Source organism: Ovis canadensis, chromosome 10, assembly GCF_042477335.2.
Source record: "Ovis canadensis isolate MfBH-ARS-UI-01 breed Bighorn chromosome 10, ARS-UI_OviCan_v2, whole genome shotgun sequence".
Lineage (NCBI taxonomy): Eukaryota > Metazoa > Chordata > Mammalia > Artiodactyla > Bovidae > Ovis > Ovis canadensis.
Genome location: NC_091254.1, coordinates 47169347 through 47313525, shown reverse-complemented (window position 1 = coordinate 47313525; position 144179 = coordinate 47169347). Strand labels below are relative to the sequence as shown.

The 144179-nt window shown below is 46.3% G+C and overlaps 1 protein-coding gene across 6 annotated transcripts; it reads left to right on the top strand.

Moving 5' to 3' along the window:
• Positions 1 to 47992: 47992 nt before the first annotated feature.
• On the top strand, positions 47993 to 122730 carry WASF3 (WASP family member 3). 6 transcript variants are annotated; one of them, XM_069602260.1, is made up of 11 exons: positions 47993 to 48129; positions 82602 to 82694; positions 88140 to 88259; positions 91084 to 91226; positions 102219 to 102353; positions 104424 to 104577; positions 108234 to 108351; positions 115729 to 115895; positions 116705 to 116968; positions 118505 to 118872; positions 119681 to 122730. In XM_069602260.1, exons 4-11 carry the CDS (start codon positions 91094 to 91096, stop codon positions 119836 to 119838), a joined length of 1497 nt encoding a protein of 498 aa, XP_069458361.1. In that variant the 5' UTR covers positions 47993 to 48129; positions 82602 to 82694; positions 88140 to 88259; positions 91084 to 91093; the 3' UTR covers positions 119839 to 122730. The 6 variants fall into 6 exon arrangements, with proteins under 6 accessions (XP_069458361.1, XP_069458357.1, XP_069458360.1 ...); XM_069602256.1 differs by lacking the exon at positions 115729 to 115895 and adding an exon at positions 112485 to 112660; XM_069602257.1 differs by lacking the exons at positions 47993 to 48129; positions 115729 to 115895 and adding exons at positions 76777 to 76934; positions 112485 to 112660.
• Positions 122731 to 144179: the final 21449 nt, after the last annotated feature.

The following is a 144179-nucleotide window of genomic DNA, read 5'->3' as shown; positions in this document are numbered from 1 at the left end:
ACGCTCTGCAGGAGACAATTAGGCCCCACCCCGCCCCGCCCCGCCCCTCGCCACGCCTCCTACCTGGCTCCGCCTCCTTTCGCTTCCCGCCCGCCGTTCTTTTCTCCTGAATCAAAGACAGAAAAGCAGAAGGTTTGAAGGCTTCCAGCGTCTCAGGCGCCCTGGATGCAGAGTCGCTGTAAGTCACCAGGCAGACTGACGTTTCTGGCGCCTGCAGGTCCCACATCCAGCCCATCCCGCTCGCCTCTTTCAGACTGGGTGACCCATGCCATTTCCTCTTGCCAAAGTAAATAACCTGCCAAAGGAAGAGTGTCAAGGGCCCTAAGGGGGTCTTTTTGGAGGAGGGGGTGTCAGACACCCCTAGATGAAGGGCCAGACGGGGCAGGAAGAACAGAGCCTATGAATTTCCATTGTTAGAGGCACAGACGGTGTGACAGCTGGTCCCCAGCCTCCCTGACCCTGTTTTGTTTCCACAGCCGGTTAGGGAAGGAGCTCCCAGGTAATTAAAACCATCCCTGGTGTTGAGACTGGAGGAATCAGCTTTCCTGCAGTCCAGCTTTCTCCCCAGTGCTGGGGGAGGGGGAGAGGCTGAGCTCTGGGAGGAAGGTGTTATTCAGGGGAAGGGTGGTGAGGACCCCAGGCCTGCCTGGATCTGGAGGCAAACCCTGGCCTTCACTGGTGATGCTGACACTCATGAAAACGGACTTTTGATAATGAAGTGGGGGGAGGGTGAAACAGACCCCGCTTTCTCTGCAACTTGATGCAAAATACAGACGATGGGTTTCTGGGCTAAGAGAGAGGGGGCCACATTCACCGTGTCCCATTTACTAGTCAGACAGGAGGGCAGACAGGCTTCCTCTGTGGCTCAGTGGTAAAGAATCCGCCTCCAAGTCAGGAGACACAGGTTTGATCCCTGGAAGGAGGAGATCCTTGGAGGGGGGCATGGCAACCCACTCCAGTATTCTTGCCTGGGAAAACTCCATGGACAGAGGAGCCTCGTGGGCTGCAGCCCATGGGGTTTCAAAGAGTCAGACACAGCTTAGCAACTAAACAACAACAACAAGAGGGTGGGCAGGAATCTGCTCTGACTCGGAGCCAAGAAGCATGGCTCCCGGGTTCATTGAATTCTGCTTCATCATTAGCCTCCCTAAGAATATTTGCTTTAAAGCTTTTAAAAAATAGTAATAGTTATGTTAGGGCTTTCTTGGAAATGGGTAACTTGATTTTCTGGCAAAACAGCTTAGCCTGTTTGGTCCCTGATGAAAAGGCCAACATCTTCCCCATACCAGTGTGCAAGCCAGTCTGCCTCTGGGAATTTGCCAAAGTCAGTAATCCCAAATCCTGAAAATTCTACATTCAGGACTGTGCTTATGACACCACTGCTTATTAGTGTGAAAGAACAGTTCAGTTCAGTCGCTCAGGTGTGTCCGACTCTTTGCCACCCCATGGACTACAGCACGCCAGGCCTCCCTGTCCATCACCAACTCCCAGAGTTTACCCAAACTCATGTCCATTGAGTCGGTGATGCCATCCAGCCATCTCATCCTGTGTCATCCCCTTCTTCTCCTGCCTTCAGTCTTTCCCAGCAGCAGGGTCTTTTCCAATGAGTCAGCTCTTTGCATCAGGTGGACAAAGTATTGGAGTTTCAGCTTCAACATCAGTCCTTCCAATGAATATTCAGGGTTGATTTCCTTTAGGATGGACTGGTTGGATCTCCTTGCAGGCCAAGGGACTCTCAAGAGTCTTCTCCAACACCACAGTTCAAAAGCATCAATTCTTTGGCTCTCAGCTTTCTTCACAGTCCAACTCTCACATCCATACATGACTACTGGAAAAACCATAGCCTTGACTAGACAGACCTTTGTTGGCAAAGTAATGTCTCTGCTTTTTAATATGTTGTCTAGGTTGGTCATAAACAGTAGACACTTTAAATAAGAACAGGGGAATAGTTATGCCAACCCTGTAACCCCCCTGTTGGGAATATTATTCAACCATTACAAATTACAAGAAGATGCTGACTTCACGGAGGAAAACTCAGGATGTAAAACTGACAGTATTTGTGTACTAGCTGGAGATAGGGAACACACCCGCCATCAAATTTGCTACATGAACAGTGATGGGGCCTTCCCTGGTGGCCCAGTGGTAGAATCCACCTGCCAATGCTGGGGATATGGGTTCGATCTCTGGTCTGGGAAGATCCCATATGCCACAAAACAGCTAAGCCCATGTGCCATAACTACTGAGCCCACTCACCCTGGAGCCTGTTCTCCTCAACCAGAAGCCACGGAACAAGAAGCTCTTCTGTGCACCGCAAAGAAGAGTCACCCTCGCTCACAGCTAGAGAAACCCTGCAGGCAGCAACAAAGACCCAGCACAGCCAAAGATAGATAAATAAATACATTAAATTTAACTAAAAAAAAAGAAAAGACCTCAGAAAATATCAGTATGTACTTAAAAAACAACAAACAGTGATGGCAGTAGACTGGCAGAATCATGAATAATGTCTGCATTTGCATTTCCACAATTAAACTTTTATAGCAGAAAATACGAATGCAACTTGCAAAGAAAAAATATTCCACTGACTCCCTGCGAGTTTGTTCCTCCAGACCTGGAAGGCGGCTACCTGACTTCAAAGAGAGCCACAAGTGGAAGGCGCAGTACTGCAGAGACTCAGCGAGTCTCCCGGAGTCCACCCAGCGTGAAGTAGTCGCCGCCACAGCTGCTGCTTGTTAGGTGGTGTTAATAAAAGTGTGGTTTCTGGAACTCCTGCTGTCCTCTGAGCTGGTTGGTAGCATCAGAGTCCTCAACCAGACCGCATGTTAAACAACCAGGAGGAACCCAGGAGTCAGGAGTCAGGGCGGTGAAGGATGGGACAATCACGGGATGGGGCAGCTGAAACTGGAGCTGGGGAAAGAGAAGCCACGGCCGGCTGGTTGTCCTCCAGCGTTTGGGAAACGAACCCTGTTTTATTCTTAACATCGAGTCTCTCCTCCCTGGGGAACTGATATCTTTATCCAGGAGTGACTGAGGAAAGGTCACTGCTCTTTTTTTTTTTTGGCTGCGCTGGGCCTTTGTGGCAGTGTGCGGGGTCAGGAATTGTGGCGCATGGCTTAGGACTGCTCTTTTATTCTTTTGGCTGCGCTGGGCCTTTGTGGCAGAGTGTGGGGTCAGGAGTTGTGGCGCATGGCTTAGGTACCCCTCAGCATGTGGGATCTTAGTTCCCCAACCAGGTATCGAACCCACGTCCCCCACACTAGAAGGCCGATTCTTAACCACTAGAGTACCAGAGAAGTCCCAAAGTCACTGTTCTTATCTGCTGCCCTGGTTCTGATGCTCTGCCTTCCCTGTGCTGTTTCATACCCAGTGCCATTCTGGGGAGGATGAGGCAGGGGGTGGGCGGCTAACTCCCTTCTATCAGTGGGGACTTGCCAATCATAGAAAGGATTCTTCCTTTGTGATTGTTTAAATTCAGATACTAACTATGAAGCCCTTGTCATTGTTTCAAGAGATACAGTTGCTACCCTTTCTACTGTGCTACTGCACAGATCCATGCTATGCTAGAATTTGTTATTCCTTCGTGCCACAAATATTTCCATGAGCGCTCACTACATGTCAGTCCTGGTAGGCCCTGGGGCCCTGCAGTCCCCCAAACAGACCACATCTTTGCCCTCAGGAAGCTTAAGTTCTAGTGAGACAGGAAGAGTTAACGATTACCAGGTAAGTGCATGTATTAACTTGTTCAACCCTCATTCCACCCCTATTGGGTAAGTGCTGTGAGTATCCCCAGTTGAGAGATGAGGAAATGGAGGCACAAAAGCGTTGAGCAACCCATCCCAATAGACAGAATGAGGGTCCTTGCTTTTCCCCACGAGCTAGATTTGCCTCTGAAGGGTGAGCTTCCGGGGGCCTGTGCTTCTCCTTCTCCTGCCTGGGAATGATTTTTCTCAGCCTACAGTGAGGGGAGAGTGTCAGAAGGATTGGGATGTAGAAAGAAGGACTTCAAAGTTCAGTACTATTAACCCTCGGAAACTGATTTCATCTAAATGACCTTCTGTGTCAAGTTGTCACAGGGACTCAGCACCACAGCCCCAGGCTCCCTTCGGCCAACTCATGACAATATCAGTTATCTTTTTTCTTTTTAAAATTTTTTAAAGTTTTTTTTTTTAATGTGGCCCATTTTTAAAGTCTTTATTGAATCTGTTATAATATTCATTGCCTCTGTTTCATGCTTTGCTTATTTTGGCTGCGAGGCATTGTAGGATCTTAGCTTTCCAACCAGGGACCGTGCCCACACGCCCTGCATTGGAAGGAGAAGTCTTAACCACTGGACCACAAGGGATGTCCTATTACCTTTTCTCGAGTTCACGAAAATAAAGGATTTCTTTCTGAGGAAAATATTTTCTTACACGGATCACAGTTAGGGGAATATTGTCTTAGCTAATGGGTCTACATGCTCAGGGCAAGGGGTCCAGTATGTGCTCAAAGTGCCCCTGCTATAGACAAACGAAGACGACACGGGCAGCTGCCTGCAGAGGTTTGAGGGGATTCGAACACACCAACCAGGAACGCTGAATCTTCAGTGCCGGTGTAGCTTTCATCATAGCCATTGGTACACTTACGAATTCAACTACAAAATTTTTAAGGTCATGAAGCTGGTAGGAAATGCTAGATACCCTGTTAATATTATGTTGCCTACCAGCATTCTGATGGTTTTCTGATACACACCCAGCCTAAGATTGCAGGAAGAATCCGTAATGAGGAAGAATGATTTTTCCCTGGCTTCTGGTATCAAGCCAAGTGGGAAGGCATGCTTCCCACTTGGGGCACTCCTATAGAGCTATTTTTCTCTTAAGGATCCTATGCATTCCTTTGTTTTAAAACTTGATTATTTTTCATTAACCTCATATTTCTTGCAAGCCTACTATGTGTCGGGCAATTTTATGGGCACTGGGGATCAGAGATCAATAGTTGTTTTTCAGTCTCTCAGTCGTGTCTGACTCTTTGTGATCCCATGAACTGCAGCACTCCAGGCTTCCCTGTCCTTCACTATCTCCCAGACTTTGCTCAAACCCAAGTCCATTGAGTTGGTGATGCCATCCAACCATCTCACGCTCTCTCACCCCCTTCTCCTCCTGCCTTCAATCTTTCCCAGCATCAGGGTATTTTCCAATGAATGGGCTCTTTGCATCAGGTGGCCAAAGTATTGGAGCTTCAGCATCAATAAGATCAATAAGGCAGACAAAACCCTCCATGGGCTCTATATACTGGGGGTAAGGGGAAGAAGATGGCTGATAAGAGGACCACGAGTGAGTGCTTAACACAGTGTTGGTGATAATAACCACTTCGGAGGAAAATAACAGGCTAGGACAGGAGAACATGAAGGTTTAAAGGTGGTTTTAGATGGGTCACCAGTGAGTGTCTCTGGGGAAGTAAGACCAGACTGGACAGGAACCAAGGCCACATCCATGCAAGCCGTGTGACCCTGGGCATCTTAGAACACCTCTCTTTTCTTGTCACTAAAATGGAGATATGAATAGTGTCCACAGAGTTTGAATTCTCCTCCTTCCCTGGTCTGCCAGTTTTTCTTACAAATGTACAATGACCATATTTTCTGAACAGATAGCAAATGGTGGACATGTGCCTTTCCAAGTGATTTTTCTGGTGTGTGACTGTGATTGTCACAAAAAGTATAGAAATTGTTTCACATTTTGAGGCACATGTAATTCATCATATGTATGAATATATATAGTCTTCCTTTGAAATGATTATATATTTATATGACATTGCAGGAAGAGGACAGAGGCCCCTGTACCCTTTAGCCAATTTCCCCTGGTGATGGTCATTAGCCTACAGGGCACTCACAAGGGCTGGGGCTGGGGAGGGTCAGGAATGTGGGGTGGGGGATTCTGTGAGCTGATCCTGGTCTATATTTGGGCTTGACCATGGTTCATTGACTGTCAGCCTTTTAAGTGGCAAACTGTACACATCAGCGTTGCCTCTTTTCCAGTTAAGTTCTTTTCGACAATTTGTTCAGGGTTAAAAGACAGCTTGAGAGTTTGGGCAGGAATGAAATCTCCTGCTGACTTTTTCTCCATTCCTTCATGAGGTCACTAAGATGACAATAAAGAAATGTTTTGAAGTATAAATGCACAAGGAGAAGAAAATGGGAGAGCAGATGACAATATTTCAAGAAATATTTGAAAGATGAAATAAGAAGAAACCAGTTTAGCAGAGTGGGGAAGCGTAAACACCTCACTCTGAACCTCCCTCCCTGGGAAGGGACTCAGGGAGGCAGGTGAGAAGTGAAAGACCCATAAAACAATTACCTGTGGGGGGCGGGGTGGGTGGGAGTGGAAGGAGCCACTGGTAAGACATCTCCAAATATACACCTTTTTACAAGTGTTTGGAGTTTTTGATAACTGATTTTTTCTTTTTATAAACTAACTTACAATATTGTATTAACTTCAGGTGTACAACACAGTGACTCGGCATTTTGATAAATTGTGCTCCGTCTAAAGTTATTACTTCCCTGTGCTGTACAGTCCCTCCATCACTGTCACTTGCCGCTTTCACACACCGTAGTTTGGACCTCTTCATCCCCCAGCCCCTGTTTGTCCCTCCCCGCTTCCCTCTCCCCGCTGGTAAACACTGGTTTGTTCTCTACCTTTGGGTCCAGTTTCTGTTTCCTTACAATTCCTCCCTTTCATCTTTTAGATCCCAAGTATTAATGGTAATAGAGTATTTGTCTTTCTCTGACTTATGTCACTAAACATAATACTCTGGAAAAGAAAGAAACAAAGTGAAGTCACTCAGTCGTGTCTGACTCTTTGCGACCCCAAGGACTGTGGCCCACCAGGTTCCTCTGTCCATGGAATGTTCCAGGCAAGAATACTGGAGTGGGTTGCCATTTCCTTCTCCAAAATATTTGACTGTCCCAGGTCTTAGTTGCAGCATGTGGGATCTAGTTCCCAGTCCAGGGATCGAAAACTGGGCCCCCTGCATTGGGAGTGCAGCGTCTTAGCCACTGGACCAGCAAAGAAGTCCCTTAATACTCTGGACGTCCATCCAAACAAGTGTGTGGCTTCTGACACAGGTCAGTGGTCATCTGCTCACGGCATGAAGGAGAGCGAGGGGGTGGGGGAGGGGGACCAGCAGATGAAGGAGCAGGTGATTCCCGCTGAGGGTCTGTCAGCCAGCTGGGTGGGGGCCGGGCTAAGAGCAGGGCCCGGGAAGGTCGGGTGGAGAGGGGAGGTCTGCCTCAGGGACGCCCCCTGGAATGGGGTGAGGTGACCCCCAGTGCTGGGGATGACGTGGGTGACCTGGTACCTTCTCCAGCCTCCTTTCCACCTGGGGACCAGTCATGCCCTGCTGCAGCCAGCCCAGCGGAGGGCTTCTCTCTGGAAGGAAAGAGTTCCTAGCTCAGGACGACGGCCGGTGTGCACAGGGACCCCAGAGACCGCCGAGCCTGCAGGGCTTTGTGGATCCACTGAGGCCGCGAGGGCGGTCATCTCGCCGCCCTGGCCACCCCGGCTTCCTTCATCTCACTACTCCACCTCGTGTGCACCTTCCAAATAGCATTTAGTTTCCCTCTTTTCTGTATGCCTTGTCTTTGGGGTTAATATTTTTAATAATGAAACTATTTTTAGAGTGGTTTTAGATTCACAGCTGGATTGAGCAAGAGGTGCAGAGAATTCTCGTAAACCACCTCCCAGCTATCAACATTCCCACCCGAGGGATGTTCTGGTCAATCCACGATCCCACATCCACATGCCCTCATCGCCTGGAGCCCATAGTCAGACAGCAGGGAGCACTCTCCGTGGTACACACATACTCACTAATATGGTGTCCTACACAACATTCTCGCTCCGCTAAAACTCGCCTGTGCCCTGCCCATTCAGCTCCCTCCTCCCCCAACCCTGGCAACCCCCAATCCTTTTACTTCTTCATAGTTTTCTCATTTCCAGAGTGTCATATGCTTGGAACCATTATTAATAGTTTAGGAATAATTCTCATTGCCTTACTAACATCTTAGCAGGGTGTGGAAGGAAAAAGATTAAAAAGTTGGTGTTTAATATGTCACCTTTAAGTGGATGGTGTGTGAACCCCGTTTTTCTACTAGTTTTCTTTTAAAATTGAAGCTGGAGTCCCTAGGAAGGAAAAAAACCTTCTGCAGGTTGAGTTCAAAACCTGCGGGAGAGGAGCCTTCCCTGGTGGTCCAGTGGCTGGGGCTCTGCCTTCCAATGCAGGAGGTGCGGGTTCGATCCCTGTTTAGGAAATCAGAACCCAAACATGCCGCAGAGGGCAGCCAAGAGTTTAAAATGAATAAACACAAGGTTGTAAATCAACTATGCTTCAGTTTTTAAAAATAAGAAAGCACAGAACCTGCGGGAGAGGGTTGGAGATGGTCAGACCCTGGGCTCTTCGATGGTGCTTCTGGAGAACCCTCAGGGTGGCCACAGCCTCCAGTGAAAGCATGTCAGGCCAGAGTATCATGCCTCCATCCACACCCTCACCCCACGCCCCACTACATGTTGAACTGTGTCTCCTGAGAAAGATGTGCTGGAGTCCTGAGCCCCCAGGACCTCAGCATGTGACCTTGCGTGGAGAGGACTTTGCAGAGGTGATCAAGTTCAAATGAGGCCATGAGGGTGGGCTCCAGTCCGTTGTGACTGTGTGCGCATGAAAATGGGTCAATTGGACACAGACACTCGGAAGGAAGGTGACCTGAAGATGCAGGGGGAGCCCGGCGTCTACAAGCCCAGGAGCCCTAAGGTCATTGGCAGCCAGGATGCAGGATCAGGGACATCAAGGCCCAGCTGGCACCTTGATCTTAGACGTCCAGCCTCCAGGCCTGGGAGATACCCATTCCTGTTGTTCTGAGCCGACCAGTGTGTGGTGCTTTGCTATGGCAGCTCTGGGAATCTAAAGAAATGCCTACAGGTGGGAATTCCAAGGGCTCAATTTTCTAAAAACGGGTTTGTGGGTTTCTGGGTTGAAGACCAGATTAAAGAAGTTTTTGTTGTGCTTTGTTTAAATGGCATTAGCGTTTAAAACATCAGCACTGAACTGGCGCCGCCATCACCACCCTACCCCACCCCCACCACGCCAGCCACTCTGGAGAGTTCTTTACCATTTTGGCTAAAGTGGGGGTTTTCCCCTCTTGGGGAAAAGGGAAAAGAGAAGTTAAATATCAAGGCCTGTCTTCTCCTGGGCTTTGAAGGTGAAGAAAAGCAGCTTAATTGGCTCTGGCCCGTCTTGGGGGTACTTGACCTTCTTTTTAAAACAGGTAGCCGGGAACATCGTCTCATATTGAAATGCAGTGCCCTCAGTCTCAATTTTGAAGGCAGCCCAGCTTCCTGAGGTCCCCCTGGCCTCCTCATCCGCTCCCCAGAGTCAGCTGGAGGCTTCCCCGCTGCTCAGTCTCAACAGCGCCCCCTCCTCTTCCTCATCAGTTTTAGAAATTTTTTCCCCTTTCAAGATCTGTCTGATGTAGCACAGGGAACTCTATCTTCTGTAACATCCTTTATGGGAAACGAGTCTGAAAAAGAAGGGATGCCTTGTAGAAATGACTCACTTTTCTGCACACCTGAAACACAACATTGTAAATCAACTATACTCCCATATCAAATGTAAAAAATTTTAAATGCTAACATTTGAAGGATGTGGGTGAAAGGTACATGAAAAGTCGGGGTATTATTCTTGCGACTTTTCGGTAAGTGTGAAATTTATTTTGAAATAAAAATTAAAAACTGGTATGGCCGAAACCAACACAATATTGTAAAGCAGTTATCCTCCAATTAAAAATAAAAATTAAAAAAAATATTAAAAACTGAACTTAAAAAAGATCTATCTGAATTCCGAGGAAGTTTGGAAGAGAAGAACGCACTGCTCTGTCTTATCCAAGCTGTCCCTCTATCCTGGCTCCACCTTGTCTGAAGGCACCCGCCTGCCTTCCCTTCCCGGCCCTGCCACCGCCCGCAGCAGCAGGCAGCCCCCAGCCTCGCCCCAAAGGCTCAGTGCTGACCTCAGAAAGGTTGAAGCCCGCGTGTAGTTCAGTTCTGCTAAAGTGTGTTTTTCCACATCATCAGCCTCTGATTGCCCTGGCTTTGCCCTAGCACTTATTCCAGACCACCCCAGCAGCTTCAGTGGCGCATAGCCCCAGAATTTGAGGAGGAGAGAACACTTTGAAACCTCCTTAGCTCTTGGCATCTTTGCCATTAGAAACTCCGTGCCATAAAATTGCCTCATTTGGGTATTTTTTAAATGCCAGGTTCTTCTGTGCCCCAATAAATTTCAGGCCACCACTCTGCATATGCAATTGAATTACACTCTGAAGAAACATAGGAACGATTATATGCCCAGATTTATTGGTAGCAAAAGACCATCCAAGACTTCCCTTTTTTTATCTTGGCTTAATTTAAAGCTGTCCCAGAAGCTTCTGGTAATAGGGTCTATCTTGCTGACCCACATGGAAACTGAGGGCGTGTGGGCAAAGTTAGAATTCTTTCATTCTTTCACAGGAGATGCTAATACTTGAAAACATGAAGTACTTTGTATAGGTTTGTGTTAAGGGGAAGCTGATATATAAGGAAAGAATCAGAGAAACAATACCATTCTCACAAATTATAGACCTCTTTGGAATTGTATTTGATGTGAAATTATAGTCTGTCTCCAACTTCCTTTTTGCAACTGTGAGTTGTTTATACTATTTAACCATGCAACCTTAAATTACAGAGAAGATGTGGGGGGTGGGGAATCCCTTGTTTGGGACATAGCTATGCTCATCTTTGAAGATGTCTTGAATTGAGCATCACATAATATTCCTATTAATTATTTTACAGGTTAATTCTAGCCACTTTGTAGTTGCTTGGGTTGTTTTGAAAGCGATATATTCCTATATAAGAAAAACCTGGAAATTCTGGAAATTTTTCAAAGCTTAAATAAAATGGCAGTGATTTAAAAACTGAAATCAAGGTTTTAACCTTAAAAAAGCTCAACATCATTGTTAATTTCCCTTTAGACTTTTCCCAGAATCTGGCAAAGGAAGATTACAGAAAGGTCAGCCAGACTGCAGTTGGGCAGAAAATCTTTAGAGTATATTATCACAACCGACCAGCACTATTTGGAAATCACCTCTTCCCTGGTGGCTCAGAGGTTAAAGCATCTGCCTGGAGTGCTGGAGACCTGAGTTCAATCCCTGGGTCGGGAAGATCCCCTGGAGAAGGAAATGGCAACCCACTCCAGTATTCAGACATAAATAATAACAAGGAGTTAGGAGGTGGGAAGGACTTGGCCATCTCGCAGTGCCCACCCTGGACCCCAGCTGCTGTGGGTGCCCAGTTGGCAGAAGAGGGGGCTTCTAGGACCACATCCATCACCCAACAGCTGGTGGCCCTGGGAAAAGCATCTTCAATTCAGAGGCTTCAGTTCCCTCATCCGTAAAAATAAATGATTGTTAAGATTCCTCCTAGTTCAAAGAAAGTTCTGATTCTACCATTTTCTGGTTCATTAGCTGACATTGGGGGCTTATAGGAAGTCTTCAGGGAAGAAATGAAATTTCACTGGTGTCATGAAAACTTTGAGTCAAGAGTTCGAGGGTATCCTACACTAGAAACTGATGCCTTAGTGGAAACATAAATCAATGAGGTGGCCTCAAAAAGGCAAGGATGGCTCCTGCTCTATTGGACATAGTCAACTTTTAGTCATGGACAAGCTGAGTAGATGGATGGATGGATGAATGGATAGATGATGAATGGATGGATGGATGGTCCTTGAAGTTAAAGAGAGGCAGGAAAGGGTTGAGGAGTATTTTAAAAGGCAGAAATATGTCTGGAACAGCTCCATCATTTTCCCTCTCTGACTTCTGGCCCAGCAGCCTCCTCATGGCTCTCCATGTCTCCAGCCCCAACCAGATGATAGGCAGCTTGAGGCTGTGTTCCATTCCCCGTAGTACACGGCATTGTCTGATTAATAGAAACCTTTATTGCCATCAGTGAGATTTCCAAGGCACTTGCGAATCTACAAAGTCATTTCAAATAAGTTTTGTTGAAATGAAGGAAGGCTGCCTTTCTGAAGGCTGGGTAAAAACAGACTTTGAACATCAGAATTCCCATGTGAGTTATAAATTCAATTACATTTTGGGATTTAAAAAAGAGAGGAGATATTGGTTTTTCATTGCTTCTGCTCACTGTTTCCAGGCAACCTTGAACTTGTCAAATAAAAAGTCTAAACAGAAGACTGTGAGATGTATGACCTTAGATCGAAAACATACCCTTGACTGGCCAGATATGAGACTCAGCATGATGACTAGACATTCCTAAAAGGTCAGCCCTCTTTTCTAATATTAGGGGTGGTTTTTTTTTGTTTGTTTGTTTTTGAGTGATTTTAGAAAGAAAACCTGGTGTTGTAAAAAACACAGGATTTGGAGTTATATATTCTAGATAACTGGAGTCCTGAGTTTATTGCTGTGAGACTAGGAAAAATCACTGAAACTTCTGAGCTTTGGTTTCTCTGTCTCTTAACTGGTTGTGATCAGCCACCCAGCCTGACTCACAATGATGCAACGTGTGTGTGATGTGACTGCAAAGTTGACCGAATAATAAAAGATGCCTTGTGTCCCCATCGTCATCATCAGTGTTCCCGGAAGCACTGCCAAAGGGCAGAGAAGGAGAGGCGGATCCTTAGGACCCCTGCCTGACCCAGACCTTCAGGAACATCCCCTTCGCTCCTGTGGGCTGGCCTGCATCCCAGGGTTACCTTCCTGCAACAGAGTTAGAATCAGCTTGGCTGTGCCTTCTTGCCTTTCACCTCCTTAACCCTTGGTCCAATGATGCTCCAACCCACCACACACTTTGGCCCTTAGCCTCTTTTCTAGCCGCTGGGACTAATTTGGGGTGTGCCTTCTTCCCTGGTGGCTCAGACCATAGAGCCTCTGCCTGCAATGCGGGAGACCCTGGTTCAATTCCAGGGTCGGGAAGATCCCCTGGAGAAGGAAATGGCAATCCACTCCAGCACTCTTGCCTGGAAAATCCCATGGACGGAGAAGCCTGGTGGGCTACAGTCCAAGGGGTGGCAAACAGTCAAACACGACTGAGCGACTTCATTTTCACTTTCACTTTGGTGACAACGGGAATGGCAGTTACAGCCCAATTCTGGGGTGAGTCAGAGAGGCCTTTGCCATTTGTCCTGTGCACAGTTTTGAGCCCTGACACTTTCCATTCAGGTGGCCTTTCCGTTCCTGTTAACACAGAGAGGGGACAATGTGAAAGCGGTGCGACTGAAGAAGCCAGAAAGCTGTGGAGAACTCTGGGGGCTGTTAACGTCCACTCACCTGCTGAGTCTTCAGACCAATTCTGAAGATCACCGGGAGAGACTTTTCTAACAGTTTTATTGAAGAAAGACAAATATTGTATATTAACACATGCATATGGAATCTAGAAAGATGGTACTGATGAACCCATTTGCAAGGCAGCAGTGGAGATGCAGACAATAGAGAGCAGGCGTGTGGACCCAGTGGGGGAAGGAGAGCGTGGGATGAATGGAGAGAGTACCATATGCAAAATGGACAGCCGGTGGGAATTTGCTGTGTGACTCAGGGAGCTCAATCCAGTGCTCTGTGACAACCTAGAGGGGTGGGATGTCGTGGGAGGGGGAGGGAGGCTCAGGAGGGAGGGGACACATGTATACCTGTGGCTGATTCATTTTGATGTGTGGCAGAAACCAACACAATAGTGGAAAGCAATTATCCTCCAATAAAAAAAATTTTTTAATTTATTGTAGTTATTTGCAACGTTAATTTTTGCTGTGCAGCAGTGATTCAGTTATACATATACATCCATTCCTTTTTTAATATTCTTTCCCATTATGGTTTATCATAGGATGTTGATGATAGTTCCAGGTGAAAATTTCTGAAGGAAGGGAGGGAATGCTGGATTTATTAGAAAGCTTCCTCCTCAAAGAGAGAAGGAGCCTTCTGTCTCCCCACAAAATACACCGTTTCAGAAGAAAGCTAATGCCTTTTTGTATCATGACAAATAACATGTTCCTTTGTTAGGAATGGGAAACCCCAGATGGCACGGTGGTAAAGAATCTGCCTGCCAATGCAGGAGACTCCGGTTCGATCCCTGGGTTGGGAAGATACCCTGGGGTTGGAAATGGCAACCCACTTCAGTATTCTTGCCTGGAAAATTCCAAGGACAGCGGAGCCTGGTGGGCTACAGTCCACGAGGTCCAAAGAGTCAAACGTGAGTGAGCACACACATACAGAAAATGTGGCCCTTCGCTGACAGATGGGAGGGTGATTTCTATTATTTTCTGTCTGCTGTAAATCAATTCAGATTCCTCACACATTTTGAGAGCATCAGTGGAGGACAAGTCTTCTGAAGAAAGATTTTTCAAAGGGCAATTTACGCCCTCCAGGCCTTCTCCCGAGGCTGGACCTCACCTCTGGGATGATGACAGGACAGCATCCTTCTAGAAGGTTGTATTATTATGAAAGATCATTCTTTTCCATCCCGACCCTGTGAAGCTTATGAGACAGGCCCGATTATTGAGCCATATGGCAAAGAGAACTTTGGGTAAACAAATTTGTATTTCATTAAGATGTAACAGCCTCATAAAACGTGATAATTAAAATGTAAATGACAGTAGGTGTGCTTGTTCAAAGCTGGCTTCATCCCTCACCAGCTGGTACATCCCAGGTGAGTCGCGCCGAGGTTTACGGGCAGGTACTATTTGCAGCATCCTCTTCCTTCTGTTTTTTTCTCTTTCTGATTCATTGATCGGCGTATTTTACAGAATCTCTTAGGGCGTGCATCTACAAGTACAATCTACTGCAGGGCTTGTTCTTGTTTTCTCAACGTTTTCTTGTTTACTTGCATGAGTCTCTCCTCCAGGATGGGAGGGAAGAAATAAGAGTGCTTTCCCGTGTAATTCCCATCTCAGCTTGGAATGAGCAAATGCTAAAAGCAGCTTTGCTGTGCAGAAGGCTTGCTGGGGAGGTTAGAGTTAAGGTGACAGGAGCTGTTTTTCAGCTGAAGGAAGGGTGGGCTGGGGGAGGGAGAAGTAGGTTTCCTCCTCTGCATCCACCCCATCCCCAATCTCCTCTTTCTTCTTTTTCTCTCCTGTCCCGTCTCCCATGGTCAGTGGTGGAGGGAGAGGGCTGGGAAAAGATAAGCACGGGAGGGAGGTGGCCTGAACGAGAGGGGGTTGAATGCGGGGGCTGCTCGAAAGTAAAGGGACTCCTGACTCTGAGCCTCCATCCAGCATGGGAGCGTTGCCTTTCCTTTCCTGACTCACATCCCCAGCAGCCTTCACAGAGCAGTCTTTTTCCAATTCTTAATTGGAATTTAGCTCTAGATTCCAATTAAGGTCCCCTCTGATGGCACCAGACAAGCCCCTGCTGCGGAGAAAACAGGCTGAGAAATCCCAGATTAAGAAGGTCACAGAGGAAAGTGCAGATCAGGATGGGGGGCTCACAAGAGCCTTCTTCCTGAGAAAATTATACGAAGTGGGAACTATAGAAGTCATTAAATAAAAATTCGGTGATACCACCCACTTCTAACCATGAATTGAGATACAGCGCAGGGCACAGGGTGGCTTCAAAGTCAGCTGGGCGTTGAGTGATTGGGGGCCATGAGGATGAGTGTGGGGTTCCCCTTAAGCCAACAGTGTTAAATGGTGCTACCATAGGCGGTGCAAAGAAACATGAGTTCAGTGTTCCTCCAGCTGAAAAGGGAGAGGTGGGGTCTGAAGGCGTCTAAAACACCCTCAGCCTTGCCCCCAGAGGCCACGCTGTCAGCCCGAGTTAGGGCATGACGCTTAGCATCCCAGTGACATTCGGGTAATATTATTCTCTCTCAGAGGAGAGAGGCAAGCCAGGCTGATGACCAGATGAGGCATCCCTTGAGTGCTGGGTTTACACTAACTGAACATGTGAATAAATGATGGCTCACATGCGTGAATGCCAGCAGCCTGGTCCCGGCCCTGTTGGGGAGCGTCCAACAGAGGAGCCAAGACAAACACATGAAACGTTAACACTCGCTCTTGCGTTCCGACCCAGGTCAGCCGGCGGGGAGGGTGTCAGCTTTCACAATGGGTCACCCAGAGGGCTGACGGGACTTAAGAGTCTTCGTTCTCATTAGCTGAAGCCCAGCAAGATTGAGTGGCTTCTCTGGGCCACTGCTGTCCATGCGTTGAAAGTGAAGTGTTAGTCTCTCAGTCGTGTCCAACTCTTTGTGACCCCGTGTACTGTAGCCCACCAAGCTCCCCTGTCCATGGAATTCTCCAGACAAGAATGTTGGAGTGGGTAGACATTCCCTTCTCCAGGGGATCTTCTTGACCCAGGGATCAAACCCAGGTCTCCTGCATTAGTAGGCAGATTCTTCACCACTAGCGTCAGCTGGTGCCTGCAGCTTTGGGTAAAAGTCCTGCCTTGAATTTATTTGGGCCATGTTGTTTAGTCACTCAGTTGTGTCCGACTCTTTTGCAACCCCACAGACTGTACCCCGCCAGGCTCCTCTGTCCATGGGATTTCCCAGGCAAGAATGCTGCAGTGGGTTGCCATGCCCTCCTCCAGGAGATCTTGCAACCCAGGGATTGAACCTGCGTCTCCTGCATTGCAGGCAGATTCTTTACCCCTAAGCCACCTGGGCATCCCTAGTATATGCATAAAGTAAACTGCAAACATACCTTTTTTCCATATCTACCGACAGCGTAAGGATGTGAGATTGAAGGTACCCTGGGAAAGACATGGACGGTGGAAGCATTTGCGGTTCCAGTGGAAATAGCAGTAGATGTGGCTGCAAGGATGACCTGTCCACTTCAGCCTTCCCTCCCTGGTCCACTGTGATGTGCTCAGGAATCTATAAAGCGGGCTTGGGCAATGAACAGGCCAGAGGTTAGCAAGTACTCAGGGTCCCCGCAGTGCTGCTCAGCTCAGAGTTAAACAAGAATGAATCGTCACTTCAATTAAACTAAAGCACAGAGGGCTGGGTATCTTCCCCTCGGGTACCAGCACGGCCCCAGCCCCCAGGGAGCCACAACCGAACTAGAGCCAATGCCCAGGGCTTCCATCTCATGGGCCAGTTTGCTCAAGTTTAATTTTAGTCCTCAAGACAAGTTTTCTTTTGACATTTAAAAAATTGCCTTGCCAGTCTATAGGTCCTGAATTTTGTGATGGCTGTGAATGGGTTCTGACAAATTAGGGTATCTTTCTGGATCTAGATGGAGATGTAGGAAGATAAATGGTATCTGTCTTCCATGAGAGTCACAAATTCGGCAGAACGTCAGGCCAGGAAGACAAAGAATTCCTGACGGCTGCTCCATGGGACAGCCAGCGTGGGCTGAGACCCCGGGGCTCACTGATAAGGCAGACAGAACACAGTGAAAGGTATAAACGAACCTCACACTCTGGAGCCCTGGGAGACAGCTAGTCACACCCATGAAGAACTCTCCATTGTCTCACAGACGTCTCACTTCTGGCAGTCAGTTAGATGGCCATCTCAAGTGTGCATGATGCTGTCAAGACCTAGGAAGGATGTTAGGCCACTTCTGAAAAGTTAAAAAAAGATGTCACAAAATCTGAGACAAAGACGTGAATTTTTAGACAGAATTCCAACAAACTTGGTTATCTGGTGTTCAGCTCACAGCCCATAAGAAATACCTTTAGGAAGAACTCAGAAGTCTTCTAGAGACAAGAATGTGAAAAAAAAAAAAAAAAGGGAGAAAATTGCAGCCTGAAAGAATAGCAGACAAAGACAAAACCCAACCAAATCCTAAAAGCAGATGAAAGTGCTCAATAAGCAGAGCATCCTGGGACCAGTCACAGAAGAGACGGAGAGCCCTGTTTTCTCAAGTCCCCGAGAGTTCAGCTGCACCCCACTCCAACCTGATACAGAAGGAAGATGGGCAGGCCTGGTGGGAGCAACAAGAGAGCATAAAATATGCTCATTACACTGTATTTATACCTAGAGCCAATATATTCCTCCAAAGTGATCAGACATTTTGAAAGTTTTTACCCTAAAGGAATAGATATCTTTAAACAAAATGTCTTGACTATTAATAAGTCTATTCATCTCATAGGGCTGTCACAACCGGCTGACTTCAACCTTACTTGTTAGCATAATTCATAAAAGATTCAACCATGTTGTGTATACCAGGAGTGTTTGCTCTTTAGTGCTGAACATCCATGTCTCATGGATGCCCCACACTTTGTTTATGAAAAATATATTCAGGAATGCGGCTTCTTTCCATCAGATTGTACAATGTGGCCAACACAGAGCCGATAGAGGGAGATGATGGCTTCCCCTTAGTTATGGAGGCTTCAATCTTCACTTCTGATTCCAGGCCTCCTACTCTGCCTTGATCATCACCCTGCAACTAAGATGAATGTTGTGGCTTCCTCCACCTGCCTCTGCTGCAGCCACCCCCGCCTACCACACACGCGTCCACACGCACAAACACACACACACACAGCATGCTGCTCTCCTGCAGGGAAGGCCTCTCCCCTCTACACCCTGGAGCTCTCATTCATCTCATAAGATTTTGCCCAGGTCGCCTCTCCTCTAGGGATTCTCCCATGACTGATTTGGACTAGATCAAATTCTCCTCTATGATGACTTTACATGCGCTGGGTACAGCTGCCATATCATTTACCACAGGACTTCACAGCTATTTCCGTGGTTGTCTCCTCAATATGCTATACATGCCTGGAAAGCCAGGGCTTGTCTCTTCCATTTTATTTTTAAAATTTATTTATTGTTTGGCCATGCCATTTTGCATGCAGGATCTTTTTTCTCCAACCAGGGATGGAATCCACATCCCCCTGCAGTGAAAGTGCAGAGTCTTAACCACTGGACCTCCAGGGAAGTCCCTGTCTCTCCCATTTAAAAAAAAAACCTTTCTCCTGTGCCTGGAACACTGCCTGGCACAATGCCTCACATATAAGTCACTCAATGCAGGATAGCTGTTATCATTTTAAATCAAAGAGTAGTAAATCATGGGCAGGAAAGTGAAGTGTTATGCAAGCCAATATGAATTATTTATAGACTGGATACTTTTTCTTTTCCATTTCACTTCTTTTCTTTTCTGTTGATGTCTTCCTAATCTAACTGGTTCCCAAACTGCTGATCTTTAACATTGGAGAGAAAAAAAGGTGGGGGAGAAAGAAAAGAGAGATAAAGCTAAAGAGAGAGGGGGGGACATAGACATACACACATGTGCGCTTGCACACACCTTGAGCATAAGTATTTTTACACACTGAGATAACCACATTCCATTACTAATTCCCTTACTGCCTTGGGGTGAAGTATAGAGTCCTGAGTCTCTAAAAATAGGGCTACAAAGCACATCTCTTTCAACAAGGGGCTTAATGTATTAATTAATGCTTACTGAGTACTTTGAGGATGAAAATTTACACACAAATCCTTATTAGTATTAGCTATGCTCTGTATAATAAGCCTTAGATGTGAAATTCATGCAGCAAATCAGGTAACATGGCTCAAAAGTAGACAAGCATGTACAAACTCCATAGTCATCATCCACATTAATCACATGTTCAAAAACTCCCAAATGCGCACTCCAGACTGGTTTGCCTTAATCCTTTGTGAGCATTCCAGTGTGATTGTTGGCCCAGCATAGGGCTTTGTGATGTATATTTTAATGTACTTCTAGAAGATTTCCCTTTTTTTTGTTGTTGTTAGCTACATTAAAAAGACCTCATTCTGATGTATTCTTCCAGTGAGGGGAAAAAGTTGACAGCACTAAAAACATATTTCATGTTATAAGATTTGAAATACTGGATTTTGCCGTTACGTTTCCATTGTAGAGGGCTTCCCAGGTGGGGCTAGTGGTAAAGAACCTGCCTGTCAATGCAGGAGATGTAATAGATGCAGGATCAATCCCTGGGTCGGGAAGAACCCCAGGAGGAGAGGATGTCAATCCACTTCAGTATTCTTGCCTAGATGGAGAAGCCTGGTGGGCTACAGTCCAAGAGGTCACAAAGAGTCAGAATAACATGGTGACTAACAATAACAACAATATGACTTGAAACAAGTCAGGTAGGACTCCAGGCTCTTTGGAATTCAGCCTCACTCATTTCAGGAAGCCAACCCCACCTTGGTTGACATCTTGCACTTATTTCTCAGTGTGGTATGTGGGTTGCATTGATTTCATCCCTGGCTATTGTTTATGGAGGCCTTGCTTTTTGTCAGGTTGAGCTCAGCATTTTACAGGCTTCACTCTGAAGCTCCCTTCTGTATACGGAAAGCATCCTGACACCCATTTTGCAGAATCAGGAAGCTGAAGCCCAAATTACACAGAGCTACTAAGAGGCAGAACGTCCATTTAGACCCGTTCACGTACATTTTCATCCCCCGCTATGTCAGGGGAGAGACTGCTCTTTGGATTTAAACGTGTGACTTGAACATGTCCTTTAACTTCTGTGAGCAACCATTTTGTCATCCGTACAGTGAAGGTGTGAAAATAGTTAAGCTTTCGGGTCTGTTTTTCTCTGAAATTCTACCAGTGGAAGAGGAGGCAGAGTAGAGACTCCCCGCTGTGGTGGAGCTGTCCATGGTCCTGACAAGACTGGCACCAATAAAGTGATAATCAGCTTATCAGAGAAAGAAGCACAAGAAGCAAGAAACGCCTCCATTAAATAAAGATCTTGCTGTTATTCTCTGGGTCTCTTAAGTAATTAAGCATGCCATCTCCTGCTGCTGGGTGTCCAGATTATGCCGGGAGTCAAGCCTCTGCAAATTAAAGATGCAGGTAGACGGGCGCGCGCGCGCACACACACACACACACACACACACACACACACACACCCCTTTCCCCCACCCCCAAACCTGAAAAGCCTGTGTGTTCCAGCCAAATGATCCACAGCACATTTTGTCTCTATTTTGTATTCTTTTGCCTTGAATTACAGATTCTTTTTCTGGGAGGAAGCAGATGTTCTTGAACCCGATTTTCCAAGCCTAGCCACCCTAAGAACCAAGTGAAATTAATTTAATGAGTTCTCAAAGGAATCAAATAAGTTCCTTTGTTTTAGCACATTTTCATTGCTTTTCTCATTTATGCACATAGATATGTTTCATAAGGAGAAATATATTTACTGTATAAGCAGTAATGGGACCCAGTGCACTATAGCCCACCAGGCTCCTCTGGCCATGGAATTTTCCAGGCAAGAATACTCAAGTGGGTTGCCATTTTCTTCTCCAGGGGATCTTCCTGACCCAGGGATGGAACCCGAGCCTTCTGCATTGCAGGTGGAGTTTTTAATCATCTGAGCCACCAGGCAAGCTCCATTAGGTCCTTTGTTTTAGCACATTTTCATTGCTTTTCTCATTTATGCACATAGATATGTTTTATAAAGGGATATATACTTACTGTATAAGTTGTGGATACAGGAATGTTGAAAACATGAGATGAACATTCAGCCATATTTTCCTCTATAAATCTTTGGCTGGTTACTGAATTTTGTACCATCATTTCTTACTATTTACCTTATATATAACCCTGATGTATAATTTAACTTGTAAAATGGCATTCATAATAAACCCTTGGTATTTTGAAATCTTTTAACTCCTTGATGACATTTGCAAGGATTTTTTTTAATGGCAATATTTAAAGGCCTGAGAAGATCTTTCCAAACATATTGAAATAATGTGTTGTTAGCTTATAATAGCTCACATAGCTCAGTTGGTAAAGAATCCACCTGCAATGCGGTAGACCTGGGTTTGATCCCTGGGTTGGGAAAATCCTCTGGAGAAGGAAATGGCTACACACTCTAGTATTCCAGCCTGGAGAATTCCATGGACTGTATAGTCCATGGGGTTGAAAAGAGTCGGACACGACTGAGTGACTTTCACTCACTCACTTCACAACTATGTTAATGAGAATGTACTGGACTCCAGGAATATAAAATTCTAAAAGCAACAAGTGGTCGGATTATGAGCTGGGCACTGCACTTAGTGGTTGCCTGAATCTCTACTTGAATTGTGCATTCACTAGTACATCTGCTTATGTATGTAAATATGGTTTTACACTTTCAAATACGCACCTACCTTTTTTCTTGCATGCATGTGTAAGTAAGCATATATGACCGAATCTAAGCTATTTGCATTGTGGGGCCAAGGATGATCCATTGTCCTCCAAACCCTCTTCCTGAGTGATTTGCAAGGGAAAGAAGGTCTTCCGAGGGAACACTTTGAAGGTTCTTGGAGCACACAATGAACCAGGTGACCTCCTAAGTCAAGTCAAGGAAAAGAAGCAGACAATGTAGTATCTGGTGCCCATCCAAGTAGCAAGGGCTAAGGTGGACCTCAGGGAGAGGAATACTGTCCTCAGTTCATGCACAGAAGAAAAGGGCCAAGGGCTGGGAGGCGGCATGAAGGCAACAGAAAGCTCTTTGAGCTCCTAGAGAGTTTGCAGTGCTGGGAATGTTGGCAGCAGCCCCCTGGGAAGGGCCAGCACCACCCCGAAGGTTGTGGCAGAAGCAACTGCCAGGAAATGGAGGTGCCCAGTGTTCTGGGGCTGTACCCAGGCCTGGCTGGGCAGCAGCAGCAGGGAATGGCTGGTACAGACTGAATAAATTCCTCAGGAGGCTGGAGGGACCTATGAAACAGCTTTATTTTAGCTGTGTTGGGAGAAGCAGTGACAGCCTCCAAGTCAGTTGCTTTTTTCACACTGTTTATGTTTACTTATAGACCCTGATGCTGGGAAAGGTTGGAGACAAAGGAGAAAGGGATGGCAGAGGATGAAATGGTTAGATAGCATCATTGACTCGATGGACATGAATTTGAGCAAACTCCGGGAGGCAATGAAGGACAGGGAAGCCTGGCATGCTACAGTCCATGGGGTCGCAAAGAGTCAGACACAACTGAGCAACTGAACAACACAAAAAGTTTTAATTTGTAAGTATGTTAGTAGAATATATTCAACAGAGAAAGACTAGAATGCCATTTTCCATCACCCTCATACCTGGTTCCCTCTTCCATTTTCCAGAAATAACCACCATTTGTTCTTGCATATTGAGGAACATTTTTTCCAGAGGAAGAATTATTGAGTGAAACTTAATGAGAATACAAGCTTTAATATTGCCTTAAAAATAAAGAAACATAAAAGAAACATCTGAAATGTCTAGAATTTAGGCAATGCAAAATGGCCAATGAAAAGGAGAACTTCCAGGGGGCTTCCCTGGTGGTCCAGTGGTTAAGACTGTTTCACCTTCTGATGTAGGGAGGCAGGTTCAATCCCTGGTCAGGGAACTATATCCCACATGTCTCTTCGCCAAAATACCATAACAGAAAACAGAAGCAATATTATAACACATTCAATAAAGAATTTAAAAATAGTCCACAGCAAAAAAAAAAAAAAAAAAGAAAGAAAGAAAGAAAGAGCTTCCCTTGAGATTTTGGAAACATTTATTCTGTAAGCCCAGCCTCATAAATTCAACATGTCTCAGTGGAAGGAAAATGTAATGAAAGCTTTGGACCTAAATGACTAATTGATGTGGCCCCATGGTGTTTCTCTAAAGACAGACAGAAACTTCTCAGCCCTGAGCTTATGTCTGCTGCTGCTGCTGCTGCTAAGTCGCTTCAGTCGTGTCCGACTCTGTGTGACCCCAGAGACGGCAGCCCACCAGGCTCCCCCGTCCCTGGGATTCTCCAGGCAAGAACACTGGAGTGGGTTGCCATTTCCTTCTCCAATGCATGAAAGTGAAAAGGGAAAGTGAAGTCGCTCAGTCGTGTCTGATTCTTAGCCACCCCATGGACTGCAGCCCACCAGGCTGCTCCGTCCATGGGATTTTCCAGGCAAGAGTACTGGAGTGGGGTGCCATTGCCTTCTCCGGAGCTTATGTCTACAAAGGAGGTATCTGCCAAGGTCTAAGCTCTCATCCCTAAAGGCTGGTTAGTCTTCCACACCAATGACTTCAGGTGGGCAAGAGCCAAACAGCTGGCACCCACTGCAGGTGACTTGTTAACAGTTTATCAAGAGAATGGTGTTGGAAGATTTTATAAAATAGGATTAAATCCCCTGGTTTGCAGCACTTCACAAAGCAGACGTGATTCCTCTGGCACAGAATAGACAGCGAGGCCTCCATGCATGCTGCTTAAATCCTTCCTCATGCATTTCCACGGAACCAGATTGTCAGGACCTAATTCCATGACTCAGGTGCTTTGAATGTTCTGTAATCTGGTAAATGGTACTTTCAGGGCCCAAAGAGTTCATACAGCTTCCCTGTGGCTCTTGTCCAGGGGAAGAATCCTTGGCATGGGCATTTTGTTCTTTTGACCAGATCAATAAAAGGCAAATGTCATGGGAAAACTCTTGGCCATTTGTCCCCCGCCCCTACTTTTTTGGAGCTGCATCTTTTTGTTTTTTTAATTGGAGGATACTTGCCATGAAATTAAAAGATGCTTGCTCCTTGGAAGAAAAGCTATGACAAACTTAGTGATTTAAAAAGCAGAGACTTTGTATAGTCAAAGCTATGGTTTTTCCAGTACTCATGTATGAATGTAAGAGTTGGACCATAAAGAAGGCTGAGCACAGAAGAATTGATGCTTTTGAACTGTGGTGTTGGAGAAGATTCTTGAGAGTCCCTGGGACTGCAAGGAGATCCAACCAGTCCATTCTAAAGGAAATCAGTCCTGAATATTCATTGGAAGGACTGATGCTGAAGCTGAAGTTGCAATACTTTGGCCATCTGATTGGAAGAGCTAACTCATTTGAAAAGACCTTGATGCTGGGAAAGATTGAAGGCGGGAGGGAAAGGGGACGACAGAGGATGAGATGGTTGGATGGCATCACTGACTCAATGGACGTGAGTTTGAGCAAACTCCGGGAGATGGTGAAGGACAAGGAAGCCTGCTGTGCTGCAGCCCATGGGGTCGCACAAAGTTGAACACAACTTAATGACTGAACAACAACAACAAATTGCTTTACAATGTTGTGTTAGTTCCTGCTGTGTGATGAAGTGAATCAGCTACATGTATACATATATCCCCTTCCTCCTGGACCTCTCTCCTACCCAACCCCACATGTCACCCCTCTAGGTCATCACAGAGCACCAAGCTGAGCTCCGGGTGCTCGACAGCAGCTTCCCATTCGCTGTCTGTTTTACACATGGTGGTGTCTCTATGTCAGTGCTACCCTCTTGTCCCCTTTCTTACAGGGGCACCTTGAGCACCCCTGGCAGGACTCTTGGACAAGCTGGTAACCACGTGTCCTGCGCGTTCCTGATGCCGAGGGCCACCGGAGGGGAGTGCTCTAGGCTTTCTCTCTGTTGCCGATGCTCAGGCAGTCAGTTCATAGCAAGTTTGAGCAAGATACTTCTTAGACATCATTTGGCGGCCAGATTGGTCTTGGACTAACACATAAATCAAAGGATTTGTTTGCAGAAATGACTAGTTGGGGATCACATTGATCTTGGTGGGAGGAGGATGGGTCTCCAACCTGCAGCCCTGAGCTTGATCCTGGACCACCCTGTTATGTGGGGGTGGCATGAAGGATTTAGAAAGAAGAAGAACCTCCCCTCCAGTAAACCTTATCAAAAGGGGAGAGGGCCCCAGGATAAATAAACCTCCTAACCATTGGCCTCCAGGCTGAGAATCAGGTCAGCCTGGATCTATTCACCTGTGAAGTAGGAGGGCCAGCAACAAAAACACAACCCAGGCCCTGCCCTTGAGGGAGCAACAGTTACAACTTATCAGACGGGCGAGTTTGTTCCCCTCACAGGCCTGGCCCGCTGTGGGCGCTGAGGACACAGGTTTTAACGAAGGAGGAGGGAAGGAGAAGTCACAGGATGTGCCTGAGAGGGTGGGGGGTGGGAGGAAAGGTCGAGAAGAGTTTTAAGAAGCATTTGTGGGAACTTCCCTGGTGGTCCAGTGGTTAAGACTCACCGCTTCTAATGCAGGGGACTCAGGCTTGATACCTTGTTGGGGAGCTAAGTTCCGACATGCTGTGCAGTCCAACCAAAAAATAAGCAAAGAAGGGTTTACAGCATTTGGGGAAGCACACTTGGCCAAGTGGACAGATCGAGTTTGAGAGTCCTGGCTTTGGAGTCAGGCAGGCCCATTTCATTTTCTGACTGCTGCGTGCAAACTGCGATCATGGGCAAACTCTGAAGTATTTCTGAGCCTGTTTCCTCATCTGTAAAATGGGATCACTAGTACCAACCTTGGAGGATTGGTCTACAAATCAGAGGAGATAACACATGTGAGGCCTCCAGTCTTCCCAACCTGGGGCTCAAACCCAGTCTCCGCACAGACATACACATGGATCTGGCCACTTGTGCGTCTACCAAGAGCAAGAAGGCTGGAGGGGGCAAGACCACCTCAGAAGAGCCTCGTAGGGCAGTGTCTGGGCTCTGACCTAAGTCCAGAGAGAACCAGCGGAAGGTCTGCCTGGGCAGGAGTGAAGGTAGGGTGGAGGGGGAGGATCCATCTCTACTGGCAAGGGTTAACGTGTAAACACAAGTGGTTGTGGTGGTTTAGTCACTAAGTTCTGTCTGACTCTTGTGACCCCATGGACTGTAGCCCGCCAGGCTCCTCTGTCCATGGGATTCTCCAGGCAAGAACACTGGAGTGGGTTGCCATGCCCTCCGCCCGGGGGATCTATCTGACCCAGGGATCCAACCCACGTGTCCTACATCGGCAGGTGTATTCTTACCACTGAGCCACCAGGGAAGCCCGTAAACTCAAGGAAGCCCAGTTATTTGCTGTGGGGTCCCCGTGAGATTGCAAGAAGGAAGGCGACCAGCTCAGAAGTCCTTGCTCCCTGGCTCTCTAGAGCTCATGCTGCTTGCTAGCTCTGCACGTGTGTGTCTTCACGTGAAGGGGCGTTTGCCTGTGCTGGGCTTGAGCTGGGTGCACAGCGTGGAGGTGAAGTTGTGAGATGCCGGCCGGGGGTGCACACAGTGGACTGTCTTTGACTGGCCTCCTCCGCTCACGCTGTGTCCTGCACTTGTTCTCAAGGAGATCTGTGAAGCCTCTTATTTTCCACTTCCAAGTTTTCTATAATCCAGGAGAATAAAGACAATATGGGAAATACAAATACTGACTAGGGCCAAGAAACAAACACAGAAACCTCTCCAAACCGGGAGCTCATCAAAGGCCAGCTCTTGGATCCTGGAGGAGTTGCAGTTTCTCAGTTTCTCCCTCTGTACAATAGGGAGAGTAGTCCCTACAAAATGAGGACTCTCGGGAGCCCGGACCTTGTGGGAGGTGCTCAGTCTGTGGGAACTGAACTTGACATCTATGGTGAAAGAGACCCTGACTTAACCCACCAATGGGAATTCAGAGGTGGGTACTCCAAACAGCACACCTCTCCCTTGTCTCTTAAAAAAAAAACAAAACCAAACCAAAAATAAACCCCAAAAATTTCCATTCAGAGCCTGCTCTGTGCAAAATTTCAAAACAGACATTTCTTTTTCTCTTTCACTACCCTTATTTAAAAGAAAACCCATAGCATAAAATTTCCCTTCCTAACCATTTTAAAGTGTGTTGTTCAATAGCGGTAAGTGCTTTCACACCGTGGTAGAACCAATCTCCAGTACTTTTCCATCTTGCAAAACAGCAACTCCATATCAATGAAACACCGAGGCTCCACCCCCTGCCCCCAGCCCCTGGCAACCCCCATCCTACTCTCTGTCTCTACGAGCTTGACCACACTCGGTACCTCATGCAAGGGGAATAGTGCAGTGTTTGTCTTTCTGTGACTGGCTTATTTCAGTGAACACAATGTCCTCCAGGTTTATCTCTGTGTGGTGCGTCAGGATTTCCTTCCTTTTAAAAGCCAAGTGGTATTCCACTGTATGGATGGACCACTTTTCCTCTATTTGCTCACGCCCTACAGGAAACTTGGGTTGCTTCCACTTTTTGGTTGCTGTGAATAATGCCTCTCTGGACATTGGTATACAAATACCTCTCTTTTTCTCTTCTCCCTCCCTCTGTCTGCCTCTCCTTTTTGATTTGTAATCCAAGTTTCTAGCATTTCACCCTTTACTCTACACTCTGTCATCGGGAAAAGAGATCTGAGAAATCATTAACACCTTGGTGCAAATGTACTTAATGTGTTACCTCTAAAAGCGAGTGAATTTTAACAAGAGGACTAAAGGGGAAGGCACACGAGGAAATGAATATCAAACTGCTGAGTTTCAGGGCTGAGGTCCCTGGGTGGGGACTGTGTGGGCCCGTGGACGGCCCCCGCACCGCACCCCCCACCCCCTCAGAATGTCTCAGAGCTGACTTCGAATTCTCCCCCAATGAATACACCGCTCTGTTCCAATCAGGCCAGAATTTCCTTGTCTTATGAGCCAGTTCCAAACTGAGTCCTTCTGAACCATCACACTCACAGAGGACATCTAAAAATTAAGCATGCACCCTCTTAATCATTTCATTTTATACCAGGAGGGAAAATCCTTACAATAGACTCCTTCCGCTCAAATCATGGCTCAGGTCAAAGCCTGAAACCCTTCTCCACGCCAAACCTCGGCCTCACTCTGCCATCTCAGGAGTGGGAGCCCCCGCCTGCTTCTAATCCCCGCACTGCGGCTTTACTAATCTCCTTCTATCATCTTTTCTCCTGATGGGCTCCAGCTCGGCTCTCCACACCTGTCAATTCACCCGCCTCCCATTGTCAACCACCACGCCTGTGTTGCTGCCGGAAACACACACCCTCCCACAGCCCAAGACGTGCGACGTAGGAGATGTTTTTCCTCCTACAGACTTTAAACTCTGTGTTCTCAGCAAATGTTAATCAGCTGCAGGAATTCATGGCTGTTCAATGAAATCTTGCTCTTCTCTCTTCAATTGTAGCCTGTCAGCTTCAATCAGCTGCAGAGCCCTGAGTGTTTCCTTTTGTAATGCCTCTCACATATACCACCCCCCTACACACACACACACACACACACACACACACACACTCCTATCTGCTGTACATGGTCTGGGCGTGCGGGCTTGCTGGGAAAATAACGGCCGATTATATCAACTGTGGAGGCAAACACAGAATCTAGAAGCATAGCCTGGCCTAGCTACTGAGCGTCAGGGTGGCCTACCCAGCATCAGGCGAGTGCGGACTGGTTAGCAGAGGTGAGGGTGGCAGGGCCTGAGGGTGGCTACCAGATTCAGGAACTAATGCAAAAGTGAGACCTGGAACCAGGACCCAGGGAGGAACGCGTTCCCGGAAATAACTTTCTGCCAGCTGCTTTTGGAAAAAAATGAGTAGGCCACTCAGCTGTGTTTTGGGGATCACGTCCTTTCTTTAAGACTCCCCATTCCCAGTTAAACCGCTCATGGTATTTAACAAATACCTCCCTGGGACCACTTACGTTAGAGTCTCTGAAGATGGGCAGCCCAGCAACTGCCCAGGTGATGCTAGAGAAGTCAGAATTAAGCACTGCTTGGTCATCTCCCCCATCATCCATCCTTCATGTGACTGACAGATGAACCTTTCAGGGCCGATGCTCTGGAACCTTCTGTGGCTCTCCTTTTACTTCTGAGGTGAACAGGTTCCTTGTCCCGCTGTTCAAGACGTGGTGGGGCATCCTTGCCTAGCCCGCCTGCACTCTGGCATTCTCCTGCAATGTCCTTGGATATGGTGGGTCAGCCTGGCTGACTCCAGCTGTGCAGAGGCCCTGGGAGGGATGGATGGGTCCAGGTAAGGTACAGGTGTGGAAAGGACAGCTCCCCGGCAGGCAGAGCACGGTGTCTGACGCCTTGTGAGCGAACACACTGAGGCCTGGAGCAGGCTTGGAGGGGTCCCATGAGAGGGTGTGTGGAAATGTTCAAGTCGTAGCAGACAGGAAGTCTGCAGACCAGAGCGGGCTCCCAACCATGAATCTGCGGGCTTCCAGCCCTGGCAGGACTACCTGTCAAGCCCAGATGGGTGCCGAGAATAAGGTGGAACGTCGGTCCTGGCCCCAGTCCTGCTCCATCTCGGTGTTTCATAATCAGCACTCAGAAGTCTGCCAGCCACACCTGCTCCCAGGGCAGCTCTGAATCAGGCTGAATTTACCATGTCCTCTGTCCTCTCTGGATGAGGTCGATAGTCCTGAGCCCCTGACCACCTCTGCTGCCTCTTCATCATGCGTTCCATCGGTTCCAGGGCCTTCTTCCCTGCTTCAGACCCCAAACAACCCCTTCCCCCACCCATGTGCTTTACACCCAACTCCCTATTAGGAGATGATAAATCAGGCTATAGATAAATATTTATTGATCCAGACAGATGTTTGTATTGGTGCTAAGTGATAAAAAGCAGATTGCAAGGGAGTTTGTATCTGTGCAATAATCCCAGGGGTGTGGTATGTATGTAGAGAGAGTGTCTTTCAGGAAACTCAGCCATATGTTATGAGCGACTGTCTTAGGGTGGGAGGTGGTGATATTCTGGAAGTCTTTTACTTTTCTTCTTTCTCTCTATCATCTGATTATTTTTCAGTATAGAAGTATTTTTAGTAAGAAAAACAACCAAAAGACAGTATTTTTATAAATTAAAAATGTAAGGTATTTCCAAGAGTCCCGATTCTCTGATACAAGGGTAAGGTCAGCTGTGAGCCCCGGCCCCAGAGCAGAGTCAAGCCAAGTCCCCAAGTGTGGGGCCCAAGCTCCCTAGGGCAGGGGAAGGGGTGCTTAAGACTGGGACTGTTAGCAGCTAGCCTGGTTTTTATCCAGCCCATCATCTGACAGCTGTGCAATCCTGGGCCAGCTGCTTATCCTCTCTGTGCCTTGTTTGTCTGATGGGAAAAATGGGATAAGATTATTTTATGGATAATCTTAGGAGTATTTTGAGGGTTAAATGAATTATTTATGTAACAGGTACTTTGCATGGTGTCTGGTATGTAGTAAGTATGCAACCAATGTTAACTCCTACGCGGAGAAGGCAGATAGGATTGGGTGGGGGTATGTGTCTCACCTGGCACTCCAACACCATTTGGGTTCCTCTTTCTTATATCTCCAAAGTCCTGCCTAGCCTTTCTTTCTTTTTTAAAAAAGAAATTTAGTTCATTTTATTTTATTTTTTTTTTTGGCCAAGCTGCCCTGCATGCAGGAATTTAGTTCCCTGACCAGTGATTGAACCCATGCCCTTGGTGGTCGAAGCACAAAATCCTAACCATACAGGACTGCCCGGAAAGTCCTCCATCTAGCCTTTCAACTCCATCTCAAACCTCACATCCTTTACTCAAGATTTCCTTTTCTGAGCCTCTGACCTGGAGTGGCTCCACTCTCCCCTACATCTGTCTGTCACTCTGAACCAGGTTCCCTGAACGTGCCTCCCTTCTGTCGGTTAATCGGGCACTTGTTTCACTCCTTTTGGGAACCATATGCCACAAAACTATGCCATGCCTTCCATGAATTATCTGAGTTGACTCACACGTTTTGAAGACAATCAGTTTGCCCTACAAAAATGCTACTTGGAATCTCCTGGCTGGGCACCTGTGAGATGCTGACCTTCACTGCTTCGTGGCAACTGTCCTTCACTTGTTGCTTCACACCTGTGAGGAAGATTAATTGCACATTCAAAACATGATCTTTTGGGGAGAAATATGACCTTTGGTTATGTGTAAAGTCTCACCGTTTCAACAAGTTCCACCATTAACTTTGTTTTCTGCAAGGTCAGTCGTAAGTAAGATTGCAGGTTGTCTGAAGAAGCCAGTATCTGGCCACAAACTCACAAATGACTGGGATGGCGTCTCATTGTTGAGCACTGATGGTTGCAGTTCCAGGCACATTTTAACACGAGGAAGTGTGCTGATCAGTGTGAGGCTATATTGTTGGCCTGGAGTCAGCCACATTATATTTGGAGAAGGAAAATGCTAAACCTGTTAGGGTTTTGTTTTAGACTTACCTCTACACATCTTGGCAAATAAACTGTAAATCATCTCCATCTAGACCATGCTTGCTTCTCAAATGTTTTTGTCTTCTGTTTGCTGGGGAGCCACAGAATCTTAATTGGAAGATGGCATTGAAACCTGCCAGCAAGCTGGTAGGAATGCAAATTGGTGCAACCACTATGGAGAACAGTACGGAGGACCCTCAAAAAGCTAAAAATAGAATTATTGTATGATTCAGCAATCCCACTTCTGGGTGTATATCCAGACAAAACTATGATTTGAAAAGATGCATGCACCCCTATGTCCATAGCAGCACTATTCACAGTAACCAAGACATGGTAGCAACCTAAATGTCCACTGACAGACGAATGAAGAAAATGTGGAACATATATATACAGTGGAATACTACTCAGCCATAAAAAAGAACGGAGTAATGCCATTTGCAGCAACATGGATGGACCCAGGGATTATCATACTAAGTGAAGTCAGAAAGAGAAAGACCATATGATATCACTTATAGGTGAAATCTAAAATGTGAAACAAATGCACATATCTACAAAACAGAAACAGATAGGTATGAAAAGAGACTTGTGGTTGCCAAGGGGGAGGGATGGGTTGGGAGTTTGGGACTAGCAGATACAAGCTATTACATGTAGGGCGAGTAAACAATGAGGTCCTACTGTATATCCTGAATATAGTGCTGCACCGTCATGGAAAAGAACATGAACAAGGAGCTATATACATGTACAACTTCTCACTTTGCTGTACAGTAGAAGCTAACACGTTACTATAAATCAACTGTACTTCAATAAAATAAAAAGCGAAAAACAAAACCTGCTAGTGAGAAGTGGTTGTCGAGGTGGCCACCTCTTTGCCCGAGGCTGTGTTAACCTCACACACTGATGTGAGGATAAGGGTTCAAGGCCTCATATCGAGGGTGTTTCATCTGGGGTAACCAGCCCTACCCACCTCCTCCTGCCCAAAGCCCATTGAAGGCTAAAACCCAACAGCAAGGGGTGTTGTTGCCCTGGGCATAGACCAGGTGCTCAGCAAATGCTTATAGATTGGTGGCCTGTGACATTTATTTAGTGTCACTTTAGGGAAGGCAGAGAGTAGAGTACAGCATGAGGACCCTACAGATTTAACGGGATGAAGAATTTCTGAATTGGGCTAAAAGATTGGAGTCTGTAAAGCAGGCAAAGAAAATGAAGACATGAAGGGGAATAGCACAGGGCTTTGGGGCATTATGGCCCATGGTCCCTGTGTTGAGGCCTGAGCCCCACTTCTCTGAGTCATGTCCAGGCAGTGGCATGCTGGGGTGATACAGAGGTGGTGGGAAGGGATCTGCCCTGACTTTGACCTGGGTCTTTGTTTTTCTGGAAGCATTCCACCTGGGCTCTTGGGACCCCCCCTGTGCATGTGGGAGGAAGTAAAGCATGGATGAGTGGACGGACGGATGGACGTTTGCTTAGTTTGAAAGCAAATCTGGAAAACTATGTGGGTCAAATGGGAAAAGTTGTTGGAAATGAGGGTGGATTATTTATTGATTCAGAAGACCTTTAGCTTCCAGTTAGAATTGAAAAAATACAATAGAGATCATTCAAAGAGACAATGACTTCATTTTGAATCTGGTCCAGAGTTGGTCCATAAAGAAAACTGAGCACCAAAAAATTGATGCTTTTGAACTGTGGTGTTGGAGAAGATTCTTGAGAGTCCCTTGGACTGCAAGGAGATCCAACCAGTCAATCCTAAAGGAAATCAGTCCTGAATATTCATTGGAAGGACTGATGCTGAAGCTGAAGTTCCAATACTTTGGCCACATGATGCAAAGAGCTGACTCATTAGAAAAGACCCTGATGCTGGGCAAGATGGAAGGCAGGAGGAGAAGGGGATGACAGAGGACGAGATGGTTGGATGGCATCACCGACTCAATGGACATGAGCGTGAGCAAGCTCCAGGAGATGGTGAAGGACTGGGAAGCCTGGCTTGCTGCAGTTCATGGGGTCGCACAGAGTTGGACACAACTGGATGACTAAACAACAACAAGAACTATCCCTAATGCATGGGGGCTGAGGAGCGGGGAGTAATAGATTCATGCAGTGGTAAATGTCAGATCTAAAAACCCAATTCTAGGACAAGGAGGAGAGGTGGTGTGTGGACTCCAGGCGGAACGATGGGGAAGCACTAAACAAAGAGAGCCCCCGGTCCCAGAGCCTTGGGGCCTCAAGTCCTCTGTCCTGGTATCAGAACCATGTTTAACGGCACCTGCCTGACAATTCTCTCTCTTTCAAAAAACCTGGAATTACAGAAAGACTGTGTGGCACTGTTGGTTTCCCCAGCCTGGCTGAGCCTGACCTCTTCTCCTGGTTTCCACTGACAATTGAGTGAGAAACAGCTTTTACAGGGCTGTTATACTGCAATAATCTATAAGTCATTAACTGTAGCTATATTTAAGCCTGCCAGAATCAATCTCTAAGATCCCAGCAATTGTTATTGACATAAAGGCTAGTTCTGCAACAAATCCTTAAAAAACGATTCTAGATCTGGGACTGGGGATTGGCACTGCCCTCACCCTCCAATTCTACTTTGTTTCCTGGGGCTGGATGTAAACCGCACCCCCTCCCCCCTTAATATCCTTCTTAAAAGACTCTGCCATTGGAGGGTATTACAAGCAAGCCTGTGGCAGATCTTAGATCTTTCGTATATACTTGGGCAGATATGAGATTAGAAACTGCTGAATACAGTATAAGCTGAAGCCAATGTTTTCCAGTTAGACTTTATGAATGATGCTGTGATGTGCTAAACTGTGTCTCCCCCAGTTTCAGGTATTGAAGTCCCAAACCCCAGTACTTCAAAATGTATCTGTATTGGAAGATGCAGTCACTAAAGAGAGGGTTAAGTTGAATGAGCCCGTTGGGGTGGGACTCTAATTCAAGATGACCCGTGTCTTTGTAAGAAGAGGATGAGACACCAGGGGGCTGGTGTATTTGTCACTGGAGCTAATATCCAGGATAAAAAGCAGGTGTGAATAGTGCTCATTTCTGATCAGGATTATAGGGTTTTTTTTTCCTGTATTTTATATAGAAAATATATTTCTATATCTTAAAATTTTACAAATGAATTGGTTTGGTAATAGTGGGAGAAGAGTTAAAACAAAAGGCAACGATAATGAAAATACAATGCTGGCCAGCCAGAACCCTTCTGCTGGGTGTATGTGGGTGTCCGGCTCCCATGCTGAGTTAATCCCAGATGGCAGGAGAGGAGCCTGGATGGCAAAGAGGGCGTGGGAGGCCTGGCTCCTGACGCAGCCGCCCCCTCAGCCTCTCCTCCCGCTTGGTGCCTTACAAGGATGGATGTCCTCAGATCTTTACTTATCTAGCTCCATGTTCCTATCAGCAAAACATCTACCCTGTGAACCTTCAGGAACCCTCTCTACATTCCAGGCGCCACTGTTTCTTCCGAGCCACTGAATTCTTTTTATTTAATCAACTTTGTGAGTCATTCTTCTTTAGGTTGGCAGCTGGGAAACTCAGAACCAAATAAATGGTCCACCTTTAGCTACTCTTCGTGATTTCACCCTCATCTCGCAATCTCCAGGCCTCATGTGTTCGCTCTTCAATTTCCTCGCTAGTTTTTTTTCAAAGATTTATTTATTTATTTATTTCTGGTTGCACTGGCTCTTTGCTGCTGCATGTGGTTTTTCTCTGGCTGTGGCTTGCAGGGCCTACTCTTCGTTGTGGTGTGCAGGCTTCTCATTGTGGTGGCTTCTCTTGGTGCTGAGAATGGGCTCCAGGCACTCGGGTTTCAGTAGCTGTGGCACGTGGACTCAGTAGTTGCAGCTCCTGGGCTCTAGAGCACAGGCTTAGTTGCTCTAAGGGCTTAGTTGCTCCAAGGCATATGGAATCCTCTCGAATCAGGGGACAAACCAGTGTCCCTTGCATTGCAAAGCAGATTCTTAACCGCTAAACCACCAGGGAAGCCCTCCTCATTAGTCTTTTTCCCTTGTTTTGTGGAATATTTGTTATGACATCCTTTAAACCTTCTTTGTCATCATATAATGTGTAAGTAAATAATTTGGCTACATGAATAGGACCTGCCTCAGTTTGACTCCTGCCTCATTTCTGTATAACCTTTCCACACCTCTCTCCTATGCCTACACTGATATGGGTGTGCACACATACACACACTTTATGTACATCAGCTTTCTGGGTCTGTCCGGAGTTAACAGTAATATTTACCTGAATTCACCATACACCCTGGTACCTTTGCTTTTGCATCAACTTTGCCTACTGGTGGCTCTTTGCTCGAGCTTACTGATTCCTGCTAATCCTGAGTCTCCTCCTCAAGAAGAGTTCTTGCATCAGTTTCCCTTTTTCAGCCTTTCTGCTTAAGATGCGTCTCACAGAACCTTCTGGAAGTGTGTGCACACTGACTGCCATAGTCCGCTTGCTTCTCCTGATATTCTCAACCGAACTGCAAATTCCTCAGCAGCTGAGACTTAATTTTTCGAACATTTTCATAAAGTGCAAGTAAAATGCTCCCGACTCTTGTCCACATTGGAAAGAGTGACAAAATAGAAACCAGCAAGGACAGCTCAGAGAACGGGCCTTTGTTTGGGTGAATTAAGATAGTCTGTGTAGGTTTGGTGAAGTCATTCAGTCTTTCGTCAGTGTCAATCAATGACGCTAGCTAAAATTGCTTGATTTCCCCTGGAGAGTAAGGTTTCACTCTATTAATAGCTGTCATAATAGATCACTTGGTTTAACACACACTGACCTCATATTCAGTTTTGCAGAGAGATGGGTCAGGTTTTCAGATTCTAAAAAGTCAACTTCTGTGCCTGTATATAATATATACATACATATGCTGCTGCTGCTAAGTCGCTTCAGTCGTGTCTGACTCTGTGTGACCCCATGGACGGCAGCCCACCAGGCTCCGCCGTCCCTGGGATTCTCCAGGCAAAACACTGGAGTGGGTTGCCATTTCCTTCTCCAATGCATGAAAGTGAAAAGTGAAAGTGAAGTTGCTCAATCACGCCCAACTCTTAGAGACCCCATGGACTGCAGCCTACCAGGGTCCTTCATCCATGGGATTTTCCAGGCAAGAGTACTGGAGTGGGGTGCCATTGCCTTCTCCAATACATACATATATATATATATATGTTTAATTGAAGTATAGTTGATTTACAATGCTGTGTTAGTTTCTGGTGTACGGCAAAGTCATTCAGTTACACATATTCCCTGTGCTGTATAGTAGGACTTCATTGTTCATCTATGCACCAATGTATTTTTCTTTAATTGCCTTTTTTCTATTTTTCCTCTTGCAGAAAGGAACTACTGAGTAAATGGTATAGATAGGTTTTATTTGTTATTTATTTTTTTGGCCTTACCGCGAGGCATGCAGTTTCCTTATTCCCCAACCAGGGACCCAACCTGCAGCCCCTGCAGGGGAAGCGCATTGTTAACCATTGGACCTCCAGGGAGTCCTTACACCAGTGTATTTTTGATTGTAGATTTCTATCTTTTCGATCTATACAGGACCCAGTGAATTTCCTTAGTGTTCACCGTGAAACTCCAGATATGTCTTCCAGCCTGCCCTTTCTCCAGCCTCCTCTGTTTATAATAACATCTTCCTGGCTTCCCCAGAAACTTGAAACCTTGACTCGATCCCTGACATCTTAACCTCTTCTCTTCCTCCTTCCAGACCAGGGCTAAACGCTGAGGGCCAGACCACTGTCCACACCCCACACCTGCCATTCCTCTCTGTTCCCTCTGCTGTGCAACCTCTGAATCCTTGTTACCTGTCACAGCTGTGAGAACTCAATAACTCACCTCCGACCCCTCCTCTCCAACCCACCTCCCCTCCACAGGACAGAAGTCCTCCCGAAGCGCAAGTCCTTTCAACCCTTCCCTGGGTTGCTGGCCAGTTTGCTCACTTGCACATCTGGCTAGACAGACCGACTGCCTCCAGTGGGTCCTCGCCATCTATGCAGTGATGTCTGAATTTCTTAGCAAGACCTTAATGACCCAATGGAGATAAGGCCTAATCTCTTCCTCTGGCTTCTCCACCACGTCTGCCCATTTCTTCCCAACTCTGCCGTTTCCAAAATGACATCTACCCTTGAAGGTTCAACTTGAACGTTATCTCTTACATGCTTCCACTTGAATGAATCTATATACCCCTCTACAATGTTCCAATGGAATTTAATTTATAACTGACTTCCCTAGGCTAACTACCTTTCTTCCTTGACTTTCAAGGTTTGAAGTTGATAACACGCCTGGGTTTCCCTCCTGAGATGCCGCTTGTGGGCAGGAAGGAACATGACTCTTGGCTTGCCATCCTTCAGAACACCTTGCAACTTACATCTCCTTTTAGAAAGGTTGTTGAATATCATTAGTGCTTTGCAGTAACTAAGAAGACTTGATGATTGTTTATGAGTAGTGAGGGCTAGTGAACGTGATGTGGGAATCACAAAGAGGGGGAAAAACACAGCCTTTCCACCTAGGATGACTCAGACTGGCAGCTAAGGCAATTAGAACATCTTCTGAGGTTTATTAAGATAAAAATCCTCTATAACCCCAGGCAAGATATTTAACTTCCTTGAGCCTCCCATGCCCCATCTGTCAAATATCTTACCTTCAAGGGCTTTTCTAAGGAAAAATATATTTTTTAAAACACCCAAATCTGTTAAGATCTTTTGGGTCTCCTGCATTGCAGGCAGATTCTTTACCATCTGAGCCACCAAGGAAGCCCTCAAATTTTATAGGAAAAGCCATTGCATCATAACACACATATAAATGGGTTTGCAATGGTGAACTGGCAAAACTCCCAGCTCTGATGGTCAAAGGGAGCGTCTGGAAATGAAGGCACGTCCCTCAGGTAGCATCCACCTGGGAGCCAGTTACTTCCTGTTAAGGACCCAATGTCTTATTTAACTCGACCTCACAGATTCGGAAATGGCCCCAGCAGCTCTAGCTGGTCACTGTGCAGTCTGCAGCGCACGAGAGAGCTGTAAACTTGTTTCAGGAGCAAATTAGGCACAGTAATAACCTGAGCAGTAAAATGAAGACTGTCGTTTAATAACTGAATTTGAAACAAGCGCTCTTCAGTTTTTGTGATGATACGAAAATATGGTGCACGTGGATCTATTAATAAAAGAAGCACCCATCCCAGCTAGGGATTAACACATTCCCTATGAGTCTAATTGGACCAGCCTGTACCCTCAGCAATATCAACTACAGGGTTGATAAAAGAAAGAAAAAAAAAACCCACCTCCTTATTGCAATACCCAGGTCCATCCTGTACCCTACTTCCTGCTTGTTTAAATACTTGCCATTAACTTGAGTCCACATCATAGGTTTGGTTCAGGCATTTCCAAGTAACTCTTTTGTGTTGTTTGTAAAATACTGACTTAAGACAGGATTCCTTCAGGTGGCGAAGGGAATAGAGCTGATATATCGAGTGTCGTCTGGATATAGAGAGGGTGGAGAAGAGGAATAATTAACATTTCCTGAACACTGGCAAGGGTACAACCACTTTTTTAAAATTTATTTTTATTTTATGCTTTAAGTTTTCTTGAGTCAGCTGTGAGTATACATAGGGGAGGCAGGTTCAAGAGGGAGGGGACATATGTATACCTAGGGTACAATCATTTTTTTAAGTTATTCATTTTTGGTTGCACTGAGTGTGTGCTTTCTCTAGTTGCAGAGATCTGGGGCTACTCTTTTGTTGAGGTGTGTGGGCTTCTCATTGCACGGGCTTCTCTTGGTGCAGAGCACAGACTCTAGCATGCATGGGCTTCACTAGCTGGGGCTCCAGAGTACAGCACAGGCTCAGTAACCATGGTGCATAGGCTCAGTTGCCCCTTGGCTTGTGGGATCTTCCTGGACCAGGGATCAAACCAGAGTCCTTTGCCTTGCAAGGCAGATTCTTAACCACTGGACCACCAGGGAAGCCGGTACAACCACTGTTATGCACATTTTATATGAGGCAACGGGCTCAGAAACATGGTTACTGCCCTAAGTGAATGGGGTTCAGGAGTGCAGGTCCCAAGTGGTTAATTCCGGACCTCACACCCTTTGCAGCCCATCCCTGCTGCCTCTGCAGGCTTCAGGGCCCAGAGTGAGCCCACAACAAATGGCTTCTAGTTATGGCCCATGCTTCTCTTTCGGGAACGCATTTGGCAGCCAGGTAACTTCAGATCCACGTGCTTTCTCTGCAGCATTGTCAGACTGTGAGGCTAGCAGACGAGGGTCAGGAGAAGGTGACCAGGGCCATGGGGCTGGGGCAGCACTGGAGCAGGCGGGAGCCCCAGGCCATGCGTGGCCAGGCTGACCACCACCCAGACACCTTCACCCTCCCTGCTTCACTGCCGTCAGCTTCGTGGCCTTCGTGGGGGATGGAAGCCTGCTTTCCACCCACTCACCATGGAAATGTCTAAGCCCATTGCCTCGGAGCCCTCTGCCCTTAAGTGCTCCGTGGATCTCTAGGATGTGAGTTACTCCTCTGCTGTCATGAAATCCATTCAACAAGCATTAGTTCAATGCCTAGCAGGTGGAGGGGCCTGGGATTCAAGACAGATAAGAATGAGCTGCTGCCCTCTAGGGATTCCCTGTCTGGTGGGGGCCAGTGAAGTAGCTGCAGGAGGAAAGGAAGGTGAAGGGGTACACAGGTGAGCACAGAGGTGGTGAATAAGTGCCAGAAGGATCCAGAGAGGGTGACATCGAGCTGCCTGTGAAAGGCGAGCTTCCCAGGGGCAGAAGGGAAGGGCACCACAGGTATCAGACAGCCCAGGCATGCGGGCGAGTGCAGGATGCTTTAGGAAAACCAGTTGGAGCCAGAAAATGATTTGACTTAATCTTGTAGACAGTTGGCGCCTCAGAAGGTTTGCGAGCAGTGAAGAGATACAATCAGATTCATAGGAATTTTAAAAACCACTCACAAAATTGTGTGAAGACAGAAAGGGACTGAAGCCAGGGGACCAGTATTAGAAATACTTCCATCACACTACAGAAGGCGGTGGCAGTGACCTCAGCTTACATAGTGGCACTTGGAAAGAAGGGCAGGGGACAGATGGCAGAAGTACTGGATGTGGTCTTGGAAGAGTGTGTGCACGTGGCAATGTTCACCATTGTCCTGGTTCACTGGAAAAACAGCTTTATTTTATTTTTTTTTCTTTCTTTTATTTTTAATTTAAAAATCTTTAATTCTTACATGTGTTCCCAAACATGAACCCCCCTCCCACCTCCCTCCCCATAACATCTCTGTGGGTCATCCCCATGCACCAGCCCCAAGCATGCTGTATCCTACGCCTGACATAGACTGGCGATTCAATTCTTACATGATGGAAAAACAGCTTTAGCACTAAAATATCACCCCAGGTAAATAACATAATTTCTCCATGTCCATCTGTAAAATGGACATAATTCCATGTACTGAACAAGATGTTATAAATGTTAAGGATAACAAGCACATCACACTGCAAATAATGAATTGTCAATACATGTTAGTTATTATCACCGTACGTAATTCCCCTCACTTGAAAATAAGGTTGATATCAATATACCGCCCTGTTCTCACAAGATAATTGAGCTAATATTCCAATGTAAGATAAAGCGCTTCATTTTTCTGAGGGTAGATTTTATTCTTGTGAGATATGGGCACGTAGATGTGTGTATTTATCTCACTATAGTGTCAAGATAAAAATAGATACTATCCTTCAACAGAAAGCTAGCGTAAGTGAAGCATGTTTATAAAAATTTATGTATGGAGCTACATTAACTCTTGAGAACTGAGGTATTTATAGTCATTATTACACTTCATTCTGAGAACAAGGACAGATGAACATGTCAAAAGTGTTGACAATTATTGTGCTCTTCTAATTTGATTTCTTACATATTCTAATCATGTTCTTTTAATTAGTAACCACTCTCATTCCTTGGCTTTGCACAAAGAGAGACTGAACTCACTTCCTAATGCAAAACAGTTTGTAATTTTTATGTAAGATGACATACTCTTAAGTAAAAAGAATGACAATTGTTTTTTCACTAAGGACTTAATAATCATAAAGAGAACTTAAGCACATCACCAAGCAAGTATCTCATTTATAAAGAGTCTCACAAAATCACGGTGTTATCACTCTCAGATTCATCTGATTCAAAGTAAAGAGGACACTAAAACTGCCTACATTTTAACTTTGGGAATTTATCCAAGAATTTGACCAGCAAGGGTAAAGAGAAACGAAGATGGCACATTTCAAAAACTTTGAAGAATATAGCTGGGAGGATCTCATTAGGAATATACTTGAGAGCTTGTTCGGCTGTCCTGATAATAACACTGGGCAGCGTGTATTCGGCTCACTGGTGGGCACAGCCCTGGCTGCACCACGTGCTCCACACACATCGTTTCATGGAACATGAACGGCTGATCGCCTCACATCACCAGGATTCTCTTCAGCACAATGCTTTATCATCACCTCCAGTGCTCCCAAACTTAATTTTACTGCTTCAGCAGCATTTCAGTCCCTCAGGATAAGGGCACTGTATATCCGGTTGGACAAATATTTACAGGGGAAAAAAAAGGAAATGATGAAGTCTTGAGTAGTTAGTGGTGCCTAGTCTCCATGAGCCCATCTTGTAGAACAATCAAGATGTTTTTGTTCCTGGAGATACATGCTGAAGTATTAAGGGTAGAGTGTCTGGGTGTCTGCAATTCACTTTCGGTGGTTGAACGGAAGAAAAATCACGTGTGCTGAGAGAGAGACAGAGATAGACAGAGATAGATAAAATGGGAGGCGGTTCAGCGAGGGAGAGAGAGACTGATAAAGACTGAAAAAGAAATGTGGCAGTGGGCAGACAATTGGTGAATCTTTTACCCAGAACTAAATCTAAAGAAACAAAAAACTATATGTGAAGCATTTTTTAAGATTTAGCAGTAGTTGAAGGGCAATAGAATTTGTCTGTGAATGCATTCAAAGTCCATAAATAAAACAAAGGTGACTCCTTCAAAGCAAATTTTTTCTTTTTATTATGATAGCTTCATTATGTTGACATCGTTATATTAACTATGGTTCCCTTTTTTTTTAATGATTAATAGACTTTATTCTTTAGCACAGTTTTAGATTCCCATGATAACTGGGCGGCAGTACATAGAGGACCGTAGATAGAGGGCCAGACATCCACCACCCGACCCCTCCCCACCCGACCCCCTCACATGATTTCTACTACTACTAATATCTTTTAGTATGGCTACAATGAATGAACCAATACTGGTAGATTTTTATTAATTAAAGTGTGTGGTTTACAGGATATTTCACTTTTGTGTTATACATTGGGTTGTACATTCTATAGACTTTTGACATATATATATATATATATATAATGATGTGTCTACCAAACTATAATATACAGAGCAGTCTCACTATCCTAAAACTCCTGTGTTCTGCCTATACATCCCATCTTCCTCCTAACCCCTGGCAACCACTCATCTTTTTTACTGTCTCTATAGTTTTGCCTTTCCCAGAATGTCATATAGTTGGAATCATACAGTATATAGCCTGGCTTCTCTCATTTAGCAATACTGTATGTATTTCAGATTTGTCTGCATCTTTTCATGGCTTGAAAGCTCATTTCTTTTTTATCATTGAAAGCATCCCATTGTCTGGATGTACCAGTTTGTTTATCCATTAACCTACAGAAGGACATCTTGGTTGTTTCCAGTGTTTGGTGAATGTAAACAAACGTGTGGATGCAGGTTCTTTGTTTCAACTCATCTAGGTAAATACCAAGGGGCTCAAATGCTGGATCATGCGGTCAGACTTTGCTTGAGTGAGTGAGTGAAGTCACTCAGTCGTGTCCGACTCTTTGCGACCCCGTGGACTGTAGCCTACCAGGCACCTCTGTCCTTAGCTTTGTGGAAAATTACCATGCTGTCTTCCAAGACAGCTTCACCATTCTGCATTCCCACCAGCAGGGAATGAGCGTTCCAGGTGCTCTGCATCCTTTCCGGGTTTGGTATTATTAGTTTTTTGGATTTTAGCCATTCTAGAGGGTATGCTGTAGTATTTCACTGTTTAGCTTACAGGTCTCTGACATGTAATGAATATTGCCCTCTCTCTTTTGATGAGGAGTCTCTTCAGACCTTTTGCTCACTGTTACACTGGGCTGTTTGTTTTCTTACTGAGATTTGAATGACTTTTTTCGAAAAGTGGGTCATCTCATGAATAAATAAGAAGAGTGAGGGAAGAGACTGGGTAACCATGGCAGAAACTACATTAGCCTTTTCCCTCACTATCAGAGCCCTAACACTGGTGCAGACAAGGCCCGGGGCTCACATTACTTAGCATTTTAGATTCTTTGGCATCCAGGGGTGGTCAGTGAGACACGTCTGGCCAATCAGAAGCAGGCAGAAGGTGGTGGTTGGGACCTCCCAGAAAGATCGTTAAGGGGAAGATTCAGTTGGCAGTCATCTCTTTGCTCTTGCGTCCTTTGCTCGTCCCCCTACCATTTTCCTGAGTAAGAGACAACGTCCAGAGGGGAGCAGGCACATGTGAGACGAAGACAGAGTCACGTGTCAAGGACAGCAGAGACAAAGGGGAGAAGGAGGCTGACACTTACTGACCCCCTGGAGCTGAGGCAGAAGCCCCAGGCTGACTCCAGACTTGCTACTACGTGGTTAAGAAACACTCCCTCTCCCCTCTCCCTCTTACACACTTGACTCAAGTTTCTGTTACAGGCAACCGATTGACTCCTGATTTGGCAACATTTTTCAAGCTCTGTTAAGTGTGAGGCATTAGCTCCTTACTGAAAGTGCTCTGAGCAATTTTATCTGAAGTACTATATTGGAAGAAAATTTTCTGCATTATGGACACAGCACTAGGGTAGGGTTATATTTACTGAATGTTCCAGCACTGCTCTAGACATTATTCAGTGAGGAAACAGGAGTAGAAAGTAAGTGCCTTTCCCTCATGGGATTTACCATCTAATTTGAGATCAGGCCAACTTCTAGGAGACAACCCTGAGCATATCAGTTCAGTTCAGTTCAGTCGCTCAGTCATGTCCGACTCTTTGCAACCCCATGAATCACAGCACACCAGGCCTCCCTGTCCATCACCAACTCCCGGAGTTCACTCAGACTCACATCCATCGAGTCAGTGATGCCATCCAGCCATCTCATCCTCTGTCGTCCCCTTTTTCTCCTGCCCCTAATCCCTCCCAGCATCAGAGTCTTTTCCAATGACTCAACTCTTCGCATGAGGTGGCCAAAGTACTGGAGTTTCAGCTTTAGCATCATTCCTTCCAAAGAAATCCCAGGGTTGATCCCTTCAGAATGGACTGGTTGGATCTCCTTACAGTCCAAGGGACTCTCAAGAGTCTTCTCCAACACCACAGTTCAAAAGCATCAATTCTTCGACAATTAAGGGCTAATAGAAGGTGTAAATTAAGTGTAGCAGCACTTTATATACGGTGGTGGGGGGTGGTCACTGAAGCCAGGAGGAGAAAGGCAAATGCGATTAGCAGCCCTGAAAACACACTCTGGGTAATCTATGCCTTCATGTTTTTGAATTCTAAATCAATGACCTAAATATAGACATGGAAGCTACTCCCCTGTGTAAGTGAAGACAGAATGAAGAAAAAACATTTTAACTTGAATGCCAATTCAGCTTTGAATTGAGTAGAAATTTATCACTTGGGTATTAATACTTCAAATACAGAGCACTGTGATAATTCACTAATATCCTGTTTACCTTATGAATGACCAGAATATTTCATGTTGCCATGATATGGAAACTAAATATACGTCACCTTAAAACGGAGCTTCAAAAACCCTTCCTTTGGAAGTAATGTAGGTTAATAGATTACACATAAAGAGGGGTGCATGCTTTTTCTTCTGCATTTCCAGTGCTGCAAACATTGCTAAAATTGTTATCAACTATTATGCATTTTTCCTAGCATGTAGTTGCTGTTACCAGCAAGATGAGATGTGGGTAGTTACCACATGTCTGTAAAGACAACCTGAGTTAGTTTTTCTAGAACTCTTTACTGGGATTTGAGCTTGGGATTTAGTGATCTTACTGGTAAATCAAAAGAATAAAGCTGTTGTTCAGTTGCCAGGTCATGTCTGGGTCTTTGCAACCCCATGGGCTGTAGGCACGCCAGGCTTCCCTGCTGCTGCTGCTGCTGCTGCTAAGTCGCTTCAGTCGTGTCCGACTCTGTGCGATCCCATAGATGGCAGTGCACCAGGCTTCTCTGTCCCTGGGATTCTCCAGGCAAGAATACTGGAGTGGGTTGCCATTTCCTTCTCGAATGCATGCATGCCTGCCAAGTCGCTTCAGTTGTGTCTGACTCTGTGAGACTTCATGGACAGCAGCCCACCAGGCTCCTCCATCCACAGGATTCTCCAGGCAAGAATACTGGAGTGAGTTGTCATTTCCTTCTCCCAGGCCACCCTGTCCCCTACCATCTCCTGGATTTTGCCCAAGTTCACGTCCATTGCATTGGTACTGCCATCCAACCATCCCATCCTCTGTCGCCCTGTTCTCCTCCTGCCTTCAATCTTCCCCAGCATCAGGGTCTTTTCCAATGAGTCAGCTCTTTGCATCAGGTGGCCCAAGTATTGGAGCTTGAGCTTCAGCTGAAGTTCCCCTTAACGATGAGTATTCAGGGTTGATTTCTTTTAAAATTGACTGGTTTGATCTCCTTGCTATCCAGGGACTCTCAAGAGTCTTCTCCAGCACCACAGTTCAAAAGCATCAATTCTTTGGCGCTCTGCCTTCTTTATGGTCCAGCTCTCACAGCTGTATGTGACTACCTGAAAGACCATAGCCTTGACTATAGGGACTTTTGTCGGCAAAGTGATGTCTTTGCTTTTTAACACACTGTCTAGGTTTGTCATAGCTTTCCTGCCAAGAAGCAATCGTCTTCTAATTTCATGGCTGCAGCCACCATCCGCAGTGGTTGTGGTTTTAGAGCCCAAGCAGAGGAAATCTGTCACTGCTTCCACCTTTCCCCCTTTTATTTGCCATGAAATGATGGGGCCAGATGCTACGATCTTAGTTTTTTTAATATTTAGTTTTAAGCCTCCTTTTTCAGTTTCCTTCACCCTCATCAAGAGGTTCTTTAGTTCCTTTCACTTTCTGCCATTAGAGTGGTATCATCCATATATCTGAAGTTGTTGCTCTCTCTCCCTGCGAGCTTGATTCCATCTTTTAACTCATCCAGCCCTGCATTTCTCATGATGTGCTCAGTGCATAAGTTAAAATACAGGGTGACAATAAACAGTCCATCATACTCCTTTCTGAGTCAGTTGTTCCATACAAGGTTTTAACTATTGCTTCTTGACCGGCATACAGGTTTCTCAGGAGGCAGGTAAGATGGTCTGATATTCCCATCTCTTTAAGAGTTTTCCACTGTTTGTTATGATCCACACATCCTTCAAGGCCTGGGAGAACATAATTGGCTCTCTCTCTCTCTCTCTTTTTGTCTTTCTTTCCTCCCTTTCCCTCCCCTCTTCTTTCCTTTCCTTTCCTTAGGTTTACCCCTAAGTCATTAAGTCCCACTGCCAGGGGGCTTGGCTGAGTACCCCGCGTTTAATAGATATTGTGGATTCTCTCACATTTGGAAAGAGGGAGACTGGAGTTGGGGGAATAAGAAGGGAAAACATCTGCAGAGGGAGATGAGAAGGCTCTGCAGGGAGGCCGGTAAAGGATTTGAGAAGGGCATAAGACCAACCGCGGGCACGGCTCTAATCCTCTCAGGGCGGCCAGCCCTCAACTCTGCAGCACGCAGGTACATGCATCTCTGTCTCCAAGATCCCTCCAAGCCCGACAAGGTTCGGGTAGGGGAGGACACCCGAAGGGACTGCAGTGCGCCCATCATAAGCGGAAAGGATGCGCGGCCCCCACACTAAACTCTGCCCGAAGCGTCCTCACCTGTCCACCCCACGGGGGGAGGGACTCAGGTCAGAGCCTCATCCCCAAGCTCGGGGCGGAGGACCAAGGCTGAGAACCACCTCCTCCGCAATGCCCCTCCCCTCGGCGCAGACACGCCGCGCTCCTGCCGCACCCCCATTGGCCGAAGCGCCCGCCAATTCAAGAGCCGCGGCCGGTGAGCGGGCTCTGGTTGGTGGAGCCGGCGCTGGGCCCCACCCCACTCCGCCGGGCCCCCCGCCGGGAGGGGGCGTGGCCGCGGCCGTGGCCGGGCCGGAGGCGGCGTCGCCGGCGCCGCTGCGCGCGGGGCGGTGCGGGGCGGTGCGGGAGGTGCGGGGCGGCGGCGGCGGGACCATGGAGCTGGGGGCGCGGACCGGTGAGTGCGCGCTGCGGCCGGCTGTCTGTCCCCGGCCTCGATCCCTGCCGGCTCCGGGCCGGGCGGAGGCGGGCCCCCGCAGCCCCGCGGCCAAGTGAACTTGCTGCATCTCCCGGGCGCCTGGGCGATCGGCGGGGCCCAGTGCGGCCCGGCGCATCCTCCCCGCCGACTTCCCGCGGTCGCTCTGCGGCCCTTGGCCCCGGTACGCGCCTCCCGGCCGCAGGGCGGGCGCCCGGGCCTCGGCCCGCGCCGCACACAGGAGCGCGGGGCTGCCCAGCGCCCGGGGACCTCGCGTCCCTCCGGGCTGCGCGCGCCCTCGCCGCACCTTGGCCCCGTCCCCGCGTGCCCGCCGCCCGCGGTCCGGCCCTCTCCGCTCGGCTCGGCCCTCCCCCGGTGCTGCGGGAACCCGAGGTCAGGGTCCCGGCCTTGGCCTTCGGGCTGGGCTCCGGGAAGGGGTCGGCAGCCCACGAGCGGCGCGCTGCGGGGCCGCGGGGCTGCGGGGTCGCTGGGCAGGGATGCGTCCTCCGGGGAGACTCTCCCGGCGGGGCCCGGGGCTTCGGCCGGGGGGGAAAGCCTTTGCCTCTCTCGGTGTGCCGGCTCACGGGCAATGGCGATTTCTTCTTGGTTCAGTCTCTGCAAGGGAGAGTTCCCTGGTGGAGAGCAGAGTTCTTAATTATTAAGAAACTCAGCCGTGGGCTTAAGGGATGAATGGAACATCTCATTTCTTAGCTGCTATTGGGCGGAATAGGAATTCTTTCTCATTTGGGGGTGAATTTTAAATACCCAGTCACTACTAGCAATAATTACTAAGTTTTTAAAAGCTGACACTTTAAAAGGTCTGTTTTAGCTTTTGAAGTGCTTCAAATCAAGTGTCTCGTGGGGCAGGAGATACTAACTTAAGAACTGGAATCCACATTTTTTTAAGGGGAGGAGCCAGCCATTAGAAGTGTTTTGCATCTTAAAAAAAAAAATGAGGTTTCCCAAAAGTTTAAAATGTCTGCTTCTTTATCGAAATTAGGTTCAAAGTGTTATAATTGACATACATTTCTTTTGCCTCTAGGGCAAATTCCGTTGAAGGTTGGTTGCTTCTTTTTGTATCTGCTTCACCCAACTTTCCTTTTCTAGCCGTGAAACAATGCGGAGATTCTTGAAAGCTAGTTCTTTTTATCTGCTGGAGAGGTTAAACAAAAGGAAGCCGGCCTGGTCTTTCCCATAGGCAGTTCTCATTGTGTGTCTGGGCTCCTTTCTAAGAGCAGCCACAGTCAGACTCATTTTTCTTCATTTTTAAAGACCTTCTTAATTTATATTCATGAGAGTTGTGTCTTTTCAGACGTTTCGAGCTCACTAGGTTGGAGAGTTTGGTTGGCTTTATGTAGTTACCATCTGACCTGTAGTCTCTGTTTTCTTACCACAGTGAAAAGCTTGTTCTAGAACTATCTACTTATAAAAATTGTTCCTGCCCTTCTGGTTGCTGACCTGAAGTTGCATTGTAGCATCGCTTTCTCTGTCTGTCTCAGATTTATTGACCAAATAGTCATTGATGTTCTACACTATTTTTACAAATTCTGAATATAAAGGTAGAAAAACACACTTTGCTGAGCAGTCCTGCCAGCATTAGCACATCCCTCCTCTTAAGTGTGCACATCCCTCCTCTTAAGTGTGCGCATCCCTCTTCTACAAGTGTGTCCTTGTAGGTGGGCTTTACCCTTCTTCCTGTGGGGACCTGCATGTGACAAGGAACTTTTTGGTTATTGGAACATTTTGATTGAAACAGTTGCCTGTTCAAGTGTTCAGAGTTATCTGAGCTCCTGGGCCACTGCTGCTGATCTTTCAGAGTGCCCAGAACTGTCTCGGAAGGATAGCTATTTGAGATTGTGTTTTCCAGGCATAGGTGACTGTCATTCCTTATATTTTCTTGGGAGCGCCTCCACATGGCTGGACAGACCGCAAATGCTCAGCTTCTCTTTTCCATCCTTGTTTCTCAGCACCTGGTTTTTCCAAATCCTCTTGGCATTTGGACCTCTGCATTCCTCTTCAGGGCTGGTTCTTTACCCCCAACTCATTTTAGGTAGGTAAAACTGGAATATCGTAGACCAGCAGGGCATAAATAATGCATATTGCATAATAAATGTAACATCACTCTAGAGATCAGTGGGGTGGAAAGTCTGCAGTCTCCTCTCCTCCTCTTACTGGCGCCCTGGTCCTGTCCTGTTCCCTTCTCCATGGTCAGGTGTGTCCTTGGAGAACGGGCAGCGGGGCAAGGCTGGAGGGAGGGGCGGTTGAGGAGTAGGACGAGGTGGTGTGTGTGTTGGGAGAGGGAGGGGACAGGGCCATGCAGGGTGTTGGTTGGTGGGTCTCTGCTGTCCCTAGACACCAGGTCAGGCAATAGCAACCATTCCCTTGGGGGAAGATGCTGACCTTGTCAATTTCAAGGTGCCTGCAGGGCGCATCGGTCAGTGGCTGCACTGGGATCCGGATATTGGGAGGTGTCTGGACTAGGAGACACACACTCGAGAATTCTCAGCACTGGCTCCCAAACTGCTTGCCACAGTGAACTCGCAGGGAGACTGTGGGGATTAAACTGTTGAAGGACCCTCAGCAGTGCAAACACCTGTCCTCCCTGAGCACCCAGGGACAGCTTCCACCAGGGTTTCTACCAAATTCCTTCTGATGGTGTCTTTGCAAAGCTGTGACTTCCCTGCTTGCTAGGGAAGGTGTTGGGGGAGTGATATCCAGTCTGACTCCAGGTGTGAGAAATTGTGAGCTGTTCCACACAGGCACGTGGGCTGTTCATGGGTTATTTAACAGTGAAGTAAAATACCCATTTTCTCTCAATAGAAGTGCACTGTTTTCAAATGGGTACTAAGTTGCTAGTAGATACTTGTTACTTACATGTAGCTAAAGGTTTCATTACTCCATGGCCATTTTCTGGTTGCAGTCAAGAGGGTGCAGTGAGCAGAGAAAGTTCTGGAACCTCTGCCTTTGTTAACAGCGGAGGCTGTGGAGTAGATCGGGTTTTTCAGGAAGCATGTGTAGAGTGAGAAGAGAAGTGAGGAGAATGGACTCTCTGGGGTTCTCGTATTTAAAAGGCAGGCTGCCACGTCGAGACTGAAAGAATGGGAGTTGGGGACATGTGTGGTGTCTGGGAAACCATGATACAGTGCAGCGTCATTCAGGGGGGATGATAGCAGCCAGGTCATCACAGAGGTGATGCTCGTGGTGGCACAGGGACGGGAACAGGAGCGAGACCGCTGGTTGTGAGTGGGCTTCCTTGTAAGCGGGGGCCAGGGTGTGGTGCTGAAGGGTGATGGAGGGAGGGTAGGCGAAGGGGGGCAGTTACTTCTTTTTCACTGGAGGGCTTTGAGCATATTGAAGGACCAAGGGGCAGAAGGTGCTAGACAGACATGCCGTTGGATGGTGGTTTCAAGGTTTCTGTTGGATTTAGCCCTAGGATGTAATTACTGACTTTGGCAGGAGGCATCTCAAGGGAGCCTCACTGCTGTGGATTGGGGGGTGATGGAGCTAAGGGGGTGCAGCCAGTCAGGGAAGGCTAGATTTTGAAGGTGAGAGAAGGGCCTTCGCTTAGAGAGGAACCCTAATGCAGGGTGAGTTTTGTGTTTTGTGACAAGTACAAAACGGGGACCAGCACTCAGGGAGAGGGTTGTTATGAAATGAACTAAAGTGGAACTGTTGCAGTAGATAGTAAAATCTTTGGATTGGGACTTCTGTGCTGGTCCAGTGGCTAAGACTCTGTGCTCCCAGTGCAGGGCCTCAGGTTTAATTCGTGGTTGAGGAACTAGAACCCACATACCGCATCTAAAGACTATGCCTGCCACAACAGAGATCAAAGACCCTACATGCTGCAACTAAGACCCGGCGCAGCCAAAATAAATAAATAAAAGTAAATATTAAAAAAAAAAACTTTGGATTGCACTGTAGCACAACTTTTAAGGTCCAATACTGTCAGAAGTTTCTCTTGTTAAAAGCAGTCTTCTTAAGATGCTGTTTTCCTCTTAAGGCACGCTTTTCCTGCAGCAGGTGGTTCTTCTAAGGGTGGGTATTTGTGTGCACAGCCTTGTCATTTTCCCGGGTCCTGGTGTCCTCGGAGGGTCACATTGTGACGTCCTCTCTCTGGCTGCCCTTTCCTGGCGGTGCTTCCCTGCCCACTGACCTCAAGGCCAGTCTTGTTTATTTCCGATCAGAGCCCCTCCCCCTTAACTTAATAGATGTCCTTGGATTAGAATATTCCCCATACTCAGATTTCACTCCGGATCTTTGGAGTCACCCTGATCTGTTTTTTTCCCTGGACCATGCCTCTTGTCTCCGAGGTTAGCTCTTCTTCACCTCTGTTGACTTTTTATTTTTAAAAAATTTTAAATATCCCAAACACCCCAGGGTATTTTCTCACTTTTTCAGGTCTGCTAGAGCCTCTGAGCCTTGATTCTGAGCTCAGCATCTGGGATCATTTCTCAAACTTTTTACAAATGAGATTTTTTTCCCCCTCTTATGCCTGTTGTTGGGGTGTCCTCTGATCTTCTGGAACAATGGTCTTGAAATTGATGTCAAGATGTTTTCAGTTGTGTTCCATATTCTTGAACCTTTTCAGTGTTTTATTTTAATTTCTTTCTTTTAGTCTTTGCTTTCTGGTTCTATTCAGGAGGTCCCCTTGTGTTTGGGTGCCTGCCATGTATCATGATAGTTACTGGTGGTGACAGGATTGATGCAGCCAAACTCCTGTCCTCTAAAGCCGGAGAGGTGAGGCAGAGGGTTAATTGTTTCATTCATCATCTATAAACTCCTGATGGGCAGGAACCGGACAGGTGGTGCCTGTCTTGGTAGATGTGTCTGGCTTGGTCAGATGCCCTCAGGTAAAGACCTCGATAGCTCATAGCCTTAGCTCAAAGGGGTAACACTCATTTGTCTTTCACCAGCCAACTTGACCTTTGGTCTCTGAGTACTTCTGACAGTATTGGACATTAAAAGTTGTGTTCCAGTACTATCCAAAGTTTTTTTTTTTTAATATTTATTTTTATTATTTTGGCCGTCCTGGGTCTTAGTTGCAGCATGTAGGGTCTTTGATATTTGTTGTGGCAGGTGGAGTCTTTAGTTGTGGCATATGGGATCTAGTTCCCTGACCAGGGCTTGAACCTAGGCCCGCTGCATTGGGAGCACGGAGTCTTTGCCACTGGACCACGACGGAAGTCCCAATCCAAAGATTTTATTATCTATGGCAACAGTTCCATTTTAGTTCATCTCCTACCATCCTCTCCCTGAGTGCCGGTCCCCGCTTTGTGCTTGTCAACAGTTCAGTGAAATTCTGTTGGCAGTGTAAAGGTATGGATGTGATTGACTGTGAACCAGAGCCCATGTGGCCATATTTTATCCACTAAATGAATGAAATAGTGTATTCCTTGCACATAGAAGAGCCTCAACAAACATTTTTTCATTGACTGAATGTCATAAGTTTTGATTCATGACCTAAGCAGAGCACTACCCCTACTGTGTAATTTAAAAACTTGATTGGAGTCATTTTGTCCTGCACGCATCACACTTATTTTCTTTCAGCGTCTCAAAATTGTATATGACACAGTGGTTTTTGGTTTTCACCTGTTCCTTTATGTAGTGCTGGGTTAGGGAATTACCTGGGCAGATTTCCGCTTTGGCCTGACATTGTAACTCTTTCCTCAGGCTAGAATGAATGCTTCTGGAGAGGCTCAGGGATTTACATTACTCCTTGTGGTGCCTGGAAGGAATAGTGCCTAAACAGAGAGCCAAGCGTCCAGTCCAAAGTGGGATGGCATTAACCAGGAAGTTGCAAGGAGGGAGACGAAGCAGCATGTGCTCCTATTGGTCTCGTCCTGTGAGCGGCTGTCCGTAGCCTGGAAAGGGAGCCATAGAGTCACCTTCCAGTCCTGCAAAGTAACGTCTTTATTTTGGTGCCATGATTGTAATTTTCTAATATAAGACATTCATCTATTTCAATAGTAATAGAAAACTAATTTGTTATATAACCAACCTGTAGATTTAGAACATATCTTCGTTCTTGGTTTTCCATAGGATTTGTCTCCCATTTTTGTACACCCTTTAGAATTAACGACCTTGATTATTGATTTAAAAAACAGCAATACACAGAATCCCCCAAACTCCCCAGTCACCTGTCTTCGGATTTCAATTACACACGGCAAACAGCTTTGTTTCCAAAGGTTTGACTGAAGTGGAAATTGTTCTTTGAGATATCCCAGGGAGGAAGATTATTAAAACATTACTTCTTTATACAAATTGGCATTGTAATTTTGAATGGTTACAGGCTTGTCAACCTTAGTGAAGTCCCTACCTGAGCCTAATTAAAAATGCATATCTTCTGCACTGTTTGTCCATTGCAATCACATAGGTTAGTTAAAAACTTCTTCCATTTCCAGGATGTCCAGGAACATCCTGGACATTCTGTTCCTCCAAAAAAAAAATTATGGACCTGACAAAACCTTAAGGCATCATTTGAAAGAATTGTATTAGGGATTAGGCATTAAAGGGTTTAGAAGAGAATTTCTTTTAAGCCACATCTGTGGCCACTATTTCCTGCTACACAGTTTGGAAGTTTGTGGCTTTATTTCTTCAGCTATTTGGTTGCTAATGATTGTCAAATTTCATTTGAAACAAATGATATTGCCCTGTATTTTAATATTTACTCAGCATTTTTTTTCTTTTTTTTTGGACACAGAAATAACTTAGATCCACTGTGTATACGTGAAAATTCCAAGTACAGTTTTGTTTAAATGGAATGTGTACTCTCTCCAAATACTTATTGGGATACTTGATTTTATTGGACAGAAACAGTGGGGGCGTATCTCTCTTGTTATCCCATTACATAAAGGCTTGAATTAACTTATACGAGATACTCATAATAATAAAGCTGTTATAAATAATGAGAATAAAAACTCTGTGAAGATCGGAAATTAAAATAACAATACCTGTACTGTCAGTGGCATTCGAGCCTCCCAGGTCGTTGTTTTAGATGCGATGGACTTATTTGAATAATGCAAGATGTCAGTGACTCAACAGGAGAAGCACCTTGGCTTGAGGTGGTGTGTGTTGGAAGCTCTGTTGGAATTCAGTTTATTCCTCTACTTACAAGTAATTTGAAGGCCGTTGTATTCTTCCTTCTCTATTAATGCTGGAAGGCATGGTCATAGGTGGATTTTTTTCACTCTTCTTATGGATGGTTTGGAGGGAGAATGGGGAGATTTGGAATTAGGTAGACAAAAATCCTCTGAGCCTGGAAGACCTGCCAGGCCAGCATAATTTTAATATCTAATATTGTCAAGGATATTACAAGGAAAAAAAATCAAAGGGCAGTCTCATTCATGAACATGCTTGCTAAATCCTAAAAAATAATAGTTAGATCTGTCACTATAAAAGGACAATATATCATGTGCTATTTGTGTTTATTTTAGAATACAGTGTTGGTTTAGCATTCAGAATCCAGTGTATATCACCATGTTAATGAAGGAAAAAAAGCTAGACAATCACCATTAGATGCAGGACACACTAAATTTAGTATCTATTTGTGATGAAAAACTTTCAAGCAAACTAGGAAGAGTATCTGTAAGAAAATGTGCAGCAGATGTCCTATTGGTGGCGAAATAATAAAAAGTGACCTTCTGAAATTGGAAATGAGATACAGATGCTTGTTCTTATCACATTTATTCAGCATTATGTTGTAGGTTCTTGCCAGTGCAGTAAAATAAGAAAAAGAAATGAAAGATACAAGAGTTGGAAGAGGAGAAAATTTAGTACATGCAGGCAAAACTATTTTGTATGTATAAACATCCAAAAGATTATGTGTAAGCTATTAGACTTAAGATGTGTGTTTAGCCCGCTTGCTAGATTCTCTGTGGCCATAAACAATTAGAAATGGAGTTAATAAAGGTACTGTTTATAATAACAGTAAGTATCTGAATATACAGGAGTAGAACTTGCAAGTAATTTGCAATACCTTTATGTAGAAAACCATAAAATATTTAGAAAATTCAAGGAACAGGTAAGTAAAGAAGGAATATACTATGTTCGTGGAATGAAAGACCAGTATTACAGAGATGTCCATTCTCCCTAAATTGATGTGGTTCCTTTCAACTCTGGTCCATAGCCTGAAAAAATCTGGGGGTGTGGAAACTGGCTATGTGTTTATGTGTTTCTAGGATTTATGCAAATGTAGAGAGCAAAGAATTTCAAGACACCCTTGAATAAGAACAGGCGGCAGGACTTATCTGATATCAAGAGTTTACAAAGTCATATATTCTAGACAGCGCAATATTGGCACAAGCGTAGGCAAACAGATTAATGAAACTGCATAGAAAGCCCTGAAACTGAACCAGAAATGTGTAGACATTTGATTGTATGACATACGGAAAGTTTGGAAAGTATGGTCTTTTTGAGAATTGATGTGTGATCCGAAAGAAAAATGGGTAAGAGATTTGAATAAGTATTTTACAGATGTACAGGTATGGCCATACAGATGGCCAGTGACCACATGAAAAGAAGCTTAAGTTCATTAGGAATCAGGAAGCACAGATAGAAATAATCCTGAGATGCCACCGTAGAGTCGTCAGCTTGGCTCACGTGGAAAAGGCCAGACAGAGGCCTGTAGTGTGCAGAGCAGTGGGGCAGCAGGCACCAGTATCCCTGACCCATGGGTGTGCAAACTGTCACAAATATGGAGAATCGTCAGGCGTTATTTACTAAAGCTGACTATCCACGTACCGTGTGAGCTAGAATCTCTGTTCTAGGTGTGCATACATCCAGCAGAAATGCTTGAGCCTACCAGGATGCAGGTATGGTGGTGTTTGCAGCAGCATTACTGTAATAGCCCATTTGGAAACAGCCTAGATGTTCATCAGCGGTAGAGTGACTGAGTAAATCGTGGTGAATTCACATATTGTTCCGTGATAGAAATGGAAAACGTTATGTTGCATGCAATAACAATGATAATCTCATACATTTAATGTTGGGCAGAAGATGCTAAACAGCAGAATTCATAACTGCGAGATTTCACTTAAATAAAATTAAAAAGAGGTGTTAGTTAGGGAAGTGATTCCCTTTGGGAAGGAGAACGGATTAACACCTGAGCAGGCATAGAGGGCACATCTGAGGGTGCTGGCAGTGCCCTGCTTCATGATCTCTGTGAATGACCCGAGTTTGTCTACTTCATGGTAATTCTGTACAAGTTGTAGGTTTAGGGGGCTGTGAACCTTTTTGTAGATGTGAAATATTTCCAAGAAAAAAAGTTTTAAACATTTAAGTAGAAAAAGAAAAGGAAGTCTGTTTTAAATGTTTTTAATGTAATTAAAAAGGACCTTTGTTTTCACCTTGTTGTTGTTCAGTCACCCAGTCGTGTCCAATTCTTTGCGACCCCATGGACTGCAGCATGCCAGGCCTCCCTGTCCCTCACCATCTCCTGGAGTTTGCCCAAGTTCATGTTCATTGCATGGATGATGCCTTCCAGCCATCTCATCCTCTGATACCCTCTTCTCCGTTTGCCCTTAATCTTTCCCAACATCTGGGACTTTTCCAGTGAGTCGTCTGTTCACATCAGATGACCAAAATACTGAAACTTCAGCTTTAGCATCAGTCCTTTCAGTGAATATTCAGGGTTGATCTCTCTTAAGATTGACTGGTTTGATCTTCTTGCAGTCCAAGGGACTTTCAGGAGTCTTCTCCAGCACCACAGTTCAAAGTCATCAATTCTTTGGTGTTCTGCCTTTTATACAGTCCGATTCTCACAACCACTGGGAAGACCATAGCTTTGACTATATGGACCTTTGTTGGCAGAATAATGTCTCTGCTTTTCAACACACTGTCTAGGTTTGTCATTGCTTTCTGGCCAGGAAGCAGTCGTCTGCTGGTTTCATGGCGCCACGGTTGCTTTGTGCTGGTTTGTGTCCTGTGACTTTGTAGAACCTGTCTTTTGGTTTTAGCAATGTCACTGTGGATTCCCTGGGACTTTCTACATATAGGATCATGACATGCTCTAGTCATGAAATTGACTGCTGCTGCTAAGTCACTTCAGTCGTGTCCGACTCTGTGCGACCCCAGAGATGGCAGCCCACCAGGCTCCCCCATCCCTGGGATTCTCCAGGCAAGGACACTGGAGTGGGTTGCCATTTCCTTCTCTAATGCATGAAAGTGAAAAGTGAAAGTGAAGTCGCTTAGTCGTGTCCGACTCTTAGCGACCCCATGGACTGCAGCCTACCAGGCTCCTCCATCCATGGGATCTTCCAGGCAAGAGTACTGGAGTGGGGTACCATTGCCTTCTCTGTATTAATATGACGTGTTGTGCTAATTGATTTTGTGGGGTTAAGCTAACTTTGCATTCCTGGGATAAGTCCAATTTGTTCATGGTATGTAACTCTTTATATGTTTCTAGATTTGATTTGTTAATATTTTGTTGAGGGTTTTTGCATCTAATTCATGAGGGGTATAGTTACCTTGTGGTACTTTGTCTGGCTTTGGTGTCAGCATAAAACTGGTTCATAGAATGAATTAGGAAGTGTTTGTTCTTGTAGCAGAATTTGTGAAAGATTGGTATTTATTTCTTTTTAGATATTCACCTGTGAAGTCATTTCGACCTGAGCTTTTCTCTGTGGGAAGATTTTTAATTACTAATTCAGTCTCTTAACTTGCTGTCCATTTATTCAGCTTTTCTAAGTAAGTTTTGTTGATTTATATGTTTCTAGGAATTTCCCTTTTCATCTAAATTGTCTAGTTTAGTGGCAGAAGCTTCTTCAGAGAAGTCCCTTGTAATCCTTAGTAGTGATCAATGTCTGTTCCTTCCTTCCTGACTTTACCAATTTGTGATTCCTCTCCTTGTTTCATGGGCGGTCTAAAGGTGTATCGGTTTTGTTAATCTTCTACCAGCTAGGTGGAACTTAACTTCAAAACTGTTGAAAAATGATCTATGAATGTGTTTTAGACTATAGAATTTTAGAATGACAGTTGTCTGGGACTGTCTTTTTACTGTGAAACTGTTGTACAGAAAGATGAGAGAACTAGATTAAAACACAAAAGTAAATAAAATATGCAAGCTAGAGAAGGAGAAAGATGGTGATGATCCATTATAAGTAAATTATTTAATTATAATTTTTTGCGTCCCTTTTATTGAGTAATTTTGGAAATAGGCAAGTAAAATTCAAGTATTTTAATGTTTCGTGGATTCCAGACAAACATTAAATCAAAATACGAAAGATAGGAAATAGGTTGAAAATAATAGTTCTTCTTTATGTGGGAACATTTGTATTTTCGTTTGTTTTCCAGATATAACAGAATCTCATATATATTATCACCTTGCCTATTTTACTGTTTTTCTTTTGTCTCTGAACTTTTGGGGGAAATGAAAAAAAGAAAAACGTGACTGTTTGCATCCTGGTCATCCTGCATCCATCCCTCACTATAATCTTTAGAGATGGTGTGTACTCTTGTGAGGAGCTTCCCCAGTGGCTCAGCGGTAAAGAATCTGCCTGCAATGCAGAAGACTTGGGTTCAGTCCCTGGGTCGGGAAAATCCCCTGGAGGAGGGCATAGCAACCCACTCCAGTATTCTTACCTGGAAAATCCCATGGACAGAGGAGCCTGGCGGGCTGCAGTCCATGGGGTCGTACAGAGTCAGACACAACTGAGCACATTCTTGTGATGACCCTTTCCAGCAGGAGACGCCCTTCTAACAGTTAGCATGCCCACTGATTATGCATGGTCATCAGAAGCAAATGAATGAGCCCAGAGGAAAATGAAACTGAATCTTGCCCGAAAAACATGATTTCTGGATTGACTGCCTTTCGGAAGCCTTAGCTGTTGAAAATTAGAGATGCATGTATTTCCAGTCACTTCTTATTGTGTATTTTTGGGTTTCCAGAATTTTCAAGGCACTTGAAAATAACCTCTTCAGTTTTTCCTTTTAGAGCAGTTATTAGGATAGATTCTTATTAATATGAATGTGTCCAAAAGTTGGCTTTCATGTTTTTTCCCCCCTCAGAAGTGCTATAGCATAATGTATTTTAAAAATATGTGCAGTTTCTGTTTCTATTAGGAACATCTCAAAAAACCTCAGTGAATGGAATCCCTTTCAAATGGGCTTTGTATAAAAGCAGCCAAGCATTAGATTCATATGAGTTTGTAGGTCTAGTTAGCTTTGAAATATTATTTCTGAAGTGTTGGATTTCATATAATACATTTCGGCACCTTGTTGACTTTTTTCTGTTCCGTAATTCTAGCGTCAGCCTCAAATTATTTCTGGTAATTTCAGATTTTTTTTTAAAAGATTATATTTGTTTTACAAGCATTGGTTTGTTGGTGAGATGAGAAACCCTTCCTTATCTGGATGGATGGAATATGATTTCTTTTCCTGAATTGAGTGAAATTTGATATATCTCAAGTACTAAAATATATAAGAAAGTACTAAAATATATAAGATTCAGCAAGTTTTATTTAAATTTAAGTTCCCAGAAGTTCTGAAGTGCTGGGGATATGAACAGTAATGAGTTAAGCCACATTTTAGGAAAGCTGAATAAATGTAAACCCAGAGAGGTTTGAGTTGACCACAACTTTTTGATCTGTTGTCCTTCCTTCTCCCCCGTTGCAGAAACAGTAAATGTTACATCCTAAGGGTATGTTTGTAGCCCAGTTGGTAAAGAATCTGCCTGCAGTGCAGGCAGAGAAACATCTATTTCTGCTTTATTGACTACGCCAAAGCCTTTGACTGTGTGGATCACAGTAAACTGTGGAAAATTCTGAAAGAGGTGGGAATACCAGACCACCTGACCTGCCTCTTGAGAAATCTGTATGCAGGTCAGGAAGCAACAGTTGGAACTGGACATGGAACAACAGACTGGTTCCAAATAGGAAAAGGAGTACGTCAAGGCTGTATATTGTCACTCTGCTTATTTAACTTATATGCAGAGTACATCATGAGAAACGCTGGACTGGAAGAAACACAAGCTGGAATCAAGATTGCCGGGAGAAATATCAATAACCTCAGATATGCAGATGACACCACCCTTATGGCAGACAGTGAAGAGGAATTAAAAAGCCTCTTGATGAAAGTGAAAGAGGAGAGTGAAAAACTTGGCTTTAAGCTCAACATTCAGAAAACGAAGATCATGGCATCCGGTCCCATCACTTCATGGGAAATAGATGGGGAAACAGTGGAAGCAGTGTCAGACTTTATTTTGGGGGGCTCCAAAATCACTGTAGATGGTGATTGCAGCCATGAAATTAAAAGATGCTTACTCCTTGGAAGAAAAGTTATGACCAACCTAGATAGCATATTCAAAAGCAGAGACATTGCTTTGCCGACTAAGGTCCATCTAGTCAAGGCTGTGGTTTTTCCTGTGGTCCTGTATGGATGTGAGAGTTGGACTCTGAAGAAGGCTGAGCGCTGAAGAATTGATGCTTTTGAACTGTGGTGTTGGAGAAGACTCTTGAGAGTCCCTTGGACTGCAAGGAGATCCAACCAGTCCATTCTGAAAGAGATCAACCCTGGGATTTCTTTGGAGGGAATGATGCTAAAGCTGAAACTCCAGTACTCTGGCCACCTCGTGGGAAGAGTTGAGTCATTGGAAAAGACTCTGATGCTGGGAGGGATTGGGGGCAGAAGGAGAAGGGGACGACAGAGGATGAGATGGCTAGATGGCATCACTGACTTGATGGACATGAGTCTGAGTGAACTCCGGGAGTTGGTGATGGACAGGGAGGCCTGGTGTGCTGCGATTCATGGGGTCGCAAAGAGTTGGACACGACTGAGCGACTGAACTGAACTGAACTGCCTACAATGCAGGAGACCTGGGTGATTGCTGGGTCGGAAAGATGCACTGGAGAAGGAAATGGCAATCCACTCCAGTATTCTTGCCTGGAAAATTCCATGGACAGAGGAACCTGGCAGGCTGCAGTCCATGGGGTTGCAAGAGTCAGACACAACTTAGAGACTAAACCACCACTACCACCAAGGCTATGTTTTAACCCTCTCTCGCTGTTTTGTTGTGTTGTTCAGTTGCTAAGTTGTGTCCGACACTGCGACCCCGTAAACAGCAGCATGCGAGGCTTCTCTGTCCATGGGATTCTCCAGGCAAGAATTCTGGAGTGGGTTGCCTTGCCCTTCCTTAGGGGATCTTCCTGACCCAAGGATACAACCCATATCTCTTGCATTGCAGGCAGATTCTTTATTGTCTGAGCCACCAGGGAGGCCCATTCTATTAAAAAATATTTGTATTTGCTCTTTAAATTGTGAATTTGTTATTTCCTGCTTTTGTTGTTTCTTTGAACAGTTTTTCAGGGAAATGGCCCCAAACACACTGTCCTGTGGCTTTGGGCCGCCTCTCCATTCCTCATCTGTATCACATTTGTAGGATGTCCCTTCTTAGAGCCTTGACCATCTGTTGGAGCTTCTCTTGCTTTCTTCAAGTTTGCCTTTGTAGTTGGGCAGCTGCGTCAGGACCATTTCAGTCTCCGCAGGTAGTAACAGGCCTCAGGAGGATGGCTGTCCCCTCAGTAGCCGGGAAAGGTTGGGTGTGCAGAAGCCATGGCTCACCAGAAAGAGATCTCAGAAAGGTCCTGAGAACTCAGTTCAGTGCAGTTCATTTTGGGCTCAGGACAGTGAATCTCTGACCTCCTGGTCCATGTGCTCAGTCATGTCTGACTCTTTGCAGTAGCCCACCAGGCTTCTCTGTACATGGGATTCTCCAGGCAAGAATACTGGAATGAGTTGCCATTCCCTTCTGCAAGGGATCTTCCCCAAACAGGGATCAAACCTTGTCTCCTGCACTGCAGGCGGGTTCTTTACTGATGAACCACCAGGGAAGCCCCTGACCTCCTGTAAGATAATGCATCTTTGCCTCCTGATTCCTTACATCTCTAACTTTTAAGTGATACCTCTGGTGCTCTCCTGTCATTCCCCTCCCTTCCAGAAAAGCAAAACAAAGACACCCTTGGTTTTCCAGGATTATGGAGGTCCAGTGAGCATGATAACAAAGGCACTTCATCATGGCTGAATGACAGGGGACCCATACATGAACAGACTGGGAGTTGAGTTCAGTTCAGTCGCTCGGTCGTGTCCGACTCTTTGCGACCCCATGAACTGCAGCACGCCAGGCCTCCCTGTCCATTACCATCTCCCGGAGTCCACCCAAACCCATGTCCATCAAGTCAGTGATGCCATCCAACCATCTCATCCTCTGTCATCCCCTTCTCCTCCTGCCTTCAATCTTTCCCAGCATCGGGGTCTTTTCAAATGAGTCAGCTCTTTGCATCAGGTGGCCAAAGTATTGGAGTTTCAGCTTCAACATCAGTCCTTCCAATGAACACCCAGGACTGATCTCCTTTAGGATGGACTGGTTGAATCTCCTTGCAGTCCAGGGGACTCTCAAGAGTCTTCTCCAACACCACAGTTCAAAAGCATCAATTCTTCGGTGCTCAGCCTTCTTCACAGTCTAACTCTCACATCCATATATGACCACAGGAAAAACCATAGCCTTGACTAGACGGACCTTAGTTGGCAAAGTAATGTCTCTGCTTTTTAATATGCTATCTAGATTGGTTATAACTTTCCTTCCAAGGAGTAGGTGTCTTTTAATTTCATGGCTGCAATCACCATCCACAGTGATTTTGGAGCCCAGAAAAATAAAGTCAGCCACTGTTTCCACTGTTTCCCCATCTATTTGCCATGGGAAGACTTCTCCTAGTCCTTTTTCTTGAGGGCTGGATGGTTTCTGCTGGAATACAAATGAAACACTCAGGATTTTAAAGATATTTACTATGAAAATCCCTGACTGTGGCAAATGAAAGTGTCTTATAATTCACAAGAAATATTTGCTTAGAGTGCTTCTCTGGAGCGCTTATTTTTGGAGTAGAAGTGTAACTTTAATTTCCAGTTCTAGGCAGTAAACATAATTTTTATGAAACTAGTCATGGGGTCTGAAATTAAGACTATAGGGCCTCTGTTAACCTAATCTACATTTAATATATTCACTGCAGTATATTGAGAGTCCTGGTTGTTAACCAAAGAATTATTTATTGCAGAAATTATTAAGGACGGCTTAATGGAATTGACTTATAATTTCGTTCATCTCTTCATAACTATCAGATTAAAGGATGCTTTGTCTTGAGTTCAGTCATTTCCTCAGATTAAAATAAGGAACCTATAAAATCTTTTTCAGCTTTATGGGGAATGTTCATGGGCAGTGAAGAAACACATGAAATAATTATTCAGGAATCTTTTTAGACTCTGTATGCTGAAGGTACACATAGGATAAGAGGTTTGGGAATCTCTTGCAAAGTCAGAATTGCCCTGCAGATGACCTTACAGAAAGTCAGAACTGTTTCAAAGACTTTGTAAATGAAAAAGATGAAAAGAGTTTCTCCTTTGATAGTTCCCATGGCTGGTGCTTTTGGCCAAGGATGCAAAGGAGAAATGTCTCCCATTCTCTGGGGAGTGATGGTGGGGTGGGGGAGGAGCGAATTCCCTCTGAATCAGAGCTTCCATCATGAAATACATTAATATCCTCCAAAGTGATAGCATGGGAAGCACAAAAGGAAGAAAACTTGGCAAAAATGGACAGAAGTGAGCAAATATGTAATTGTAGCAAATGCTGTGTTCATGTCCAAGAGAGTGAATGGATGAAAACTTGGAGGAAAACAGGATATGGATAAAGGGGAAAGAATCCACGAGAAGTAAAAATGTCATCGTTTCAGGACCTATGTGATATTGAATAACGGTTGAGTTTAAATACTAATAGCAGCTGCAGTGCAGGAGACCTGGGTTCAATCCCGTAGACAGAGGAGCCTGGTGGGTCACAGTCCATGGGGCCACAAAGTCGGACACAGCTGAGTGACACACACACACACACACGAAATAGCTGTTTACATTACCCTGCAAAGAGTCAGACACAACTGAGTCACACACACGCACACGCACACAGCAGCTGCTTGCTTTACCATGCCAGGGGAGCCCCCACCCAGCTAAGCGGCTATTCTGTGGTGCCTTCTAGTTTGGGGCCGAGGCACTTAGGTAACCCCTGAACTGGTTTAAAAAAAACACATGGTTAGAAGTGATTTGCTTATAACTAATACATTAGATAACAGTTGTTTGGCTTTATTTGGTCACATGGGGAAGTGAGAAGATTGAAACATGACACGCGTTGCTCCTGTTGATGCGTATGGTTTGTTTGGCTAATAAGTTAGACGGTAAGCTTCTCAAAGGCAGAGGGCTGGTTCTTCTCCGTCTTAGAGTTTGGTGTCACAACTTACATACAGCAGGTACCCAGTCGTGTCTGTGGACATCATAAATCAGTAAGCGTTCACTGCTGAGTCTGGGTGCGGACAGTCAGACCATACACCCCAGAGCAGGCGCAAAATGCTTGTTGCTTTGCCATGTGTATGTTTTGTTAAGTTCAACTGTGGCCCGAGATGCCTAATGAAAGATTTTCTGTGTGGCTGATGGTTTCCAGTGTGAGTGGAGGTTGTAGCTGAGGACGGTGCTCTAGAAACCTCACTTCCCAGGCCCAGGCAAGAGAGAAATGTTGTTCCCACGGATTCTGTGAGATTTAGGTTTTTTGTTTTTTGTTTTAAGGCTGTCTATCTTCTGAGTGATCTGGGGTTGTATAGCAGACAGGAGTGCTGTGCACCAGTGGCAGAGAACCTGGGTGTGTTTGCTGGTTGGAATCCTTGTGTTCTGAAGGAGGCCTCGTCTAGTGCATAATTCTGGCTTTGTTTATAGGATTTTTAAAAATGAAGTAATATTTGATTTCTCCAAGTAGTTTAACATTTGGCTTCTGTTGTTCAGTCGTGTTTCAAATGATTGTGGCTCAGTGGTGAAAAATCTGCCTGCTAGTGCAGGAGATGCAGGAGGCATGGGGTTTGACCCCGGGTCAGGAAGATCCCCTGGAGAAGGAAATGGCAGCCCTCTCCAGTAGTCTTCCCTGGAGAATCCCATGGATAGAGGAACCTGGTGGGCTACAGTCCATGGGGTCGCAAAGAGTTGGACATGACTGACAGTGCATGCATAGGATTTTCAGTAATGACGTAATATTTGATTTTTTTTTCAAGTAATTTAACATTTGGCTTCTTGTTCAATCATGTTTTGAAAGACCTTCTCCACTGCAAGATACATATTGAAAAAAAAATCTTCTGTTTCTTTCAGTCCTTTGTTGGCTCTGTTTGAAATTTCTTTTGCTATAAAGGATGGGTTCAGCCTCGGTGGATTTTTAACCCCCTAATGGGCTGTTACAGTAGCATTTAATAGTGATCTTTACTCCAGTGGTTTGAAATGCCACATCCATTTTAGACTGAGTTCCTAGATGTGTATGTGTGTGTCATTTTCTGCAGTTTCTAATCTGCTCCATCATAGATGTATTTACTCAGAAGTCAGCACCACACTGATTAATTACTGTAGCTTTAGTGTCTTTGTGTCTGATGGGGATGCTATCAGCTCTTCGGTCTTCTTTTTCAGAATTTCACATCTTTGCTTTTATTCCCATGAGAACTTTAAGATCGGCTTGTCTTGTTCCTAAGAGGATTGTTGAGCATGCGTACCGAAAACCTTCCTCTGTGATGAGTGACACTCTGGATTCTTAGGGCCCCATCTGTGTTGGCAGCCTATAGACTTGATTTTAAACCTAGTTCTGACATTAACTGGCTTTGTAATAAAAATCAGATTCATGTTTTACTATTTTACACCTGTTTGCGGGTGCTTTTAAAGAATTGCTGTGTGCTCACTTTTTTTTTTTTTAACTTTCTCAATCTCTAGACACAACTATTGTAAGAACCCTTAACATTTTTTAGCATCGAAGTGGGGTGCTCGTCCTTGCAAAAGTTGGAACCAACTGAATTAGAGTCCTGTAAGCTCTCTTTTGTTCTAAAATTCAGTTCTAGATAAACGAGAGGTGGTATATCATCAACCCCATCAAGGATTGAATTTACATCTTCGTCGTTGCTGAAAGGGCTACTCCAACAAGAGACACTGCAGAAGTGGTTCTTGGCAAGATCATTTGTCTGTTTCTTTCTTTTCCTCTGTAAGCAGTTGGTGTTTTGAAAGGAAGCATATTGTCTAGATTTTCAAAGTTCTCTAAAAACAGGATGGGGGAGTGCGTTATTTTCGAAGCATGTAATGCGACTGCATCTTCAGCAGAATTAAGTGCTTTGAAAGCTTGCATTCTTTGTGTTGTCACAGTTGACTATTATGATTGAAATAAGTATGTATATGTCTTCTTCCCTTTCTGAGTGTTCGTTGTTAGGGCCGAGGAAAGCCTTGGATGGAATGATTATGGGAGGAGACAATCAAGGCTGTGTTAATTCTCAGATGAGCCAGAGTTTACATTTTGAAGGGCACATCACATCTGTACTCTGTAGGATTCTGTAACAGATTGGAAAATAATGGAACAAATGACGGGAGAAGATTGGCCTTCATCTGTCGGTGAATAGCAGTTACCATTAACGTGAGTTTTAAAAGTGAGGAGACGACAATTTCCTTTTTTTGCCCCCTCTGGAAAATTTCTTTCAGGATTCATGGATTTTAAAATTGTTATGGGACTTAAAGAAAAAAAAAAAACTAAAAAAAGAGCCACAAAAAAATCCTATAATTCTACCAGAATGGTATTCTGAAGTGGAGGGTGAGGTTTGGGATATGTTGACTCTAGTTACAGCAGACACAGTCTTTTTAAGAAACGGGAATCATAGGGATCAATATAGTCATCAGATAAACTTGTTAAATCACCACTATGAAATTAGAAAGGTTAAAGAAGGGAGTTTAGGAAAAACAAGAGCATAAGAAAATAATCTCAGAGTATGGCTTCCCTGGGGGCTCAGTGATAAAGAATCCGCCTGCCTTTAAAGAGACAGGGTTCAGTCCCTGGGTCAGGAAAATCCCCTGGAGAAAGAAATAGCAACCCATTCCAGGATTCTTGCCTGGAGAATCCCATGGACAGAGAGGAGCCTGGCGGGCTACAGTCCACGAGGTTGCAAAGAGTCAGGCATGACAGGACAGCTGAAAAACAGCAAGAACAATCCTACATTTGGAAGATTCAAACTGGGAGTCAGTTGACTGGATCCAGATGCTGTTTGTGTGCTAAGTAGGAAGAGGACATGCCAGGAACGTGGGACTTCAGTCAGTAAAGCCCTTGCCGTGAGTTTCCTTCATTGGCGCACACATGACGGGGGTCAACCAGAATCAGAGTCTCAGATCCCAGGTCCTGGGAGGAAAGCCAACCAGCCCATTTTGGGTCATGTCCGTCCTGGTCACACTGCGGCCGGGGAGCGTGTGTGTGCATGGGTTCGGGGCGGAGGGGAGGGGTGTCAAATTAACCCTGCGTGTTTCTGTCCAAATTGATTTCTGTGTCTGTTGTCAATCACAGATTGCCTTCTGGGAAATACGTAATTTTTAAATGTTTATTTATTTATATTTGGTTGTGCTCAATTTTCATTGATACACAAAGGCTTTCACTAGTTGGAGTGAGCGGGCTACTCTTGTTGGGGTGTGCTGGCTTCTCCTTGCAGAGGCTTCTCTTGGTTTGGAGCGTGGGTTCTAGGTGTGGGAGTTTCAGTAGTTGCGGGCTTCCGTAGTTGCGGCTCTGGCTCAGGCGTTGTGGTACATGGGCTTAGTTGCCCCAAGGCACGTGGGGTCTCCCTGGGCAAGGGGTCAAACAGGTTCCCTGCATCGCAAAGCAGATTCTTAATCACCAAACCACCAGGGAAACCCGGGAAATACATATTTTTTCCTTAGATTCTAATTTGATCTTGGGCACCCTTTGCTATCTGAAAAAGCTTCCTTTATAGTTAATATGTGTGCCAGTAGAGTGTCAGAGTGTCTGTTCCTCAACCCTGGCCAGCACGTAGATTTTTGTGTCTTAACCTTTGCTAACATAATAAGTGAAAATAGCGTATGGCACGGTGGCTCTTCTCTGCATTTATGGATGTCGCTTGAGGTTAGGCACTTCTTCATGCCTAGTGCTGGTTGCTCATTCTTGTCTGACTCTTTGCAACCCCATGGACTGTAGCCTGCCAGGTTCCTCTGTCAATGGAGTTCTCCAGGCAAGAACACTGGAGTCAATTGCCATTCCCTTCTCCAGAGGGTCTTACCAACCCAGGGATCGAACCAGGTCTCCTGCATTGGAGGCAGATTCTTTACTGTCTGAGCCACGGGAAAGTCCTCTTCGCACCTGCTCTTCTGTTAATCACTGGATGGAGGGTGACTTAGTTCCCTTAGTTCCCTGTTTTTGTTCAGACGAATCCCTGGGCCGAAGGGAGTCTTCTGTTTTGTGAGAGGATTTGTTTGGAAAGAGTTTCAATTTGTTCTGTCAGGCATCAGATATAGCACTAAGAGTGGTTCATCTTGGGACCAGCTTGGGCAGCGGGAGCCGGCAGGTGCCAGCAGAGCACAGAAGGAAGTGAGCGCGCCTGGCGGGAAAACCGCCAGGACCAGCAGGTCGATCGCGATCAGTAGGACTGTAGCCGTGACCACGCAGCAGGCATCGGGGACTGTATGGTCTGGCCAGTTACCTATGTCCCAAGTGACCAAGTTCCATGAAAGTTAGAGACCTTGACCTGGCGTGGGGGTGTCCATAGATGCCTGTGTAGGAGGCGTCTTGCTGATTCAACATTGGTTGAATGCTGAGAGTAAAAACCCTTTGGGAATGATTTTGCATATATCTGGTATTTAAATCTCCCCTTTGGTTATTTCTTCAAAGCACCATGGAGCTGGGCAGACGTGTCTGTGCGCTTCTCTTGCAGTTACATTAAAAGCAGTCCCGTTGGTGAAGGTTGTGGTGGAGTGGACCGTCTTCTCAGTGTTAGACCTCGTGCTCTGTGTGATCTTGGATGCGGTTAGACTTGCGCTGCTTGGCTAGATGACGCTTTAGATTTTAGCCTTGGTGAACAAACACCCTTGTCATGCATCTCACGCTGAACTGGAGCAGGGCGGCATCCTGTCCCCATGTTGGTTCCTTGACTGACCACCACCACCTCTTCCTGGATTTCTGCCAGCGCGGGTGAAGGTGGCCTCATAAGCTCAGGTTACAGCAGTGAATGGGGAATGTAAACACGCCTTTGTTCTCGTGTGTGTAACTTTCCCTCCCCTGTGAATGAAACCCATTCCGTTTGGGCAAGCTGGTGCTGAGCCCACATCTGAATAGCGTTAACAACAGGATTTCTCATTAATATGCTTTGTCCATCCTCACCAGCAAGACACCGTCCGGATGTTCTTGGCTGGAGGCTGGAATGCTCGGGTTTCTACCCTGCTCTTTTCTTATCTGTGATCCTCTGCTGAGAAGATCTCTCTTCTCCATTTAATCAGACTCAGAAAAAAAAAAAGGGTGAATCTTCTGACTACTGTTTTTAATTGTAAGATTGCCGTCTCTCACTCTGTAAAAAGATGTAACGTGATGTTTGCTTTCACTTCAGTCATTTTTTAAAAAAAATTTGACCTTTCTTATTTGAGTGGAAAACTAAAAGGAGGCATAAGTTGATAAGTTGATGATTTTTATAAAATGTCTTTCTTCCTACAGATCTCATCTTTAAATGTAGCTCTTAAACCAGAAATATCCCCTGAAAATCTACTTGTAGAAAGTAATCTGGCTGAGACCTAAGTACAAGGCAGATCTAGATGAGATCACTGAGGAAAAGTTCAAAATAAATACATCTAAAATCTGATAGTCTCATAATTCTCTAGTTTCTTCTGTATAAAAAGTAGGGATGAAACGCCACATGGACTTAAAGCAGGCTGGCTGTTGACTCCCATGTTATGTGTTGTGGGCTGTCTGGGCACCAGGGATTCATCAGTGAACCAGACAGTGAAAAAACTGTGCCCCACCCCTGCTGAGCTGCCATTAATGGGAGAAGTGGGCGGTAGAGGAGGAAACTTAGTCAGTTACACACACGTGCACATCGGAAGGGGGCAGGTGGCCTAGGGGAAGAGGAATCCCTGCAGGACAGGGAGGTGGCCAGAGTCCGAAGGGAGAGAGGAGCGCAGAGTGGTGAAGGGAGGGGAGGCCAGGGGCCAGGTGCCTCTCCCAGGCCATTGCAAGGCTTGTGGCTTTTACCTGAGTGAGGTGACCAGCCCGTAGAGAGTTTCAGACCAGGAGAGGCGGAGATCCAGCTCCCCTGCTGACAGAATTGCTCTACCTTCTGAGTGGGGAACAGGCTGTTGGGAGCCATAGGTGGAGCCCAGGCCTCCCTGGGCAGGTTGCCTTCCTGCACTTCCTGAGTTTTATGTTTGGGGCTGAAAGAGGTGAGAGCTTGTAAGGTCGCCTCCTGGGGATACTGAAGGGTAAACCATAAAGGACCCAGACACTTTTTCAGTTGTCTTAATGCCACCTTTATTTTTCTAGACCTGAAATTAAGTCACCTGAAATTCGCTCTTGGTTTTTATTTTACATTTTGGCTTTTGCTTTACATTTTAAGTCAACTTCAGATTTTTTTTTATAATGGTTGATATTCTTTTTATATCATCTGTTAATGTCTGCCTCATTAGCATTTATTTCACGTGAGATTCTCTTGCAGATTTATTTATTTACCCTTTCTGGGATGCTTACCAGTAGAATCCATGCTCCACAAAAACAAGGAATTGTATCTTTTACTGCATTTTTTACTAGGTCCCTAGTACCTAGGCACTAGTACATAGTAGATACCCAAGAAATAATCTTTTCATAAGTTAATACTGTAGATACTATTTTGTATGCTTTCCCATGTAATCTCTTGTCATAAGACTTTTTACCATGTAATTTGGAAGTCTTCTAAAATGCAACATAGGTGGTTGCCTAATAATTTATTTTATAAACCTAACATAATTTGCTTTAAATTGTTTGTCCTATTTCTCCAGTGTTTTATTATTTTAAATAACACTAAGGGGAGCATCTTAATGTACGAATCTTTGCCCACATTTGTGTTTACTCCTTTAGAATATATTTATATATATAGTGTGGAGAAGGCGATGGCACCCCACTCCAGTATTCTTGCCTGGAAAATCGCATGGACAGAGAAGCCTGGTGGGCTGCAGTCCATGGGGTGACTAAGAGTCGGACACGACTGAGCGACTTCACTTTCACTTTTCACTTTCACGCATTGGAGAAGGAAATGGCACCCCACTCCAGTGTTCTTGCCTGGAGAATCCCAGGGATAGGGGAGCCTGGTGGGCTTCCGTCTATGGGTTCGCACAGAGTCGGACGCGACTGAAGTGACTTAGCTGCAGCAGCAGCATATATGTAGTGACACATTGTAACTCAGATGGTAAAGAATCCGCCTCCACTGCAGGAGATCTGGGTTCGTTTCCTGAGTCGGGAAGATCCCCTGGAGGAGGGCATGGCAACCCACTCCAGTATTCTTCCCTGGAGAATCTCATGGACAGAGGAGCCCGGTGGGCTCTACAGTCCGTGGGGTCACAGAGTCTGACAAGGCTGAGCGACTTTCACTGTCACTTCCATATATATAAAGAATTGCTAGTTGAAATCATTTGAATAATTTAAGGCTCTTAACATACTCTGACAACAGAAGTATAACAGTTTCTACCTCCACTGGCATTTGGGGGAGCGCCTTTCCGCTGGCGCTTGCTCCCAGAGGCTGTTTCTTCTCATCCGTGTTCATCCCCTTGGCCTCCCGCCTGCCAGGTCTCTGTTCCGCCCGCCCAGTTACGGCCGTGCTGGCGGACCCTGACATTCTTACTCTGGGCTCAGCTCTGTTCACTGGGGATCTGGGGGTCTCCCTGCACCTCGGGTCCCCTCCTCCAGGCTGGTAAGTGTTCCCTTTCCATCATGACCTGCTCCTCCTGCCCTGTTCCCTGTGGAGACAAGTGAAGGCTGGGGGTGTGGGAGCCATTCTCAGTTCCTTCCCATTTCCTCTTTAGCGATGAGCTACTTTCCAGGCGACTGAAATTTCACCTGTCTTTCTGGGCGGTTATCATTCCCCCCTATTTCTGTCTCCTCCCATGGGCTGTGTTTTTCCTCCTCAGTGTGTTTCTGACGTGGCTACTGCAGGGTGTGACCGGGGGCTCCGGAGACTTGAATGCGGACGTATCATAGACTGTGATAGCTGCGTGTATCTGTCTCGTTTGCATGAACAGGTCCCCTTTGGGAGAGGGGGCAGCGTTTATGGACCCCTTTGTTACAGCGGCTATGACTATACTCTGTCCCCAGGGAGAAAAAGAACTGACGTTACTTGTTGAATTGCTCGTGAAATCTTTATGTCAGGTTTAGTGGTAGACAGAAAGCTTTGAAATAGATTTTCATTCTGGAATACATAAAAATTGTCATGGTGATGGGAAAAACCCAGCCCTCTGCTGTGCATTTATATCCACTATTTCCATCTGATAAGGTGCAGATTTCTTAAGTATTTTTGTGCATTTATGTGATATTTTTGGTCCAAATGTAAGATTCAGCATACTGAGTGAAACTAAACAGTAGCCCTGATCTGCTTATGGTCTGTTTGGTGTCTGGCAGTATGCTGATTGCTGACTGTGTGGTACTTTGGGAGGTTGTAATATTGTTTAGTCCGAGTTTGAAGAGGAAGGATATTGTTGTGGGGAGGCCAGAGTGACTGCCCTCATATCTGAGTTACATCTGTCCTTCTCTTGAAGGAGCTTGGACCTGCAGGACTAAAGGTATAAGTGAAGAAGTAGCCACGCTTTACGGCAGTTGTAGAAACTCTGTGGGTCCCTGTAGGGGCCGACTGTGGTCCATGTGAGGGTCAGGGTTGAGAGAAAGTCAGGGTGAGAGAATCAGGTGGGACTGGAAGTTAAAGGAATGGACAGAAGCCAGGGGCATATGGGAATCAAGGCAGGTCATAGCAAGGAAATAGACACCATGGAGACACCCAGTGGGTCAGGTTCCCAGGTTCTCAAGAACCAACACACAGTCAGAAACCAGGGACCATTTATAAAGGTGAAAGCAACTTGAATCATTGCTAAGGAAACCTCCTTGATATTTACTAATGATGGCCTGGGATGGACTTTCTAACATAGCTGCAATGAGGAAGGTGAGGTCAAAGCCAAGAGCCACGCCAGGGTTGGGATGTGAAGTCGGACCTTGGTCTCCGCGATGGTTTCTTGATAGGAGATGTCGTAACACTGGTCCAGCGTCCCCCTGTGGTGTGCATGGTGTTATTCTAGACAGCATGAAATGTAAGCTTCTGTTTTTACCCTCCAGAGCTTCTCATTGAGGTGAGAAGACAGAGCCTCTGCATCCAGAGGGAAATCTCAGTAGGAAGAAGAGGAGTTGGGTGTTTATTTGGGTGCTTATCCTGAATTCTGTTGAAGCCGGAGGAGGTGGTGAGCGGGCTTGCCTGGGGGTGCTTAGGAAATGTTATAATAGGTGGGACTTCAGTGAGGAGGATGTAGGGAGGGCCCTTCCCCCTCCCACCTTTCCATGCTGTGCACCCCTGGAGCCCAATTCCTCACTGGTAAGCTAGTTAATTTCTGCCTTGCTTGTTGGCATCATGCTCGTTGTAGAGATTAAACGGGACGATTTATGTGAGAGCCCTTTGTAAATGGCACCATGGATTCAGATGTAAGGTGTTATTAATAATTTGCCATTTGCAGCAGGGGCCTGTTGGATCACAGCTCCGTTTTAATTCATTCATCATATGTAAATGAGGTTGTATTTTTGCAATCAGAGGTGTTTGATGAAGGTCATGATTAGACACTGAGGTAAGGAGTCAGAGAGACTGTTTTTTAGTAAAGTTAGTGTATGTCTGAGATCTTAAGTTACAAACTTATAAATACATAATTAGTACTGAAAATTAATGTTTAATGTGAATCTGGAGGGTTTTACATTTTTGGTTAATAAAAAGAGGAAATATATCTGAAGAGTAAGTTAGTGAGCTGTGAAAAAAACAGAGTCCATTTAGTAGCAAAATCACACGATGCTTCTCATTCCACATTCTAGAACAGACTATTTTTAGCATCTGTTTGAATCAGTGATGAATCCCAGTTACAGGATTCAGTAATTAAAGCAGAGAAAAATATAACATTGTGTAGGCAAGAAAATCTTTTTACTTGAGTTGACTCTGTCTCAGGGTTCAGACTGCTGTCGTTGGGGTCTGCCCAGAATTGTCGGTCTGTCATCCCCCGCGGGGTCACAGACAAGAAGAGTGCCAGGACCTCAGCCAAGGACACAGTGTCCCCTTTTTAAGAAGGGAAGTTTAAAAAAAAAAAAAAACGCTTGGGATGTCTCTAATGGGTAAGCTTCTGGTAACTGTGTCATCTGCAGGGTTCTGGAAGAAGTGCTCAGGGGTCCCCAGGCGGCCCCCTATTTGCCTGTCCTCGGGCCCTCCGCGACGGTCAGGCCTGCCCCTCTGTCTCCTGCCTCGGTCCTGCTGCCTGGTTGTTTTTTCCGTTCTCCGGCTGCCTGTGAGTATTGTGAAAGCACAGGGCGCACAGCTGCCAGTTGGTCCCGGTCCACATTTGTATCTAATGGTTGTGGATTGTTCCACAACGTTGCTAAACAGCTCTCTGAAAACTTGCTCCCAGTCAGCAATCTCTCCTCGAGCTGGGAGCCTTATTTTATCCTGCGCAAGTTATTATTACTTTGTCTTTTATGCCCCTTCTGCAAAAGCTCATTAACTGTTGGGCTGGGTTGAATCGGGGGTTCTGTTGACCCAGATTCTCCTGCCGCTCCCCTGGGTGGAGCCCCGCCCTTGGGGTGGTGACCATGGGACTGACACCAGGGCACGAGGCACCTGGCTGAAGTAGGTCACGAAGATGCAGTATGATTTTCTTTTTTTAAACCAAGGCATTTGGGAAAGTTCACTTATTTGACAAATGCCTTTTGATCATTGCTTGCATGCCAAGCATTGAGCCAGGTACTAGGAATTAAAAGATCTTTGGGAGTGAAGAGTGCAGTTTTAGGACTCAGGTGGCTGCCCACAGCCAGACCTCTCTGCTGTGTGTTAAAAATGTTATATGTGTATGTGCTAAGTCGCTTCAGTTGTGTCTGACTCTGTGCAATGCTATGGACTGTAGCCTGCCAGGCTCCTCTGTCCATTGGATTCTCCAGTACTCGAGTGGGTTGCCGTGCCCTCCTCCGGTGGATCTGCCCGACCCAGGGATCAGACCCGTGTCTTTTACGGCTCCTGCATTGGCAGGCAGATTCTTTACCACTAGCGCCACCTGGTAAGCCCTAAAAATATTATATATATATTTACAAACGCTTAACAGTTATAGTTGGCAGAAGCAACAAATAATTAGAAAATCCACTTTTCCTTTGAAAACTCATTGTTTACTGTGAATTTCCAAACTTTTGCAGCCTCTGAGTTCTCTGGTCTCCCAGTAGCTCGGGTGTCTTGTGCTGTGGTGATGAATAACCAGGCAGACGTAAGACCAGACCTAATCTGGGCTTCTTCGATCGTCTTGGTTTTAGACTCTTGAGTGCTCATTTACTGGTTCACCGTTTGTTTTGTTCTGGACCCAGAATGGTTGAGGAGGTCTCTGAGCTCCTTTCTGTGTGAAACCCTGGGGGTATAAGGATGAGGCGATCTTCCTGCAGCTGAGGGGGCAGTCACAGTGCCCAGGGGCCAGGCAGGGCCAGCACCGGGTCAGCGATGGAGGCTCTCGCGGCAATGTTACCAGCTGGGAGGCCAGCTTGTCCCAGGGATCATTCCTTTGATTCTTGGTCTCATTTTTGTATTCCAGGGAATTTAAGCTTAAATAACCTGCCTTAGAGGGTGTAAGTGGGAGCCCGGTCTGAGCTGGATTCTGGCTCCAGAGCCCACCGCACCATGCCATCCTGCATTGCCCCGCTGGTTTGGTGGGCACAGAGGACGGGGCGGGCTCCACCTGCAGCTAGCAGTGTAAGCGATCACTCATTGGTCAGAGGGCGGCCAAGGGTGTACAGGTGGGAGGGCAGGTGTGGGAGATGCAGGTGGGGAGGAGGGGCAGGTGGGGAAACCTGTGGAGCCTGCCCAGGAATTGGCTATGCCGCCCCGTGGGGTGGGGTGGGGTGGGGTGGTGTGGTGCTTATTGTGCGGGGACCCCAAGGAAAAGCCGGCGAGCAGGCAGGCTGGCTGTGTTAATGGGAGGATACCCTGCGGCCCCCAGTGCCTCTGATGCACCTGCCTCTGTGAAGGGCAAACTGGAGCACCTGGGAAAGGCCAGAGGGGCTGGGAGCCCTCCCCTGCCTTCAGATCCTTGGAAGCTTGCAGAGGTGAGGGGTGGCTGAGGTGGATTCTTTGGTTTCCAAGGGCAGACAGAGAGCACGGGTTTGAAAGATGCAGGCTTGAACCAAATACAGAGCTGGTGTTCACAACGAGAGGTTACAGTGTCCCCTGCCTGAGCAGTGTTCAGGAGAAGCACCCAGGGGTGGGGCAACCCAGAGGGGAGCCTGCACTGAGCAGTGGGTGGCTCTCTGGCCCTTCCCGCTGAGGCCACTGCATTTCCTGTAGCTGCCCAGACCTCAGCAGAGAGGACAGACACTTTATTTTGTGAGCAGGCTCTGGGCCTGGGAACTTTCTGACCCCCTCATGATGCCTTCGTCTTTAGTTGGTGGTGGAGCACTTGTCTATATTGACCTCGCATCGTCCCTGTGCCTCTGAGAACAGGAATCAGTCTTGTGGTGTCACTTTATTCTGCACGCACATCTAAGTCTTGTCTTATTTATGGCAGCTGGTCCTCTCCTCCCAGGACACTGTGCGGGTCGCTCTGGCCACGTAGCGCTTTCAGGCCTTGTTTCCGCCTGATTCGTGACTGTGTTTCTTACGTGTCGTAGGAAGATGCTCAGTGGTTGAATGGATTGTGAGGCTTTGATGTGGCCCAGATCTCCATCTGGGTTATTTTGAGTCTCTGGTTGGGGATTCTTAGCTCAGAAGTATGGGCCAGCCATGGCTCTCTGCACAGCCACGTTGTATCAAGAATTGATCATTTTGTCTTCCTGTTATACTGGGTAGTTATTGATCATGTACTCTTGCCTGGCAAATCCCATGGACGGAGGAGCCTGGTGGGCTGCAGTCCATGGGGTCACTAGGAGTCGGACTCGACTGAGCGACTTCACTTTCACTTTTCACTTTTATGCATTGGAGAAGGAAATGGCAACACACTCCAGTGTTCTTGCCTGGAGAATCCCAGGGGCGGGGGAGCCTGGTGGGCTGCCGTCTCTGTGGTCGCACAGAGTCGGACACGGCTGAAGTGACTTAGCAGCAGCAGCAGCATTGATCATGAAATGAAGGGGGAGAAACCATTGTTTTTATGATCCTAGCATATAAATCTGTGATACATACTTTTTAAATGGACAAATACTTAAAACTGTGAGGATTTTTCTCCGTCTGCATCCTCATAAGATTATTAATGTGGTTGTGTTCATTGTTAAATGAGTGTGCCTAGTTGGGAGTGGGCTCTGAATGTCAGCCGACGTTATTCTTGTGTTTTACACCGCAGTGCCTCTCCCGCTGCTCTGTGTAGAGTGAAGATGGTTGATGCTGTGATCTCCTGGAGGGAGAGGAACTTAGACTCTGAGTCTGAGGAGGAAGGTGGCCCCGGACTGAAGTGCAAAACCCACCGTCCTGGACCATGTGTGCATGTCATGTGTACGCAGCTCCCCATTTCCGGAAAACTGGAATTCAGAAGCTTAGGCAGGATGGCAGGGACCAAAATAGTAAACAAATCCTGATACAATCAGATTAGGTTAATTATTGGCAGATTACCAGTGAGTTATTTAGACACAACCTGTTCTCAGGTTAGATGTTTTCACATCACAAAGTTCCTTCTTTCGTGTTGACTTTGGATGTTGTAGGAACTAAGAGGAAAGGGCAAAATCCTGGGGACTGCTTTATTATCACTGACCTTTTAAAAATGCTGTTTAGAACAAAATGCGTTATTTCGTAAGTAAATTCAATCATTTCTTTCACAGAAGAATGTAGACCAAGTTCAGCTGAGCCGCTTAGAAGCTGAGTGGCCTGTAATCTATCTGAAATAACCTGAACTTAGGATCAAGCCACTCTCCTCTCCCTTCTCTGCCGCTTTTTTTTTAGAAAAAGACATATTTTTCTAGACAGATATTTATCCTGGCTCCGTTGATTTTCCTTGATCAACATTATGACTTATTGTAGTTTCAAAATAATAGTTTTTCCTTATTCTTTATTTTTTCTCCCCCCTCCCTTTTTTCTCCCTTGCATGGGATGCTCCAGGCAAGAATACGGGAGTGGGTTGCCATGCCCTCCTGCAGGGGATCTTCCTGACCCAGGGATCGAACCCTCATCTCTTATGTCTCCTGCATTGGCAGGCGGATTCTTTATCGCTAGCACCACCTGGAAGGCCCCATGTATTGCTGTTTAATGTTAATTAAGAAATAAAATGGAAAACTCAGCTCCTCAGTAACACTTGTCAAGGTCAACAATCACTCAAGTGCTGTCTGTGGCTCAGGCTGTACATGGACCAGTGTCCATCTGTGGAACACATCCATTGATGTGGGGTGGGGGTGTGTATGGAGGAGCTGAGCCAGGAAGTGCTGCCTCTGCCCCAGGCCCAGCCCTACCCCTGAGACACCCCAGTGCCCATCTGCTCCATCACCCAGCACCATGCCTCTCAAGTTCATTCCCGTTAAAAACGTCTCCCCTGTCTCATCGTAGGTCTTGGTCACCTGTCATCTGAATTAAGGCTGCAGTGTTGCCAAGGTTGTGAATTCCTCCCCCATCCCCCATGGCTGTCACTCCGCCCCTGTGCACTCGATACCACACACATACAATCGTCACATTGCATGCTGATTCCTTGTTGATAGGACTTTTCTTCTGGGGTACCAGGAGGTTCTTGTGGGTGCAGTAGGGGCTTTGACTTGACAGGGTAGGGATACACACATGAAGCCCGACACATCACCCCAGCAGGTAAGTGTTCTTTGAGTAGACAAAGGGAGGAATGGGTGGGTGAAGGAGGCCACTCTAGGTTGCACTGTGAAGGCTGGAGCCAATTTGGATGCACAGAAATCAGAAGAAAAGAGGCATTCGTGGTGGGGACCATCACAGACCCACGCCTGTTGGCAGGAAGTGAAAGGCTCTGTGCTCCCAGGAGTAGCCACGCGTTCAGCTATCATGGAGGAGCGGCGTGTTCAGGAGCGGCGTGTTCAGCACCATGGCCAGGGCTTCGCCAGGGGCGTAGACCTTTGAGTTACACGTTGATGGTGTGGCATGTAACCGTGTTTCCCTGAGCTGGTGTGACACCTCTCTGTAGAGGTGCTACATTTCACACTTCACAGCCTTCACCTGTAACTTCCAAGGAGTTAAAGATTCACATTCCCTGTAAAGTGAGGCAGCACATTCACAGAGCCGAGTTAATTCTTCAAGCCCGTCACAGCTCCTGACTTAGCTTAGACGTGTTGGCCAGTCAGTAGGAAAGAAGAGTGCACGTGTGCACATCCCGAGGAGGTCCTGTGATGCACATTGTGTGATGTGGTAACTAAGAGAACAGTGGTGGCCAGACAGCCTGTCTGGACTTTGCCCCTCCAAAGCTGTGTCATCGGGACAAGACACCTTCCGATCCCCAGTTTCCTCTTTTTTTTTACCTGTGTCAACCAAAGAAAACCACGCAGCCTGAAAGTTGGGAGTTATGTTTCATTTGGGAGGGTGGCCCTACTGAGGACTAGAGCCTGGAAGATAGCCTCGCAGTTTCTCTGAGGAACTGCTCCAAATGAGCATCAGAAGGTCACTAGCAATCATAAAAGACAGACGTCTCAAGTTAATGATTCTAGTGCTTTTCTGTGTGTGGGAGGATGCAGGGATCTGGGCTCATGGAACGTCGTCCTTCATCCTCTGTCTTAACTGCTTAGGGCCGGTATCCTGTTTTTCTCCATTCTGAATCCCCTCAGGGCTGACTTTTCAGGGCAGCTGCCGTGGCTGCTGGTTGGATGGTGGGTAGCATTCTTTGTTTATTGAAATGGCAGGGAGCATGGTTCTGTCCTGCCTTGCGAAGGTTGAGTTAGATGTGAGTGACGTATTAGCATTCTGCTTAGTCTGCAGTGAGACATTTACCACTAGATAACTAATAACGGAATATTAGTTGCATAGCCTTTCACATGAATGGGGAAATCCACACTTGTGTTTCCCGAAGGAAGAGGTAACCCAGGGCTGTAAGTACAAAGCGTCACCCAGGACACATGTTTGTGGACACTGGCCTTGCCCTTATGCACGGCTAGCAGATATATATAATAACCTTATCCAAAGTGAAACATACATGCTGGTTACTTTCAGAGTCATGTAGATGAGGTGATCTGGTTCAGGGGCAATTTGGCCCAGATCGTCTAAAACCCAGAGATACTTCTCTGTCTTTGAAAATAGGATGATCACTTATGCAAATGACTTAGGGAAAAGTCATTTTTAATTTTGCATAATCAAGCGCCCGCCGTACAGCTGCTCCTGAGAAAGGGGAAGGAAGTCATGTGCTGCCGTTAATTTTAAGTGAGCAGACTAGGACATGTGTGGATCAGAGTGTCATTGAACGATCTTTTTTTTTTTTTTTTTTCACACTTTCGAAAGGATGGTGATGATCCTAACTCTGGGTATTCATTATCTGCCGGCCCATATACAGCTCACAACACAGCCCTTTCTAGACTTTGGGCTGCTCGCCTTCCCTAAGGACATTGCATCCTGTCCTTTCCTGGGCCTCCTTTCCTAGCTTCACCCCTCCCCACCCGCCCTTGATCTCCCGGGGAGCTTTTGCTCTACTCCACCTACTTCCGGGCGCTCTGCCCTTTCCTGCATCTACTGTGTTGTGTTGTATCTGCCAGCATCCGCCACCCTCACAGGGTTGAGCAGGCGTCTTCTCAGTGATTATTGTGTCCACAATGTTGGAAAGGGGGCGCCAACTTAGGCCAGGTACTTGGAAAATTTTGTTAGATGAATGAATGCTTGTTCACTATACCTTTCTTAACTGTATTCTCCACAGTGAACCATAACTCTGAGTAGGAAGCTATACTGTTTTTTTGGTACCACATAGCTTCTTCTCACTGGTGAACAGTATTTAACTTCAGGTGACTCTGTAGACTTGCTGTTACTGTCAGTCATCCTGGAAACACTAGGGTCAGTTCGGCCCACATGGAGTCTTTGTCACTGTTCTATCCCCATATGTACTATTGAAATATTTTTGAAGTGATCACCAAAATTTTTATGGACTTGAAATAGGAGTTCTTGTGCAAAGGATTGGTATTCCATTATTTGAGGGCGGTCACAAGCCTGCAGTGTGTGTGAGCAGTTCCACTGAACAGACCTGTGATTTACTGGGCTTTTGTGTCTCTTCCCTTTGGCTGTTATTTACTCGACTCCCTGAAGTTACTTGCGGAGCTCATTCCAAGAAAAGGAGTGGGAGTCATACCGGAATGTGCATTCCTTATTAGCTCCCTGCTAATTAAAAAAAAACTAGTTCTGGGACTGGAGCTCCCCTGATGAAATAATCAAAATGTGAAATTTGAGTTTTAAACTTTCTTGGAGACTCGAATGCATTTTGCTTACCGGTATTTAATTTTACTTTTTCCTTTTTAGCTTTAATTTTGATTGCTGTTACTACTGATACCTGAGCCAGTGGTGATGCTACCTAGGGGACATTTCTGCAACCCATAAGTCAACAGCTACACGGTAAGAGTGTGTGCATTTCATCATTAAAGCCATTTATTTTCTATAGCATTGTAGTTCAAAATGTTAATTTGAAATAGAATAGGAGAAAGTATGTTAATGTTCCTAAATATTAATATAGTTTAATATATAAATATTAACAGCCAGGTATTATATCAAGCTTTTGTTCCTAGTCAACAGTAAGGATTTGAAAGAGGAAAACTGAAATTTGATATATTCATTTCCTGTTAATTTGTGGCTATGAAGTTTCCAACTCATTAAACTAGGTCTCATATTCTCCCCTGTATATTTTGCACATTTACTTCAGAATTGTCCTAGTCAGTGAAAGAAAGCAAGAAAAAGAAATATAAGGTATATGGATAGGGAAAGAGGCAAAAGCAAATTCAGGGCTCCCCTCGCCAGGGGCCTCAGAAATGTGGGTTCGCCTGCCAGCCTCTGATGTAGCAGCGAGGGTAGGGGCTGGGAGTCGCTGCTGAATACCAGCCCGTACTATCCACTACATTTTGGTTTCTGTGGTTGTGATCTGAAACTCATGAAAGCAAGGCAACACATTTATATCACTTGTGGGTTTAAATTACTGTTTTCTTTTAAGTTCAAAGGTAAAAGTCAGCATCATCTATTGGGAGGTCTTATTTTGGCATTTTCTTCTTTCTGTTAATGTAACTGGAAAGCTGTGTATAGTACTTAAAAGTTATGCATTGGTTCCAACTTCATTAAATAGCCTTTGTTTTTTTAAAGAAAAAGGCTATCTGAAACAATGTTTAGATGTCCTCTCAAATTCTAGGAGTATAACATTAGTTGTTAACTCTGTTACAACTGTCACTTAGCTTTGGTGGAGTTAACAGTTGTTTTGTATGCTTGCTGTCATGTCTTGGAATATACCGACATGCTTTGTGTAATAATATAAGATACACTGGAGGAGGGCACAGCAACCCACTCCAGTATTCTTGCCTGGAGAATCCCATGGACAGAGGAGCCTGGTGGGCTACAATCCATGGGGTTGCAAAGACTGGGACACAAATGACGCAATTTAGCACACACACACAATCTTGATAAGCTGCTGAAAACACTGAAAAACATTCCTAAGAGCACCTCGGAGGCCATGGACCCTCACTTGGTGATGCTGACGGAGGATTTAGTTGTAGAAACATACTAAGACTTTGGCACCTGCCACAGCTGGTTTGGAGTTGAAGTTCTTGCGCTTGCTAGTCACGTCACTGTGGATAACTTACAGTTTTGAGCCCTGAGTTCTTAATCTATTAAGTTTATCTTTATCTGCCAGCCTATAAAGTTGTAGTGGGTGTCAATGACATGTAAAATGCTTACATATGTATTGATAACATGTTCCCATTTATCATGTGTAACCAGTTTACCATCATCAGCTTTATGATTTTGTTTCTTTGGTTGATTTTCTGTAAAATGACCTGTCCAAACGCGGTTGGAAAAGAAGTTCCAGGCACAGATCATTTCAGAAAGGAGTGAGTTTATTGAGAACAGAGAGCAGAGATCATGTAGGCACCGTGAGTGTAGTAGGCTGACCTCCTGACTGACCAGGGAGAATCAGTGCTTTTGGGGGGTTAATTGAATGCTTTTGAACTGTGGTGTTGGAGAACTCTTAAGAGTCCCTGGACTGCAAGGAGATCCAACCAGTCCATCCTAAAGGAGATCAGTCCTGAGTGTTTATTGGAAGGACTGATGTTGAAGCTGAAACTCCAATAATTTAGCCACCTGATGCAAAGAAACGACTCGATGGAAAAGACCCTGATGCTGGGAAAGATTGAAGGTGGGAGGAAAAGGGGGATGACAGAGGATGAGATGCTTGGGTGGCATCGCCGACGCTATGGACATGAGTTTGAGTAGGCTCCGGGAGTTGGTGATGGACAGAGAAGCCTGGCGTGCTACAGTCCATGGGATTGCAAAGAGTTGGACACAGCTGAGCGACTGAACTGAGCCAATTTGTATAGCTTCAAGACAAAGAAAATTTGTGCTGAAAGGTGGCATTAAGTGATTGGTTAGGGTGCTATAGGGAGAGTACCGGGATGGGCATTTTTGCCTAATTTGGGGTCAGGAAAACTGGCTGGTAAGGATCGGGGGGCTATTTGGCAACAGTTACAAGGGGCCTGGTCAGTTCTGGAGATGACCTTAGTACTGGGCTCAGCTTCTGTGGCCTTGAGGCAGGACTCTGCATCACCTGGAAACCCGAATGATCCTTTTGGAGTTGATCATAACCCACCTTGCATACTGTGTTGGAACCAACAAGATGCCAGGTGTGCTCTTTGAGACCGAGTGTTGCAAATTTTAGATATTTCACTAGTACATCTCTTCCTGCTTTCACAGTGCAAACAATTGAGTGTAGTTAACTAAAATAACCATTCAGTTTATCTTAACTTTCTTTCATGAGCGCAGCTTCTAGTTGCCCAAAATACTGCCATCAGGATGCTTTTGGTTTCTAAAAATACAGAGACTCCACAGATTCGTAGCACGTGTGCTAGGGAACAGTTGATAGGTTCTACAGATTTATTGCTATTTTGACCTTACTTTATGTCATTCCTATGAATCAGCAAGATTTGGCTATTTTTGACCAACAAAAGTGGCAATTTTGTATGGTTCAAGTTGATATTTCAGGCTATGCCGATAGTGTTTTCTTTACACAACTGGCAAATGATCTGCGTTTGCATCTTATAGTTCACTTCCTCCAGGACCTTAAATTTATTTTTAATGCATTTTTGGACTTTCGTTACTTTCTTTGGCAAATGTCATTCTCAGATGGTTGCTGTAAAGGAGTAGGGTGGAGAAAAAGGAGAGCTGCATCTTTCTTAACAAGAAGAGGAGATGCTGACTTATCTCCAGGAAGACTCTCAATTTATGGTCAAGTGAGTGAACACAAACAAAAACTAGAGCCTTTTGAGAATTAAACCTTGAGGTCATAGGTCATATAGTAGAGTCTGAGTCCCTGAGAATTCTTTGAGGTTCATGTTTTTCAGAAAGCCCTGTCTCCCTCACAAGTCTTAAAGCACTCTAGATGGTTTCAGCTTCTTCATGTGTTCTTAGGAAAATAATGCAATGGCCACTCAACTTAATCTTGTGCTTGTCAAGTGTGTGTAGGTCACATGTTTATTATACTTCGATACAGAAGTTTACTATTTTAGTTTTATTTAAAAGGGCATTCACATAACAGACGCTTAGTGTGGATCCTAATGAATACTGCAGTAATAATACGGCAGAAGGCAGCTCGTGAGCCTGGCCTGCTCATCACAATGTGATCACAGCCCAGTCGTGGTGCTGATAAACCGTCCTCCCCTTCCTGTCCAATTGAATAGGGGAGGGAGGAATGGGGCTAGTTCTTTCATGTGTCAAGTAAGCCTCGATTCCTTCATAGGAGTAGTATCTGGGGGTTTGGGATCCACTTTTCAGCATTCCTGGCCTTGCTGGTGTGCAGTCTCATCGCAGCCCTTGGAGGTGAGCAGCAGGCATTGTTGCTTCCGTGTTGTAGGTGAGGACTGGGGTTTAATGGAAGAACTCGGATTCGGCTCAGAGGTCCGGCTTGTCCGGCTGCGGTGCAGGAGGGAGGCAGGGCCAGGCAGAGCAGCTGTCTCTGCTTGGCGCTCACCCTCTTTGCAGTACTGACTTTGGGCCCGGTGGGGGAGGGATCGCATCCCCTGAGAAGGAGGGAGCTCTGCAGGAGGAAGCTCTTCCTCGGACTGAGCTAGCTTTTCTGTCTGCCAGATTCACCAAGCCATTAACCGTGGCTGTTTGTGTTACTCTTCTGGAGCCATGCCCGATGAGTTGCTAAATTTATCTTTTTTCTGTGTGTGTGTGTATTTTATTTATTTCTTTCTGGTCTGTTGTAGTCTTTTGTCCCTTGTCTGTGGCTGACAGTAATTCTTTCTACCTGACCATCATGTCAGAATCTAAATAGGGAATACATTTCCAGGCACCTCCCAATTTGTATTCTGCTCTGCATCTCTCATCCACCCCCACGGGTCCAGTTTTAAGCAGTTATATTGGGTGTAACTGACCAACAGTAAAGGATGTGTGTTTGAGATGTACCGTCTGATGAACTCTGACCTGTGCACATGGCCACGAAACCACCAGCACAGACCAGACGTGAGCTTGGACACCGTCACCACGGATGGTTCCTCTGGCCTTGGTCAACCTCCCCGGTCGCTCCCGGACCTCCAGGCAGCCTCTGATCTTCCCTGTGTCTCTGGAGATGGGTTTGTGTTTCCAGAACGTGACTGTAAAAGGAAGCACTCGTGTGTCTGCGCTTCTTCGTCTGACACCAGACGTGTAGATTTTCCAGTGGCAGGCAGTTTGGCGACACCAGCCTCTGGGCATGCAGTTCTGACATGTGTCTGGTGGAGGGCAGTCACCCCACAGGTGAAGGGTCCATCCTCCACGACCCCCTGCCCGCGCCCCACCAGCTTCCTTTGTCACCTGCACTCTGGCTGACTAGCTGTAAATTTAAGGTTCCCACAGCCCCGTCTGAGCTTCATGGTGCCCAGAGCCCAGGAAGCCAGTTTTCCCACCAGACTCATGGCAGGCTTGTTAGAAGGACCTTCAAGGATATGATGAGCAGTTCGATGATGAGAACAAAGGGCGAAGTCTTGCGGGTCCTGAGCCCCTGGAGCTTCTGTCCCTGTGAGTTTGGGGCATACCACCCTCCTGGCATGTAAATGCATCTGGTGCATGAAGCTGGGAGCCCTTGAACCCCATCCTTTTGGGAGTATGGAGGCTTCATGATGGACACGATGCATTAGGACATCAGCCGTGGGTGACGGAATTCAGCCTCCAGCCCCTGTCCTCTCTTCAGGGATTTGGGGGTGGGACTGAAGCTTCAAGCCTCCTACTCACTGGTTGGTTCCCTTGGTAACCAGCCCCCCATCCTTAGGGAGGGTCCAGAGTCACTTCACTAACATCCACAGGTATAGTTCAACAGGGTTGGCTTGTTTGTTGCAAAGCAGAGCTTTATAGCTCTTGTCACTTAGGAATTCTGAGAGTTTTTGGAGCTCTGTGCCATCGATGGAGATGAAGACCAAATATATATATTTGTTACTGTAAATCACAGTATTGTAGTTACACAGATGGAGTCCTTCTGGCTGTGCTGTGTTTGGTCTGACTTTGGTTCAGCATGATCATCCCAGATTCGTCCACGTTGTTTCCCGGATCAGTGATTCATTCCTCGCTGTTGCTGAGAAGTGCCGTTTGTTTATCTGCTCTCTTATTGATGAATTTGGGCTTGTTTCTATTCTGGGGTTGTTTTGGCTTTTACAGATGAAGGTGTATGATCATTCGTGTACAGGTCTTTTTTAGGGACGTGTGCTTTTACTTTTGCCTGAGTTCCAAGGCATGGAGTAGATCCTAGGGTCATCCTGAGAAGTGTGTGTTTAATCTTTTAAGAACCTGCCAGACTGCCATAGTGACTGGGTCATTTTCCATTCCCTTCAGCAGAGAACTCTGCTCTACCTACATCCTTACCAAACGTTCGGTGTGGCCAGTGGTTTTGCCTTCGTCCATTCTAACGGGTGTGCCCACTACCTCCTAGTGGTTCCAGCTTGCGTCTCCTTCGTGAGTAATGACTGATGGCTCTGGGGCTTCTTCTTACAGCAGACAAGCAATGAGACAGAAGCCAGTGATGAATGCATAGGGGCAGAGGAATGTCAGCCTTGACTTCCGTTCTCTGCCTTTTCAGTTACAGCTGGGTGTTAGCATCCACCTGAAGGGTCCACATGTCAAGGAAAGGTGAACGACCGTTTCATATGTATCACTGTGTTAGTCCATAGACAGAACTCTGCTTTCCCCACCCAGAGGTACTTATTATTTAGTTATAGAGGGTTTTGAGCAAAGACTGGATGATTTTTTAAAAATAATAGGATGCTGCTTCTAAGGCTTGGAAGGCAGCTCTGCTCACCACTATACCTCTGATCTGCTTCTAAGCCATGGCTATGAACTGCACTCCACCACCCTGCTGATGTTTACTGAGTGGCCTCGATGTGCCACGCATGGGGTTGGCGATGCAGTGTGACCCTGACCCTACCCCCTCTTCCCCATCAGTGAAGTCTTTCCAGTTGTGTTTTAACTTCCCAGGAAATGAGAAATACCTTAAACTAGTGCTTGTCACCCTGGATTGTAACTTCATTGAAGACACTGAAGACAACTTTCAGTGTCTCTCTCAGTGAACCTTTAATTCCTTGAGGAAAGGGATTTTTGTCTTATTTTTTGATGTTTATTCTCTGCATTTCCACTGGGTGAAGTATCATCAAAGTGCAGATACTTGGTGTGCAGGCGAATCCAATGTGAATGTTTCTGGAGGCCAGCGAAGTATATCTAACTGCGAGGAAGGAAAGCCTATGGAGAGCTCAGGACCCGGCAAGAATAGCAGCTCTGTCGATCAGGAGAGGATCTGGAGGCCCATCTTGGTTAAGACTGTGTGGTGTTAGTGGCAGGACCCCGGTGCCTTTCTTTCTCATCCTGCAGAAGTGGACGAACCATGTTCTGGTAGCAAAGCCTGGACGTTGATCCCAGTGAACCATGACTGGTGAACTGTCCACGGTCCTTCCCCCACCTCGCCCCTCACTTCATCATGACTTTCATCTGAAGCTTAACTAGGAAGAGGCCAGGCGGTATCACTCTAGAAGGTGATGGAATGGGCTGGGCCTTGGGGAAGCCCAGGTTTCCCCTCTGACTGCGGACACGTGACTTCCTGGGGACATCAGCCGGCAGGCGGAGTGCTGTAAAACCCGGAAGCAGCTGCATGCAACCTTGCCCTTCACAGTGGACAGTACAGCGGAGTCACAGCACAGGCTCTGTGTGGCCACTTCTGCTGGGATCATGTTTATTCTGAGGACAGAATTCCTGCATACCTGTCAGTGTGATCACAGATCCAAACACGGGCAGCCAGCCCAGCGATCTCCCAGAAAAAGTGGAGCATCACTGAAGGATAATGAGGTCATTTCACTGAGAATATACAGTGGGGACTTCCCTGATGGTCCAGGGGTTAAGAATCCTCCTGCCAGTGCAGGGGATGCAGGTCTGATCCCTGGTTGAGGGACTAAGACCCCCACGTGCTGCAGAGCCATTAAGCCCAGGCGCTACAGCTGCTGAGCCTGCGAGCTGCAACTGTTGAAGCCCATGCCTCTGGAGTCCATGCTCTGCAACAGGAAAAGCCGCTGTGGTGAGAAGCCCACACACCACAACTAGAGAGTGGCTCCCATTTGCCACAGCTAGAGAAAGCCCATGAGCAGCAATGTAGGCCCGGGGCAACCAAAGGCAGTAAATTAAAAAAGAAGACACAGGAATCTTAAATGTCGTGTATATGCTCAATAGCAGACCTTCAAAATACATAAACACAAACTGATGGAGCTCAAGAGGGAAATTGACAGATCCGCAGTGATCACTGACAACTTCAACACCCCTCTCAGTAATTCATGAAACGAGTGTATTAAAAATCAGCTAAGGATACAGAACATCTCAGCAGCAGCGTCAGTCATTGCAGCTGATACACAGCCTTTTGAAGCACGTGTGAGGCATTCACCAAGACACACTGTTTCCTGGGCCGTAAAACAAAACAGATTTAAAAGAATAAAATCAGACAAAGCATGCCCTCTGATCACAACAAAATTCATCTGAAAACCACCAGCAGTGAGATATCTGGAAAAACTGACTAATTGTGTTTGTCTCACTCAGTTGGCTGCTCACCCAAAAGACCATCTTCCAGATGATTCACATGGACTGGAATGGTCACGGGAAGATGTTCTGAGAGCTTCATACTGTTTTAAACATCTGTGGAGTTGCTTCCGTAATTTCTTTCTTTCCTTTTTTTTTTTTTTTTAAGAAAAAAGGTATTCCAGTTAATCATGCTATGGGATAACTGAAGAGCTTCATTGTATGGAATTTTAAAAAGAGATTAGATGAGTTATTAGAAAATAGGAAAGTTGCCTGAAAGTAGAAAGCATATTTATACAATTCTGAAATTCTTTAGTCATTTGACTTGAATTGTAATGAAGAGTACTGCTGGAAGTTAAATGCCAATGTGCAGGCATCTTCTTGCATAATGAGTAAAATCACAGGAAAAATTCAGATTTAGATTAATTGTACAGTAAGCAAAATTAGATGGGAAGTAATTTCAAGTATTTTATTTTTGCCATGCTTAACTAGAAATTGTGCATACATCGTTTTTCTATAAAAGTAGAATGTGCTGTCCATATATCTTTGAAACCTGTAACGTTTATGTAAGTACTTCGACATCTGTTGCGTGTTTAGCCAGTTTGCTCACATAGAAGTGATAGGATGAGGCGGATTCCTGGGCAAGAGTCGATTTTCCAGGGGGCCGAAGTTCCAGGCGTGTTACGCTGGGACTGTGAGCTTCTGAAACCATCTTTTTCATTTTCAGATCGTGAGCCATGCCCTTAGTGAAGAGGAACATCGAGCCTCGGCACCTGTGCCGGGGGGCCCTGCCCGAGGGCATCACCAGCGAGCTCGAGTGTGTGACCAACAGCACCCTGGCTGCCGTCATCCGCCAGCTGAGCAGTCTGAGTGAGTCCCCTCGCCTCGGGCTCCCTCCTTTCCGATGACCAGGGGCATGTTAATTTTAATGACTTTAGCCAAGTGATTTCAGTTCAGTAGTTCTGGGATTGTCCAAAGAAGAGGCTTTGGAGGAAAGAGCCTTCCTCCGTTCTGAAAATTTCGCGGCATGAAATGAGCTATCTGCCCTCTCTGGTCTGCTGACACCGGCTTGGTGTGATCAAGTTGGAATTGACGGGTTTACAGATGACTAGATAAGACCAACGGAGAAGGCAGTGGCAACCCACTCTAGTACTCTGGCCTGGAAAATCCCATGGATAGAGGAGCCTGGTAGGCTGCAGTCCATGCGGTCACACAGAGTCAGCCACAACTGAAGCGACTTAGCAGTAGCAGCAGATAAGATCAAATGTGTAGTTTAAAGTAGTGTTCATTTTTAAAAGCTTATTATACATAAGGATAAAATAATTGGTAGTTGTTTTTTTTTTAAGTGAGTTATTTATTACACTTGGACAGGACTAATTTTTTCTTTTAATGTAGTGAGTTGAGAACTGTGCTATGACTGGCATAGAATAGAGGCTTGATACGTGTTTGTTGATTGAATAAGATTTCAAATGAATTAAAGGATCCAGCCTGAGGATCCAGTGAGAGTTGCTGATTTTAACCTTCTAAAGGTGAAAGTGCAGATATTGACTTCCAGATGGAGGTCAGCAATGAGCTGCTGGTGACACGTATGCAGTGCCATGTACGCGTCACACGCGTGGGTTACAGACATGTAAGCAAACACAGGCATAAGGAGGAGAGGGCTTCCTTTTTTTCCAGTTTTGAACATGAGATGCACACAAGGAATACGCCATTTCTTAAGACTCATGTGCATGGAAATGCTTTTCCTCCAAAGCTTTTGAAGTTACAGTCTTTCTGCCTAACTTTTACATTCACGTCGTGATCTTATTTTCTCACTTCATCCCACTCCTTTTCGGTTTAGATGGTTCACACTGCATTTTGGGTGACAGGTTTTCACAGTTAAATTTTCAGAACCTCTGTTAATAATGAGAAAATCCTCCATGAAATTTCACATCCTGGTCGCCTCAAGCACAGGAGAGTGGTTTAAAAAAACACACAACAACTCAAGTACTTTTATGTGTTTTGAAGAAGAAACACAACAGATGAGTATTTTTTTTTCTTTAAAAGAATTGTACTGTGTTGTTATGGATATATTTTTGATATATGATACCTGTAATCATTGGCTGAGGCCAGAGTAACCTGGAAATTACTTAAAATGTGTTTCAAAATAGATTTCTTCTGGAGTCTGAACTAATTATAATTGATTTTTGGTAGGGGTTGTTGATAAAATGTGTAGATTCATGTTACCAGAGGATGCCGTGTAGATTGTTGAAGGGTGGACGTGTGTCTGTGTGCCTTCATGTGCTTCTGTAAGAACGCTTTTCAGTCTCTTGTTTTTATGCCTGAAACGTCTGTGGGCATGGGGTCTAAGTGAGGGAAACCGATGTGAACCATTACGGTTTTTAATAACCGTGCCGTGTTCCGGGTACAGCATTGTGTCAGTCGAGTCTGTGGGGCCCTTTAGTAAGCGGAGCTGCCCACACGGTCTGGTCTGTTCCGTGGAGTCCCCTTTGGGCAGACTGAGGGCAGCCCCTCCGAGGGTATCTGAATCTTCACCCTTGGGACCCACTGGTGTGCTGTATCACTCGGCAGGCCCAGGGTTGAGGCTGCTTGTCAGCTCACCTCACAAGAAGCAGGTTACCCTGGGCTGTCCAGGTGGGCCCAGTGAAAACCAGGGTTCCTTAAATGGGCCGTCCGGAGTCACTGCTTCTCTAGTGCGGCGGTCCCCAAGCCCTGGGCCGCTGACCACTACCTCCCGTCAGGTCAGTGGTGACATTAGATTAGAGGTGAAGAGCAAAGAAACTGTAGTGTGTTGGATCATCTGGAAACCAGCCGCTGCCCCTGATCCGTGGAAAAAGCGTCTGCCACAAGATCGGTCCCCTGGTGTCTGAAAGGCTGAGGAGCACTGCTCTCATGGATCTAGGGGAGGAAGAACAGCGCCGGGGCCAGAAGGCGTCTCTTTGGCCTTTTCCAGAAGGAAGACTAGCAGTGGAGGGGCTGGTGCGCCTCTGGTGTCTCTCCGGTTCTCTTCACATCGGTGGGGGGACAGTTCAGCATCCTGAGGGGATAATAGATACCAAATAGTCCCTCAGAATGCAAACAGAACTACCATATGACCCAGCGATTCCACTCCAGGATGTATATCCAGAAGAAAATGTAAATACTAACTTGAAAACGTGTTTCAACAGCCCCAGGGTTCATAGCAGCACTGTTTACAACAACTGAGCCTGGAGGCAGCCTGAATGTCCATTGACGACCGACGGATGGAGACAATGGGCTATAGACACACACGTACACACGGTAGAATATTACTCTGCCATAAAAAAGAACGAAAGTCTGCAGCGATGTGGATGGACTGAGAGAATATTATACTTGGTGAAATAAGTGTCGGAGAAAGGCATACTGTGTATCCCTTACATGTGGAATCTAGAAAAAAAATGAATGTATATCGCAAAACAGAAACGGACTCACAGATACAGAAAACAAGCCAGTGGTTACCGGTGGGCAGAGGGAGGGGCAAGATAGGGGTGCGGATTAAGAGATGCAAACTACTGTGGACAAAGCAGGTAAGCAACAAGAATCTACATATATGCAGCACACGGAACTATAGCCATTATCTCGTAATAGCTTTTCGTGCAGTATATAACCTGTAAAAATACTGAATCACTGTGTAATATAACTGAAATGAAAATAATATGTAAATCAACTTTACTTCGGTGAGGTGGAAAAAAAAAATTAGTGTGTTACTTGGTTTTCCAGTAGTGGAGTATTGATATCTTTTTCCTCAAATAATGACAGTTTAGCGTAGCAATTAACATTGAATTGGGAGTGCTTCTTCATCATTTTCCTTGATTAATTATCTGAGTGCTCTTGTTCTTATCACCTAGTTGCTCAATTAAAATTAGTGCCTTGCAATCAAATTCCTTCTGACATTATAATGTAATTCTAATAGAATTTGCTTTAAAAAGGAGACAGAGCGTTTGTGTCAAATCCATTTCTGTGCCTCCCAAGCCAGTTTCTACTTCTCTCTCTACGTTCTTGGAGTAATAGCTTTCTTTTCCTTTCTCATGAAGGCCTCCAGGATGGCACAAGGAGGGGAATTAGACCTTAGGTGCCCCCCGCCCAGAGGTTTTGGTTATATTTGATGGTACTAATAAGATAATATAGAAAACTTAGCATAGGATAACATGGAAGGAAAAAATTACAATTATTTAAAATTAATCACAGGAAGTCATTGATAATGGTTCATATATATCTTTCTAAAAGTGATTTCTCATACATCTGGTTTTGTAGCCTATACTCAGTTGGTATATATTCAGCATCCAAGATACATTTTTAATATCCAGAGATTACTGTATTACATTGGTATACCAAGAATAACCATTATCTTGCTGTTGGGCATACATATGTTTCTTTGTTTGGGGAGACACTGTCATAATTCTTGTATAAAACTAATACTTACATCTCAAATCTTTTTTGGCATCTCTCTCTTTTTTTTTTTTAAGATTTCTTTCATCTTATATGTCATCAAGCTTCCTCCCACAGAGCTAAGATCATCCTTACCAATGGTATAAAATTCTGAGACTCTTATCAGTTTTAAACATGAGTCTCTTAAAAAAAAACTATTACAAAACCTATTTTCCATTTAATTTCTACATTGAGTACTTGTATAAATGAGAAGGAAAGTCTGTTTTCTTCTCAGTTTTTAAATTAGTGATTAATATTTTTATTAATACTCTTTATGTATTATGTCTCATATCAGACCAAATGCTAAATTAAATGAAAATACTTCCTTGATGGCTTGCAGCGTAATACATTTGCTTTATGTAATTGGATCTGAAATTCAGGGTGGTGTTAACTGATTATACCAAGTGCAGTCTAGTCAGAAGAGAGATTTTAAGTGTTTTGAAGGCATGCACTGAATAGATTTCTTGGATGTTTTTAGCCAAATGGAATATTTGAGGGGAAAAAGGGGAGATTAAACATAACATATTCAAGAGAGAGATCACAAGTTCATCACCATGCAGGTTCAGGCTAGGTTAAGGGTGCTTTAAGAGAAGAAGTGTTTATGTACTAGACAGAGTTGACTGGAAGAAACAGCATGGATTTTTAAAAATTTACTGCCTCAGACCGGTTTTTGCATTTCTTGTGGATAAAAATAGAAAGCCAGTGAAGGAGGTAAGTAGCCCTGTGTACTTGTACGTGTAAAGTAAGGCTCTGTCGGCTACAGAATTGGAGGCAAGTAGAAGAATCCCTGGAGAAGGAAATGGCAACCCACTCCAGTGTTCTTGCCTGGAGAATCCCAGGGACGGCGGAGCCTGGTGAGCTACCATCTCTGGGGTTGCACAGAGTCGGACACGACTGAAGCGACTTAGCAGCAGCAGCGGAAGAATCCCCTCCTCACAAAGATGGGGCTGTTGGAAACTGAAGCGTTTTCCCTAACCCATCACTCACCTGGAGCATCAGAAGTGTTTCCTCAATAAAAGTAATGACATCAGGGTTGTTTCTCAGCTCTCCCTGCCCTGGGCCAACTGCAGTGTGGCAGGGTTTAAACACAGACTAATTCTTCCTAGCTCACGTGGAGAGCCAGCCATCAAACCTCTCTGCCTTTATCAGCTGTGTTCTTCCCATCTCGTGAGTTCATAGGCCTACAGTAACATATCATAAGTGTCTTACAGGTGTCTCTCTGATCATTGCGATCTGCACTGTTATTATCACCTAAAAACATTGAGGGAAGATTTTAATGTTTTTTTCTAAGATTGTCCAAACCATGACACCACTCTCCTATCAGTCCATGACTGTGATGCTCAGCAGTCTCAGCTATGTTCCTCCTTGACACAGGGCCTTTCGTAAGGGTAGGTCTACTGTGTCTGCTTCATTCTCTACCAGCCTTCTACACACGTGGTCCAGCCAAAAATAGGAGACTCACGGGAAGGGAGAAGAGCGTGACACTCAATCAAGAAAGAGAAAAGTTACAGAAAGAAGCAGGAACCACAGATGACCCCAGCCTGGCATTCCAGACGTGGAACTCACACCCACCTGCACAAGAAAAGATCTCAGCAGCTTCTTTTAGCTCATCAGAAAACTGAGGTCACAGGACAAACCACTGCCCCAGAACTGGGAAAGGCAGATTCCAAGGATCACAACTTACCAGGATATGGGAGGTTTGAACAACATTGCCAGCCAGGCTGACTTCATCCATGTTTGTAGAACACGAAACTCCCACCTGCAGAATATACGTTCTTTTAATGCTCCCTGTCTAAGATGGGGCATGCGCTTGGCCATAAAATAATACATTTGAAGAGACTCATACCACCAAGAGCACGATGTTAATGAGAAAATAATTCTAATAATCTTTCTAGATAGTTCTCACATATTGGAAAATCAAACCCACAGGCAGCTTCTAAAGTAACCCTTGGGTCAAAGAAGAACTCAAAAAGGAAATTGCAAACTCTCACTGCACCGGTAATGAACACACAGAATCACCAATGTATTTGTGGGATTTATGTAAAGAGGTGCTCGGAGGGAAGTTTGTGTCTTTAAGAGCTTGTGTCAGAAAAGGAGAGGGACATGAAATCAGCAGCCTTCCTCAGGTGGGCATTCAGGGCCACTCGGCAGCCACACTGTAATTCCTGCACTAATTAGCTTCCTGCCTGTTTCACATCTTTTCTCCCCACAGCCCCCAATCCCAGATTGTGAGCAAATGATTTGCTTATTTCACTGGGAAAATAAAAGCTTTTAGGGGAGAGCCAGACATCCCCCTTCTGCCATCTCAGCCCTCTGCTTTGCCTCTGCACCGGCACGTCCTGCCCCGGCCGCTTACGGTGGTGATTCCAGGACTGGGTTTACCCCCTTCTTGCCTGCCTCATGCACCCCTGACTCCCGTCTGTGTCCTTCCTACCAAATACTCATTTATTGAGAGATCACCCTCCGCCCATTGCCCCGTTCCTTGCTCCCTTCCTTCCCAACAAGATTTTGAGCTTGGACTCAAACTCATGTGGTACAGATAAATCCCTAATTGGTTCTTTGTCAGTTAAGAATGAATCAGTGGCTCTTACCTCTTCTGGTCTTTAATTCAGAATTAGTTCAGTTCAGCTATTATCAGACTTGCCATTGGAAGAGTGAGTCAAATTAAGCTCTTCGAACAAGTTACTGTTCATAGAACTGAGTGCTGTGGTTGCAATACTTTATTCTCTTTCATCAGAAAATATAGTTCCTCCTATTTTCTTCTCTTTAGTCACTTGTCAGCTTCCAGCAGCTAGTAGAAGATTAAGTTTGCAAGTCTTTAATTTCTGTTTGTTTTTATAAATCGAGAACTTCCAAGGGGAGTAGAGTGTCCGTTGTGTTTTTTCAAATAGGATTAAGCAGTGAAGGTAGAGGGTCCATTGTATTGATCCTTTTTGGCCTGTTCAGCATCTGCAGAGTGTGTTTTGAGAACATTCAAGTCACTTCAGGAAGAGGCTGTGCAGTCCATGCCCGAGTTGTCAGTGGTACACACTGTTGCTATTAATTAGATTTCTGCAGCACTGAAGAGAAAGGGGTTTTCTTGGAGTTGCACTGGAATTTTTTTTTTAAAACCATGAATGGTCAAGTAGAAAAAAATTAGTTGGTTCCATTTTGATTACATCTGGCATTCCAAAAAAACAGCTGCTAGACTTGAATCCAAACCATTTGGAACACAATGCTTTGTCTACAGGTCATCCAGCTGAATGGGCAGGCATTTTCCCAAACGGGCTTCAGAAAACAGTCTGAAAGGCGATACTGGTATTTCAAAAACCAGTCAGTTTGAAAATGTGGTGTGCACAGTGCTTGTCCTGTGGAACGAGCATGTTAAAGATTTTGAGATGCCTGAGGCATATACATGTTTAATCTTTCTGGTCCAGCGTTTCCCAAGTGCACCTGAGCAGGGAGCCTTTGTTGGTTGTGTCCTTGTGAATGAGAAAACAATGGTACAGGTTATGTGTCTTTATTCAAGAGATGCTGAGCACTGGCTAGCACAATCAGTGCAGAGACCACGGGCGTGGCCCACGCCCTTACAGGACTTGTGTAAAAAAGCCAAGAGGAGGGCTGTAGGATGCGTCCTGTGACTGAGATGTCCTCTGGGTATCTGAGGACACAGGGAGGGGCCTGTGATCTCACAGACCCCAGTCTGCTTCCCGAAGGATGGGTTTTAAATGTGTGCATTTTTGTTTGTTTCTTCAAATCTCTTTTTGAGTACCTACAGTAAGCCAGACACGCCCTAGACCTTGGCGATTGATGCCATAGCGATGCATAGAGTCCTCCTTTCCTGAATCGTGTGTTCTTGTGGAAGGAGGCAGGCCGGAAACAGGATCACTGAATACAAGTGTATAACTTACTATGTGGCGGTGACTGCTCAGAGAACAACATAGCAGGGAGGGAAGGGGGAGAGTGTGGGGGTTTGTTTACATCTGTGAGTGTGTATACAGAGAGGCGATTGCTGTTTAGCTAGAGAACATCTCCCTTGGAAGATGACATTTGGGTCTAGACCTGGGTGACAGAAGTGGTCCAGGCGGGAGGTACAGGAGATGTGAAAGCCTGGGCGGGAGCAGGCCTGTCTGAGTATCCGCGGGGCCCGTATGGTTGGCGAGGAACGTGAGAGGGAGATGGCAGCAGGGGATAGGCCTGGAGGTCCCTGAGCTGGACCCGGCAGAACCTTCTGAGTCACTGCCGGCCTTCATTTCTTTTTCTGAGTGAGGTGACAGCATGGAAGGGGTTTGAACACGCAGAGGACTAATGGCATCTGTGAGCAAGTGGGGAGGGTTTAGGCAGTGTGTCCTGCCAGAGCCCAGAAAAAAGACAGAGCAAAAGTGCACAGGGCCCCGTGCCTGCTCAGAGCCTTGGGTTTGGTCTTGAGATGATGGGAGCAGTGAAGGGTCGGAATAGCAGCATCCTGACGTGCAGATCTAAGGATGGAAGGCGAATCTGGACCCAGGAAAACAAAGCTGTTGATATAATTCAGGAGAGAAACAGGAAGGGCTGGAGCCCAGGGGGTGGGGGACAGGAGAGGTTTGGTGTCTGCCCGTGGAGGGAGGGAGCAGTCACGAGCGACTCTGTTCTTTCCAGGGCTTCATTGCAGGTGGACCATGCCTTTCCACGTAGGGGTGTGGGTTTGAGTTAATGGGAACATGAGTTCCTATGAGAACTTGTCCAGGGATTGCGATTCTTATAGGACACCAGCATGGAGATGTCTGTTAGGTAATTAGACACACAAGGTTTGCTCAGGAAGTTCATAATAAAGGCAGCAAACAAACATTACCGTTGGATGCCGCATCTAGTTATAGCGTTTAAAAGCATCCATAATTCGTCTGAAGACTCTTTTTTTTTAAAATTGGTTCGCCTTTTGGAACCATTTTGTATATTGCGTGAGTGGGGACTGTCGGCAGGATTTCAAGTGATGAGAGAGCCACACCGCGGATTTTCAGCTTCAGGAGAAACGATTTACTGCTCAGCTGAGATATGTAGTTCAGAGTCCCCACTCCCATTTTTAGTGATGTTCATTGATTCCTTTCTTAATCTTATTTCCTCAGACAGTGTTCCTGTTATTAAAATAGTTACACTGTTAGAATTCATGAAATTATACAAATTTTCAATTTTTAAGAGATGCTTATCCAGTATCTAGGAGTAACCACTGAAGCAGCAGAATATTTCAGTCCATTTTATTAAGTAAACAGGAAATTTCCAAGTGTTTCATGACCTGAGATAATTCATAGGAAGTTGCTGATTTCTAGCCAAGAAAGCTGAGGGAAGTGTGCGCTAAGGCAGGGAATCGGAAGATAGGAGACCCAAGCTGTCATTTCATCTGTTTGTCCCACTTTCTCGGCACGGTGTCTGGACGGACCACCTGGTGCTCAGCTTAGTCACCTGGAAGGTGGGAGCAGTGGCTCCATGTCCTCGTGAGTTCTCAGTCATCATACAGGTGGTGCCAGAAGGCTTTGTCCCAGGTGGGGACAGCTGGGGACACCCACTGGACACAGGTGGTTCTTCACTCTCGTGGAGGTGATAGTCTCGGGGTTCAGAGCAAAGACTAAGGTGAGTGTGAGAGCACCGTGTAAAGTGTAACACACGGTGAAAGCATTACAGTTATTCTTGCTCCAGGTGACTTTTCTTCCGGGAAGGTTCAGGCTCTCTTCCCTTTTGAGTGATAAATTGATAGAACATGCAGATTAAAAACAATGCATCTTATACCCCTCACAGAAATTAAGTCAAAATGGATCCTAGACCTAGATGCAAAACAATGAAATTCCTCGAAGATAGCAAAGGAGAAAATCTAAATGACTTCGGATACGACTGTGACTGTTTAGATACAGTGAAAGACTTTTTACATGACAGTGTAAAGAAATCATTGACAAGCTGGACTTTATCCAGATTAAAAACTTATGTTTCATAAAAGATATTGTGGAGAAGACGAAGACAGGCCAACAACTGGGAGAAGATGTTTCCAAAAGACATAATCTGATAAAGGGCCATTATCCAAAATATATCCAAAGAACTCTTAAAATTCAGCAATAAAAAAAAGAACAACTGGTTTGAAAAATGGGCAAAAGACCAGAACAGACCTCTCACCGGAGAAGATGTGCAGATGGCAAACAAGCACATGAAAAGATGCTCCACGTCAGTCTTCAGGGAAATGCAGCTTAAAACAAGATGCTGCTGCTAAGTTGCTTCAGTCGTGTCCAACTCTGTGTGACCCCATAGACGGCAGCCCACCAGGCTCCCCCATCCCTGGGATTCTCCAGGCAAGAACACTTGAGTGGGTTGCCATTTCCTTCTCCAGTGCATGAAAGTGAAAGTGAAGTCGCTCAGTCGTGTCCGACTTTTAGCAACCCCATGGACTGCAGCCCACCAGGCTCTTCCGTCCATGGGCTTTTCCAGGCAAGAGTACTGGAGTGGGGTGCCATTGCCTTCTCCTAAAACGAGATAAAACACACCTATTAGAATGGCCAAAACATAAAACACTGACCGAACCAGGTGCTAACGAGAGGGTAGAGCAACAGAAGCTCTCGTTCATTGCTGGTAGGAATGTAGAATGGTCCAGCCATCCTGGAAGACAGTTTAGCTGTTTTTTAAAGAACTAACCGTACTCATACCGTAGCATCTAGCAGTCATGCTCCTTGCATGCTTAGTAGGCAGTTATTAAATGTTTGTTGAGTGAGTAAAGGAATGGTGTTAGGATTTGGAAATTGAGTGAAAGCAGATACTGATTCTGATCCTGTGAAATTTTCAGAAGTGTTGTTAATTACACTTTAAGGAAGATGGGAGGTATGTCTCTCACTCACGGGAAAGAAGAGATGATCTGTACAGAAAAATTTAACTCAGAATTCAACATATTGATTTTTAGGGAGGGCCAGAGTTAGCATTGTATACCTAGATTTTGAAATATGAATTAGAAGAATTTAATGCCATTGGAAGTGTGAGGCACCGTGTAAGATACCTGACATTGCTGATTGTGAATGAGGTTAAAATCCTGAATTTAGAAGCCAACATGATTTCTTGAATCAAATTTGTTTACTTGGGAAGTAAAAGGAAAGTTCAGGTCCTGAACCGTGTATGCACAAAGCATGCAAAATGAGAGCTAATTTTTTCCCAAAGAAGCTTAATTTAATGGGAAGCAACTTGGTGGGTGCAGAAAGCTCATAGTAAAAAATCTGTATTATCTGGGTCACTTAAAAATCCTACAACTTTGGGTCACTTTCAGATACGTGTGAGTATTCCTAAAAAATTTGGAGAAATCCTACAGGCCTTTCTTTGATAGTGATACATTTTGTGATGGTTTACACAAAATGACACGTGCGGAGGTTGGCGCTGGGCTTGGGTGAGAGTGTGGCCTCTAACTAAGCGGCCTTCTGTTGGTGCCTTCTGCAGGCAAACATGCTGAGGACATATTTGGAGAGCTGTTTAATGAGGCCAACAACTTCTACATCCGTGCGAACTCTCTGCAGGACAGGATTGATCGCCTTGCTGTCAAGGTCACCCAGCTGGATTCCACGGTGGAAGAGGGTAGGTCATCCCTGGAGAGTCCGGAGCCAGAAGTGATGCTGAAGGAGGGGAGGGAATCACCCTGCTGCCTCCTCGGGGTCATGTGCTCATCCTTCATCTCGTCTTTTCCTAGAAGAAAAGCAAGGGGCAAACCCGCAGCTCGGGGTTACTTAGTAATTAAGAGTCACATCTGGTCTACCTCGTGATCCACACTCAATTTTTCCATAAACGACACATGCAGTATTTGTTTTAAAGGACTCGCTGAATGCATTCAGTGTTAGAAGTCCTAATGGAGGTTACTGGTAGTTATTGGAAAGATACTTTCTTACCGGAAAAATCACAGACTCACTCCAAAGATACTGTCCAGCTAAGAGAGCCCTGTACCCTCTGCTCCCCTTAGGTAGGACTGATTGTAAGTAATTGAGCGGATCCTGCTGACTTAATTGCCCGGAAATGAAGGGCTTCAGGCCTCTAAAACAAAGTTAGTATCCACAGGTGCTGTGTAGTTAACTGATGGTCATTTTGATGATGTTCCCTGAAATTGGGATAGTTTCAAAAAAAAATTAAGATTCAACAATCCCTTAGAAAAATTTTCACTTTTTGTCTCTTTCAAATAAGAGACTGAAATTAGACTGAAAAAAACTATCCCCCCAAATCAAAATGTGCCATTTTATATTTACTTTGAAGAAAACAGTCAGATTAAAAATTATTTTTTATACAGGTAGTTACAGTTTCCCTCCTGGCATTAAAATGATCCTAGCATCTTATTTTTCTATTAGGCCTTCAATAGCAGTATTAATAAAATGTGAAAGTTTTCTTTAATGTAGTTATTTATGAAATTCATCCCTCATCATTCGAAAAAACATGTTTTCTTGTCTTCAGATCTGTTTCAAAGGTCAAAATTAAATTAGTGAATTAAAAACTTAACAAGTGTAGAACATTGAGATTTTAATATTTGTTATGAACATTCTTACTTTTCCAACAGTAATTAGGAAGCTAGAGATGTGCTCTTTTTAATTTGATTTTTAAATGTATCTTTTATTTAAAAGGAAAAGTTTGAATAGCTACTGGGTCTATTCAGACAGGAGTTTTAACATTTTAAATCAATCATATACTTTTCAAATGGTGTCAAAATGATTTTAAAAATACTTACTTGTCTTTATTCAGCTTTTTGTTGACTCTTGCAGTTGTGGTGCTTGTGATAAACCTTACCCTGGAAAAGGTTCGAATCGTGAGATTCTACAGCACATTTTATAGCCTTACATTCCCTTCCCAATCAGTATTCTCCCTTATGACTTTCCTTGGTGGATATTCCTATAGAAGAATCCTTGACCAAATCAGGAAATCTATGCTCTATGTGATCCTGCCACTCTTCCGTTGGGCAGTCTTGGAAAGGTCATTTAACACCCCTGACCGTCAGCCTCATTGGTCCAGTGGGTGAATGCGCCTGTACACCCACCTCAGAAAGTCATGTCAAGGTCAGATGAGTTGATACCTGAGATGCAGCATGCCATTCAGACTCAAGAAATGAGGGTAATTAGCCTGCTTCTCTCAGACTCCTTAGTGTAGATTTGTATCATGCTGCTTAATTTCCAGAACTCGAGGTGTGCTGAAAAGCTTTACCATTTCTCCTTACTATTACTGTCAGAAAAACTTAATGCACTTTCTACATTCATGTATTTTTTGCAGACGTATTAACTGTTTGAATGGTTCCCCTCCCACTGGATACCCCGAATCTTTGTGCTTACATACCTATTACACTCATAACTTTATTCCTGTGTGGTTTCTGAGAAATGCTATTTAAGTAAAGAATGGTGCACTCATAATTAGGCTCAATGAAATCATTATATTGCCACAAAAGAAGGAAAGACATGATTTATAGAGATAACTATTGTTTATCAGAGGGAGGGGTTGTGCATCCTCGTAAGCATGATTTTAAATGAACAATAATAGATATTATTCTGCTAGCGTAGATGTTGTATATTCGGCTATTCTAGGAGATGTTTATGACTGTGAATCAAATTATGTTTGTTTCTAAACGGTTCAAAATCTTCCCACATAACCCGACTTGGGGGACTTTTCTCTAAACAGTGTCACTACAGGATATCAACATGAAAAAAGCTTTCAAAAGTTCCACAGTCCAAGACCAGCAGGTGGTTTCAAAGAACAGCATTCCTAATCCTGTTGCTGACATTTACAACCAGAGCGATAAACCACCTCCTCTGAACATCCTTACACCGTACAGGTAGGTCTTCCACGTCCAGGTGCGTCCCCAGAGCTTCTCAGGTAAGTAAGTTGAGAGAGGTGGGCAGTGTGGTGAAAACATCTTTTCAGACTTTGAGAATAATCACTGCAGCGTTATCCAGGATGAAATTGGGCTTCCCGGGTAGCATAGATGGTAAAGAACCCGCCTGCCAATGCAGGAGATGCAGGAGACACAGGTTCGATCCCTGGGTCAGGAAGATGCTCTGGAGAAGGAAAAGACAACCCACTGCAGTGGGTTCTCGCCTGGAGAATTACATGGACAGAGGAGCCTGGCGGGCTACAGTCCTTGGGGTCACAAAAAAGTCAACTCTTAGCGACTCAACAACAGAAACAACCACGATGACATTAGTGATTTACAGAATTGCTAAAGTTTGAGTATTTCAAAATGCAGATAAGCTTACCAAGGGAAGTGTGAGCTCTGATGTTAGCTTTCAGATGCAGATACCTTGAGTAGAAGATGGCACATTACATAGTAATGGTGTGTGATTGTGTTGATCCTCACGTTCAAAGTCAAGTTTAAAGGAGTTGCATAATTCATCTCTAATGCAGCCAAGTACCTGTCTCAGCATTTCAGCCCTGCAGACATGTGTTATTTAATTCAGAAACGTGTGTTCTGCAGCGTTGGGGTTTCTAAGAGTGAGTACAGAATCAAGAAGGTAACCTTTCATTTGAATTGGTAGGACGCACTATCAGGACCAAACTTCCTAGAAAAAGATCGAAAAATAAATTGTACAAAAATTATTATGAAGACGCTGAAAATGCTCTTCAGAACTCCTCTCCGACCTGCTGCCGCGTCACTGAGTTCTTTCCTGTTTCCATGTATTGGGTTGGCTGAAAGGTTCATTTGGGTTTTTTGGAACAGTTACAGGAAAACCCGAATGAACTTTTTGGCCTACCCAGTAAGTCTCTGTTCATCCCGTCTCTCACTCCGTGTAGAGCTCACTCCTCAGCCTCTGATGAGCTCAGACTGGTGGGGGTGGTCCTCGAGGCCCCCCAGGATTAGCTCCCCCGGGGGGTGCCCCCGCCTTCCTGAATTCACTGAGTCCCCCACATCCGTTACTGCTCTCCTGGGTCTGGTGGCCCTTCTCAGGCAGCGCCCAGGGGTTTCCTTGGTCTGAATTCCTGTCCTTTCTCAGGATCCAAAAGGAAATGTTTGGACCTGTCCTTTATTGCAGCTCTGCTTGGAAAGTAATCGTTCAGACTGCATCCCTTTCTGCAGCATGGACCGAAAGATGCTCCAGAAAATGGAACAGGGATTCCATGGAAGCTGTGATGGGAGTGGATCAGGATACCACATTTTTCTGTGAAACAAATATATGTTTCTGGAGTCTTTAGATACTCAACTTAAAGATTAATAGTAGTATTGTAAACCTAATTTTTTTTAACCTTTTAAAAATTTATTTTTAATTGAAGGATAATTGCTTTATAATACTGCGTTGGTTTCTGCTGTACATCAACAGGAATCTGTCATAGGTGTACACATTTCCCCTCCCTCTTGAACCTCCCTCCTGCCTCCCACTCTACTGTATGTAAAATAGATAGCCAGTGGGAATTTGTCATGTGACTCTGGGAACTCAAACCGTGGCTCTTTGACAAGCTAGAGAGGTGAGATGGGGTGGGAAGCCTAATGTTTTAACTTGTGAAATTGCTTTTGTTCAGCAGATATTTTTCTGGGGGCAATTTCAGCTTTATTTATTCCAGAGCGATGAGAACTTACTAAAATTTTCCTAAGAAACCTCACTAAATATTTTGTTATAAAGGGAAAAAGAAACCCAGAAAACTCAGTGAACCACTCATATTTGACTAATCAAGATCATGATTAAATATTTGTGGTGGTTAAAATTTTTAATTGCATAAAAATAAATTGATGCTCATATATATTGTGTATATTCAGTTTTACGGAAAAGAAAAATGTGTTTTAATAATGTGTTTAAAAATAGTCATGCCATCTCAAATCTACTTTTTATTAATACAGAAATATTTGGGGTAGGAAAAAACACAAACTTCTGCAATTGGATTTAAATATGACAGTGACAACACAGTTTTAAATAAGTACAGTGTGACTGAAAAGTCAAGTGTTTAGTTGCGATAAACATAGAATATTTCTGCTTATATTCTGGTCTCAAGGTTAACGTTTGCTAAGTTATTATACATATTTGTTCCATTAAGTAGTAACTTCTCATCAAAGTATTAGCTCCACTTTTGAAAAAAGAAGATGCATTTTATACATTTTTAAATGGCAGCAAGTTGCTGCTCAGTTTTTCTATGTCCTCACCTATATTGACGACCTGTATATTCCCTAGTATCTTAGGGGAGTTTATATTTTTCACAACAATGTTTTCATTAAAATCCCAGTAATGCAGGTTGCTTGTCACTTAGGAAATTGGGAAGAGAGAGGATTTTAAATGACTAGAGATTGAAGTACACAGTGAGTTGTGCTGGTTTGTTAGCGACTGTCAGGCAGAGATCTGCCAGACCACCCTCCTGAGAGACTGGCTTATCATTTGATGCTGAGAAGCTTAGAGAACCCGGCATAGCAGGGACTTCAAGACCAGTTTCCCTCGAGTAATTCACGTCACTTTGTTTGACTACTGGGCCACAAACTCTTCCCTATACTTATTTCTCTGATTTTTTTTTTCTTTCTCTGTATGCCTCAAATGACTAATTGAAATGCTCTCTTTAAGTGAAAATGTTTTTCTTCCTCTTGAAGGTAATATATAGGTCACATACTCTTAAAGCATTAGCAGATAGAGTGTTCACGTCTTAACATGATTATTTTGAGCTTTGCTGTCTGTTGATGTATATTACAACTTTGGGTCCATGTTGGCTGCATTTTATTGACTTTCTGATGAATGAGTAGCATATAAAGACTTGAAATATTTTTTAATATATAGTAATTATAGCAGTTCTTGAAAACTAAATAGCTGCAAGTGAATTTTCTTTGTGAGTTACTTCCGTTTAAAACCCTGGAGATGGGAATGGCAACCCACTCCGGTATTCTTGCCTGGTGAGTTCCATGGACAGAGGAACCCGACAGGTTACAGTCCCAGGGGTCACAACGTGACGTGACTGAGTGACTAACACTTTCACTTTCCATCTGGAAAGTATCTAGGTCATCACTTTCTATCCTAGTTACGTTTATGCGCCGTGAATATTCTCCTTCTTTCCTAATTGAATTACAGATGTTGGGCAAACCTGATTTTTAAAAAGACAGAGTACTTGCTAATTTTTATCCAAAGAGCCTTGTCACTGCAGAATAGAAGTGAACATATATGTGCTAAGAAATCCATCCGTCTCTATATATAGCCCCCATTGGAGTAAGCAGAACATACCTTGAAATAATTGTGGTATTAAATATTGCTGTTTATGAGCCATATTGTGATTTTGGGTAGCATTTTTCTAAATCTAAATATGCAAGAGTAGTTTTTACTTAATTATTCTAGAAAAAACTGCTGTTACTGCATGTTCACACATTTTTTTCAAATAAGGAAAATTGGGAGACTTCAGAGAGTATAGGATAGAACAGATTCCTCATGCAGATGTTATCTCGTGAGTTTAAATGAACATTAATAAATACTCCATATGAAAATACACAACCTTTTTTTCCCACCTGACTTATAATACATTGATTTACAGAGATGATAAGAAGGATGGGCTGAAGTTCTATACTGATCCTTCCTATTTCTTTGACCTCTGGAAAGAAAAAATGCTACAGGACACAGAAGACAAAAGGAAAGAGAAAAGACGTCAAAAGGTAAAGAATTCAAGTAGGGGAAGTGTTCATATAAACGTGTAATTGAGATGCTTGCTTAGAAATTAGAGATTTAAAAATCAGTACATTTTTTAAACAGTTGAGATGTTGGGTTTTGTGCTGAAGTTTTTTAGAGGTTGCATTCTTCACGTGAAGATACCATTCAATCTAACACAGTAATATAGTACTACTGTCAATAAATTCTATTGATTTATTCTCTAAAACTTGCTTTGCTTTCATAAAAGTAGTGGCAAAAATTTCAGTTTTGTTTGTCACTACGTTTTATAACTTTTCTCTTGCACTTTCAAATTTCATAAAGCAGTCCACCTTCCATATCGGTTAGAATTATCTGCTTTTGGCATTTTTAACATTATTAATTATTGGCCTGCCACCTAACTGAAATTAAGACCTTGGTGAGAGAGGTTCGTATTGGATGGAAAAGCATGTGTGGTCAGCACACTGAGAGGATAGCGTTTCCTGAAGATGAGCTGCTTCCCTTTGGTGGGGTGGTCGTAGGCAGGAGAACTGAGGCACCTGCCTTGCAAACACTCTTAGAGGGACAAACCCACCCTTGGCTTCAGGAACTTCTATTTTGAAAATTGTCCCTTTGGGGCCCAGAAATTAGACTTAAATGACTGAAAATCAGTTAATTCTCCAAAGGCGATTAGTTGCCAAGCCTTTTATATATGAACGATGTTTTAAAAAATGACCACCTAGTGTGTGAGTTAAGAGCTTGTTAGCATTTGGGGGGCTGGCTCCCTGGAGGTTTGAGACAACTCATAGGTGTACTGGCGCAGTAGGAGTGACAGTTCAGGATGGAAGAGGACTTGAGATTTGAAAACAGGATTTTGGAAAGGGAGCATGGCAATCGGTTGCAGACTGCAGGTGTGAAATGTTACCTCAAATCCTGGGAGGGAATTTCTCAGATTGTTACCTGTGTGCTCTTCTCGGAGCTTCCCAGGGGGCTCAGATGGTGAAGAATCCACCTGCAGTGCAGGAGACCCAGGTTCGATCCCTGGGTCAGGAAGATGGGAAAGCAGCATGGCAAGCTGCTGCAGTATTCTTGCCTGGAGAATCCCGTTGGGGCAATTTAATGGGGAATCTTGGAAGGGTTGCTGGGTGTTCAAGTGGAGAAATATCCAAGCAGAGACACCGCTAAGGACTGAAGTGCAGAATGGGAAGATGCTGATCTCTCTAAAGAAGAACAAACAGAGATTTGAAGGCCTGTGGCTCTGAATCCCCAAACTTCCTCATGCACCAGGGCAGAACCCCAAGACTTTGTAAGTCCTCTCCTTTAAAGCATGCCTCATTTCAAATGGCCTCCCAGAATTCCCTCGAAGCAGCAGTGTTCGTTTTGGCAAAAATATTTAACTTTTCCGCCACTGTTCTTCAGGGGAAAGCAGTCCTAGTCGACTGTGTGTGATTACCCTCTGTACAGAATTATTTGTCTTTTCCTTGGTAGTTTTGTCTCATCCCGTGTGCCTCAAACACATAAAATTCTGATGAGAATTTCTCCTTCATTCATTTGTATAATGGCTCTTTCTTGAATGCCTTCTAAAGGCTGTGATGTAAAAGAAAGGACTATCACCCTCATGGAGACAAGAGTTGAGTGGGGGAAACAAACATTAAAAAAAAAAAAGTCATGCCATCCTCTGGAACTCATGAAGAGGGAAAGAAATTTGAAATTTTTAATACAAAATCTGCTTTCTATAGGAATAGAAAACAAGGTAAGGTAGCCTTCATTTCCCAGGATTCTAGAAACCCCAGGAGTCACACTCTTATTTGGAATGGATAAATCCATCTGAAGGAAGAATTAGTTTAGAAACTTTGGGTAGAAGACATCCGTTCTTTCTGAACATGAACTTTACTTCATTTGCTGGTGTAAAAACATTTTTTTAAGTCGTGCAGATAACGACGTTGGTGTCAGGCTGAAGTTGCAGAGCTGGAAAGTGAGAGATCAGGTGGCTTTGGGGGAGGTGGCAGCGGGAGGCGAGGTGACTGCGGGGAGGATGTGGAGAGTGGAGGAGGTCTGTCCCTGAGATACAGGGTCGGATAGAAGAGGCTGGCTGAGCAGAGTGAGTGTGTGCGTGGGGGTGGTGGGGTTTCAGGATGGAGGAGCATGCTAAATAGCAGCAGCTGAGATCATCCAGGGGTGAAAAGGAGCTGGGGACAGCCTTGGGGTCTTCATGTAGGCAGTGTAGCCAGGTGCAGATGTCTCCGGGTCAGTGTTATGTCATAGGCAGCTTGTGTGTGTGTGTGTGTGTGTGTGTGTGTGTATGTCGTGCATTGATGGGTAGATTGGAGGCTGAGCCATTGTAAAGAGAGTGGCAGGTACCACCACACTTGTCCCTACCCATGTCAGCATTCACCTCTTAAAAGTAAGGATGATAGCTGTTAATTAGTCGAAGACAGTGACTCTCAAGCAGGAGGTATGTTGGAATGTAGAGAAATCTCCCTCCTTTTCTTTCTCTTGATTTTAAAAGCATTCAGACAATACACGCCAGTTGTAAAATGCCCAAGCCATCCTGAAGTAAACACATGTGTTTAGAAAATTTGGAGGTGAGTTTCTCCCTTTCCCAGGTATCACTGTTCTCTGGTAACAGCTGTGCATTCATAATACAGGTGTACACATTTCACAAAGTATTTTTTATCCCTGGAATTGACCTGCAGACACAGACACAGACATAGCCATATCGTGATATAATAAAGATATACTTTGGGACTTCCCTGGTGGCTCAGACGTCTGTCTACAATGCGAGAGACCTGGGTTCAATCCCTGGGTTGGGAAGATCCCCTGGAGAAGGAGATGGCAATCCACTCCAGTACTATTGCCTGGAAAATCCCATGGACCGAGGAGCCTGGTAGGCTACAGTCCGTGGGGTCCCAAAGAGTGGGACATGACTGAGCGACTTCACTTCACTTCGCTTTGTTCTTCTTAATAGTTGTATCATATTCCAAAGTTTGGATGCTTCATGAGCTGTTTACCAATTAATGAATTAATGAGTATTTAGGTTGCCTCTAAACTGTCACTGATACAGCACTATAGGGGGTGCCTGTACTCAGGTACATGTATTTCTTCAGGGTCATTTCCCAGCAGTGCAGTGTGGGCTTAAAATTTTGAAAGGTGCCACCCTCTTGCTCTTGACCCTCTCAGGACTGGACCAGTTTATGCCCCAGTAGGACTCCTCCAGTCGAGAAGATTATCGCTATTGTTATTAGGCATTATCTTCATTTACTTAAAGTTTTAAAATGTAGTTTTTAATGGTTCCTTTTCGTTGACAGGAGCTCAGCTTGGGTGAGATCGCAAGCCCCATGAGGGCAGGCACCTGTCCTCTTTTGTTTGCCGTTCATACCTTCTGGGCTTGGCAGGTGCCCCGGCCATAGTGAACATCTTGTTACCTGGATTTGTTCATTGCAGAGCCACGTGTGGAGGGGTTGTTGGGGGGCGTAGGACTTCAAGGCTCATAGATCAGTTTCCCGAAGATCATCAGTTTCACGAGGGGAGCAGGAAGGACATACAAACACTCATGAAAGTAGTGTCCTCACCTTTAAAAAAGCACTTGCCTAGGACCCAAGTTATTTATTGAAGACATTTTTACTGGCAAAGTAGATCTGGAGCAGGAGTGAGAGGGAAGGTCAGTTCTTACCTTGTGTTTAGTTTGTGTTAAGCTGGGTGCAGGGTTCGCTCAAATATTCTGAAATAATCCTTTTGAAACTGAACACTTAAAATTATTTTGTGACAGATAATTATACATTAACAAGTCAGCAGTAAAAGGGTGGGAAACGATGTCTCTGTATGGAGCAGGTATTTCGTGTGTATAAAATAGATCTAGAAGTATCGTACACTGAAAAGAAGCTACATCTTAGTGAGGAGAGAATTCTTGACCAAAAATGATGGTAAGCAACCCTTGAAACTGCAGCACAGTAACTTATCCGTGTTGGTGTTCAGTCAGTAAGTGTCTGTTCTCTTGGTGGGGTCTGAGTTGGGCAAGGGTGTCAGGAGGCTCTCGAGCCGGGAGTGATGGAAAGGGGCCCCCCGTCTGCGCCTCAGGCTCACTGCTGCCATGGCAACCGCACTAACCTGCTCTTTTCCTTCCCTCTGTCTCGGCACGCTTGCCTTCCTCCTTGGACGTCAGGAGCAAAAGCGTATAGATGGCACAACCCGGGAGGTGAAAAAGGTTAGAAAAGCCAGAAACAGGCGCCAAGAATGGAATATGATGGCGTATGACAAAGAGCTTAGACCCGACACCAGGTTATCACAGAGTGCACACCACGGAGCGTCTTCTGAAGGATCCTTGTCCCCAGACACTAGGTGTGTGTGCGTGTCTGTGTGTGTGTGCGCGCGCGCGTGCATGCATGCATTGTGAGGGTGAGTGGGGCTTGGCTTCCCTGTAAGTGGAAACGTAGCACAGCTTTGTGTTTACATCGTCCACAGTGTGTTTCCAAACTTTCCTTAAAGATGAGTGTTGTATATGTTTTGAGTTTGAATTACTACTTTAGTTTTGTTTGATGTTGGGTTACTTTGCATCATTTTCCATCTGTGACTTCACTTAATCATCCTGTTAATCTAGATGTACTGTTTTAACCTTGATTCTGAATTTGGGCTTAGTACCTGCCCCGTGACTGGCATTTTCATTTTGATAATCATTTCATTCTTTCTCTGCCTCTTTTGCTTAGAATTTTGCTTTTCCCTTGCCACTTGGTATCTGAAACGATTGGTAGTGATTGATGTGATCAAGGAATAACTGCATTGTTTTTTTGATAACCTTTCCAAAAGGGATGAACAAAGTTCCCCTCACCCTTCAGTTCGCTAATCTTACGTATTCTAATTGCAGGAGGAGAATTCTCTTAGGAATTTATTTTTAAAAATTGTTAGCAATTCAGTAAAACTATTTTCTTGCAGATGTGAAAGACATGGTCACTAAGCAGCATTTATCCTGAAAGGGCTTCACTGGACAGGAAGAACTGACCAGTAATTGTAATTTACAGTTAATTTCGTATTTCTGCTCCTGTAAATGTGGGCTCTTCCATCGGCATTTAAAAACGTGAATAGAGGATTCTTACATCAGCAGTCACCTGGACCTTGCAATAAATCTGTGTTTTAAGAAATGTGTATTAATCTCCGTGTTTAGCTCAGACTAATGTACAGAAGATGCCTAGTGCTTGGTGGGTACAGTTCCCATAAATACACTTCCCCGCAAGGGCTGCCGGTCACTGACGGACGCAGGGTCTAGACTCTTCTGTACAAGCGGTTATCAGGTGACGATCTGACAATTCCTGGGGCTTTAACTGAGCTGTAGCCTCAAGTTTTAGTCTTTGTGTCAGTTTATCTCTGTAGAAAGTAAGGCTGAAGATATACTTCTGCTCATAGTTCTTTGAAAAGTACGTGAACTCAGCAGCTCCCAGGATGTCATATCTGCTGCTCCGTTTTCTCCAGCTAAGCTGTGACTGTTTATTCGTGCAAAACGTATACTTTGTAATATTCCATGCCTAAGTCTGTCCATAGGTACAGATGGAAAAATGAATTTTTAAAAATCTCTCTGAATTAATCGATATTCATTCTGGAATCTGAGATTAGACTGTGCCATGTTGGGTATAAAATTGATGGATTCTAGCCCTTAAATTATTTTGAATACTTTTATTTTATGAAAGTATAACAGTTTTCTTATTATAAAATAAAATTAAATTTTTGTATTTGGAAAAAATTATTCATAATTCTATTACCAGAGAAACCACTGTTTTTGTATTTTAGTGTGTTTCTTTTTTTGGTCTTTTTTCTGTACATGTGTATATTCAGACTTAATGAAATTGAAATCTGCCCCGTGTTATTTACCTTTTGATTTTATGTCTCATATTCATGGGCTTCTCTGGCGGCTCACAGAATAAAGAATCGCCTGCAGTGTGGGAGACCTGGGCCAATCCCTGGGTTGGGAAGAGCCCCTGGGGACGGGAATGGCTACCCACTCCAGTATTCTTGCCTGGAGAATCCCGTGGACAGAGGAGCCTGGTGGGCTACAGTCCATGGGATTGCAAATGGTCAAACACAACTGAGTGACTTTCACACATTCCCGTTTTAAGTGTTATTTAGAAACATGATTTTTAATGGATGTACTCAGGGTAACCGAGGGAAATTTGAGCATTAAGTTTGATGGTATGTATATAATTTGTTCTTGTAAGTAATACATTTTCAGCTCATCACACAAACTAATGATAAGTTGTCACTCTCTGTGTAGATCATCAGGAATGGTTTGATTCTAAGCATATGTTTAGGATGAGCCTTGATGAAATGCTTGTCCCTGACTCCCCACATCGATCAGGAAGCAGGGTGCACCCCGGCCCCTGTGCTGTCCCCTTCCTCACCCTGTTCTGGGTGTTGCAGCTGCCTGACCCTTCATCGTAGCCACTCGACCCTGCCCTCCCGCAGAACCCCGAGGGCTTCATTTGCTTCTTCCACTGAGTCTCCACTGCTGACACTTCCTCCTGTCCCATCTCTTCTTCACTCTTCCACATTCTCTTTCCCCTAACAGATAACTCCTGGTGCCCCTGCAGCTTCAGGACCACCCGCCTGGGCCCACACGGGTGCCATCTCTCCTGGGGCTGATTCTGCCTTCCTGTTGGGGGGTCCTTTTCACTCAGCCATCACCTTCCTCCTCATCTCTTGTCCAGCCCGCCGGTATCCCCTGAACGGGGGCAGTGACACCTCGAGTGACGAGTCAGCCCCCTCTCCACTCCACCCCACCACCGTCACAGAGCCCTGCCCCCCAGGCGCCTGCTGTAATTCCAGACATTGGGCATGCCCTGCTGCTTCTGTCTTCCATCCAGTTTTGTCCTCCATCGCCTCCATTCGGCCCTGTATCACCCCGAACCTTACAGAACAGAGCTCTGAATGGTGCCAGGATGTTTCCAGCCCCGGCTCCTTGCCCCATCAGAAGCACTCCGTAGCCTGTAGATAAGTTTGTTTCCATTAGACAGTTGTACCCTAGCTATGACAGTTACCCACACAGGGCCACGCCCCCATCATCAGGGAATCCAGAGTTTCAGGTATTTACATTTTTAAAATACGCTAAAACTAAAAACAGGTCAGATTCTTCCCCCACTGACAGTATTTTTAACTCCTTTGCCAACAGTTGGGCAAATTGCCAACAGTTGGCATTGTTCAAAAGACAGTCGTACGCACACCGTAATGTACAGTTCATACTGCAGTTAGGGAAAAAGGAAGTGAGTTACAAACTATGTTTATACTGCAATTAGAGAAGAAAAAAGGAGAAAAAAAAAACACTAGTCTTTTGCCATTTAGAGAACTTTTCTACGCAGTGATATCCCAGGGAAGCTGCTGTCTGAATTCCAAAGACCCGACGTGTGTTTGCCTCTTCCCTTCAGAGAGAGAGACACAAGCTGAATCCCAACAGAAGCCAGCAGATAAGTGTGAGAAAAGTCAGGACCAGAAGAGAAGAGTGGGAGAGAAGGAAGATGGGCATTGAGTTCATGAGTGACGCGAGGAAGCTGCAGCAGGCGGGGGGCGCGGCAGAGCACCGGACACCCGCCGGGTTTGTGGTTCCGCTTGCTCCGGGTCCCAGCCCCCACGGCCCCCTGCTTCGGCGTCACGAGAGGATGCTCTGCCCTGTACTGACCACACGTCCCATAACCCGGGCGACTAACGCCCTGCGGCGCTGCCCAGCCCTCCCTGCCCCCGGCGGTATCCCCAGGGTCCCAGCATTCTTCTGAACTCTGCCGACTAACACGGAGATGCGTGCATCCTTTCAGAGCCTCTCTCTCCCTCGAGCCTTGGAGGCAGCAAGAGGGCTTCTGCCTGCGGCACTGTGTTCCTTCTCTCTCTTTTGGCCATAAATATATCTCTCCTGTTCAAGAAAACTACCACTCACCTCATTCTTGACTTCTTTCTCTGTTCTTACCGTTCATTTTTTTCTTTTCCGATTCATCTGCCATTTGTTAAGGTCTAGTTATACGCTGTCAGTTTAATCACCACTGAAATCTTCCACCTTGGATGCCGTTTTCAAGTTCAACGCCCTGTCTTGGAGGCTCCTGTCTTACAAACGTGTCCGCTTCGATGCTGTGAAGGGGGCTGTGCTGTCTGTCGCTTGTCCGTCTGTCTGACCACACACTTCACAGCTGTGGCTCTGAAACCACATAACCCTGGAGCTTTGCCGCTAAAGTCATGATTGCATTGTGCTTGGAAGCTCTTGTGGGCCTCGACCTTGTCGATAGTACAGGGAATAAGCGTGTGATTTCTGTGCCTTGGCCGTGTTCTGATTTAAATGTTCGCTGATGCCTGGTGGCGGCGGGGAGGTCTTCTTAACTGATGCCTCTTTCTCCCACCCCTGGCTCTGGCCTGCAGGTCCCACGCATCGGATGTCACGGATTACTCGTACCCGGCCACCCCCAACCACTCTCTGCACCCGCAGCCCGGGACCCCTTCCTACGGAGCAGGTGACGCGCCACCCCACGGGCCGGCAGCCCAGGCCCCCGAGCACGAGTTCCGGCCTCCGTCAGCCTCGGCCCGGCACCTGGCCCTGAACAGGCCCCAGCAGCCCCCACCGCCCCCACCGCAGGCCGCGGAGGGCCCCCAGGCCCCCGCACCCATGGCCCCAGCCGACTACGGGTAAATACCCCATCCTGGGCTCACTCTGGGGCTCGCCATTGCATGGGGGTCTTGCGGGTGGGTGATGAGGAATTGTCACTGAATAACCTGGAGAAGGAAGTGGCAACCCTCTCCAGTATTCTTGCCTGGGGAAGTCTATAGACAGAGAAACCTGGTGGGCTACAGTCCATGGGGTCACAAAGAGTCGGACATGACTGAGGGACTAAGCCAAACTGAGCCAAACTCTGGAGGCTAGGATGCAGCCAGGAATGAGCGGGTACAGATACCGTCCGTTATGAGAAACTCTTGTGTTAGGAAAGGCAGGGTCACGCCGCTCCCCTTTTATTACACATAAGCCTCAGGTTTGTGTCTATGTCCGTGACCACACATTACCTTTATGTTTGAATGACTGAGCCAGGGCCTTGGCAAAGGACGACATGCCAGTTTTGTGAGCGGGTCCCAAACGCTCCAGAGAATCCGAATCTCAAAGGAATCAACGATAATATGCAACATAGGACTTCTTAGACTTGGATGCATGTAACCTTGGCTGCTGCTGCTGCTAAGTCACTTCAGTCGTGTCCGACTCTGTGCGACCCCATAGACGGCAGCCCACCAGGCTCAACCTTGGCCTCTGGGCACCCAAATATCATTTTGCCACCAAGTCCTGTTGTTTTGTGTCATTTGGGGAAAGTTCAAACATCTCCTAAAAAAGATCCTCATGTTAGGGGCTTATTAAGTTAAGCACCACCTATATTTTGGTAAGCGGTCTTTTTGGCTTAAGCTCAGTCTTTCAAGAGTTTAGTCCCTCCCAGTCAGCGCCCAGGCAAGTTGAACACGTGTTTCCACGGACAGGGTTTTCTCCACAGTGGAGCAGCGAGGGTGGCGCTCTAAACGAACATCCCTCAGCCTCCAGAGGTTTTCTCTCCGACCGCAGGGTCTTAGACTGTCCCTGCAATTTGGTTCTTTGTAACTCAGGGTTCCCACAGAGTGTTCCGAGGCTCTGAGTGTCAGGCAGAGAGAGTTTGTGGTCCAGTTGGTTTGGAAAACCCTCAGCTAAATAGAACCCTGCAGATTTCTTGGCTGGAGGGGTTTTCAAAGCTTTGGATGTTCTGATGGGCTTTGTGGGCTTTGGGGAATTTCCATGGGGACGGGATGCAAAATACAGAATTTGCCAATCTCATTGGCCCTAGAACCCTTCTAAGACAGATTTCCAAGCACCTTTTCTGAAATGCCCCCTGTAACGATGCCTTGTCCTGCCTTCTTCGCGCTGCAGTCAGCTGTCCAGCGCTCCGCAGACATCACCTTTTCCAGTGGTTATCATTTGGTGCACGTCAGCAGACCATCTTGAATCCCATCACAGTGACTTGTGATGACCTGTGGTCCAAAGCATGTTTGTTTGCGTCCTACAGTGTTTCACATGGCAGCGTGGGCGTTTTCTGGGGCGGGGGCGGGGTGGGGGGGTGGAGGGGGGTGGTCTGTCCCTGAAGTGGGGGAGACCCTCCGAGGATGGGACCACCCATTGGTCTGTAGTGATTCTTTGCTTCCTGTTTCCGCCAGGATGCTGCCGGCTCAGATCACGGAGTATTACAGCCCCTCAGGACCCCCGCCGCCCCCGCCCCCACCTGTGATCCCCTCCGCACAAACTGCTTTCGTCTGCCCCCTCCAGATGCCCCTGCAGCCCCCCTTCCCGGCCTCCGCCGGCTCCGCCTACGCTGGCCCTCCCCACCCTCCCTCCAGTGGGCTTGTGGTCACCGCCCCGCCGCCCCCGGGTCCCCCGCCACCCCCGCCTGGCCCTCCAGGTGCCGGCTCGTCGCTCTCCTCCTCCCCAATGCACGCCCCCCCGGGGGCCGAGGCCAAGAGGCAGGAGGCGGTGCAGCCGCCAGTCAGCGACGCCCGCAGCGACCTGCTCGCCGCCATCCGGATGGGTGAGTGCCCGTCCCAGGACAGTGGCCCACCAGCCATGGCCTCCTTGACTTCCAGCAGCTCCAACCTCCACCAGATGGCCTTTAGGAGAGGGTGACAGGAGCCTCATTTGGTTTTCTTTTCTTTTCTTTTTTTTTTAACAGCAGATGTGTTTTTTCAGCGCCAAGTAAACACGGTGATAAAGCACTGAGAATTCAGGAAAGCTTTACTTGACTAGGAATAGATTATAAAAACGGTCATCAATTAATTGGATCTTCTTTTGTTCACTGCATCTTACTCTAAGGTCAAAAGTATAAATTAAAGAAAATGAGCTCCTGTCAGTGATCTAGTTTTTCAGACTAATTTTTCATATCTAGGATATGTCTTAGACTTTTCGTATTTTTAGTTTGATGTGCCAGTGAGCTGCAGGCCGACCAGGAGTATGATCTTCACGATGGAAACACTCATGTTGGCACAATTGTCCCAGTACAGGGGGCCACCGGAAACCTTGAAACAGCCTCTGGTGGCCGGTGGCTACCTGGTTGGGCTGTGCTGCTCTAGAATGTTCTTTCTCGGTGCTCATGTGCACTGGAATCGTAACTGACTATCTTATATTTCAACACATCACTATGGAATGTCACGACTTCTATACATTTTATTTTTTTTCTTGGTCCTGTAACATCTATCTCCCAAGCATTTCCTGTCCAGTTTCTAAAACGTTTTATGCCAGCATCAGTAGGCCAAAAAAAGTCTAATAGGCTTGTTGGTCCGTCTCTCTTTAATCGGAGCGAGCAGAGGGATTGCATTCTGAGCCGCGTCTCTTGTCTCTAGGGATTCAGCTGAAGAAGGTGCAGGAACAGCGGGAGCAGGAGGCCAAGCGCGAGCCGGTGGGCAACGACGTGGCCACCATCCTGTCCCGGCGCATCGCCGTCGAGTACAGCGACTCGGACGACGACTCGGAGTTCGATGAGAACGACTGGTCCGACTGAGACGGGTGCCCAACGGGCGGGGCCGGGCCGGGGGGGTGGGGCGTGTCGACGATGTCAGTGGTCCCAGCACCCAGATAGTGGTATTATAATCCCGTAGCTTAGCCACTTTTGTATCAATAATGTGAGATTGCTTTTGCACATCACAAAACTTCTGGGTTTTTTCAGTATTTACTGTGTAATACTTAAGTGCCACTAAACATAGCAAACCGTGCTGCACACGAGGAAATAACGCTGTAACTATCGCATCGTCCTGAAAACAGCCTCTTGCTTCTTTCTCTCGGCCACTAAACGCGTTTAGTGCCGTTTGGGTTCACGCTCCTTGATCATGAAAATCCTGCAGACTTGCTGTGTGTTTGTGAAGCTGCCTGTTGTCAGGTCTCTGCGAGATTCACGACTGTGCGACAGACCAGTGTCTTCCAATTAGTAACTTTTTTTTTTTTTAATGTGTTTCAGAAGAGGTTGGTTCTCAAGAGAAAGATTTGACAAGTAGGAGGCTCAGCTGTCTGAGCCTGCACTGTCATGGCCCAGCGGCCTCTGTCTGTCTGGAGGCTCTGTTCAAGAACCTCATTTTCTCTGCTGACCTTGTGAAACGTGAACTTGGCCCTTCTCAGGCAGGATCCCTCACGGGCGTTCATGGAGTCAGTGCTTGCTGGTGGTTTCTGTAGGAGGTTTTAGCAGCACAGTAGGAAGGAAAGTGGAGAACGGCCCTTTTTCCTTTGGGGTCGTCGGGGACGGGGGTTGCACTCAGCACCCTTGGCGGCCCCTGGAGCTGGGGAACCAGCCCATATGGACCTGGGAACAGAGCCCGTACAACTTCTCTCCCAGAACCACATCCCAGGTGGGCCCACGTGGAGGCCTTGGAGCCACAGAGAAGGCTCCAGGTGGCACCTGGCCCCACCTGATCTTGAGTTCCGAGAGCTTCATTTAGGTGAAAGGAGACTGTCGCATCTTTTTTGCCTTCCCTGGTGCTGTGGCCAGTTAGGGACCCAGCCCTCAAAGCACATGTGTTCCTCTCCCACTCGGTCGTCGGCACACCACCCTTGACCAGGTACCCCGGGGGAGGGTCAACCCTTCCTTGTCCCTTCCCACGTGATGACAGGTGAGCCCAAGCGGGTCTTCCTGTTCAAGACAAACTGCTAGGAAATTCATGAACGAGAACTTAGATTCTGTAATGCTGGGTGAAGGTGAACTGTTTGTTTGAAAGAAAAAAATACCCCAGGCTTTGATCTCAGGTGTAACTTCACAGATGTACAAAGACACTTTACCCCCGAGCAGTTCTGACTTCTCTGCCATGTAAAACTCGGGTCCTAGTGATGCTCAGTTGTGACCAAGGAACCTGTGGCTAAAACAATGTTTGGGTGGACGGTAGGATGTCAGCAGGACCCTGACTGCCGCGGGTGGGGGTGTGGTTACTGAGTTCTCCCCAGGAAGCTGCTGCTCCACCATCACATCTCTGTCCCTGAGGGACACCTACGGGCTGTGGAAGGTCCCGGTCATCCTGTGAGGGCTGCCTGACGGGCCTTGAGTCACCTAGGCTGGAACTCGAGACGAGCCTCAGATCTGTGTGACCCTTGTTTCCAAGCGCCCAGGCCAGGTTGTCTGAGTCTTTTTAGCCAGAACCAGCTGTTCAGGCACATGCTTGCTGGCGCTCCTCACCATGCTGTGTTGCCTCTGAGTACTTACAATGAACTCCTCAGTTCCTCTCTTTTAAATTCTCTCTTTTTCTCCAGTGCAGAGGCCAGCTGTGTTGGCATTTTTCTTGGGACTTTTACCAATTGTGGTCATATTTTGTCTTTCTTTACAGTATTTTGTCTTTAGTGTTACTTTTGGATACGGAAGCACCTGTGTCCTTCTAGAACCTATGTTTGGTAAATCTTTTTTTTTTTTTGTAATGTCCCTTCTGTCCTCAGGATGGAGAGAATGCATAAAGCTACTATCCGTGTCAGGATTTCTTCTATTTATATCTTATCACAGTAAAATTAGTGGCACTTTATACATATTCATGAGCCTGTTAAGTATTGGTTGTCTTCCTGTAGTTTAATCAACAAGTTATTTTCAACTTGATGTTCTGACCAGTGAAAATGCTTTTGCCCTGATGTGTTATGTAGCCTCTAAGAGAATGGAAAAGGACTAAAATCCATTTTAGATTATTTTTCGCAGTATTTTTCTCAGCACTGATTTATTCTAAAAATGAAATCCAGACTTTTTCTAATACGATAGCACATGAAAAGGAAAAAGTGACTATTTTGAACTGTCCATTTTCATTTTCAAGAAATATTTACGAGATAAATGGAGAAAAACATTTAAACACATACTTCCTATCTATGGATTTTACATTTTAAAGTAAGCTCTATGTTGTAAGGTTATTTTTTTGTTTAGTCTAATTTCTTACAAGCTTTTTCTCAAGTCATGGATCAGGCAGAGGGATGAGAAGACTCAGAACCACCCATTAACTGCACGCATATGACGTAGTCAATTTTCTGTTGTTTAGCCCTAAAACCATAAGATTTGATCACTTCTGTTTTTCTTCAGAAAAAGTATACTGTTGGAGAATTAGCATTTTCAATTCAGTAAATTTTTAGAATGTCTAAATCTTTTCTGAGCACCACGTGGCTAGATTGTGAAAGTTTTGTAATAATTTGCAGCTGAAATTCATGATACATTTTCATCCATTGAAGACTCATGGGAATGTATCAGCCAGAGTAGCAAGTAATTTTTGTTTTCTAAACCAGAGTCTGTCACCTTGCAGTATTACCAATGCTGTTGTACACTGAATTTAAAGTGGTATTAAAAAAAAAAAAACTCCTGGTAAACAATTTTTATCTGTTTGTATATCTTACTATAGATTATGTACAAGTAACATCTAAATAAAATTACACTTTTAACCCTAAACAGTTTTGCTTATTATGGCAGTCTTGTATGGTTAACCTTTTGGGGTGGGGGTAGAAATTGGGGCTTGGTGGGGTTTTTAATTAGCCTTTCCATTATTCCCTGGTGGCTCAGATGGTAAAGTGTCTGACTGCGATGCGGGAGACCTAGGTTTGATCCCTGGGTTGGGAAGATCCCCTGGAGAAGGAAATGGCATCCCACTCCAGTACTCTTGCCTGGAAAATTCCATGGATGGGGAGCCTGGTACAGTCCATGGGGTCGCAAAGAGTTGGACACGACTGAGCGACTTCACTTTCGCTTTCCATTATTAGATAATAAAAGATACTGCTCGGATGCCATTTAAATTTCTACACAGTTTTTGTGTAGACAAGAATTGAGGTTGGTTCTGCGAGTGACTTGGGAAAGAACTGGTATAGTTTGAAAATGCCATTCCCGGAGCAGGAAGCAACCTGTCCAGGAGACTTTGGCATCTTAACCACATCTAGTCTCAGTCATAGTGACTGATATTCTGGAGCATTGGGAGCTTCTGAGATGCTTCCATCTTACTCCTTAAAATGACCCTTTGAAAGGGGGCGTTCTCCCTGTTTCCTGTGTGAGAGAACAGAGTGAAGCTAAGCTGCTGGCTGGGGAAGGTTTCTGATGGACCTGCACTGCATGTGGGGGCAGCGCCGCAGGGGATTGTGACATTTGAGGTCGGGGGGCAAGAGCAGCCACCTTAGGGGGAGCAGGCTGGCATCTGGCTCCTGTGGCCGCTGCTCTGAGCTGGCTCTCCACACGCTGTGTTCTGCGAGGACTCTGGTCATCTGTGTGTCTGAGCCCCAGCACGGCCCCGAGTCTTCCACAACAAGCAGCTCCTTGTGGACTGATTGGATAGATGGTGGATTTCCGAGTTACTTTCTTACCAAAAGTTAGCTGTTTGCAATTTTTAAAATACGAAGCATTTTGCCAGGTACTCCGTATTTCCCCTTTATTAGCACTTGTCCCTAGATGCCTGGCTTCCACTCTCTTTACGTTGCATCCTCCAGCAGCTGGGCCTCAGCAGGGCAGACGGGGGGCATCATATTTACTGTTACAGACTGTTTGTCAAGCAACAGTGCCTGGCACTTCATAAGGGTCCATACATATTTATTGACTGATGGTCATTTACAGAGCTTCATCAGAAAGGGAGTCTTCATCAACACATATTTGAAGGCTTAAGAAGAAGGTAAATGTAATAACCCATGTGAAACACAGAACTGTGCCGGACGTCCAGCTGACAGTGGGGACTGTTAGCCATCGGCGTCTGCAGGCCACTTGCTAGAGACGGAAACAGGCCAGTCTCTGCCCTCCATTCCCAGGAGCCTCATTCTGTAAATATCTCATGCAACGTTTATTTTTAAAATATCTTTAATGTAATTTTAAAAAATGCAGACCATTTAAAAATACCAAAATATAACAAGACCAGTGGTTCAATTTTTCTACCAAGCAAACTTGTTTTTGCAAGGACCCTGCAGTGAGACTTACATGGTAGAGAAGAATTGCATGCATGGCGTGCTTGCCTGGTGGCTCAGCGGTAAAGAATCCGCCTGCCAATGCAGAAGACGCAAGTTTGATCCCTGGGTAGGGAAGATCCCCTGGAGATGGAAATGGCAACCCACTCCAGTATTCTTGCCTGGAGAAGCCCATGGACGGAGAAGCCTGGTGGGCTGCAGTCCATGGGGTCACAGAGAGTCAGACATGGCTGTGACTGAGGAACAACATGCTCTGAAACACTCGCTGTTCGCATCTCTTTATGAATCAGGATAGTCTCTAAGCTGTAAGCAAAACACAGTACATAAATAATGTGGAAATTGAGATTCCTTTAATAAATTGCCAACCCTAACCCCAGTCTCAAATTTTTATGCTCCCCAAAGCACTTTAATGTTTTCACTGTTAGAAATGTAAATTCTGTTACTAGGGGTTCATTTGAAACACTGGTTTTCCTACTCAGAATTTGGAGAACCACTGCGTGACATCATCACTCTCTGATTTTCTTACCTTTAGACCAAGAAGGTTTCACACTGTTACTCCACTTGGTACTGTGCTCTCATTGTATGTTCAGCAAAGGCAGTGCTAACACCTATTCACCAAAGCCTGAGAAGTCTAACGTATTTGCAGGTGCAAGTAACTTGTAGTGGTGTCTTGACAAGGACTTAGATGAGAAAGATTTGCTTTCAAAGCACACTTCCTTCACAGAGCTGACACCTGCTGGACGTGTATGTGCCAAAACCCAGCAGCTCCATGGTGAATATTTGCATACGTCATCTTTGTCAGTCCCCCACTACATTCATCTGCCTGCTTGTGATTTGAGTAATTAGCTTCAAACACAGCACCGTGATTAGAGGTGGTGAGCTGGTGGATGATTCACCATGAAGAAAATAGGCCTCCTGAGAGTAATTTAAAACCTACCAAGTGGTGGTACTTTCCATGAAGTGACATTTCAAAGCATTTAGTATTCTAGGGTGCGTTCTGGCAGTTCTGGCCCCAAACCGATTTAAATCAAAGTCAAGCAATTTGAGAGGATGCGGCCTTTCCATCCTGCAGACGGGAGTTGTAACTCAGCATTTATGTGGATCATACGTTGCCTTTTGTGGGCGCAGGTGATGATGGCTTGAAATGGACCCTCTTGGAATCAAGACTGCGATCTTGGATAATTAAATTAGGGTGTTACCTCTCAGCTTCTTTGAAACGTCTTTGAACCCTTCAGGAACCTAGGCATTCGTTTGACTTGCATGTTAGAGACTTTCAATGGCAGCTACGTTGAGGCCGAGCTGAGCAATAAGTCACTACTGAGCTCCTGGATTCCTCCAGAGCACTGCCCCCACCCCCAGCTTGCAGCTCCCTGCTCTCCTCCCCTCTGCATCCAGACCCTGCCACACCACCGGGTCTTGAGGCAATACTGGGAGCACTGAGGCCCAAAACAGTTCATAAAGGAGTCAGTGCGTCTGAGCCAGGATGTCCCTGGATGCTGCTGGAGGAGCCCGGTGGTCATGTCCCCTTCAGGGTCTTACCAGCCAAGAGTCTGAGTTTTCTCCCAGCGTTGTTCCACCCCACCCACACCACAGTTACCTGGGGATGCATGTTAAAAACAGGTTTCTGGGCTCCATCCCAAACCTCGAGCAGGAGACCCTGGAATCGCAGTTCACGCCACCAGGTGAGTGATTCTTGGGGACACCAGAGTTCAAGAAACACAAGCTCAGCACCTGCCCTTACAGGACTGATCAGACCCCAAACATTCTGACAGTGACCCAGGCCAGCCCACTGAGGCACCAAGTGGACTTGAGGTGGGGCTCAGACCCCCCATAGTCCGGGGCTGTCTGCCACTAGTGCCCGATGGAGGGAAGTATGCAGCCCTGGTGTGCATGGGGAAGCAGAGTCCCCCGCCAAGCAACTTCATCTTGGACCCCAGGGCTGGGGTGCAGAGTGGCCATCTTAACTTCACATCCGGTGGCCCAGCCCCATGTTCCTGCAGGATGGCTGTCCCCTCATCTCCATACCTGCCTGCTGATCGCCCCCCACCCCCAAGCTCCTTGCTTGTTTGTACCGATGGGTCTTGGCTGCACACAGCACCTGGGAGAGTTTATGGTTCTGGGCAGAGCAGGTAATTTAGGAGCCCCTCTGAACTCTTGGCTTCAGTACCTGGGAGGACAAAATCCCAGGGCCTGACTCTTGTCTGGGGGCTGTCCCCGTTGACACCACTCACTGGACAGAGCTTCGTCCTGCCCTGGCTAGACTGGGAGGCGAGTCTGATCCTCCGCTCCATTTCTGCCACTGTAGGGTCCTTGGGGCGGGGACAGGGCTGGTGTGATACGCCCAGGGGTGTGAATCGGCCCCAAGCTCCCAGGACTTCTCTCTGGAGGTGTGACCACACTGCTCTTAAAAGTTCTCTTAGGACTTCCCTGGCGGTCCACCGCAGGGGGCCTGGGCTCAAACCGTGGTCGGGGAACTAACACCCTGCACAGTAAAGAGACAGAAGATAAAGGTGTATTAAAATATATATATATATATATATATTTTTTTTTTTTTTAAGTTCCCCCACCCCCTTTCACGGCCCTTAGAACTGGTATGTGAGGCAAGTTTATGATGAGAGGCACAGGGCCCTAACCCCCAGCTCTGGGGGGACGGCAACAGGAATGGAAGCCAAGCACTGCTTTGGTTTTCTAGAGTCACGTGTTTTACAAAAGATGCTTCTGTGTGGGCTGGTTGGACGTCTGTCATGTGGGGTGGGAAGTGGGGAAAGCGGCTCCGTCTCCCTAAGTCCAGTCGGACTGCAGGTGCAGGACTGACCCAAGCAGGTGGGTCCCCTAGCTGGTCCCAGGGTGGGGGGTGCCCTAGGGTGTCCCTTTCCATTTGGTAACTGACTTTAAATGGGAAAGAGCTTCCCTGGTGGCCGCAACGGTAAAGAATCTGCCTGCAGTGCAGGAGACCCAGGTTCAATCCTTGGGTCAGGAAGTTCCCCTGGAGAAGGGAATGGCTACCCACTCCAGTATTGCCTGGAGAAGCTCATAGACAAGAGGAGCCTGGTGGAGTACACAGTCCACGGGGTTGCAAAGAGTCAGACAAGCGAGCAACTAACACTTTAGATGGGAAACAGTAAAGATTCTCGGCTGGATCCCACACCTGATGACATGGTCATCTGCCCTCTGCTAAGATGAGTGGCCAAAGAGACTCATCTACATACTGGTGGGCCCTCCAGCTCATCAGGAATACTGGGCGCCTGTGTTCAGCCTGAGAGCCCAGGGAGCCTGGGGCTGACCCAGCCAAAGCCCGCCCACCCCGGCGCTGCCTGGCCGAGGAACTCATTCCAGCCTCTCCCGGAAGGAGGGAGCAAAACCGTCTATCCTAAGGCCATGGAGCCATCCTAAAAGCAGGTTGGACAGAGGCCTCCTCCGAACAGGGAGACCGGAGGCGGGGCTTCCTGCACTTTCACTTTTCACTTTCATGCCTTGGAGAAGGAAATGGCAACCCACTCCAGTGTTCTTGCCTGGAGAATCCCAGGGACGGGGGAGCCTGGTGGGCTGCCATCTATGGGGTCACACAGATCGGACACAACTGAAGCGACTCAGCAACAGCAGCAGCAGCAGTGGATGCTAATAGAGGGCAGTGAAAGGCCTGCTAGGCGTGAAAAGGACGCCCCTCCCAACCCCACACCATGGCCTGGGGCCACTGGCTCGGGGGTCGGGATGAGGTCAAGCGTCCCCTGTAGTCCAGTGGGGTGGGGCCCCAGGGAGCGGGCACTCGGGGCCTGGCAAGCAGATTGCTCCCCTCCCCCACTGCAGGGTGATACAGGGGAAGCAATCAAGTGTCCCCGAGGGCCCGTCCACCTCAGCTGGAGAAACCAGGTGGAGAGGGTGGCTAGAGGGACACCTGTGACCCCCTGTCTGCATGGCCTGAGTCTCAGCCTGACCCTCTCTGCTCTGACTGTGGCCAGAACACCTGCCTCTCCTGCTGGGATGAAGGCGCTGGGCCGGGAGCTATAAGAACAGGACAGAACCAGGGTGATGGGAACAGGCCCCCCCCGCCCCTGGCTTCCCCATGCCCGGCCCCACGCTAGGATGGCTGTGTGAGCCGTCGGGTTGAACACGGCAGTTCTCTGCAGCGGGGTGTGACCATTTCACAGGTGAGAAAAGTGAGGCCGCCTGTTTTCCCCAGGGGTCCCAGGACCAAGGTTCAAACCAGGCCTCCCAGCGGGACTCTGCTCTCTTGGCCAGGCGAACTGGCAGGAATTTGCAGGAGGACTTGGTGGGCACCTGGTAGACCCCACTGCTGTCGCTGCTCTGCCAGGAAGCCGAGGCAGGACTGCAAGGTGGGAAGCGAGAGTCAGGGCCCCAGTGCAGCCCAGAGGTGGACGAGTCCACCCAGGCAAAGTGACAACACGGCCTCTTCATGGTGGGTGGCAGGCCTGCTGGTCCCCTTGTTGCTTAGTCACTCAATTGTGTCCAACTCTTTGTGACCCTGTGGACTGTGGCCAACCAGGCTCCTCTGTCCATGGGATTGTCCAGGCGATGATGCTGGAGTGGGTTGTCATGCCCTTCTCCAGGGGATCTTCCTGACCCAGAGATTGAACCCTCTTGCGTCTCCTGCATTGGCAGGCAGATTTTTACTAGCACCACCTGGGAAGCCCTGCTGGTCCACCTGCTGGTTGCCTGCTTGGACTGCAAGCAATTTGACTCCACCAGCTCCAGAGCCCTGGTGGAGAGGGAAATGGTGTGGGGAGGGGAGGGTGATGAGTAGGGGGTCCATGCACCCATTTCATTGGTTTTTGGAAGGTTTATGCACAATGGAACCATCCTGGCATCAAAGCTTCATGGTCAAGACATCCTGCTTTGGGCCCCACTGATGTCTGAAGAGTGGTGTGTAGGCAGGGAGCTGGCCTAGACCTCCCTGGGGATTGGTGCGGGTGCCTAGCCTGACCCCTCCCTCCCACAGGTGGCCTTCGCCTGGTGAGAGACGCACACAGCTGGTGGACAGGTCCCCTCGGTGCTCTAGGCCAGGCAGGGAGATGGGAAGGTGGGCGTTTTGGGGTCAGACTCATGGGCACTGGAGGCGGGAGTGGGTCTGTGTGAATGATGACCCCAAGGTGGGCCTGCATCTCATACCTCCTGCACAGAGAGCTGCTGAGCAGGTGCTGCTACCAGCGCCCTCCACCCCCCCCCTCCCCGCCCCCCCTCCCCGCGGCCCCTCAACCCCCCACCCCCCGTCTCCCTACCCCCCGCCCCCATGCCACACCTGGGGCCTCACAGCGCTGTGGAGGAGGCTCGCTCCCAGGGACTGTGGTCTTGGGGTCCCTGGAAGTGACTGAGGGTTCAGCAAGGTGGAATCTGAGACAATCACCCCTGGAGTCATCTGGGCAGGAGCGCGGCTTGGGGCTCAGCATCGGCACGACCTCTGACCCCCAGCACATCTCCTGTTCCCTTGGGGACTGAGTGAGCCGGGCGCTGGCACTTAACCCTGAGGCCGTCTGGAAACGTGCCTTGAATGGAACTGCATCACCCCAGAGTCCTGTGGAGGATGGTGGGGCCGGAGTCCCTGGATGGACCCTCCAGGGAGACCAGACAGCGCTGTACTGAAAGAGCTCGAGAGACGGACGGCTCTGACCCACCTCTCCTATTCGGTCCACCGAGGCACCCACGCGATGTAAGCCCGCAGAACGGACCGGATGCAGAGAGCGTCTGGCCTCGCTCTTAAAGCGCGTTGCGGTCACTAGGGGCTTCCGGGCCTCTGAGGGCACCGCCCTGCGCTTCTCCGGGGAAGCGCCGCCCCCCAGCGGCCGCGTGGTGGGACAGCTGCGCCTCTGCGGCCCCTCTTCGCACCCCTTCTTTGCTTCCCTCTCTCATTCCTCCATCAAACAGGTGAGTGTTTCTCACTCACCATGGTTGGGAGGGAACTGGGACGTATTCCCCCAAGGGCGATTAGCAAACATCTATCAAGACTGCACATGCCTGTGATCCAGCAAGTCCATCTTGTGCAGGACTTCTCCAAAAGTAGTATTTCTGGGCCCACGTTCCCTTCCAGTGTCAGGAGCAGATTCTATTTCCCTCCTGTTGGAGCCGGGTGGGGTTTTGGGGGCTGCTTTTCTGCAAGCCAGACTTCCCAGCAGAGGTCACAAAGACAAGGAAGCCTGGCTCAGAACCCGCCTCTGGGGTTAGCCTCCAAGTTGTGAGGAAGCCCACTAGCGGGGCCACATTAAGGTCTGGTCCCAGCTGGCACCCAGCATAGCCTGCCAGGCCTGGGAGTGGGAGAGACCCCTGCCGAGGACTGGAGTCCCCACAGCCCACCATTGCTGGGGCAATGACATCCATTCCCACTGAGTTCTGCCAGCTGAAACTGCAGATTTGTGAGCAAAAATAAATGTCCCCTTAGGTTACTCAGACTTGGGGTAATTGGTTACACACCTTTAGGAACTGAAATATACTCCATTCGCTGGCACAGAGAGGTGTTTCCAGCTTATTTGCACACTGCAAAATGACATCCTCCCCCACAGCATGGTTTGAAATAACAGAATATTGGAGACAGCCTCCTGTTCCAGCGACAGAATACAAATTAAATTATAGAATTTAATGTATACACAATGGAATACTCTGCCACTGTACAAAATGTGAGGGTGTTTTAAATGAATTAATATGATTTTCAAGATAAATCATTAAAGTGAAAAAACAAAGGTTGGAAAAATGCATATATGCCATTCGTTGTATAAGAAAGAAAAAACATGTCTTTAACAGTTACAACTGGACATGGAACAACAGACTGGTTCCAAATAGGAAAAGGAGTACGCCAAGCCTGTATATTGTCACCCTGCTTATTTAACTTCTATGCAGAGTACATCATGAGAAATGCTGGACTGGAAGAAACACAAGCTGGAATCAAGATTGCCAGGAGAAATATCAATCACCTCAGATATGCAGATGACACTACCCTTATGGCAGAAAGTGAAAAGGAGCTAAAGAGCCTCTTGATGAAAGAGAAAGAGGAGAGTGAAAAAGTTGGCTTAAAGCTCAACATTCAGAAAACGAAGATCATGGCATCCAGTCCCATCACTTTATGGGGAAATAGATGGGGAAACAGTGGAAACAGTGTCAGACTTTATTTTGGGGGGCTCCAAAATCACTGCAGATGGTGATTGCAGCCATGAAATTAAAAGATGCTTACTCCTTGGAAGAAAAGTTATGACCAACCTAGATAGCATATTCAAAAGCAGAGACATTACTTTGCCGACTAAGGTCCGTCTAGTCAAGGCTATGGTTTTTCCTGTGGTCATGTATGGATGTGAGAGTTGGACTGTGAAGAAGGCTGAGTGCCGAAGAATTGATGCTTTTGAACTGTGGTGTTGGAGAAGACTCTTGAGAGTCCCTTTGACTGCAAGGAGATCCAACCAGTCCATTCTGAAGGAGATCAACCCTGGGATTTCTTTGGACGGAATGAGGCTGAAGCTGAAACTCCAGTACTTTGGCCACCTCATGAGAAGAGTTGACTCATTGGAAAAAACTCTGATGCTAGGAAGGATTGGGGGCAGGAGAAGGGGATGACCGAGGATGAGATGGCTGGATGGCATCACGGACTTGATGGACGTGAGTCTGAGTGAACTCCGGGAGTTAGTAATGGACGGGGAGGCCTGGCGTGCTGCGATTCATGGGGTTGCAAAGAGTCGGACACGACTGAGTGACTGAACTGAACTGAACTGATTTCTATGTGCATAAAATATTTCTGAAAGGATCCACAGACAGTGACATTAGTATACCTCAGGAGCATACGTGTGTCTCGAGGTGGGGAAGAGGGAGCTCGCCTGCTTCCCTTTTCATACCTGTCACCTTTATAGCCAAGAAAATGTTCACCTGGGGGACCTCCCTGGTGGCTCAGTGGTGAGGAATCCACCTGCCAAACAGGAGCAGTGGGTTCGATCCCTGGGTCAGGAAGATCCCCTGGAGAATACCCACTCCAGTATTCTTGCCTGGGAAATCCCATGGAGAAGGCTGGTGGGCTATGCAGTCCATAGGGTGGCAAAAGAGCTGGACACAACTTGCCTGTTGAACAATAACAAATGTTCACCAGCCTAAAAAACATTGACCGATTATTTTTAAATATATAAAGTCCTTTCGATATGCTGCACATGTGACATAGAGACAAAGACTCCTGTTCATCATAAAATTCACCTTATTTTTCTACAAGTAAGGCAAACAGCAAAGAATGAGGCCCTAGAATTGGGCTTCTGGAATTCCAGTCCTGCCTCTGCCCCGTGACCTTGGGCAGGTTACTCAAATAGCTTTTGGCCAATCCAATATTTAGAAATGTTAATTTCCAAACATAGGAAGACTTTCTAGGGTTTTCTGGTTTTTTATTTCTAGCTTTGTTGCATCTTGTTCTAGAATATGTTTTTCATGATTTCATGCAGTCTTTGTATGAAATTTGCTAACATTTACTTTATGACGTAGTATATGTCAAATTTTGGAAAATAATGCATAGGAGGTTATTAGAAGCAGTGTTTTATATGTGTTCATTGATTTAAGGTTTTTGTACTGTCAGCTTTTCCATATTGTTACTGAATTGTTTAAATCACTGAGAGGATGTGTCTAGAATAGCCCACTGAGAATCAGGACTGGTGTCTCTTATATTTTGTAGTTCTAGTAAACTTATCTTCACATATGTTGATTCATGTTATTAGGGTTTGTAATTTCAAGTCCTATGGATGGAATGCCTACTATATACATACATGCCAGGCATTGTTCTAATTGCTTTAAATACATGCTAACTTGTTTATCCTCTTAACCATTCTATGTTGTTTAGCCACTAAGTTGCGTCTGACTCCATGACCCCATGGACTGCAGCTTGCCAGGCTCCTCTGTCCATGGAATTTCCCAGGCAAGAATACTGAATGGGGTGCCATTTCCTTCTCCACGGATCTTCCCGACTCAGGGATAGAACCCGAGTCTCCTACATTGTTAGGCAGATTCTTTATAGCACTGAGCCACCAGAGAAGTCCAACAGTCCTATGAGTTAGTTACTATTAGTAGCCCACTTACGTATGGAAACTGAAAAATGCAGAGGCTAAGTAATTTGCTGTAGACTCCACAAGTAATAAGTAGCCATGCTGGGATTTGGACAGACTGTCCCTGGAATCTGTTCTTTTAACCAGATCTTACATTGTTCTAGTGAGTGAGCTTTTGTCATTATGACACGAGCCTCTGATGATTGTCTTTACCTTAAATCTGTTCTATCTAATGTTTATAATGCTCCAGTAGCATTTTTTTAAAAGGAACATCTTCTTGCTGTATCTTTTTCTGTCCTTTTACTTTCAATCTTGTGTATTCTTATGTTTTAGGTATGCCTTTTGTTAGCAAATATTTGGAATTTTTTCCCTCCTTCTGACAATTTTTGTGTTTTAATGGGAAAATTTTTAATGGGTCATTACTCTCAGCATTATAATATGAAAGCTTAATTTATCAAAGTCTAAAAATGGTCAATAATTTCCCCAGAGGTAATGAACTTATTTGTTTTATGATACACACAGGCCAATCAGAACCCTAGTGGCCAGTCCACTTGGGAAGATGTGCAAGTCCAAGCTGCCTGGCGGCCAGCCCTGTCTGCTTACTCCTTCAGGACAAGATGAGGGCTTTGCGGCATCTCCAGTGTAAAACAACTTCCCTGGTGTAGCTCAGCTGCCGTAACGAAGTGGTTTAGACAGCAGAAATGTATTTTCTCACGGTTCTAAAGGCTGGAAGTCCAACATCAGGGTACCAGTATGTCTAGATTCTGGTGGGGAGCACCTCCTCCCGGCTTGCAGACAGCCGCCTTCCTGCTGTGCCCTCATGGGGCAGGGTGGAGGAGAACTCTCCGGGGTCTCTTCTTATAAGAGCGCCCATCCCATCCCAAAGGTCTCCTCTCATAACTTAATCACATGTGAACACCATCACAGTGGGATTAGGGCTTCTCCGTGTGAATTTTGGGGACACAGTTCAGTCCATAGCATCCCCATCTGACTTATGGATTCCTTTTTTCAGCCTCATAAGATAGCATTGTTTCATGTCCTTTTAGATCTACCCCAAAAGTCATCATTATTTTTGCTTCTCCTTTCTTCCTGTGTTTCAGACCTTCCTTTTGGGATCACTTCATTCTTTCCTGAAGTATGTTACTTAAAAATGTTCTTCAGTGAGGGTTTGCTGATGGAAACGCTCATTATTTTCATCTGAAAGTATCTTTATTTCACCCTTGGTTTAGTTGTTGAGTGATTGACTGTTTTCTTCACAAGCATCCCCCAACTGTAGCCCCCTGCTCCCACTCCCCTTTGTGCCCTGGGATGAGGGGGGAGTGTCTGCCAGAGATCTGCCTCTTGTCTTGAGTCTTGAGCTCTGCCAGCAGGCTATGAGGGTTCAATTGGAAACAGTAACTACACTGGTTATTTGAACAGGGATATTTGGTGGCTCAGGAGGCAAAGAATCTACCTGCAAAGTGGGAGACCTGGGTTCGATCCCTGGTTCGGGAAGATCCCCTGGAGGAGGAAACGGCAACCCACTCCAGTATTCTTGCCTGCAGAATCCCATGGACAGAGGAGCCTGGTGGGCTACAGTCCTTGGGGTTGCAAAGAGTCAGACATGACCGAACGACTAACGCTTTCTTTTTCTATTTATTTAGTTTTTACTATGTTGTATTGGTTGCATTGTACTATGTTTACATATTTTACTATATTGGTTTCTGGTGTACAACAACACAAATCAGTGATTATAACAAGTAATTATACATACATGGCCTCCCTCTTGAGCCTCCCTCCCCTCCTCCCACACCCCACCCCTCTAGGTCATCACAGAGCGCAGGTCTGGGCTCCCCGTGTTATACAGCAGCTTCCCCAAAGCTAGCGTTTTCACACATGGTAGCGTACATAGGTCAGTGCTACTCTCTCGATTGACCCCACCTTCCCCTAAACAGGTGACTTCCCTGGTGGCTCAGACGGTAAAAGCGTCTGCCTACAGTTCAGGAGACCCAGGTTCGATCCCTGGGTCAGGAATATCCTCTGGAGAAGGAAGTGGCAACCCACTCCAGTATTCTTGCCTGGAAAATCCCATGGATGGAGGAACACGGTAGGCTACAGTCCATGGGGTCGCAAAGAGTCGGACACGACTGAGCGACTTCACTTTCACTTTCCCCTGAACAAGGGCATTTTGATATAAAGAATTACTCCTAGCAGAGGTTCAGAGGACCCCGGGGAATGAGGAGCGAGGAGGTATGAAAGAAGGGGCAGTGGAGGAGCGCAGGTCTAGGACAGGGACCCCTCCCCCAGGGCCGCCCCGGCGGACCAAACCTCGCCGGAGTGTGCGCTGGCGCTGGCCTGCACAGCGCCCACTGCTGCGGGAGGAGGAGGCTGGGGGCCTGGCCTGTCCGAGTCTGGGGCACCGGTGGGGCTGGTCTGGCGGAGGGTGTGGATGGGCCAGTGGCCCGAGAGGCGGTCTAAGAGGCTAGAGACAGCCGCCCGCACACTGCTGAAGGAGGGAGCAGAGTCAGATGTTGGAGGATCCTGCTTGAGCTGCGGCGGTCAGTCGGGTGTGGGGCCGGGGAGGAGCAAGCCCACAGGGCACAGGGCTCCCAGGCCCCTGTCGGCCCGTCACGGGCTGCACGGCCCGGGGTAGATCGCGGGTGGCTTCTGAGTGTTGGGTTCCTCACCCAGAACGTGGTGAGAATGGTGCCTGCCCCGCAATGGGGGCATCGGTGGACCAGAATCCAGCGACCATGCGGCCGGTCCAAGGCGGCTGCCCCGCGGGCTGTGGGCGGCCAGGTGGCTGCGGTGCAGGGACCGTCCACAGGGGGGCAGTGCTGCCTCGGCTCCGGGACCAGGATGAGGCGTCACCGGGTGAAGGATCCCTCGCCACCCCCAGGGGGAGTCCTCCCACCTGCCTAGTCACCCCCGCCGTCAGGTGACCCGCTGCCCAATCCAGGAGGGCACTGCTGCAGAGCTGGTCCCCCCTAACCCCAGACCCAGAGCCAAGGGCTTCCCAGCCCGTCAGCTCAGCTTCTAAGAGCAGGTAGTCAGGGTGACCCGGCCTAAAACGTGTGCTTTCCTCAGGCTATTTCTGCCTGGAAAGGGGTTTTGCCTTCCACGTGGGAAGTGCCCTGGATGGAGCTGGGGAGAGGAGGGTGGTGTGGGCGTCCTGCCCGGGTCCTCACTCCTGCTGGAAGAATCCAGGGTTAAGTTGTCCCCTCTGGTCAGTCCTGGACGTGGACAGGTCCCCGGAGGCGGGATGCTGAGTCACGAGGTGGCCCTGTCTGCTCTCTGATGGGCCTGAAGGATCCTTCAGGAGTCCTGGGGGTTAGTGGGGTTTGGACCTAGCTGCGTGGTAAGTGGAGGTGGCTGTCACTCAAACCAGACAGCCGAGGCGGGGGTTGGGGGGTGCACCTCTCTGGCCTGGAAGATTTCTCCTCAGCATCCTCTCTGCTCCAGGGAGCTGGGGGAGAGCCACTGACTCAGAAAAATAAGTTGCAAAAAGTACAGTAAGTTCCATGTTTGGAGCTGCCAAGCCAAAGAGAAACATGGTTTCTCTTTGTAACAGAGAAACCAAAGCCAGAGAAGGCTGGACCAGCCTGCTCAGGCTGCCTCGGCTCATGGACCAGGCTGGGTTGGAGGCTGGGTGCAAGAGATGGAAATCACTTCACTGCATCTGTGCTCTGAGACCCTGAAGGCCCTCCTGGGAGCCAGAGAGGAAGGGAGGGAGAGCTGGAAGTGGTGCAGGGAGATAGGTTACACTGTGGAAGAGAGGGCACCCTGAGCATGGCACCCCTGGGCTCACCTGGACTCCTACTGTTGAGTGACCCAAGGCAGTTCAAGTAAAATAAGAAATTGGTTCCCACCCTCGCATGTTATGGATTTAGGTCTAAGAAGCCTCTTCATTCACCATAATCTTCCTGAGCCTCACATCAGTGGAATCTATGGGCAGGTCTATTTCAATTGGCATGATGCCTTCAAGTCTAAACTGGCTTTTTATCTCAGTCAGAATTATTAGACCAAAGTGGCGTAGACAGAAAGACTTTGTGCCTAGATTCAATAATGTATTATACACTTAAAAATTTTACTGTTATTTTATCTCATCTTTATGATAATTAAATAAAGCAAATATAGTCTGTTTCTACATTTCTTTCATTCCTAGATAGTTTTACATTGCTAGAGAATGCAATTTTTTTTTTTTTTTGCTTACATTACCTTGTGCGTGCGTGCTCAGTTGCTCAGTCGTGTCTGACTGTTTACTACCCCATGGGCTGTAGCCCACCAGTCTCCTCTGTCCATGGGATTCTCCAGGCAAGAATACTGAAGTGGGTTGCGATGCTCTCCTCCAGGGGATCTTCCTGACCCAGGGATCGAACCTGTCTTCTGCATTGACAGATGGGTTCTTTACCACTGCTTACTAAGCATTACCTGGGAAGCCCAAATGTTGTGTGTTTCTATATGTTAAAAAAGAAGAAAGAAAGAAAGAAAGAAGACTTTGGACTCAGAGATACCGAGTTTTTGAATCCTGTCTCTGCCTCTCCTGGTTGTGTAATTTTGGACAATGCGTGTGCTTGGGTCTCTGTTTTGCCTGAGTTAAGAAAGTCTCATCATTTATCTCATCAAGTTGCAAACACAGGCACCTGACCCAGTTCCTTGCCACACACAGGTAGTGAGAGTGGTTTCTTCTCTTTCAGATCCAAGGACACAGGCTCACAGGGCTCGGGTGGCCGGGGCAGGAGCGTGTCTCCTGATGGGGCAGGTCGTGGTCCGAGTCACACTGCTTCCTGGGTGGCTGTGCTGTGTCCTGCAGGTGGAAGTCTCGCTTCTGTTCTACAGCACGAGCTGGGGCTGAATTCGCGTCTGCAGCGCTGGTGTGTGCCAGGACTGCTTTCGCCTTTTAGAGTATTTTAAAATGAGCTATCTGCTCTGTTCTTTTCCCACCGCCCCCCACACTCTTTCTCTCATACTTAAAATGCAGTGCTAACAAAATATTTCTGACTTAGTAAGCATAATATATTGAGAGATTTTTTATAAAGAATTAATGTAACTTGGAATCCAATTAAGATGAAGAAAGCGGTTCTCATTAAGATTCCAAATTATGCCAATGCACTACAATTTTATGATGATTAGGATGGCAACATGGCAAGGGAGCTGACTGTTCTTAGCATCGTGCAAAGTTGATATTATGATCATTTAAAGCCGCCTGCTCATCAGGCCTCGGTCGGTGCCTCAGGGGTGCCTCAGTGGCCTGGGGCCGGGATTCCCAGCACCGGCTGCATGTAAGAAACATCTGGAGGCGATTTTCAAAGTCCCAATGTCCAGGTTGTGCTGGCAAATAGGAAAGTGGTTGACTTGGTCTGTTAACCTTGTATCCTCTACCATTGCTGATAGTTTCAGAAGTGAGCCCAATTAATTTCAAGTGTCATCCTTAGACAGCTGCCAGTTTTCGAATAACTACCGTTTATACTGGACTCTCTGCATGTGGAGCCATCTAAGTTCTCTGTGTGTGTCCACTTCTTGATGACTTGGTTTTCCCATCTGTAGTACGGGGCAGAGGACATTGTTTTGAGGCCTGAGTTCACCTGCCTGTGTCACAGGGTGGGAGGTGGATGAGAACCTCAGCGTTGTGACTCCTGGGGCCATGTGAAAAGGTGGCCCCCTCAACAGCACTGTCAATGGAATAAGACTCTTCTTCGGAGAGCCTGGCCCCTCCTTGGCCCTAAACCCTGGTGTTCTTTTAAACGACATCACTGTCTTTTGTCTCTTCTTTACAAAGACTGGCTATACTGAGATCTTACTCTTTTGTGAAAGCTGAGCTTTGGTCATTTTTCAAAACATCATCCGTGTGTTTGTGCCAATCACATTTTATAGAGAGAAGAATCGCAATATTATAGAGAGAAGAATATACCTGCAGGGGAAGAGAATCCATCATCGTCAGAGAATGACCAGCATCCCAGGTCTCCCAGGGCCCCGGCGTCATGAATCCATTGCAGGAGAGGGTCAACTGTTGCTTTTAAAGAAGCAGAGCTTTAATAGCCGATGAAATTATGTTAGATATTGATCATGAGCAATGAACTCAACTTTGGAAGGAATGATCAAGATATCGGATATTAGATTCCCTGGCCCTCTGGCTCAAAATATAAATGTTCAAATTATTGATAAAAACACTAGAATGAGGGATTTGCCCACATCTTACAGGCACTGGCTCTAGTTGGCACTGGGGCCAAAAGGGACATGGTAATGATGCCTCTAAGAATGCTGCTAAGAAATCCTGTGAGATTAGGACGATCCCCTATAGTCCTGTTTCCTAAATGTTTTATCAAGAATGAATACTGAATTCTTAAAAGTGCTTTTTCTGCATGTGTTCGGCTGATCATTCATGTTTCTCCATATTCTATCAGTGCGGTGAATTACATCTTTTGATATCTTAGTGTTAAATCACTTCGTATTGCTAATTGTGCTAATACCACATTACCAACTTGTGGTATCATATTCACTGACTTTCAGTTAGTGAAAGTCGCTCAGTCATGTCTGACTCTTTACAACTCCATGAACTATGCAGTCCATGGAATTTTCCAGGCCAGATTAGTGGAGTGCGTAGCCTTTCCTTTCTCCAGGGGATCTTCCCAACCCAGAGATTGAACCCAGGTCTCCCACATTACAGGCAGATTCTTGACCAGCTGAGCCACAGGGAAGCCCTTAAGGACCCCTTTAAAATGTTTTATTGGATTTTAAAATCTTTTTTAAAAAAGTAATGAAATTGATACAGTATTCCTCTCATAATATTGCAAAAAAGTCATGGGCCTTCAATGTTTTTATCAAGGGCAGGAAGTTTGTGTTCACCAAATAAGTCACGAAGAGGTGATGGGAAAGAAAATTAAGTAGCCTTTTAATCACACACACACAAATACTACTACTAATAATGCTGGGCTTCCCCTGTGGCTCAGTGGGGTAAAGAATCCGCCTGCAATACAGGTGGCTTGAATTAGGTTCAATCCCCAGGTCAGACAGATCCCCTGGAGGAGGAAGTGGTAATCCACTCTAGTATTCTTGCCTGGAGAATCCCCTGGACAGAGGAGCCTGGGGGGTCAGAGTTCATGGGTTTGCCAAGAATCGGACATAACTAAGCGGCTAAACACATACACAATAAAGCTGCTAATAATGCCACTAAGGGGTGTGGGCAAATACTTATGTGCAACACACATGGTGGCTCAGATGGTGAAGAATCCGCCTGCAATGCAGGAGACATGGGTTCCATCCCTGGGTCGGGAAGATCCCCTGGGGGAGGGAATAGCAACCCACTCCAGTATCCTTGCCTGGAGAATCCCATGGACAGAGGAGCCTGGCAGGCTTCAGTCCATGGGGTCACACAGAGTCGGGTACACCTGAGGGACTAACTTACTCTATTTTCACATAAGATGAAGGAAATGGCCAAGGCTCCTTTCTCGATGCTCGGGAGTATGTGGGTCGGTGGGGGACGCTGCAAACACATCTGACATCATCCCCTTCTGCCCACTCTTGGGACCACCCTGCTTATCCAGGTCAATGCTCTCCCTCCCTCTTTGTCAAGCGAGACAGCCCCTTCCCACCATCTCTCCTTGTCACCCTGCACCCCAAATCTGCCTCTCACAGAGCAGCCAAGTGACTTCCTAACTGCCTTCCAGCAGATTCTAATGCAAACCACAGATGTGAACCACAGGGATAACTTTCCGTTTCTCGTAGCCATACTGCAAATTTTGAAAAACTGAAATTAATTTTAATAATATATTTTGAGCTTAATTGCTCAGTGGTGTCCGACTGTTTGTGACCCCATGGACCGAAGTCTGCCAAGCTCCTCTGTCCATGGGGATTCTCCAGGCAAGAATACTGGAGTAGGTAGCTTTTCCCTTCTCTAGGAATAATATATTTTAGTTAACCCAATACAGAATATTCAACATAATATCATTTCAAAATGAAATTAACATAAAAAGTTGCTGAGTTAGTTGATATGGTTATTTTCCCCTAAGTCTCAGAAATCCTAGTATATTTTCCATGTGGGACACATCTCAGTACACGCCTCAGCACTCAAGGGCACCCGTGACTGTGGCTCCCTCCCTGGGCGGGGCGCCCCTGCAGCCCGTGGTCACTGGTCACCTGCAGTGTCTGCCAGGCTCCCTGCCCTCGGGCCCACTGGCATTTGGTTTTCAGCCTTGAGCTCCTGGAGTTCTCTCTTAGGGTCTTTGTGCACAGAGCTCCCTCTGCCTGGAGAGCACTCTCACTGCCCACTTCCTCCAAGTCATTCCATCCTCCTGCTCTTTCCTCTCACAGCCCTTGATACGATTCACAGTTATAAATGTCCTTGTTCACTGAGCACCCATAGGCTTGTAACATGTGTACTTCCCCAGGCCAAGCATTACCTCCTTAGCTCAGCACTACGTATTAGGTGTCCAGCCCTCTCACCACCGGGGAGGGACTCAAAATTATTCACTGAAAGAATGAACAGGTTCCTGATGTATGGGTTCCTTAATCTACTCTTTTCAAAATGTGCGTTGGAAATCGATTCAAAGACATGAAATCAGTTTGCTGGGTCATAAACAGCACTGGCAAAAAGAAATGGACTAACTAGCGTGTGGAGGGTGGTGGCGTGTCACGTTTCCTACCATAGTCGTGTTCAGAAGCCTCTGGAAGCCTCGCTGTCGTCAGTGCTGAGATGCAGGAGGAGGGTTCCAGGTCCTTAGGGTCCCACCGGCCCCGAGTAGCTAGGCGTGCGGGACCAGAGCTGGGGTTCCGCTGTGCTGTTCCCTAAAGCCGGGGTCAGATTCAGTGGAGAAGCCTGCACACTGGCAGCTTCCTTGGAGGGTCCTGGCAGGTCTTCTCTCCATCCTGGAGCCCATGGTGCCCAGCAGAGCCGGGGAGTGCCAAGGGGAGGCCTTCCCATCACACCTCAGAGATGAGGATGGACGCCCTGCAGAGCACGGGGTGGCCTGGCTGCAAACTCTTTCACTCCGTGGAGCAGGGGACGCATGCTCCACGAGGGCCTCCCTGCACCCCCGGCTCCGCACCCTCTGCAGTTGTTTCATTTAGGTAACAATCACAAGCTGCTGGACGCCTCTCGTCTGAAGCCCAGCTCAGGTGTCTGCAGTGGGCCCACAGGCCAAGGAAGTGGGGAAGTTTCTTCAGGCACAGGAGCCAGCGTCCTGGGGAGAGCGTGCAGGCTTCACAAGCAGGCCCACCAGTGTCCTGAGCTTGCAGAGGCAGGAAGGGGGCCAGGCCGAGGGTCCTGTGATCTGAAGGCCTAGAGGCAGCAGAGGTGAGATGGCCCTGGACAGAGGCCTGGGGGAGGCCCCAGGTCAGCCTGCGACCCCCACACCTGGGGTCCGTTCACCCCCTCCCCCGGGGAGAAGGTCTCTCCTCCCAGCACCTGGGCTCAAACCCACAGGCTTCTCGTCCCCACACCGCAGGCTGCTGTGGCCTCTGGGAGGAGCTGGCATCTCTGAGGTGCCGCAGACATGTACCCTGGGTCCCCAGGTCCCTCAGTGAGATTCCGGGGACAGCTGTGGGGGAGTCTGGGAGCGGATGACCTAGCAGCGACGTAGGGGACCTTCTTCTCCAGAAATGAGCTTCACCAGGGCGATCACTACACAGGTGCGTTGAGAGCCGTTGCAGCTGAGCAAGAGGCAGAGACTTTCAGAAAAATGACCAAAGGGCGTTCAGCGTGGTCGTGATCAGATTCCCCGGAAGGTCTGGCTGGAACCTCACCGCATGTCTGTGGCATCAAGTGGAGGAGTTTAGACTTGGCGGTTTCCATGCCCTTATCTTGCAAACTTAGGGGGCGAGCTCTCCCCACATGGGTTTTTCTTTTAGTTTAGATGATGATCTTTTTTCAAACAGACCATGCAGGGATCTGGTGTCTCTGCTGGGGAGTACCAAAGCGATCACACAAACGCTGATTCCAGGCCTCGGGTGGCGGCCCTGGGTGATTCTGGTACCGCACACAGGAGGCCGGGGGCTGCCTCCCTTCCGGGGAGCACTGGCAGGGTCTCCAGTGTTCCACCTGGTGGGTCAGACTCTCTTCTGTCTGCATTTCAGGCCCTGCAATTTCCCCCCCAGTCAGTGACACCCAGATAGAAGAGAGCCCACCACCCTGGCGGTACCTCGGGGAGGGGACCCCCATCCCAGAGTTCAGCAGTCCAGCTCTCCAGCCCGCACCCACCCAGGTGGGGCCGTGCATGTGGCCCGGTGTCTTGCAGGGGACCGGGGTCTAAGTGTCAGCTCCCTATGGAGGCCTGACCTGGAGCGGGGTGCTGTGTTCTGCCCCATCTCCTCCTCCCCGGGGTGCATTTCCTCTCCAGAGGCTTGATGTGACTCAGTGAACCCTGACCTCCACCTGCCACCCCCTCCATGCATGTCACATGGGCCTGCAGACGTCCGGGTGTCATTGTAAACAAAGCTAGTCTTGAGGAAACACAGACTCCATTTGCTGAACAAGTGGAGTCTGTGTTTTGAGCCTGAGCTCTGGCCCAGCCAGGACACCGGTAGAGACATAGAGAACAAACATGGACACCAAGGGGAAGGGGCGGTGGGATGGGTTGGGAGATTGGGACGGACATACACACACTATTGGTACGGTGTATAAAATAGCTAACTATTGGGAACCGACAGAGCACAGGGAACTCTGCTCAGTGCTCTGTGGCGACCTAAATGGGAGGGAAATCCATAAAAAAGGCGTTATATGTACCCGTATAGCTGATTCACTTTGCTGTACAGAAGAAACTGACACAACATTGTAAAGCAACTGTACTCTAATGAAAATTAATTTTAAAAATGCATTCAACAATCCCAGGCAGAAGAAGGGACAGAAAGCAGGACACAGCAGAAAGAAGCAGACGACCAATTCATACTGGACTTTGACACGTCTGGAGTGGTGTCGTAATCTCCATGGTAACCACTAGAAGAATATGAAAAACTGTATAATGAGATAATAGAATGA

What these genes read in the sequence shown, in the direction of transcription:
- WASF3 (XM_069602254.1), top strand. Translation starts at nt 91,094, where the DNA reads ATGCCCTTAGTGAAGAGGAACATCGAGCCTCGGCACCTGTGCCGGGGG. An exon ending in ATGGCCCCAGCCGACTACGG is followed by an intron (nt 116,969 to 118,504) that starts GTAAATACCCCA and finishes TGTTTCCGCCAG; the next exon opens with GATGCTGCCGGCTCAGATCA. An exon ending in GCTCGCCGCCATCCGGATGG is followed by an intron (nt 118,873 to 119,680) that starts GTGAGTGCCCGT and finishes TCTTGTCTCTAG; the next exon opens with GGATTCAGCTGAAGAAGGTG.